This window comes from Triticum aestivum, chromosome 4B (genome assembly GCF_018294505.1).
Source record: "Triticum aestivum cultivar Chinese Spring chromosome 4B, IWGSC CS RefSeq v2.1, whole genome shotgun sequence".
Lineage (NCBI taxonomy): Eukaryota > Viridiplantae > Streptophyta > Magnoliopsida > Poales > Poaceae > Triticum > Triticum aestivum.
The window spans coordinates 89,054,345-89,198,523 of record NC_057804.1 but is presented as its reverse complement, the minus strand read 5'-3'; the positions used below and the strand labels follow the sequence as shown (position 1 = coordinate 89,198,523).

General features: G+C 45.7%; 7 protein-coding genes, 3 non-coding genes and 1 pseudogene across 10 annotated transcripts in view; 3 read left to right on the top strand and 8 right to left on the bottom strand.

The window, feature by feature from the left end:
- The first annotated feature begins 61,572 nt into the window (after positions 1 to 61,572).
- LOC123091198 (probably inactive leucine-rich repeat receptor-like protein kinase At5g48380) lies at positions 61,573 to 65,139 on the top strand. Its single transcript, XM_044512630.1, has 3 exons — positions 61,573 to 61,893; positions 62,416 to 63,289; positions 63,702 to 65,139. The coding sequence occupies exons 2-3, from the start codon at positions 62,471 to 62,473 to the stop codon at positions 64,701 to 64,703; spliced, it is 1,821 nt and encodes a 606-aa protein (XP_044368565.1). The 5' UTR covers positions 61,573 to 61,893; positions 62,416 to 62,470; the 3' UTR covers positions 64,704 to 65,139.
- Positions 65,140 to 71,938: 6,799 nt separating this feature from the next.
- On the top strand, positions 71,939 to 73,390 carry LOC123094529 (putative cyclin-dependent kinase F-2; annotated as a pseudogene).
- A 31,455-nt stretch (positions 73,391 to 104,845) lies between these two features.
- Positions 104,846 to 104,955, bottom strand: LOC123095270 (small nucleolar RNA Z118/Z121/Z120). The gene has a single exon (XR_006446167.1). It is a non-coding gene; the product is annotated as a small nucleolar RNA Z118/Z121/Z120 (small nucleolar RNA).
- Positions 104,956 to 105,120: 165 nt separating this feature from the next.
- LOC123095269 (small nucleolar RNA Z118/Z121/Z120) lies at positions 105,121 to 105,228 on the bottom strand. The gene has a single exon (XR_006446166.1). It is a non-coding gene; the product is annotated as a small nucleolar RNA Z118/Z121/Z120 (small nucleolar RNA).
- A 128-nt stretch (positions 105,229 to 105,356) lies between these two features.
- LOC123095271 (small nucleolar RNA Z118/Z121/Z120) lies at positions 105,357 to 105,466 on the bottom strand. The gene has a single exon (XR_006446168.1). It is a non-coding gene; the product is annotated as a small nucleolar RNA Z118/Z121/Z120 (small nucleolar RNA).
- A 3,779-nt stretch (positions 105,467 to 109,245) lies between these two features.
- On the bottom strand, positions 109,246 to 111,985 carry LOC123094528 (2-alkenal reductase (NADP(+)-dependent)). Its single transcript, XM_044516513.1, has 4 exons — positions 111,634 to 111,985; positions 111,340 to 111,517; positions 110,415 to 110,581; positions 109,246 to 109,854 (listed from the first exon to the last, which is right to left on the bottom strand). The coding sequence occupies exons 1-4, from the start codon at positions 111,907 to 111,909 to the stop codon at positions 109,396 to 109,398; spliced, it is 1,080 nt and encodes a 359-aa protein (XP_044372448.1). The 5' UTR covers positions 111,910 to 111,985; the 3' UTR covers positions 109,246 to 109,395.
- Positions 111,986 to 119,233: 7,248 nt separating this feature from the next.
- Positions 119,234 to 123,576, bottom strand: LOC123091196 (uncharacterized). Its single transcript, XM_044512628.1, has 2 exons — positions 122,388 to 123,576; positions 119,234 to 121,545 (listed from the first exon to the last, which is right to left on the bottom strand). The coding sequence occupies exon 2, from the start codon at positions 121,472 to 121,474 to the stop codon at positions 119,567 to 119,569; it is 1,908 nt and encodes a 635-aa protein (XP_044368563.1). The 5' UTR covers positions 121,475 to 121,545; positions 122,388 to 123,576; the 3' UTR covers positions 119,234 to 119,566.
- Positions 123,577 to 124,874: 1,298 nt separating this feature from the next.
- Positions 124,875 to 129,225, bottom strand: LOC123091197 (acetolactate synthase small subunit 2, chloroplastic). The gene is made up of 12 exons (XM_044512629.1): positions 128,906 to 129,225; positions 128,567 to 128,783; positions 128,328 to 128,411; positions 128,113 to 128,181; positions 127,927 to 128,010; positions 127,699 to 127,848; positions 127,011 to 127,097; positions 126,736 to 126,840; positions 126,511 to 126,633; positions 126,278 to 126,433; positions 125,518 to 125,583; positions 124,875 to 125,304 (listed from the first exon to the last, which is right to left on the bottom strand). The coding sequence occupies exons 1-12, from the start codon at positions 129,100 to 129,102 to the stop codon at positions 125,221 to 125,223; spliced, it is 1,422 nt and encodes a 473-aa protein (XP_044368564.1). The 5' UTR covers positions 129,103 to 129,225; the 3' UTR covers positions 124,875 to 125,220.
- A 1,289-nt stretch (positions 129,226 to 130,514) lies between these two features.
- Positions 130,515 to 139,396, top strand: LOC123091193 (protein transport protein SEC23). Its single transcript, XM_044512625.1, has 14 exons — positions 130,515 to 130,798; positions 131,109 to 131,721; positions 131,809 to 132,024; positions 132,195 to 132,368; positions 133,059 to 133,220; positions 133,951 to 134,093; positions 134,840 to 134,915; positions 135,004 to 135,179; positions 135,271 to 135,352; positions 135,563 to 135,640; positions 137,654 to 137,815; positions 137,914 to 138,177; positions 138,404 to 138,508; positions 138,817 to 139,396. Exons 2-14 carry the CDS (start codon positions 131,212 to 131,214, stop codon positions 138,958 to 138,960), a joined length of 2,292 nt encoding a protein of 763 aa, XP_044368560.1. The 5' UTR covers positions 130,515 to 130,798; positions 131,109 to 131,211; the 3' UTR covers positions 138,961 to 139,396.
- Positions 139,397 to 139,919: 523 nt separating this feature from the next.
- On the bottom strand, positions 139,920 to 142,305 carry LOC123091194 (pentatricopeptide repeat-containing protein At3g12770). Its single transcript, XM_044512626.1, has 2 exons — positions 140,973 to 142,305; positions 139,920 to 140,363 (listed from the first exon to the last, which is right to left on the bottom strand). Exons 1-2 carry the CDS (start codon positions 142,189 to 142,191, stop codon positions 140,356 to 140,358), a joined length of 1,227 nt encoding a protein of 408 aa, XP_044368561.1. The 5' UTR covers positions 142,192 to 142,305; the 3' UTR covers positions 139,920 to 140,355.
- A 132-nt stretch (positions 142,306 to 142,437) lies between these two features.
- The window catches only part of LOC123091195 (protein FAM136A), a 2,872-nt gene continuing 1,130 nt past the window's right edge, over positions 142,438 to 144,179 (bottom strand). The window contains exons 2-3 of the mRNA XM_044512627.1: positions 144,168 to 144,179; positions 142,438 to 142,851 (exon numbers count right to left, since the gene is read on the bottom strand). The exon at positions 144,168 to 144,179 is cut by the window's right edge and continues 126 nt beyond it. Coding sequence (XP_044368562.1) covers positions 142,672 to 142,851; positions 144,168 to 144,179 — 192 coding nt within the window. The 3' untranslated portion in view covers positions 142,438 to 142,671. The remainder of the gene's footprint in view (positions 142,852 to 144,167) is intronic.

The window sequence follows — 144,179 nt, the reverse complement described above, 5'->3', positions numbered from 1 at the left end:
TTGATGTATGTCTTGCATGTGCTTATCTGTGGTGGCAATGGAATATTCACGTGATCTACTTGATGTATGTTTTGGTGATCAACTTGTGTCGGGGAGGCTGATCCACGAACACCTATGGGGACCGGCGGGCCGGGCCCCTTTTGGTTCGGCGGGGGGCGGAGATCGCACGAAGAGCAGATCGAGGCGAAGCACACGAGCGGTTTACCCAGCTTCGGAGCTCTCCGGAGAGATAATACTCCTACTGCTGCATGTCTGAGTGTATTGAGTTCTTGCTCGGGAGCGCTGAGTGCTACAGTACACACCAGCTGCTAACGAGACCGAGCGTGAGTGTTTTTCTGTCCTTCCGACCCCCCCCCCCTACGTTGCGCATGGGCCTCCTTTTATATGCTAAAGGGGTCACCGACAGGTGGCAACGTAGACAAGGGTAAAAATGGAAAAGGAATTGGGGTTGGTACAGCTACCTGTACAGTGTATCCTACCTAACCCTGACGGCAGGGGACAAAGGCATTAAATGCCCGTCTACGTCGCCCAAATAGTGCAAAAAGGGACCGTCAGGGACGCCACCGCTCGCCACGATGGCAATCTTGTCAGCGCCGCTTGCCACCGCGCACCGCTGGCTGCACAGCCTCTTGCCACGCGCGCCTGGAAAGGCCCCAGGGCGACACGTTGGTGGATGTGCTGGAGCGCGGGTACAGGGTGGTAGCTTTGCCGCGGCAAGCGCCTTGCCGCGGTCGTTGTCTTGTCGCGTCCGGAAGCTTGTCGCTCACCGGGCCTCGCCGGGACGCGTGGCGCGTCGCGGCAAGTTCCTTGAGATGCCTTGGTTGGCCTTCCCGGCAAGCTCCTCTTGCCGGGGCCTTGTCTCCTTGGCTTGAATACTTTGTTCTTGAATGGCTCCACAGGAACCTCGGAGGACCTTGGCGGTCACCCGGCAAGCCTTGTCGCGGGGTGCTGCAACTGCCCGTGCACAAGCTCGGGATACTAGGGTACCCCTACTCTAGTAAACCGACAGGAGCCCCCGGGCCTGGGCCACACACGGTGCCGAGCGCTGTTGGGCCAGGCCCAAAACAGGGCACGGGCACGCGCGGCCTGGGTTACGCTGTATCTCACTCCGTATCCACCGCGCCCTCCCCGAACGGCACGCGTCGAATGCGGCGTCGTGGGAGAGATCGTGGGTGGTTTCTTTATTTGGAAAGACAGAACGCTCGCCCCCTCCCTCTTTATAAGCAGGGGAAACAGGGGCAGTTCGCCCATCTCGCCGGTTGCTACTCCAATCTCAGAAATCTCCGCCGCTCCCCCCTTCTTCCCAAAGCTGAAAGAGAGCAGCGCTCCGCCCCCCATCGCCACCAGCATCACCAACGCCGTCGATCTCCCCCACCACCTCCGCCATGGCTCCGAAAGCCGACAAGGGGAAGGTCGTGAAGTCGGCCGAGGCGCAGCGGCTCGCGGCGCTGCGAAAGGAGCGGGCAATCTTCCCCCCTCAGCTCGCCGCGAAGGAGCTGAGGGAGTACTACTACCTCTTCTGGTCGACGGAGACGCGAGCGCACCCGCGTACGAAGGTACTCCCAGCTACCGCTTCGGACCTGGCTCCGAATGGATACCCTTTCTTCGCGCTGTTCTTCTACTGCGGGCTCTGCCCGCCTTTCTCTGAATTTTTCTGCGATATCATGAACACCTACGGGTTCCGCCTCCTTGACTTCACCCCCAATGCTGTTCTGACCATGGCAGTTTTCGCACATCTCTGCGAAAACTTTGTCGGAGTCTATCCAAACGTAGCTCTTTTCCGCCACTTCTTTATGCCCCGAGTTGAGAGAGGGGAGCCTTTATCCGGCGGAATCGCCTGGATCTCGAGAGTCGGCAAGAAGGAAGCTTATCTGGAGGGAGAGCTCCGCAGCAAGTGGGAGGAATGGAGAGCAGACTGGTGCTGGATCGTCGAGGAGAACCCGCAGCCCTTTACCGCCCAGCGCCAAGCCCCAATAGCGCGCGGCAACGATTGGAGCAACGTGGCCCCGGAAGACGATAGGCTGAGGATTGCCGTCACCCGGATCCTACGCCTCAGGCTTGCCGGGCTCACCGTAGGCGCCGTTGGCGCAGATTTTCTTCGCCGCCGCATCGCCCCCCTGCAGGAGAGGAGGAGACCCGCCTGGGAGTTCCAGAATGCAGCGGATATCATGAGGCTGCGCCCAGGCCTCAACTTCAACTTCACTGTCTTGGAACTGGACGCGATGATCCTGGAATTGTTCAAGCGCGATCCTCAACATCCCGAAGCGTTCATGTTGCTGAGGGGTGTCGTTCCGCTGTGCAACAACTCCTCGCTCGACCGCATCCGTGCAATGATGCTGCTGTGCGATTCGCATGGAATCGTTCCAACTTGGCAAGAGCCTGTAGACGACGTCGTGCAGGAGTTCTTTGACAGCTTGGTAGAAGTGGCGGTCCACTCTGATGAACAGAAGAGCCTCACTCGCGAGACCACCGAAGCGGAGATGCAGCGCATCGCCACTAGGCTGGAAGAGGCGGCGGCAGCAGCTGCCGCGGGCGAGTTTGGATTCACCGTGGAGGAGGCAGAGGCAGCAGAGGCGGCAAGCCTTGTCGAGCGAGAGGAGTTTGCCGGCGAGGAAGAGCTTGTCGGGCCTGAAGCCGAGTCGAGCGAGCCCGCCGAGGGCGCGAGCGACTCGTTGAAGATCGGCTCCTCCTCCTCCCCACCTTCAGCTGGCTTGCCGCAAGCGGAGCCTCCAGCTCCACCAAGAAGGCGTCTCCGCAAGGCCGGGGACGTAGCGGGGCGGCAGACGAGTCAACAGCCGCCGTGCCGTGCGACACGCTCTACCGCGGCAAGTAATGTTGCCGCGGGAGCGCCTCACGCCGCTGCGGCAACTGGAGCGGGGTCTTCCCGGTCCACCGCTACTGCCCCTGCCAAGCGGACAAGGGAACCTATTCCTCCACCTCGTCGCACCGGAGGCGAGCCGGACTTTGATCTCTCCGCGCTCAGCTCCGACGAGGAAGAAGAAGAGTAAGATTTTTTTGCTGTACTTGTAGTTCTTCAATTTTGTTGCTTTGTCTTGTATCTGACTTGCTTCACTCTGAACCCATTCCTTTTCAGGACGCTGGCCCAGAGAGCGGCGAAGAGAGCCAAGGCCCCGGTGATTGTCATCGAGGACGAACCCACCGCAACGGCAGGGGGTGTGTCCGAGACCACCTTGCCAGACCCGGCAACCATTCCTCAGAGCAGCCCCCAGCGCAGCCCCCAGCGTAAGTATATGGTTTATTTCCTGCTGTCAGGCGCGCATGGGTGCTCTTCCTTTGCTGATATCTGACTGTTGGTTGGTGTAGGAGCAAAGCAGCTTCAACAGGAGTGCCCGGAAGCCGCTCCCGAAACGCCATCTGCTTCAACTACACCGCCAAGGGAGGATTCACCGGCAAGGGAGCGTTCTCCGGCAAGGGAGAATTCTCCGGCAAGGGACAGTTCTCTGGCAAGGGACGGCACCAGCGACCCTCCGGTGGTTGAGACCACGACTGCAGGTCCTAGTACAGGTAATCCTCGTGCTTGAAAACTTCCCTTGGGTTCTTCTTCTTCTGATTTTCTTCTTGGATATTTGCTTGATTCCTCTCCTTTTTCCGTTCGTCAGATCCATCTGCCATGGAGCCGATGGAAACTGAGGTCGCCGGCGAGGAGAACATGCGCAGCAATACCGACGACGCTGTTGCCACCGAAGGAGAAGCCGGCGCTGATGATCCCGCCGGTGAAGAGGCCGCCAAAGTTGTCGCCGCAGAAGCTGGCGAGGGATCCAGCGATCGCACTGACGGCCCCGAGGCCGCAGGAGCGTCAGGCGCTATGCCGACCGTCGATCCCTCCGCCGCTGCTGCAGCGCCAGGCTCCGAAGAGCCCCAGCCCGGCGCCTATTTGAAGGCCGGCGACGGTATCTTCATCAAGCTCCCCTGGGCGTCAAGCTCCAGGGCGCTGGTTGAAGGAGAGAGCTTGGATGGAGAGGTGCTTGCCTCCGCTGGGCTGACGCTGGTCGATGCGCCAAGCATCAGCAGCGACGAGCCTGAGGAGGAGCAGCTGCTGCGGAAGCTGTTGTCGCTCTACCGCGCTCGGCAGGCCAAGCTTGTGTCCCAAGAAGCGCTTGTCGCGAAGGAGGGAGTGGGCATCGAGAAGCGCGCGGAGGAGCTCCGGGGCTTCAGGCAAGAAACTCTCCGGTCCCTGGCAGAGGAGCGGGAGCAAGTTGCCGAGGAGCGGAAAGCCTTCCTCCTCGAGAAGGCTGAAGTTGAAGAACAACAGCGACTTGCTGCCGAGAAGCTGCCTGCGCAGGAAGGCGAGTTGGTGCAGCAGAAAGTTAACCTGGACAGCCACGAGGAGGAGCTTGCCGCGCGTGAGCAAACATTCGGCGGGGCTCTCAAGGAAGCAAAGGATGCTGCCGCAGCTGCCGAGGCCGCCAAGAAGGAGCTGGAGACGAAGATGGCGCAGCTGGAGGCCGATCTCAAGGCGAGCGGCGAGGAGCTTGCCGCGCTCAAGCGTGAGCGCGAGAAGGACGCCGCCGCTCATGGCGAGCTGCAAGGTCGTCTCGCTGAGAGGAGCAAAGAGCTCAGCGCCGCCAAGGACTCCAACGCGGATCTTGAGTTGAAGCTGGCTACTTTGACTCAGACGCTAGATGGCGCCAGGGAGCGGGAGGTGGCCTTGTCGGAGAAGATCAAGGCCGACGAGACGCTGCTGGCGAATGCTGCCGCCGCCCATAACGCTTTTAGGGAGAATGTGGAGCACTGGACCGAGGGTCTCGTGGATGTTGCCGCAGCCATCGACGGGGAGCTGGCGCAGCTGGGGATGGAGGATCTCGGGTACTCCTCCGACGAGCACCTCCAACCCAGCGCCAAGCTCAGCTTGTTCTTCAAAGGCGTGGCGACGGCCCTCCAGCGACTCCAGGAGAAGATCCCAAAGCAGCTGGCCGACGAATCGCGCAAGATCTGCGCGGGGGCTCTTCAGAAGGTGCTGGTGAAGGTGGCCTTCCGCAACCCAGGCCTCAACCTCACCAACGTCCTCAGGACCCTGCCGCCGGATGCTGATCTGGAAGCGCTCAAGACCCTTGTCGCACCCATTGTGGACAAGGTGAGCGAGATCAAGAGGGTTGAGGGCGATCGCGTAGATTAGGCCGCTCGTTTTCTCTTTCCCTTGTCGCTGCTGGTCATGTTATGAGAACAATCTATTAGAGCTGCGACAAGCTATCTTGTAATATGACTCTATTTTGAGTAGCGATTGCTACGTTATTTCCTTTACTTGATTCCTTCCTTTGTATGTTTTTGCCCTACGCTTTTAGGGAACTTGTCGGCGCAGGCACCTTAGCCGCGAGCGCTGAGTGCGGGACGTCAGCAGCCTGCTGGCGGTGCCGCTACCGACAAGAAACCTTGTCGCAACTAGTCGCAGCTCACTTAAGTTGTTGAGCGGACTCGAAACAAAGTAAGGGCGCAACTAGCTACGAGTTGGTTCCTCCGCGCACAGGTTTTCCATACAAAGCACGGTCGTTCGAGGAAGATAACTTAAAAATTAAAACTGATTGCTCAAACTTTGGCAACTTAGCTTTTCTGTCATTTGCTTCCCGGTAAGGCGAAATTTCCTTGAACGATGCCTGGTCCACACCATTATCTTCTCCTTTCCCCCCGGCAAACTTGTGTGCGAGGGAACCTTCCTTCCTTTGAGAAAGAGAAAGAAGAGAAAATAAAGATACGGAGCCTTACGGCTCGTTATTGCTTACCGGGGGTAGGTGCTGCACAAAGTGTCAGATAACGCATGCAAAGAAAAGTAGAAAGCATGAAATTGACAAGATGTGCGGAGCACATGAGCTTTACTTATGCACGGGGTCTGCGCCCGGCTTTGTACAAAGGATTACATGCAACATCGGCAAGACTTGTACAAAAGGTGGTTGCCGGAACAGGTTCCGGCAACCGCGCCTTACGGGTAAAACTTACGAAGATGCTCAATGTTCCAGGAGTTGCTCACCGGAATGCCATCTTCGGTCTCAAGGCGGACAGCGCCAGGCCTAGTGACTCGTTTCACCCGGTAAGGGCCTTCCCACTTCGGCGTCAACTTGTTGGAATTCTTGGCGGACTGAACGCGCCGAAGAACAAGGTCGCCTTCCTCGAGACTTCTGGCATTAACTTTGCGGCTATGGTAGCGGCGCAAAGCTTGCTGGTATCGAGCAGCTCGTACAGCAGCCTGAAGACGGTCCTCCTCAAGGAGCAGCGCGTCATCTTGTCGCAACTGCTCTTGCTCAAGCTCATCATAAGCGAGCACTCGAGGTGACCCGTATACGAGTTCCGTGGGGAGAACTGCCTCTGCTCCATAGACTAGAGCGAAAGGTGTCTGGCCAGTGGCTCGATTTGGCGTCGTCCTGACCGACCAAAGAACCACCGGCAGCTCCTCAATCCAGTTCTTTCCGCACTTGCGCAGCCTGTCGAAAGTCCTGGTCTTGAGCCCGCGCAGCACTTCAGCATTCGCCCTCTCCGCTTGACCGTTGCTTCTCGGATGAGCAACAGAAGCGAAGCAGACCTTGGCGCCAAGATCTTGGACGTACTGCATGAAGGTGCGGCTCGTGAATTGCGTGCCGTTGTCGGTGATGATCCTGTTAGGGATCCCGAAGCGGCAAACAATCGACCTGAAGAACTTGACTGCTGACTGTGCTGTCACCTTCCTCACTGCTTCCACTTCCGGCCACTTTGTGAACTTGTCGATTGCAACGTACAAGTACTCAAAGCCCCCGACAGCTCGGGGAAAGGGGCCGAGGATGTCGAGCCCCCAGACCGAAAATGGCCAGGATAAAGGGATCGTCTGGAGAGCTTGAGCTGGCTGGTGTATCTGCTTGGAATGGAACTGGCACGCTTCACACTTGGTTACTTGTGCAGTTGCATCCTGGAGGGCTGTCGGCCAAAAGAAACCTTGCCGGAACGCTTTGCCGGCAAGTGCTCTTGCGCCAATGTGGTGACCACATATGCCTCCATGTATCTCTGCCAACAGCTTTTGTCCGTCTTCCCGGTGAATACACTTCAATTTCACGCCGTTGAGTCTTCTTCTGTACAGTGTGTTGTCGACAAACTGGTACATACTTGACTGTCGGGCTACTCTTTCCGCTTCTTCTTGCTCTTCGGGAAGTTCTCCTGTCTGAAGGAAACGGACAATCTGCTGTGCCCATGCTGGAGCTTGCGGCTCGACAACAAGGACTAAAGGCACATCTGCTGCTGCAGGAACATCCGCTTCTACGGCGAGAATCTGCGGCTCAGCCGGAGCTTGACGTTCCCCGGCAAGCTTGCCGGAGCAAAACTTGTCGGGAGCGTCTGCTTCAACGGAACAAACCCTAAGGCTTGCCGGAGCAGACTGCTCCTCAGCACCCTTGGTGTTGATCTTGGGGACCTTCTTGGCGGCGGCTTCGGGGAGCTCTGCCGGAAAATAGTCACCAGAAATCAACTTCCTCTTCTTGCTCTGTCCAGTTGATGGCGTTACAGATGGTTGAGTCAGTCTGAGCACAAAGATCCCTGGTTCCACAGGTAACTTAAGTGCGGCGCACTTTGACAGGCCATCGGCAATGTCGTTCTGAGCTCTTGGAACATGTTCCATCTGTAGGCCGTCAAAGTGCTCTTCTAGCTTTCTCACTTCATCAACGTAAGCTTCCATCAACGGACTCTGATAATTCTTGTTCACTTGGCGGACGACAAGCTGTGAGTCACCCCTGACAATGAGCTTCTTGATCCCAAGGTCTGCTGCGATCCTGAGACCGGCAAGCAAACCCTCATACTCTGCGGTATTGTTCGTTGCTTGCTCCTTGGGAAAGTGCATCTGGACTACGTACTTGAGGTGCTCTCCGGTGGGTGCAACAAGTAGCACGCCCGCACCGGCGCCTTGCAGCGAAAAGGCACCATCAAAGTACATCAGCCACTCCTTGCTTGCTTCCTTGACGGGGATGCTCGTTTCTGGAATTTCTTCATCTTGTGTTGGCGTCCACTCTGCTATGAACTCCGCCAATGCTCTGCTTTGGATAGTGGAAGTGCTTTCAAACTTGAGGCCAAAGCTTGACAGTTCCAGTGCCCACTCGACAATCCTGCCTGTTGCTTCTGGATTTTGCAGTATCCTCTTCAGCGGAAAACGAGTGACGACTGTGATCTCATGTGCTTGGAAGTAATGGCGCAGCTTTCTCGAGGCCATGAGAAGGCCGAAAAGCAATTTCTGCACACCAGAGTACCTTGACCTAGCCCCCTGCAGAAGGGAACTGACAAAGTAAACTGGGCGCTGCACCATTCTTTTCTGCATCTTCTCTCGCGTCTGCGCAGATCCATCTTTGTCGGGACCAGAGCTTGCCGGTGAAGTCCCCTGCTTGTCGCTGGATGCATCTGCCGTGGTTGATGGCTCATCGTCCGCCTCCCTCTCCGCTACTAACGCAGCACTAACCACTTGATTGGTTGCCGCTATATATAGCAGCAACTTCTCTTGTGGCTTAGGTGCGACAAGTGTTGGAGTGGAGGACAGGTATCTCTTTAAGTCCTGCAGTGCAGCCTCCGCTTCCGGAGTCCATTTCATTGGACCTGCCTTTTTCAATATTTTGAAAAATGGCAGGGCGCGCTCAGCAGACCTAGAGATAAACCTGCTGAGAGCAGCTACGCAACCGGCAAGTCTTCGTACATCCTTGACACGCTTTGGTGCTTCAATCTGCTCAATGGCCTTGATCTTGTCGGGGTTGGCCTCAATTCCCCGCTGAGACACGAAGAACCCGAGAAGCTTGCCAGAGGGGACTCCAAACACACACTTCTCGGGGTTAAGCTTGAGGTTGATCTTGCGCAGATTTGCAAAGGTTTCGTCTAAATCTTGAATCAGAGTCGCCTTGTCCTTGCTCTTGACCACTATGTCATCCATGTAGGCTTCCACATTTCTGTGCATTTGCGGCTCAAAAGCGTGATGGACTACCCTTGCAAATGTTGAACCAGCATTCTTTAAACCGAAAGGCATCCGTACAAAACAGTATGTGCCACATGGGGTGATGAATGCGGTCTTCTCCTCATCCTCTTCTGCCATGAAGATCTGATGGTATCCTGAGTACGCATCAAGGAATCAAAGCAAGTCACATCCGGCCGTGGAGTCAACAATCTGGTCGATGCGCGGCAAGGGAAATGGGTCTTTGGGACAAGCTTTATTGACATCGGTAAAGTCGATACAAAGTCTCCATTTCCCGTTTGCTTTGCGCACGACTACAGGGTTGGCCAACCACGTAGGATGGAGCACTCCTCTGACAAGGCCTGCTGCTTCCAATTTCTTGATTTCTTCTGCGATGAATTCTTGGCGCTCCACTGCCTGCTTCCTAACTTTCTGCTTGACGGGCCGCGCATGAGGACAGACGGCAAGATGGTGCTCGATTACTTTCCTGGGAACACCGGGGATGTCAGACGGTTGCCATGCAAACACGTCGACGTTCGCCCGCAGGAAAGCAACGAGCGCGCTTTCCTATTTAGGGTCGAGAGTGGCACTGATGGTGAAGGTACCACCTGTGCCATCCTCCTTGGCGGACACCTTCTTGGTCTCTGGTGGAGCTGCCATTGTCTTCTTACACTTGCCGGTGGAGCTCGATGGTGCGTCCTCGACGGTAGCGCAGCACTCCGAAGAGGTGCGCTTGCCGGAGTGGGCATCAGAACTCTTGCCGGACTTGGTCTTCTTCTTCGCCCCGGGAGCTTCAACGGCAAGTGACTTGCGATCTGTTGCGGCTGCTGCTTCCCGGTAGATCTTGTCGGCGCAGATAAGGGCATCCTTCTTGTCGCCAGGGACAGAGATGACACTTATCGGGCCTGGCATCTTCAGTATGTTGTATGCATAATGAGAGGCTGCCATGAATTTGGCGAGTGCTGGACGGCCGAGTATCCCATTGTAAGGCAATGGAAAGTCAGCAACGTCAAAAGTGACCCTCTCAGTCCTGAAGTTCAACTCGCTGCCAAATGTCACCGGCAACGTGATCTTTCCCTTCGGCTTGCTCCTTCCCGGATTGATTCCTTGGAATGTGCCGGTCTCTTCGAGCTCGCCATCAGGGATCTGGAGTTTCTGGAGTACCGCGGAGGAGATCAGGTTCAAGCCGGCCCCGCCGTCAACTAGCATCTTAGTGACCTTGAGGTTGCGGATAGTTGGTGAAACCAACATCGGCAAGCACCCGACCGCAGTTATGCGATCAGGGTGGTCCTCAATATCAAAGATGATAGGCGTGCTGGACCATTTCAGAGGCTTGCGTGACTCGACGGGTGGTTCTGCCGCATTGACTTCCCGCACCCACTGCTTGAGCTGGCGGTGTGAAGTATGCAGAGAAGCACCGCCGTCAACGCACAGGACCTCTATGGCTTTCTGGAACTCCTGCTCATCGGTATCGTCATCATCCATATCTTCATCGTCGTCGTCATCTTCATCCTTGTCGCAGCCGCGGGGAGGTCTATCTCCTTGCCGCTGTTTGGCCTTGCCGCGGCGTCCTCCTCGGCCGGGGCGTTTCTTGCCGGCTCCTCCAGCACCTTCCTGGGCCTTCTCCTTGTCGCGTCGCTCGTATTCAGCCTTTTGCTGCTCAACAAGCTGCTCGACCTTCTTGCAGCTCTGGAGGTCATGGCCCTTGGTGCGGTGGATCTTGCAGTACTGCTTGTTGGTGCCGTCCTGCTTGTCGACAACCGCCACAGCCTGGTAGTTGGTGCCTGCGGCAATCCTCTCGCCGGAGCTACCAGCCTTGGCTTTCTTGGCGCCAACTCCATCGCCGGACTGTTCAACGACTAGCACATCTTTGCCTTTCTTCTTCCTGTTGTTCCGCCGCCGGTTTTTCTTTGCCGGGGCAGCCCCCTCACTATCAGATCCTCCTGCTTCTGTATTCTCTCCGGGGAGTTTCCTCCCTTCCTCAGCACGCGCACACTTGTCGGCCAGGGCATATAGCTCACTGACGTCTCTGATCTTGCACATCGCCATCTCCTCCCGCATCCTGCGGTTTCGCACGTTCTGATGGAACGCGCTGATTACCGCGGCAGGGTGAACATCTGGGATGTTGTGCTGTACGCGGCTGAATCTCTGAATGTACTTGCGCAGGGGCTCTCCTTCCTTCTGGGCGAGCAGATGAAGGTCGCTCTCTTGGCCAGGAGGCTTGTGGCCGCCTGTAAAGGCGCCGACAAACTGATGGCATAGGTCTGCCCAGGAGGATATGGAGTTGTTCGGCAAGTGCATGAGCCAGGATCTGACATTGGGCTTGAGCACCAGCGGGAAGTAGTTGGCCAGGATCTTGTCGTCCCGCCCCCCGGCAGCTTGCACCGCGATGGTGTAGATGCTGAGGAACTCCGACGGATGCGACTTGCCGTCGTACTTCTCTGGTACGTCTGGCTTGAAATTCTTCGTGCTGGGCCACTGGACTTGCCGCAGCTCACGAGTGAACGCAGGGCAACCTACCGCGTACGGCAAGTCGCCTGGTTCCCCTGGCGCATGCATGTCGACAGAGGGCCCAGCGCGCTGGTCCGATTGACGCCGCGCTTCTCTTCGGCGCTCGATGCGAGTTCGAGCGTCTTCTTGCTGTCGTTCGTGAAGAACTTGGCGCTGATCACGACGAGCTCGTGGATCTGACGATGCGGTGGAGTCGCTGTCGAGGTGGATCCGGCGAGTCGGCGATCTTGGCCTTCGGGGTGGAGAGTGCATGGTGGTTGCACCCCCATCGGTTTCGTTGCCACCGGCTAGTGCCTGGCAGTCCTGCCGCGGCAGCGATATACTCAGCTGCCGCGGAGTGTCGCCGTTGGCGAAGCCGATGAGACTCTGAATGGTGGCCCTCCATTCATCGATCTTGTCTGCCGTTGGAGGGTAATCCAGGAGCAGTTGAGCTCGCGCCAAAGCTTCTGCTGGAGTGGTGGGCGGCAGTGGCGAACGGTGCGAGGAGCGGGATATGCTCGGACTTCTAACTATGTTAGAAGGAGCAGTATCCCGTCCAGGCGACCGTGCCTCGCTCGTGCCAGCATGTTGGCGTGCATGCTGGTCTTGAGCACCCCGAGATCCACCAGCTCGATCTTGGTTCAACGAACGTATGGCCCTGCGAATACCATGACGCGGTCGGTCCTGCGCCTCCTGAGATGGGCGCGGTGCATGTACGGACGCCGAGGTCTGCGCAGCCTTGTCCTTGGACCTGGCAGCACCGTGAGCTCCCTCGTCGATGTCCGTTCTTCCGCCGGCGTCTACCCCACCACCCGTTTGCTCCGGTGGTGGTGGGATCGACGTGGACGGAACATCTGCCGCCGAAGCCTTCTTCTTCGGTGGCATGTCGATGAAGAAGATGAAGATCTAGCTCGTGTGAACGCCGGATCAGGTTCACACAACCTCGACGCCCCCTACCTGGCGCGCCAAAGATGTCGGGGAAGGCTGATCCACGAACACCTATGGGGACCGGCGGGCCGGGCCCCTTTCGGTTCGGCGGGGGGCGGAGATCGCACGAAGAGCAGATCGAGGCGAAGCACACGAGCGGTTTACCCAGCTTCGGAGCTCTCCGGAGAGATAATACTCCTACTGCTGCATGTCTGAGTGTATTGAGTTCTTGCTCGGGAGCGCTGAGTGCTACAGTACACACTAGCTGCTAACGAGACCGAGCGTGAGTGTTTTTCTGCCTTCCGAACCCCCCTCTACGTTGCGCATGGGCCTCCTTTTATATGCTAAAGGGGTCACCGACAGGTGGCAACGTAGACAAGGGTAAAAATGGAAAAGGGATTGTGGTTGGTACAGCTACCTGTACAGTGTATCCTACCTAACCCTGACGGCAGGGGACAAAGGCATTAAATGCCCGTCTACGTCGCCCAAATAGTGCAAAAAGGGACCGTCAGGGACGCCACCGCTCGCCACGATGGCAATCTTGTCAGCGCCGCTTGCCACCGCGCACCGCTGGCTGCACAGCCTCTTGCCACGCGCGCCTGGAAAGGCCCCAGGGCGACACGTTGGTGGATGTGCTGGAGCGCGGGTACAGGGTGGTAGCTTTGCCGCGGCAAGCGCCTTGCCGCGGTCGTTGTCTTGTCGCGTCCGGAAGCTTGTCGCTCACCGGGCCTCGCCGGGACGCGTGGCGCGTCGCGGCAAGTTCCTTGAGATGCCTTGGTTGGCCTTCCCGGCAAGCTCCTCTTGCCGGGGTCTTGTCTCCTTGGCTTGAATATTTTGTTCTTGAATGGCTCCACAGGAACCTCGGAGGTCCTTGGCGGTCACCCAGCAAGCCTTGTCGCGGGGTGCTGCAACTGCCCGTGCACAAGTTCGGGATACTAGGGTACCCCTACTCTAGTACACCAACAACTTGCGGGTTCAATGAACCTATGCATAGGAGTTGGCACACGTTTTCGTCTTGACTCTCCGGCAGAAAATTTGGGGCACTCTTTGAAGTACTTTGTGTTGGTTGAATAGATGAATCTAAGATTGTGTGATGCATATCGTATAATCATACCCATAGATACTTGAGGTGACATTATAGTATCTAGGTGACATTAGGGTTTTGGTTGATTTGTCTCTCAAGGTGTTATTCTAGTACGAACTCTATGATAGATCGAACGGAAAGAATAGCTTCGTGTTATTTTACTACGGACTCTTGAATAGATCGATCAGAAAGGATAACTTTGAGGTGGTTTTGTACCCTACCATATTCTCTTCGTCTGTTCTCCGCTATTAGTGACTTTGGAGTTGTTGCATGTTGAGGGATAGTTATATGATCCAGTTATGTTATTATTCTTGAGAGAACTTGCACTAGTGAAAGTATGAACCTTAGGCCTTGTTTCCTACCATTGCAATACCGTCTACGCTCACTTTTATCGCTTGCTACCTTGCTGTTTTTATATTTTTCATATTACAAAAACCTATGTCTACCATCCATATTGCACTTGTATCACCATCTCTTCGCCAAACTAGTGCTCCTAAACAATTTACCATTGTATTGGGTGTGTTGGGAACAGAAGAGACTCTTTGTTATTTGGTTGTAGGGTTGCTTGCGAGAGACCATCTTCATCCAACGCCTCCCACGGATTGATAAACCTTAGGTCATCCACTTGAGGGAAATTTGCTATTGTCCTACAAACCTCTGCACTTTGAGGCCCAACAACGTCTACAAGAAGAAGGTTGCGTAGTAGACATCAAGCTCTTTTCTATTGCTGTTGCCGGGGAGGTAAGTGCTTGAAGGTATATCTTTAGAACTTGCAATCGAATCTTTTTGTTTCTTGTTTTATCACTAGTTTATTTTATAAAAGAAAACTACGAAAAAATGGAATTGAGTTTGCCTCATATGCTTCATCTTTTTAATATCTTTCGTGAAAATGATGGTAAGGAAAATTGTGCTCAAGTGCTAGAAGAAGAAGTCTATAAAATGTTTGACACTAAATCTTTGAGTGATGAGCATGATTGCAATGTTGTTAGTATGAATTCTTTGAATACCGATGATTCTAATGATATGCAAAGCCACAAGCTTGGGGATGCTATGTTTGATGAATATGATATTTTTTGTCCCCCAAGTTTTGATGAGCAAATTTACTATGGTGAAAGCATGCCTCCTATCTATGATGATTATTGTGATGATACATATGCCATAAAGAATAAACATAACCATGAAACTTGTCATCATGATTTTAATTTTCCATTGGATTATGCTTCACATGATATTTATTTTGTGGAGTTTGCTCCCACTACTATTGACGAGAATAAATTTGCTTATGTGGAGAGTAGTAAAATTTCTATGCAAGTAGATCATGAAAAGAATGCTTTAGGTGCTAGTTATATGGTTGAATTCATTCATGATGCTACTGAAAATTATTATGAGGGAGGAACATATGCTTGTAGGAATTGCAATAATATCAAGTTTCCTCTCTATGTGCTTAAATTCTTGAAGCTATGCTTGTATTACCTTCCTATGCTAGTTGATTATTGTTCCCATAAGTTGTTTGCTCACAAAATCCCTATGCATAGGAAGTGGGTTAGACTTAAATATGCTAGTCATATGCTTCATGATGCTCCCGTTATGTTTCAATTCTTATCTTTTATGTGAGCATCATTTTCATCATCATGCCTAGCTAGAAAGGCATTAAAGAAAAGCGCTTGTTGGGAGACAACCCAATATTTATCCTTACTGTTTTTGTGTATCCACATGATTATGCTACTGTAGTAATCATGTTTTATAGCTTTTGTTTCAATAAAGTGCCAAGTAGAACCTTTGGGAAGACTTGGGTGAAGTTTATATGATCTTGCTGTAGAAAACAGAAACTTTTGTGCTCACGAGATTAGCTGCCATTTTTTAAAGGAGAGTGCTTTTAGGTTGATTATTTTTTCAGATGATTAATAGACAAATTCCTCAGGTCCACCAATTTATTTCAGAATTGTTTGAATTACAGAAGTATTCGAATGATACATATTACTACAAACTGTTCTGTTTTTGACAGATTCTGTTTTATATGCGTTGTTTCCTTATTTTGATGAATCTATGAGTAGTATCGGAGGGTATGAACCATAGAGAAGTTGGAATATAGTAGATATTACACCAATATGAATTTATAATGAGTTCACAACAGTACCTAAGTGGTGATTTATTTTCTTATACTAACGGAGCTTACGAGATTTCTGTTGAGTTTTGTGTTGTGAAGTTTTCAAGTTTTGGGTAAAGATTCGATGGACTATGGAATAAGGAGTGGAAAGAGCCTAAGATTGGGGATTCCCAAGTCACCCCATGGTAATATTCAAGGACAACCATGAGCCTAAGCTTGGGGATGCCCAGGATGGCATCCCCTCTTTCGTCTTCGTTCATCGGTAACTTTACTTGGAGCTATATTTTTATTCACCACATGATATGTGTTTTGCTTGGAGTGTCATTTTATTTTGTTAGTATTTGCTTTCTATTATTTATAATAATGTTTTGCATCTATATTTTCAATAAAAATGTCAAGGATAGCCTTTACCATGCTGATTTTGCAAGTATACATGTTGCTGTTTCAAAACAGAAAGTTTACTGCTGTAGCAAAAATTCCCTAGAAAAGTCAGAGAATGATATAATATTGATTTTTTTGCATACTGAGCTCTGATAAATCTTCTACAGTTTAGTATTTTTCTCATAATTTTTGGAGTTAGGGAAGTATGATGAATCTTGCATTCTTTACAGACTATACTGTTTTGGTAGATTGCCGTTATGTTTGCATTGTTTGCATATGTTTGCATGTTTAATGATTCTATTTGAGGATAGGAGTATTAAATAAGCAGAGACATTTAGTACGCAATGTTGAATAATAATTTTTTTGATTTGTTACAGTACAAAATGATAAGGTTTTGCACTGGTTTATACTAACTTATCTCACGAGTTCTTGTTGAGTTTGGTGTGGATGAAGCTTTCGAGATTTAGGAAACCAAGATATAAAAGGAGTTAAGGAGACACAAAAGCTCAAGCTTGGGGATTCCCATGGCACCCCAAGATAATATTTCAAGAAGTCTCAAGCATCTAAGCTTGGGGATGCCCCGGTAGGCATCCCACCTTTCTTGTTCAACAATTATCGGTTAGTATCGGTTGAACTTAAGTTTTTGCTTCTTCACATGAGTTGTGCTATCCTTGCAATGTCATTTTATTTTGTTTTGCTTGTTGTTTGAATAAAATACCAAGATCTAAAATTCTTAAATAATAGGGAGTCTTCACATAGCTACATAATTATTTAACTACTCATTGACCTTCACTTATATCTTTTTGGACTAGTTTGTCATTTACTCAATTGCTTCACTTATATCCTATGAGTAAATGGTTGAATGATTTGAATATCATAAATCTGAAATTATATATGTTTAATATGCTTATCCCATGGGGAGTCATGACTTCACATATAAGAAGTAGAGGTGGTAAATATATTGAATGTTACCAAACATTGTATTGGTCACCTGAACAATTCATGAAAGGATATTGAAGGAAGAGAGATTTGACATATAAATATACTATCTTGGACATATTTTGTAATTGTGAGCACTCATTAAAGTATGACATGCTAAAAGGTTGATGTTGGAAAAGGAAGACAACGTAATGGGTTATGTTTTCCTATATCTGAAAAGTTATATTGTTTGGATCATCCAACATGTTGAGCTTGCCTTTCCCTCTCATGTGAGCCAAATTCTTTGCACCAAGTAGAAATACTACTTGTGCTTCCAAACATACTTCAAACCAGTTTTGCCATGAGAGTCCACCATACCTACCTATGGACTGAGTAAGATCCTTCAAGTAAGTTGTCATCGGTGCATGCAATAAAAATTGCTCTCTAAATATGTATGATCTATTAGTGCGAAGAAAATAAGCTTTATACAAACTTGTGATAAGGAAGAAATAAAAGCAACGGACTGCATAATAAAGGTCCTTATCACAAGCGGCAATATCGAGTGACGTTCTTTTGCATTAAGATTTTGTGCATCCAACCATAAAAGCGCATGATAACCTCTGCTTCCCTCTACGAAGGGCCTATCTTTTACTATTATCTTCTACCCTTGTACAAGAATCATGGGTGTATAGTAGGTAATTCAATCGCAACGTTTTTATTAACCATATGTGTACATGGCCTTTCGTCCTCCTCTCGCACGTCTTGTCACCCCGCTGCCGCAGATGGCTTACAGTGCAAGCTTGCGCAGCGCGCGGGAGCGTTCTTTTGGCCAAACGGTGGCGCCAATGAATCGTCGGTGAGCCTGTTCCTGCGCAACCTCGCAGGTTCCCGTGCAAGCTTCCCGCCCGACTGGGTGTAATCTCCCAAAATCCCAATGCTAACCGACCTGCTATAAAAACTCTCACGGACAGCGAGTCATGCGTCGCATTTCCCCCCTCCCTACATGTAGCTTATCTCGTGTGCTTCTCCCAGAATCGCCAATGGCACCGGTCCATCGTGGTCGCTCAGCCACTCCGCCGTCATCAGACGCAGCCTAGCTGGGAGGCTACACCATGGTGGCGGGGCAGTCCCCGATGTAGTGTAGAGCGCATGGCGTCCCTGTTGGGTTTGCGCGGAAAACCCACCACACGCTCCATGATACGTCTCCAACATATCTATAATTTATGAAGTGTTCATGCTATTATATTACATGTTTTGGTTGTTTAATGGGCTTTACTATACACTTTTATATTATTTTTTGGGACTAACCTATTAACCGGAGGCCCAACCCAGATTGTTGTTTTTGCCTATTTCAGTGTTTCGCAGAAAAGGAATATCAAACGGAGTCCAAATGGAATGAAACCTTCGGTAGAGTTATTTTTGGAACGGAAGCAATCCAGGAGACTTGGAGTAGACGACAGGGAAGCTTCGAGGAAGCCACAAGGCAGGGAGGCGCGCCCTACCCCCCTGGGTACGCCCCCCACCCTCGTGGGTCCCTCGTGGCCCCCTGGCCGACTTCTTTAGCCTACATATATCCATATACCCCGAAAACCTACGGGAGCACGATAGATCGGGAGTTCCGCCGCCGCAAGCCTCTGTAGCCACCAAAAACCAATCGGGACTCTATTCAGGCACCCTGCCGGAGGGGGGATCCCTCACCCGTGGCCATCTTCATCATCTGGCGCTCTCCATGACGAGGATGGAGTAGTTCACCCTCGGGGCTGAGGGTATGTACCAGTAGCTATGTGTTTGATCTCTCTCTGTCTCTCTCTCTCTTTCTCATGTTCTTGATTTGGCACGATCTTGATGTATCGCGAGCTTTGCTATTATAGTTGGATCTTATGTTGTTTCTCCCCCTGTACTCTCTTGTAATTGATTGATTTTTTCCTTTGAAGTTATTTTATCGGATTGAGTCTTTAAGGATTTGAGAACACTTGATGTATGTCTTGCATGTGCTTATCTGTGGTGACAATGGGATATTCACGTGATCTACTTGATGTATGTTTTGGTGATCAACTTGCGGGTTCAGTGACCTTGTGAACTTATGCATAGGGGTTGGCACACGTTTTTGTCTTGAATCTCCGGTAGAAACTTTGGGGCACTCTTTGAAGTTCTATGTGTTGGTTGAATAGATGGATCTGAGATTGTGTGATGCATATCATATAATCATACCCACGGATACCTGCGGTGACATTGGAGTATCTAGGTGACGTTAGGGTTTTGGTTGATTTGTGTCTTAAGGTGTTATTCTAGTACGAACTCTATGATAGATCGAACGGAAAGAATAGCTTCATGTTCTTTTACTACGGACTCTTGAATAGATCGGTCAGAAAGGATAACTTTGAGGTGGTTTCATACCCTACCATAATCTCTTTGTTTGTTCTCTGCTATTAGTGACTTTGGAGTGACTCTTTGTTGCATGTTGAGGGATAGTTATATGATCCAGTTATGTTATTATTGTTGAGAGAACTTGCACTAGTGAAAGTATGAACCTTAGGCCTTGTTTCCTACCATTGCAATACCGTCTACGCTCACTTTTATCACTTGCTACCTTGCTGTTTTATATTTTCAGATTACAAAAACCTATATCTACCATCCATATTGCACTCGTATCACCATCTCTTCGCCGAACTAGTGCACCTATACAATTTACCATTGTATTGGGTGTGTTGGAGACACAAAAGACTCTTTGTTATTTGTTGCAGGGTTGTTTGAGAGAGACCATCTTCATCCTACGTCTCCCATAGATTGATAAACCTTAGGTCATCCACTTGAGGGAAATTTGCTACTGTCCTACAAACCTATGCACTTGGATGCCCAACAACGTCTACAACAATAAGGTTGCGTAGTAGACATCACTCCACAGCTGGTGCCCGTCGGCAGCTGTTGCTGGCCGTCGTAGCCGCCACACCACCGTTGAAAGCCAGGGCCATCGCCCGCTCCGCCACCGCGGCCCGAAGGCGGGAGGTGGTCGTCGTGGCCGCCACCCCACTGTCGTCCACCGTGGCCATCACCCGCTCCGCCACCGCGGCCCGAAGGCGGGAGGTGGTGGTCGTGGCCGCCACCCCATCATCGGTCGCCCTGGCCGCCAGCCCACCATCGACCGCCGGGGTCATCACCCGCTCCGCCACCGCCGCCCAAAGGCAGGAGGTGGAGGTTGATGCCGGCACGTGCGTCAGGGACCTTGCGCGCTACACCGAGTTCCTGCGGGAGGAGGAGGAGCGCCTCTTCGAGCATGCAAACAGCCTTACCTTCGTCTGGCCGCCGCACATGTTGCCTCAGAGGCGAGGAATCAGGAGATCTACGAGGAGAACCACCGAGGGATCGTCTGGAGTAGCAGTGGGCGTTCAACCTGGCGAGCGTCGTCGAACGTGCAGCAGCGGTAGGCACCGTATTGCATTTTTCCAACTCATCGGTAGGCTCCTCCTCCTCTGCCTCTTACTGAGCATGCTCGGCAGAGGGGAGGCTGCCATAAGTAGTACAAAGCCCCTCCATAGTAGTAGTAGTATTTAGGCGCTATTTTGTTCAGTTCATCTGACTATAGATGTGGTGGAACTGTACAACGTACTTAAAATTAGCTAGTATATAAAGTAGAACTAGCTATTTCAGTACGTGGTTGGCAACAATTGGGGAAAAGTTTGGTCGGTTCAGCTGTCGAGTTGAACTATTTGTATAAATTAAGCACGACTGCTTAATCTATGAATGATAGCTATGCTTAATTACTGAATTTTAGTTGTAAAAATTAGATAGTGCTAGTGATTTTAGCTGCATATTTTGACAAATCACAGTGTCACAAGGTTGACAAATGGCAATGTTACTAGACCAACAAATGTCAATCTTTCAAGTTTGACAAATGGCAACATACCCAATATGACAAATGCAAATCTTACCAAATTGTTTGTAAGTGGTTGCACACGGGTCATCCAAAACAACCGTTTGCATTGAAGAGATGCACAAATCCTGGTCTCGCTTTGCATACGGGTGTTCTATCTAAAACGTTTGCGAACAACAGCTGCACAAATCCTGCTCGGCACATTTTCCCTTGTCTTCCTGGGGAAGTTGTCGGTTTGCATACGGGTGTTCTAACTAAAACGTTTGCGATCGAGATACAATATTAAACCCAAGAATAAACTATTTCCGGCGGTGCCGGAGGTGGCGTGCCGCGCCATCCTTGTTGTTGCCGTCCTCTAGGACGCCGTTGTTGAAGTCTTCAAGGCAGCTCAGAATGTTCTTCACTTGTAAATCAAACATCATGTCGTCGCGTGATCGACGGGCGGGGCGCGGGAGGACGGCAGCTAGCGGCACTGAGAGGCAGCGGTCGACGGCGGTGTCCCATGCCGCTGAGGGGGGCGCGTGCACGGGCACAGGCGCGGCGGGTGCAGCCAAACGCACGGGGACCGGCCCCGCGGTGGGTGGAGGGGCGTGCACGCGCACGGTCACAAGCACGGGCGGGCGCTGGCACTAGCGCTGGCATGTACACGAGCTCGCGCGGGTCCGCAGAGACCTCGGTTACGCCCGCGGCTTCCAGCCCTACGATAGTGCTCGGCGACTAGCCCGTCAATGCTACGAGGATGGTCACTGGCGCGGGTGCGGGGATGGGAGCTGGGACGGGAGCGGGGGCAGCAACAGTCGTGGCCAGCTCGTTCTGGGCCATGTCCATGAGGCCCCATTCCTCCTTATTTTCTATCTCCTCCAGCTTGGAGTCGACTTCACCAAACTTGAAGACTAGTGGCAGATGATCCTTCTGCGTCATGGCGTTGGTGGAGGTCTGCGGGACGGAGGGGAATGGGAGGTGAACAGTAAGGCCGCCCATATTAAGCAGTGAGCCATTAATGGACAGGAAGGCAGGAGGCCATGGAAGTCAAAGGGATCGATTCCCAGTGAGCTTGTGCAGCGTACAGCTTGCACACTTCCTGGTGAGCCTGCGCATTGGAGGATAGCTTGCACGCCTCTCGGTCAGCCTGCACACCGGACTGCGCTCGCACGCCTCCCGTTCAGTCAAGCAGTTGTCCGCACGGCACCTCCTATAGCCATTAGAACGAAGACATGTGGCATCACGTGAATGGTTAACATAACGGAATTATACAAATGTTTGTTTGAAAAAGCCTTTGTTCGTTGTTATTCGAGTGCTTCTTCTCTCAAAATGGACACGAAAAATACCACAGTATGTGGGGTGCCATTCCATAATAGCATGCCAAGTTTCATGAATTTCAGACGAGTTTTGGATTTGCTAGAATTTAAAAACAAAGTATCTCGACGTTTTGCCGGCAATCAACAGTGCCCTAGTGTTTGAAATTCATTCCCATTTCTTGCATGAGACCTAAGCATGCAACCAGGGACAAAGATTTGATTTTTCAACCAATTTATATGCATTAGAGCATGTGGATGTAGTTCAAATTTGAATTATGCACATAAATGCATCAAAAACTCAATTAATGCATAAAAATGTCCAAACGAACCCCAAAAAATCCCAAAAATTGACACAACACTCCTATTGTACTATGTTGACACTAGAAAAAATTTGAAAGCAATAAGAGGCAGCGGATATCGTTTCGTCCCCAAAGGTGGGACGTTCCCTACCGAAACCATCAGGCTTGTTGTGAGAACCTTTGGTTTGTGAGAAGCATATCCCCAAACCTGCCACAAATGGGACAATATTTTTACCATGGCATGTTGATGCCGCTCCATGATAGCATGCCAAGTTTCATGAATTTCAGACGAGTTTTGGGTTTACTAGAATTTAAAAACCAGGAATCTCAATAGTTGCTGCCGAGTGACGGTGGTAGGGTGTTTGACATTCATTCCCATTTCTTGCATGGGACCTAAGCATGCAACCAAGGACACATATTTGAATTTTCAACCAATTTATATGCATTAGAGCATGTGCATGTAGTTCAAATTTGAATTGTGCTCATAAATGCATTGAAAATGCAATTGATGCATAAAAATGTCCAAACGAACCCCAAAAATCCCAAAAAATTTACACGGCACTCCTATTGTTCTATGTTGACACTAGAAAAAATTTGAAAGCAACAAGAGGCAGCGGATATCGTTTCGTCCCCAAAGGTCGGACATACCCTACCATACCGAAAACATCAGGCTTGTTGTGAGAGCCTTTGGTTTGTGAGAAGCATATCTCCAAACCTGCCCCAAATGGGACAATACTTTTTACCACGGCACAATGATAGCATTCCAAGTTTCATGAATTTCAGACGAGTTTTGGATTTACTAGAATTTAAAAACCAGGAATCTCAATGTTTGCGGCCGAGTGACGGTGGCAGGGTGTTTGACATTCATTCCCATTTCTTGCATGGTACCTAAGCATGCAAGCAAGGACACATATTTGAATTTTCAAACAATTTATATGCATTAGATCATGTGCATGTAGTTCAAATTTGATTTGTGCTCATAAATGCATTGAAAACGCAATGAATGCATGAAAATGTCAAAACGAACCACGAAAAATCCCAAAAATTGACACAACACTCGTATTGTTCTATGTTGACATGAGAAACATTTTGAAAGTAAGAAGAGGCAACATATATCGTTTCGTCCCCCGAGGTGGCACGTACCCTACTGAAACCATCAGGCTTGTTGTGAGAGAAGCTCTGGTTTGCGAGAATCTTATACCCCACACCTGCCCCAAATGGGAGAATATATTTACCATGGCATGTCGTTGCCATTCCATGATATCATGTCAAGTTTCATGAATTTCAGACGAGTTTTCGTTTTACTAGAATGTTAAAAGCATGTATCTCAATGTTAGCGGCTCAGCGACAGTGTCAAGGTGTTTGACATTCATTCTCATTTCTTGCATGTGACCTAAGCTTACAACCAAGGACAAACATTTGAGTTTGAAACCCATTTTTATGGATTGGAGCATGTGGTTTAACTTTGAATTGTGCACCTGAAATGCCTAGAAAACCAAGTTACCGTATAAAAATGTCCAAAGGAACCTCGAACAATTCCAAATTTTTTATGACACACATATAGTTGCATGTTCACTGCAGATAAAAGGTCTAGAAATTGAAACACCGTCCATTGTTGTTGTGACCCCCATTCTGCAATTCAAACCAAAATTAAAAAATCAAGTTGATCCCACATAGTTTATTATCACCAACCGTGTGAGATGCATTACAAAATATCCTGGAGCACCGTTGGTGTATAGTACGCCTATGGCTTACGCGAGAAGGTGCATCGGCTATAGTCCACAGCCGGTGTGTCCAGCACACTAGCTCGCTCCCAAAATAGCATTTCATTGTTCAATCATCGCTGGTGAAAGATGGGGACGTGGACCCGCGTCGTGCGGCAAACTTCGACAGCCCACTCCGGCGAAAGCGCGGCCGCAGCCGCCATGCGCGTGCTAACAAGGTGCTTGAGCGCGGCCGCAATCTGCGACCGGGCGGCCATGGCAGCCCAAATGGCCGTTGTTGCTTCTCAGGTGGTGGCAGCAACATCTGCCTCGGTGATAGCAGCTGGCGAGAGCGGCACAGCAGTTGTTCATTCCACAGCGGCGTCCTTAGACCTGATGGAGGCCGCCCACGACCATGTCCAGGCCGCCCACGCCCAACTCGTGGTGGTCACCGCACAAATCGAATGAAGCTTCTCTGACAATGGTCGGCAACCCACGGTCGAAGAGTTGGCAATCGCCAAGAGTGTTCGAGCAGCCGTCCGTTCCTCCACCGCGTGCCTTGCAACGACGGAGCCCGTCCAAGCCCAGATCGCGGCCGCCCACGCCCAGCTCGTGGCGGCCTTTTACAAAGAGATGGCGGAGGTAGATGGCGAGATGCTTGCATAATATGGTGTGATGAATGCCATGGAGCTCCTTCCCCAGGAGACCGTCGGGCGCGAGCTGGACATGGAGGAGGAGGCGGAGATCGACGAGCACCAGCTGTAGTAGTACTCTTTGTTTTGTTTAATTAAGAGCGTCGGTCTTTAATTTGTTAGAGTAATTTTTAGGCCAGCTAGCTCTGTTTAATTGCTGAACTTGCTCGATTAAGAAGTGTGGGTGTGCTATAGTCTCCTTTGTGTACCCAAATTATGCAATGACGTGGATGAGCACTGTAACCAGGGAAATGGGAACCAAATTTTTTGATGTTCAAACTCATCGCACATGGGTTAAGCTATCTGAACCCTTTGTGATGTTCATATCGTACACAGTTCTGAATAAGGGACTATGTCTGATGACACTTTGCACGCCAGTTTTTCGCTGAAGCGATTCCAAATTTTCGGCTTCCACAGAAATATATACCTCCCCGCCCCCTCCCCCTTACCAAAAGCCACATTTCCCCTGTTTTCGCCTTCCTTTCCAAGTTGAAACCTTCACTCCTTGCTTGCAGTGTCGCCTCCTCACCGGCGACACTCCTTCACGCTGCTCGGCCTCACCTATCCAGGCAAGTAATCCACACACGAACCCCGTCCTCCTCCTCCTTCCACATCCCACAGGCCCCGACCGTCAGCGCGAGTGTGACACCTTCCACCCAAATCACCGACCCCTCCACCAAATAAGCGCCATCCTAAGCCATGGTGCATGCAGTATAGCTAGGATCTCAAGGAGCCTTTGGCAGCGGAGAAGCAAATCGTGGCCGCACGCGCGGATGAGGTCGTGATGGCTACCATTCGTGACACCCCTAGATCTTGGAGGAGCACCTTGCCATTTGCTATCTACGCCAGTTAAGCATGCTTGATTTACCCATTGCGTGTGCTGCTCCTGCCTTTCCTTAACAAATTCTAGTGAATTGTGCTATCTAATTTTACCATGCAATCTGTAGCTCATGTATATATGTTCTATATGTCGTGCAGTGTGGTGCTCACATATTAATTGTTTGGTTAATTAATTGTCGTCTTTAGGTAACTATTTGGTTCAATTTTGCAAATCTGGTGTTCAATTCATTAGGCTGCAATTTTGTATTCTCTTCCATGTGAGAAATAAATTGAATTTATCTTTACAAAATACATGAGAAACGAATACAATTGCAACATTTACAAGTTTTCAAGCATGCTTGGTTTGGTTATACATTGTTCAATGTGGTGCTCAGTTAACATTTGGTTCATTTGTGTTGTGGTGTTTAGTTAACTATTTGGTTCAATTCTGCAATGCGATGTTCAATAGTTGTGGGTGCGTTCTGTTATTGTATACCATGTGAGAAGTAAATCGAATTTGGATGTACTAAATACATGAGAAACAAATAAAATTGCTATATTTCCAAGTTGTCAAGCATGCTTGGTTTGGTTATACATTATGCAATGTGTTGCTCAGTTAATGTTTGGTTCATTTGTGTTGTGGTCTTTAGTTAACTGTTTGGTTCAATTCTACAATGCGATGTTCAATAGTTGTGGGTGCATTCTGTTGTTGTATACCATGTGAGAAGTAAATCGAATTTGGCTGTACTAAATACATGAGAAACAAATACAATTGCTATATTTCCAAGTTGTTAAGCATGTTTGGTTCGGTTAACTATCTGATCTTCTATTAGGAGTATGTTATATTGTGCAATGTGGTGCTCAGTTAATGTTTGGTCCATTTGTTGGGGTGTTTAGTTAACTGCCTGGTTCAATTCTGCAATGTGATGTCCAATTGTCGTGGTTGGAATTTTGTATTGTTGTGCATGTGAGGAATAAATCGAATTTGGCTGCACTTAATACATGAGAAACATATACAAGCGCTATATTTCCTAGTTCTTAATCTTGCTTGGTTTGCATAAATGGGTTTTCCATGTGGCTTGAATTAATCTAATGAATCTGCAATGTGCTTATTTTTCATCAACATATTTTACTGATAGCATGCAAACCCTTACTTAACCTGATGACTAACTACCTTATATGTGTTGCAGGGAAACAATATAATGGGAAGCATTGAGGTTTACAATCGAGGTTAGCATGTGCATGGTCCGTTGTCTAAAGCACATTATTATGCAATTGTAGGAACCATTCTAATACTTAGGTTTTTAAAAACTTGGTCTTGCACATGTAGGTCATGCTGTCAGAGGTTTTGACCCACTGTTCGACCCTTTTTGCATATGGGGCAATGAGTTGTCCATGAATATCAATCAAGTCAAGAAACTCAGAAAGATTCTTAGGATAAAGAAATTGGCGACAAAAAACAACAAGATCTTTGTCTGCGCAATGAAGAAGACACCAGTTCACTACAAGATGGTACTAACTATTATACCTTGCCTTTTTTTATTCCTTTGCCCCATTTCCAATATAGAGAAGATATTTATGCACATCTTTGTTTTTAGGCCTTTCCAAAGCAGTTCACTGATGATTATCTCTCAAACCACCTCTATGGTCAGGAGGCGAGGAAGGTTTTCATACAACACCCACGGTTCAATATTGAAGTGTTCCTGAAAAGGACGAAGGATGGACGGTCAATCATCCACAGGCACTGGCCTAAAGTTGCAAAGACCTTCAACATCAATGAAGGCTCAATATTTGCCTTCCGCTTCAGCAGTTTTCCCGATGAGTTGCATATGTCTATGTACCGTCTATGATGCTAATTTCGAAAGGTCATGCGAAACTTGGTGCTGGTGCATTTGTGTAATGGGGTAGTTGAGTGCTGAAGCTATCATGTTGTACTCTGATGTATTTCAATTATGAAATCCTACTTCATTAATTTGGGAATGAAATATATTATGTGTTTAATATGAATGTCAATTAGATTAATAAATGGATTATTAATAATAGGGCAATTAGCCTACTAATGGTGAATTAGCCTACTAATTGGTTATTGCTATTGCAAACGGTTATTGAGAAAATATCGTGGGCAATGACCTAAGCCAACGCACACAGTTTCTAGGAATAAACTGTGTTGGATCGATGAACAATCACACATGACATTATCTTCAAAACTGTTTGCGTTAGGCCACCTTGAGCAAATGTTTATCACATAAAAACGTGTGTGATGGATAGCCTTTGCCACACAGTTTCTTCTACGCACCATGTGTGATGCATTCAATAACGCAAATGGTAAATTTTTTAATATTGTGTGCGATGGGAACGCCATCACAAACGATTTAACGGGGGAAATTGTGTGTGATGTACCTATGACTGGAAACGTTTTCCTTGCAGCGACTGTGTAGGATGTATATACGAACGGAAACGTTTTGCGGGGAGTGACTGTGTGGGATGTACTTACGACCGAAAATGATTTCGCCTATATAATTGTATTTTTTAGCACTATTGTATGTATAACTGTATTTGGTCGCTCGCCGACCGCACACGACCTCATTTTGCCGTGTGTGTGTGCCAGGACGGCATATCCCCGATGGTTTCTGGGTCGTGTGGGAAGGACCCCCTAATCGCCCACACTCACTAGGCGACGGTTCCAAATGTCGTCGCAGAAAGGGGTTTTAAACCGTTTGTACAGCACTGACGCGTACCAGTGTATCACACTCGATCATCACGTGGTGTCTCAGCACAAAGAACTTTCGCAACGATGCATACTCGGGGAGAACACTTATACCTTGAAATTTAGTAAGGGGTCATCTTATAATGCTACCACCACACTAAGGAAAATAAGATGCATAAAAGATAAACATCACATGCAATCAAAATATGTGACATGATATGGCCATCATCATCTTGTGCTCATGATCTCCATCACCGAGGCAACGTCATGATCTCCATCGTCACCGGCTTGACACTTGATCTCCATGGTAGCGTCATGGTCGTCTCGCCAACCATTGCTACTACGACTATTGCTACCGCTTAGTGATGAAGTAAGGCAATTACATAGCACTTGTACTTCATACAATAAAGCGACAACCATATGGCCCCTGCCAGTTGCCGATAACTTTTACAAAACATGATCATCTCATACAACAATCTTTATATCAGATCATGTCTTGACCATATCACATCACAACATGCCCTGCAAAAACAAGTTAGACGTCCTCTACTTTGTTTGTTGCAAGTTTTACGTGGTTGCTACGGGCTTCTAGCATGAACCGTACATACCTACGGCACAAAAACCACAACAGTGATTTTCAGAATGGTCATTTTCAGAATGTGACAACATTAGGAAGATGATACCAACAGAACAGGCTCGACTAGACGAAGAAAAGGGCTTTGGAATCACCTCATTTGGATTTGTGAGCAAAAAGATACGGCCGTTTGTTCGTTAGGCAGAAAAAGAAACAAGATCTTTTATTTTTTCCATAAACAGAAGAACATTCACAATATAGAGAGTTCGGCCGGCGGCTAGAAAAAGAGAAAGCGCCTTTTTAGAAACGCGTCTTCGCGGTACTGAAAACGTATTTTCAACAGAACACTTACGAGAATACGCTTACAATAAGCGAAGACGTAGTTCGCGGAATGCGCCTTCACTAATCCACGTTAGCGTATCGGGGTCAACGCATGGAGTGGCTGACTGGTGGGGTCTCGTGCGGAGGTGCGGCCTGCCTGGCATGGTCGTCGTCTTCCTCGTCCAGGCCTCGCACCCGGCCGAGGCAGGAGCAGACTCCAACGACGAGTGCCGGTGTTGTGGGCCACCATTCGCTGCGCCCGGACCACTGGCGTGCTCAGGGGATCGCGGAGCAACCACTGGTGTAGGGCACAGACATCGGGGAGCAATCGAGCATGCAGCGACTAGACCGCAGCGGACGGGCGCTGATGTTTGCTTGAACTACGTCGGTATTTCCCCAAAGAGAAAGGGATTATGCAGAACAACAATGGTAGGTATTTCCCTCAGTGATGAGACCGAGATTACCGAACCAGTAGGAGAACCATGCAACACTACGTGAACAACACCTACACACAAATAACAAATACTCGCAACTCGACGTGTTAAAGGGTTTTTCAATCCCTTTCGGGCAACGGCGCCAGAAATTGGCAAACGGACGTGAGAGAGTTGTAAATATTGATAGATCGAACACCAAATAAAATAAAGTGCAGCAAGGTATTTTTGTATTTTTGGTTTAATAGATATGAATAAAAAAGCAAAGGAAAATAGATCGCAAAGGCAAATATAATAAAGAAGAGACCCAGGGGTCGTAGGTTTCACTCTTGGATTTTCTCTCGAGAAAAATAGCAATGGTGGGTGACCAATTTACTATTGGACAATTGATAGAACTTCAAATAATCATGACGATATCCACGCAATGATCATTATATAGGCATCACGTCCAAGATTAGTAGACCGACTCCTGCCTGCATCTACTACTATTACTCCACACATCGACCACTATCCAGCATGCATCTAGTGTATTAGGTTCATGGTAAAACAGAGTAATGCAATAAGAACGAGGACATGATGTATACAAGATCTATTTATGTAGAAATAGACCCCATCTTGTTATCCTTAATAGCAATGATACATACGTGTCGTTTCTCTTTCTGTCACTGGGATCAAGCACCATAAGATCGGGCCCATTACAAAGAACCTCTTCCCATTGCAAGATAAATAGATCAAGTTGGCCAAACAAAACCCAAATATCGGAGAAGAAATACGAGGCTATAAGTAATCATGCATATAAGAGATCAAAGAAGACTCAAGTAACTTTCATGGATAAAAAGATAGATCTGATCATAAACTCAAAGTTCATCGGATCCCAACAAAGACACTGCAAAAAGAGTTACATCATATAGATCTCAAAGAGACCATTGTATTGAGAATCAAATGAGAGAGAGAGGAAGCCATCTAGATAGTAACTACGGACACGTAGGTCTACAAAGAACTACTCATGCATCATCGGAGAGACACCAATGGACATGATTCACCCCTCCGAGATGGTATCTAGATTGGATCTGTGGTTTCTAGAACTTGCAGCGGCTGGAATTGATTTTTGTCGACTTCCCTAGGGTTTCTGGGATATTGGGGTATTTATAGAGCAAAGAGGCGGTTCGGGGGGCACCCAAGGTGGGCACAACCCACCTGGGCACGCCTGGGCCCCCAGGCGTGCCCTGCTAAGTTGTGCTCCCCTGGGAGCACCCCCAGGTGCCTTCCGGCCCACTGGATGTCTTCTGGTCCAAAAAAAATCCACAAAAATTTTTGCGGTGTTTGGACTCCGTTTGGTATTGATTTCGTGCAATGTAAAAAACATGCAGAAAAGAGCAACTGGCACTTGGCACTATGTCAATAGGTTAGTACCAAAAAATGATATAAAATGACTATAAAATGATTATAAAACATCCAAGAATGATAATATAACCGCATGGAACAGTCAAAAATTATAGATACGTTGGAGACGTATCAGCATCCCCAAGCTTAATTCCTGCTTGTCCTCGAGTAGGTAAATGATAAAAACAGAATTTTTGGTGTGGAATGCTGCCTAACATGTTCGTCACATATTCTTTTCTTTGTAGCATGGACATTTGGACTTTTATATGCTTCAAAGCAATAGTCTAGTTTTGACATGAGACTTAAATACTCAAGCATATCAACAAGCAACCATGTCTTTCAAAATATCAACGCTAAAATAAGTTATCCCTAGCCCATCATGCTCAATCATTGATCCATTCATGAAACACACTCGCATATTAGCTACACCCAATGCTCAAGTACGATCATAGTGCCTCCTAGTTGGTGCTTTATAAGAGAAGATGGAGACTCAAATTAAAAATAAAAATTGCATAAAGTACAAGAAAGGCCCTTCGCAGAGGGAAGTAGGGATTTGTAGAGGTGCCATAGCTCAAAGCGAAAAACTTAGAGATAAAAACATTTTGGGAGGTATGCTTTTCCCACCAACAAAAACGACTTAGAGTTCCCCACACTTTCCATGCAAGATATATCATAGGTAGTTCCCAAATAGAAAATAAAGTTTATTCCTTTTTCCACCATACTTTTACTTTCCATGGCTAGTTGTATCCATGGGTGCCCTCCATACCAACACTTTCCAAGGAATTTATTATTTGACAACAAAAAGTAAATTCATTTTTCATTTCGGGACTGGGCATCCCTAATACCTTTGCCTTACTCTCGTGAAATGACAAGTGAATAAACACTCATCGTGAGAATAACACATCTAGCACGGAAAATATCGGCCACCCCTCACCGCCTCGCGAGCGGTACGAGCACACAAAATAGAAATTTATTTTGAAAATTAGAGATGGCACATACAAAGTTGCTTAGAACGGCAAAAGAATACCGCATATAGGTAGATATAGTGGATCATGTGGCAAAACTGGTTTAAAGGATTTTGGATGCACAAGTAGTGATCATACTTAGTGCAAAATGAAGGCTAGCAAAAGATTGAGAAGCGACAACCCAAGAAACGAATAATCTCATAAGCGAGCATTAAGCGTAATTAACACTGAATAATGCACCACAGGTCGGTTGTAATTTTATTGCATGACTATTGACTTTCGTGCTTGCATAGGGAATCACAAACCTTAACACCAATATTTTTACTAAAGCACAATTACTCATCAACATGACTCACATATCACATCATCATATCTCAAAACTACTACAAGGAATCAAGTTTATTTTCTCCAATGATCTTGATGAAATTTTTTATTATATCCTTCTTGGATATCTATCACTTTGGGACCAATTTTCATGTGTTGCTTTTGATAAGCTCAAACAAATATAAGTGAAGATCATGAGCATAATATTTCTTTCTCTCAAATTAATTTAAGTGAAGCAAGAGAGAATTTCTTAAAAAAATTACTAACTCTCAAATAAATCTAAGTGAAGCAAGAGAGCTTTTCTTCAGAAATAACAAAGCACACCATGCTCAAAAATATATAAGTGAAGCACTAGAGCAATTCCATAGCTCATAAGAATTTAAGTGAAGCATAGAGAGCAATTCTAACAAGTCATGGAATAATTTTGGCTCTCTCAAATAGGTGTGTCCAGCAAGGATTGATGACTTAAAACACAAAGCAAAACAAGCAAAGACTCAAATCATACAAGACACTCCAAGCAAAACTCATAGTATGTGACGAATAAAAATATAGCTTCGAGTAAAATACCGATGGTCGTTAGAAGAAAGAGGGGGTGCCACTTGGGGCATCCCCAAGCTTAGTTGCTTACTTATCTTTGGATAATAGCTTGGGATGCCATGGGCATCCCCAATCTTAGGCTCTTCCTACTCATTATTCCTCCATCCATCGTAACATCACCCAAAACTTGAAAACTTCAATCACACAAATTTCAACAAAACCTTCGTGAGATCCGTTAGTATAAGAAAGCAAATCACTAGTATAAGTATTGTTGCGAACCAATTCACATTTTATTCTTGCATTATATCTACTATATTCCAATTTTTCTATGGCAAAAATTCATCAAAGAAAACCATAGAATCATCAAAACAAGCACACAACGCAAAGAAAACAGAATCTGTCAAAAACAGAACAGTCTACAGCAATCTGGATATTTCGAATACTTCTGAAACTCCAAAAATTATGACAAATTTGGGCGACCTGAGAAATTTGTATATTAATCTTCTGCAAAAAGAATCAGCAAGGATATGTATTTCAGCAAGATCAAACAACTAACACCCAAGAAGATCCTAAAGGCTTTGCTTCGCACAAACACTAACTGAAACGCAAACACAATCATAACAGTAGCATAATTGTGCAAACATTCAAGGATAGAAAGCAAAAAACAAAAATAAATTTTATTCATTGGGTTGCCTCCCAACAAGCGCTATTGTTTCAGGCACTTATCTAGGCATAAAGCAAGGATCAAAGTTTTGTCATATTTGTTTCTAGATCCATAAGATGCCCTCATGATTGATTCATACGGTGGCCTAATTCTTGTTCGAGGGAAATGTTCCATACCCTTCCTAAGTGGAAATTTAAATTTAATATTGCCTTCTTTCATATCAATCACGGCACCGATAGTATGTAAAAACAGTCTACCAAGAATAATTGGACAAGACGGATTGCAATCAATATCAAGAACAATAAAATCTATGGGCACATAATTCTTATTTCTAAGAATAAGAACATCATTAATTCTTCCCATAGGCTTTTTAATAGTAGAATCCGCTAAGTGCAAATTTAAAGAACATTCTTCAATATCGGTAAGACCAAGCACATCACATAAAGATTTCAGAATTGTAGAAACACTGGCACCAAGTCACATAAAGCAAACACTCATAATTTTTAATCTTGACTTTGATAGTAGGTTCCCACTCATCATGTAATTTTCTAGGAATTGAAACTTATAATTCCAACTTTTCTTCTAAAGCTTTCATTATAGCATCGACAATATGTTTAACTAAAGCTTTATTTTGTTCATAGGCATGGGGTGAATTTATCATGGATTGCAACAAAGAAATACAATCAATCAAAGAGAAACTATCATAATTAAAGTCTTTGTAATCCAAAAGAGTGGGCACATCACTAGTTAAAGTCTTGACCTCTTCAAACCCACTTTTATCAATTTTCTCAACAAGATTTTCACCCTCTGAATTATCGGGACGCCTTCTAGCTAAAGTTGACTCTTCTTTAGTCCCTTTTTCATCAATCTTAATTTTACTAAACAAGGAATCAATATAAGAAACACCAATCATTTTTAGATCGCAATCACTGGAAAATGCCTTTTCTAAAAATTCTCTTCTAGCTCTAAGCATGGCGGTTATTTTCTTACTTTCATCCATAGAAACATAAAGAGCTTTAATTGATTCCTCTTCTTTAGGCACAAAAAATTTCATCTTGAGATTTTCCACATCATGAGAAATTCTATCAACACTTCTACACAAATCATCAATCTTATTCAACGTTTCTTCCATTGTAGTGTTGAAAACTTCTTGAGTGTTGATAAATTCTTTAATATTATTCTCAAGATCAGAGGTGTTCCTATTATTATTATAAGAAGGATTACCATAGGAATTACAATAATTGTTAGAGGAATTACTAGGGAAAGGCCTAGGATTAATATTTCCTCTATAAGCATTATTATTGAAATTATTTCACAAATAAAATTCACATCTATGGAATCACTATTTTGCTCAATCAAAGTAGACAAAGGCACGTCATTAAAATCAATAGGAGTACTTTTACTAGCAACCAGTTTCATAAGAGCATAAACTCTTTCACTCAAAGAAGAAATTTCTTCAACCGAATTAAATTTTTTACTCGTAGGAGCTCTTTCGGTATGCCATTGTGAATAACTTGCCATGATATTATCAAGCAATTTGGTGGCTTCACTCAAAGTAATTTCCATAAAAGTACCACCCGCGGCAGAATATAAAAGATTACGATAAACAAAATTCAACCCCGCATAAAAAATTTGTATGATCATCCAAAGATTTAACCCATGAGTTGGGAAATTCCTTATCATCATTTTCATCCTTTCCCAAGATTGTGCAACATGCTCATGCTCAAGTTGCTTGAAATTCATGATATGGGGTTCTAAAAGAAATAATTTTTGCGGGCGTAAAATACTTAGTGGTAAAAGCATCTTTGCACTTATTCCAAGAATCGATACTATGGCGAGGCAATGAAAAAAACCAAATTTTTGCATGATCTCGCAAAGAAAAGGAAATAATTTCAACTTCATAACATTGTTGTCCACATATTTTTTTCTTTTGCATATCGCATAATTCCATGAATGTGTTAACATGGGACGCGACATCCTCATTAGGAGTACCGGAAAATTGATCTTTCATAACAAGATTCAGGAAAGCAGTATTAATATCACAAGACTCTGCACTAGTGGCGAGAGGAGCAATTGGAGTGCCAATAAAATCATTGTTGTTGGTATTTGAGAAATCACACAACTTGGTGTTCTCTTGAGTCATTGTGACTACGCAACAAGATTACACTCAAAAACATATCTGGCAAGAAAACGGCGAACGAAAAAAGAGGGCGAATAAAATGACAATTTTTTGTGAAGTGGGGGAGAGGAAAATGAGAGGCAAATGGAAAATAATGTAAATTGTGAGGAGATGAGGTTTGTGATTAGAAACCTAGTAGATGTTGATGATATCTCCCCAGCAACGGCGCCAGATATATCTTTTGATGTTTGCTTGAACTATGTCGGTATTTCCCCAAAGAGGAAGGGATGATGCAGCACAACAATGGTAGGTATTTCCCTCAGTGATGAGACCAAGGTTATCGAACCAGTAGGAGAACCACGCAACACTACGTGAACAACACTTGCACACAAATAACAAATACTCTCAACCCGACGTGTTAAAGGGGTTGTCAATCTTTTGAGTAACGGCGCCAGAAATTGGCAAACAGACATGAGAGAGTTGTAAATATTGATAGATCAAACGCCAAATAAAATAAAGTGCAGCAATGTATTTTTGTATTTTTGGTTTAATAGATCTAAAAATAAAAGCAAAGGAAAATAGATCGCAAAGGAAAATATAATTAAGAAGAGACCCGGGGGCCGTAGGTTTCACTAGTGGCTTCTCTTGAGAAAAATAGCAAGCGGTAGGTGAACAAATTACTGTTCGGAAATTGATAAAACTTCAAATAATCATGATGATATCCAAGAAATGATCATTATATAGGCATCACGTCCAAGATTAGTAGACCGACTCCTTCCTGCATCTACTACTATTACTCCACACATCGACCGCTATCCAGCATGCATCTAGTGTATTAAGTTCATGGAAAAATGGAGTAATGCAATAAGAACGATGACATGATGTAGACAAGATCTATTTATGTATAAATAGACCCCATCTTGTTATCCTTAATAGAAATGATACATACGTGTCGTTTCCCTTTCTGTCACTGGGATCAAGCACCATAAGATCGAACCCATTACAAAGCACCTCTTCCCATTGCAAGATAAATAGATCAAGTTGGCCAAACAAAACCCAAATATCGGAGAAGAAATACGAGGCTATAAGTAATCATGCATATAAGAGATCAAAGAAGACACAAATAACTTTCATGGATAAAAAGATAGATCTGATCATAAACTCAAAATTCATTGGATCCCAACAAACACACTGCAAAAAGAGTTACATCATATGGATCTCCAAGAGACCATTGTATTGAGAATCAAACGAGAGAGAGGAAGCACCCCCAGGCGCCCTGGTGGGTTGTGCTCCCCTCGGAGCACCCCCGGGTGCTTCTTCGGCCCACTGGATGTTTTCTGGTCCAAAAAAATCCACAAAAAGTTTTGCTGCGTTTGGACTCCATTTGGTATTGATTTCCTGCGATATAAAAAACATGCAGAAAACAACAACTGGCACTTGGCACTATGTCAATAGGTTAGTACCAAAAATGATATAAAATGACTATAAAATGGTTATAAAACATCCAAGAATGATAATATAATAGCATGGAACAATCAAAAATTATAGATACGTTGGAGACATATCAGGTGCTTCAGACGATGACGGCTCGATGCTATGGCCACGGGGATGAGGCGGCAAGCTTCGGGGGAGGGTCCAGGGTGGAGGTGGAGGCTACTGGTGGTGCAGAGGAGGAGAAAAAAGGCTCGGCTCGCCGGAATTTAGCCAGGGGAGGGCTCTGGAGCTCGTTGGAGTAGCTAGGCGGGGCTCTAGGAGGAGGAGGCTAGTGATGAGGAGGGACGTGGTCGGGGAGGGCCATTTATAGGCGGGCGAGGGAGGCCGTGGCCTAGTGCCGCTGCTCGGGCTCGGCCAAGGTTCTGGCGAGGCTCAGCGATCACGGGAGGGTGAGGTAACGACGAGGTAGTGCTGGCAAGGCTCACGGGGAAACGCAACGCCAAGAGGCATGGGGAGGAAGCGGCCAAGACAAAAATGGAGCCAAAGGGCCACTGTTTGCTCATGGGCACGAGACGGTGAGTGGCGATGAGGAAGTTGCCAGAGGAGAAGAGGGGTCCAGGGTGAAGGCATTAACAAGAGGAAGACGCTAGACATCGTCACGCGCGTGATGACGATGAGAGGGAGAGGGGCAAGAACTAGGCGACATCATGTACGCTGCCAAAGCGAGCAGAGCACGTGCACAGGCGTGCCTGCTGCACGGGTCACCATGCGACATGGTAAAGAGAGGTCACGAGAGGCAGGGAAACTATGTCTAACTTTATGTCCTTCCAACCTAGAGACTGTGGAAAGCAAAAGCTCGAGAGAAGAGGCTCCGTAGCTAAGTAGGCATTGATGAAAGTTTGATGTAGCAAACTTGGTTGTGCACTAGTGATCAACAGGGAAGAGGTAAGAGCAAAACTGGATGTCTGAGGTGATTAGGTTAGGAAGGACTATGATCCTGTTAAGTTTGGGGAGAAATGGACAAATATAAATCATGGTTGCTTTGTAAATGCACAATTGGTCCAGAAACAAGATCAAGATGGTGCACTCACATAGAGTAACCACTTGAGCTCAAATTTGGCAAGGCAACATGTTTCAGACATATAAAGTTGCTGTAAAAATTTCATACCAAATGGACAAGCCAAAATGGTACTTGCTTCACAAACATCCTCTCTGTCCAGAAACTTGCAATAATATTGGGGAGAAAATGGCTTGATGAAATGGCCCCAAATTTGTTGTAGGGAAGTGATATTGGTAGGAGCATGATCTGGTAATTGCTTAGAATCTATGAAGCAATATAAATTATACTTGCTTCACAACCTGAAAATATTAACAGAATCAAGGGTTTGAAGTTGTGCTCACATAGATGATTGGATGAAGCTGAAAATTGGAGGAGTGTGATAATATGAGCACATGAAGGAGTGTGAAAAATTTCAACTCATTTGGATAACCCTAGCTAGTACTTCCTTCACAATGCCTTCTACCTGACAGAAACTTTGAAAAATCACTGAGGAAGGTTGGCTAGGCAAATGAAGTTGGCATGAGGCAATTATTTGGGTGTAAAAGCATGCTCAAAAAGTTTGGGATCAAACAAGGAAAGACAGGTGGCACTTCCTTCATAGAAAGCCCCTTTGGACAGAAATGAAGAAATAATATTGGAGAAATATTTTTGGGCTTGGACAGGAAACTTTGGGCATATTTGAGCAACATATGACCCAAAGAAATTATGAGATTTAATTGAGAATTTTGTGGAATATAGAAATATTGATTGCTTCACAACCTAGGGCAAATAGGGTTATTCCTTTAATAAGAAAAAGGAATATTCCCTAGAAAATATTTATGGAGTTGGGCTAGAATGGAAATGGCATGATCTTGGGATAGGTTTGAGAATGATAACCCACTTGAGAGAAGGAATGAGGATGATCTCCCAGGTTGCAAGTCCACAGATCCACACCATGAGAAAATTAGAGCAAAACCAAATATATTAAAAGAAAAAGAAAAGGGCCAAAACCCACGGTGTTACAAACCTTCTGTCAGTGTCAAAACTGGCAGATCTCGGGTAGGGGGTCCCAAGTTGTGTGTCTGAGGATTGATGGTAACAAGGGACAATGGGGACACAATGTTTACCCAGGTTCGTGCCCTCTTTAAGGAGGTAAAACCCTACGTCCTGCTAGTCTATATTCGGTGTGAGTATAAGTGTTACAAGAGTTGATCTACCTCGAGATTGTAATGGCTAAACCCTAGCTATCTAGCCTATGATTTATCTGGTAGCCTCTACGAACTAAACCCTCCAGCTTATATACACACCGGATGGGCCTAGGGTTGTACAGAGTCGGTTTGCAGAGGAAGGAAATAGTACATCCGGACACCAAACTTGTCGTCCATGCATATAGGAGTCCTATCCGGACACGGGGGATAGTCTTCTGCTTTATCTTCATGGCCCATCATTCCAGCCCATATTGAATAGACCAGTCACTCGAGGACCCCCTAATCTAGGACTCCCTCACCTTCCCCCTTAAAGAAATCTTGTCCTCGAGATTTGGTTGCTTAGGGAACATATACAACTTGAGGACACTGTTTCCAACTCGGGCATCCATTTCTTTTTATTGTTCCCAAAAGTTTCATATGATTTTATTACCTTGCTCTGGGGTGGTTTGCTTTACCTTTCCCAAATTTTGATAGGTTTATGCTCATATACCAAATCCTTTTGCTTGCATTGATTCTCTCATATCTGCGGTGATATCCAATGGATTTGAGCATAAATTTTCCTTTGGTCATGAAAACATTTTCACTTCTGCCATAGGGCATGCTCAAACAAATGCATGTCTTCCGGGTTCAATAAATGCTGAGCATCATGGCCATTCTCTTGACGGGATCTAACTGCTCATAGGTGGTACTGACTTATCTTGATTTGTTTCTTTGTCTCAAACAAGAGATATGCACCAAAGATTTGACTGTCTTCTGTCGTGAGCAATATAAAGGGGTACAGACCTCTAGGTGCATCATACCTCAAACATTAGCATCTTGAGACTGGCCTGACAAGGGTGCTGGCGGGAAGATACTGTTCATGGCAGATTGTTTGTGTACTTGGTTCCACCGGTGAGTAGACCTGGTCTGAGCTGATTTTTCGGCTTTTGAATTTTTCATGTTGTCGGTATACCCATCTGTGGTGATGGGCTATGAGATGCTTTAACACTGCCATTGAAGTCAAACTATGAAGTTTGCAAAGGAAATCTTGGATCTAACAGAATAGACTTGGATATTCCACACTAACCATTTTAAGCGGGTCAGTGGGATATGAAGTCCTTGTAGAACAGAGTAGTCCTCTGAGGGTATGCCTTTGTGGATTCATATGGAATTATGGCTTTCAACTGACTTTGGTATCCGGACCCTGATGGTTGCGCAAAAATCATCATACCCTTGCTGCCAGTCTAACCCTTCGACGGTCATGATTTTATTTGTCAGGATACCTTGCTGAAATATCTTGGCCATATATGTACTTGATTCTTTGTATGTCCATGGACGTAGCTAGTGCAATATTTTTGGCATTATTCCTTGTGCTTATTTTCTGACCTGGGTCTGCGCATATATGATATATACTCAGGGCTTGTAGTTGTACAAAGCTCGTTGTTGAGGCCAATCATACAAAAATGGTGACAAGGTTTCAAGAGATTTCCTTGTCAGGTGCAAGGATAATGACCTTGTAAGGCGTTTTCCAGACTGTTGATGTTGCGTTATTGGCCTTGGCACTCGTCAATTCCTGCACCACATGAGATGTATCTCTGCTTATCTTCATTTACATGACTCATAGGATTGTTGGGTCCTTACCTTCCTTAGGTAATTCCGCTTGGTCATAATTGTATCCTTGAATGAGTGACTTGCATGTCCGGGGATACATTCTCACCGTATAGATGGAAAGATATGTAGTCAAACACTCGATTTCTGAAGCAGGCATATGCCTGGATAGATTTGTTCTTCTGACGAAAATATTGTTGATCTGATTCTTGAGATGCACTGCCATATACTGCCAACTCATCGTATCATCTCTGTGGATGGTGCATAGTGTGCTACTGACACGGGCTGAGTGGCTTATGGGAGAAGCCATCCGAGTAGCTTGCTGAAGAAGACTCATTAGCTTATGCTTGAAGCTTTTCACGGGGGTAGCGTGCTAGAGAAGCCTGGGTTCCGTATCTGAGAAGCTTCCCCTTGGGTTGCTTGTTGAGAAAGATTAAATTTCTTACCTCAGAAGTCTTTATCGAGGCATCTTGCTGTGGAAGACTGGGTATATTGGAACGGGAACTGTCCATATATTATACTGACAAAAATTTGAGGAGCCTTGCATCATAAGTTTCTTCCAATAGCATGTGGAAGAAGACTGGGTTTATCATATCCAAGGCTTCATACTTGTGATATGCATACTCAAAACCATACACATACCCATAATATTTTGCGGCTGTTTACTTGCATGAGAAAATTATTTGACTGTCTTCCTTGACCATAGCACATTCTGGCTTTCTTTCGGAATATAATATTGCAAGTGTCATCCATTGCTGAGCCAAAACTTTGTATATGAGCCATACCTTTGTCTGACAATATACTGTTGATTTTGCACATGACTTGTCTTCTGCTAACTTGATCATTACTGTGTGAGGATTAAATACTGATGTAGAATTGATGTGTTTAGCTGAGCTTCTTCCAAATATTTGAAATCCATGTTGCTTCTTCGGGTCCAATGTCGGTTGACGAGCAACTCCCATAAAGGGGAATAAGGTAACACCGAGGGCCCAAAAGAAAGAAGCAAAAGAAACAACTCAACTAAACAAAAGCACAGACAAACAAAGTCACATGTTACTGCTAGTCACACAATATGCATGCCTACTTAAGCACACAAATCTCGCGGAATCTCCGGTACTACGATCTAACATGCTGTGACGGTGTGCACGAGGACGAATCAATATGTGGAAGATTTGGTGTAAACATTGCTACACCAAGTGTTGGCTCGACAAGGTAGCATCCTTGACTAGCTCAGAAGCGAGGACATACTTGGTAACCATGTGGCAGAACACGAATGTTATGGCCACATTATTATCAAGCGGACGGAAGGATTCCATACTCGTCCAAGGAATAGGATAGCGATGAAAACTGAGTCGGGTGACATTGCCCTTTTATGATGACTGAGACCATTAAGGGTTGCCAACACAACAAGATAAAAAGGACGATCCGGGATAGAAGCATGTCTACCAAAATGATAGGTGAGGCTGAAAGAAGGATATTAGCGTGATACCTGAGCACCATTCCTGAAAATAGTGTCCGAATCACTTGACATTACTCTGCTGGGACAGAGCTGACGCCAAACACCGAAGAACATGCAAGAAAAGAAACTGGAAGAATGCAGGGGTTGAGCTGTAGTGGATCTAAATCAATGCAAGCTACACTCACAAGATAAACCGTTAGCAACAAATAATAAGACTATATGCATGCCATGCAACAAACAAATGTAGCAACCAATGCAACAAACAAGCCAGACTCTCTACTACCGATTTCTACCGCTCGCGCAGACTAGGGCGTCCTACAGCCAGACTTGCTCTGATACCAAGCTCTATGGCACCCGACTCAAAGAGACCGGAACGCCCCCTATTCCATCCCAGAGATCGAGGTGAAGTCTTCTGGAATATGACACTGCTTGGCATAGAACAAATCAGCTCTTATTACTAAGGGTAATGGTACAGGGGTCTGATGTTACAAAAGATCACATCAGCATGACGACACTACGCCTGCTAAGGTAGCTCTATGCTATCAGTAGAACAACTCGTAGCAGCAGAATTACTTCTAGCAGCGGAACAACAATGAAGGTGGTGAACTCCACTCCGCAGGGACTCTGGCTGGGACACGATCTATCTCGCACGCCTGGTAACCTCGACAATCAATCAATCATGGAATCACCTGCAATCTAGCATGACACGCTAGGTTAGTACATTGAATGTACTTGCAAGCTCACAACAACCAAGGGCATCAAGGCAAAACAACAACATAGCATTTAACAGGTTAATTAAATTAATAGCTACCAAGATGCGAAAGCAACTACTAAGCATGATATGAAACTACTACAATGCTGATAAACCAACATCTCAATATCAATAACCATCTCATTCTTGGCTATCCGGCCAAGCAATATACCATCTCGATCACCTTGTGATCCACCTGATCACCTCGTGAGCAAAACATCCACATGATCACCTCATGACCACATCACAAACTGAATGATCATCCTCAAGATCATCTCAACATCATCATCGGCATCCTGCCAGACTGTTAGTGCTCAAATATCAACATATACATCACCTATAAGTCATTCCTTCATGTGAGTGTTGATCGAACAGTGTGACCTAGTACAAACTTGTGCCCATGAATGAGGACGCGGCTATCAATAGATTAAACACACACTCTGCAGAGGTTAGTACACTGTACCCACATCACAGAACCCATGGCCTCTAGCTCCCATTCGGGTGGACCAATGGCGTTCTGACAAAACCAATCTACTGCCATGACACTCTCTTGGCCACTCCGACCAACACCCCCTTTGGGTTCAATCCTGGGTGGCCCCGATGTCAACTCATGACATCCAACGGCCACCGTCGTGGCAAAACAAAAATGGTCCCAAACGGGGACATGAGATCTCAATACCAACCACAACAATGGGCACATAAGGTTATTGTCGCCTACCAGGCCAGGGCAGCCCGCGCACTTAACCTTCCCTCGTTGGAGGCACCGGCGATAGGCACGACAATAGACCGCATTAGGGCCTTCCCATAAAGGCAAATGTGGTTGCACTGGAAAAGCCCGGTTCGGTGGCACCTGACCAACTTAATGACGGAATTTATTCCCAAAGTATAACTGGTACTCCGATATCATATATCCACCTATAATTCAAATTATAGCAATATCTAGCAAATAATCCAGACCATAACATAATACTCCAAGGATAACAAAATACTAAGAGCATGTTGAATCCAGGAACAATACTACTACTAATCCAATAGCAAGAACAAGCTATCCAGCTAAGATCCACATGCAATCATCATATCCAAAATCATACTCCGAAACATAATACCAACTACCATCATGATGAGAATAATACTAGCCACTAATAATCAAATGGCCACATGACATACATCAACTGCAAGCATAAATCCTAGTAACCCTAATAGCAGCATGGTAATAGCAAGATCGGAACAACTCCAAGAAATGCCATACCACCGGTGTAGGGCACGGACGTCGGGGAGCAACCGAGCGCGTGACGACTAGACCGCAGCAAACGGGCGCTTCAGACGATGACGGCATGCGCTACGGCCACGAGGAGGAGGCGGAAAGCTCCGGGGGAGGGTCCAGGGTGGAGGTGGAGGCTACTAGTGATGGAGAGGAGGAGAGAAAAGGCTCGGCTCGCCGGAATTTAGCCGGGGGAGGGCGGCGGCTGTGGCGATGGGGAGCGGCGAGGAGAGGCTCTGGAGCTTGTTGGAGTAGCTAGGCGAGGCTCTGGGAGGAGGAGGAGGCGAGTGGTGAGGAGGGACGCGGTCAGGGAGGACCATTTATAGGCGGGCGAGGGATGTCGTGGCCTAGTGCTGCCGCGTTGGGCTTGCCAAGGCTCTGGCGAGGCTCAGCAATCACGGGAGGGCGAGGTAACAACGAGGCAGTGTTGGCAAGGCTCACGGGGCAACGCATTGCCAAGAGGCACGGGGAGTAAGCGGCCGAGACGAAGACGGAGCCAAAGGGCCACTGTTTGCCCGCGGGCACGCGGCGGTGAGCGCTGACAAGGAAGGTGTCGGAGGGGGGAGAGGGGTCCAGGGTGAAGGCGATGACGAGAGGAAGACGCTAGACATGGTCACGCACGTGAAGACGACGAGAGGGAGAGGGGCCAGAGCTAGGCGACATCCTGGACGCTTCCAAAGCGAGCAGAGCACATGCACATGCGTGCCAGCTACGCAGTCACCACGCGACATGGTAAAGAGAGGTCACGAGAGGCAGGGAAACTATGCATAACTTGATGTCCTTCAAACCTGGAGACTGTGGAAAGCAAAATCTCGAGAGAAGAGGCTATGTAGCTAAGGTAGGCATTGCTGAAAGTTTGCTGTAGCAAACTTGGCTGTGCACTAGTGATCAACAGGGAAGAGCTAAGGGCCAAACTTGATGTCTGAGGTGATTAGGTTAGGAAGGATTATGATCCTGTTAATTTGGAGAGAAATGGACCAATATAAATCATGGTTGCTTTGTAAATGCACAATTGGTCCAGAAACTAGATCAAGATGGTGCACTCACATCGAGTAACCACTTGAGCTCAAATTTGGCAAGGCAGCATGTTTTGGACATATAGAGATGCTGTAAAAATTTCATACCAAATGGACAAGCCAAAATGGTACTTGCTTCACAAACATCCTCTTTGTCCAGAAACTTGCAATAATATTGGGGAGAAAATGGCTTCATGAAATGGCCCCAAATTTACTGGAGGGAAGTGATATTGGTAGGAGCATGATCTGGTAGTTTCTCAGAATTAATGAAGCAATATAAATTATACTTGCTTCACAGCCTAAAATATTGACATAATCAAGGATTTGAAGTTGTGCTCACATAGATGATTGGATGGGGCTGAAAAGTGGAGGAGTGTGATAATATGAGCACATGAAGGAGTGTGCAAACTTTAAACTCATTTGTATAACCCTAGCTAGTACTTCCTTCAAATGCCTTCTGTCTAACAGAAACTTTGAAAATCACTCAGGAAGGTTGGCTAGGCAAATGAAGTTGAATTTTGGCATGAGGCAATTATTTGGGTGTAAAAGCATGCTCAAAAATTTTGCGATCAAACAAGGAAAGATAGGTGGCACTTCCTTCACAGAAAGGCACTCTGGACAAAAATGAAGAAATAATATTGGGGAATTATTTTTGGTCTAGGATAGGAAAGTTTGGGCATATTTGAGCAACATATGACCCAAAGAAATTATGGGAATTAATTGGGAATTTTTTGGAAGACAGAAATATAGGTTCCTTCACAACCTAGGGCAAATAGGGTTATTCCTTTAATAAGAAAATGAATATTCCCTAGGAAAAGATTATGGAGTTGGGCTAGAATGGAAATGGCATGATCTTGGGATAGGTTTGAGAATGATAACCCACTTGAGAGAAGGAATGAGGATGATCTCCTAGGTTGCAAGTCCACAGATCCACTCCATGAGAAAATCAGAGAAAAAAACCAAATAAATCAAAAGAAAAAGAAAAGGGCCAAAAACCAGGGTGTTACACTGGGGAGTCGACAAAAATCAATTCCAGCCGCCACAAGTTCCAGAAACCACATATCCAATCTAGACACCATCACGGAGGGGGTTCATCATCCTCATTGGTGCCTCTCCAATGATGTGTGATTAGTTCATTGTAGACCTACGGTCCGTAGTTAGTAGCTAGATGGCTTCCTCTGTCTCTCTTTTGATTCTCTATACAATGGTCTCTTGGAGATCTATTTGATGTAACTCTTTTTGCGGTGTGTTTGTTGGGATCCGATGAACTTTGAGTTTATGATCAGGTCTATGTTTTTATCCATGAAAGTTATTTGAATCTTTTGATCTCTTATATGCATGATTACTTATAGCCTCGTATTTCTTCTTGGAATCTTTGTTTAGTTAGGCCGACTAGATCATTTTTTCTTGCGATGGGAAAACGTGATTTGTGATGGGTTTGATCCTATGGTGCTTGATCCCAGTGACAAAAGGGGAACCGACACGTATGTATCGTTGCCATTAAGGATAACAAGATGGGGTCTATTTCTACATAAATAGATCTTGTCTACATCATGTCATTGTTCTCATTGCTTTACTTCGTTTTTCCATGAACTTAATACACTAGATGCATGCTGGATAGCGGTCGATGTGTGGAGTAATAGTAGTAGATGCAGGCAGGAGTCGGTCTACTAATCTTGGACGTGATGCCTATATAGTGATCATTGCCTGGATATTGTCATGATTATTTGAAGTTCTATCAATTTCCCAACAGTAATTTGTTTACCCACCGTATGCTATTTTTCTTGAGAGAAGCCACTAGTGAAATTTACGGCACCCGGGTCTATTTTCTCATCATATACTTTCAGATCAATTTTACTATTTGCCTTTTTTATTTATTTGCAACTTTTATTTTCAGATATATTAATCCAAAAAAACAAAAATACCTCGCTGATTTTTTTTGCTTTTATTTACATCTATCAACTTATTACAACTTTCTCCCGTCCACGTGCCAATTTCTGGTGTTGTTACCCGAAAGGGACTGGCAACTCCTTTAACACGTCGGGTTGCAAGTATTTTTTCTTTGTGTGCTCATACTGTTTACGTAGTGTTGCTTGGTTCTCCTACTGGTTCGATAAGCTTGTTCTCATCACTGAGGGAAATACCTACCGTTGTTGTGCTGCATCATCCCTTCCTCTTTGGGGAAATACCGATGTAGTTCAAGCCAACATCAGCACACGTTCTTCAAGGTGAAGGAGGCGGTCGCTGCTGGAGAACAAGGTGCCGCGGCACGGCTGGAGGCGGCGAAGGAGGAGTATGACTACGCCTTCGTACTCTCCAACTCTTTGATGAAGTACCATCTCATCATCAAGAAGGATGGTGATTAGTAGTTAGATTTTGATTTTAAATCTCGTATGTGCCAAGTTTGTGATGAACTATGTCTTAATTCCACCTAAGTATCGTGGCATGAGTAGCTTGTTTAAATTATAAAATACACTTTGCGCTTGTTTATAAATGCGATATGTTACTCACTATGTGACCAGTCTAAGAGCATCTACAACCGGGTGCCCCAAACCTGCCTCATACACCCGTACAGGTCGCCCGGTCACTGACCGGTCATGACTTCCTAACCCAGACGGCCCCCTCAAACGGGCCTCAAATGCCGGGCTGACCGACACCCCTCATATCCAGCCCAAATATGGGACGGAAAAGGGGGCGTCCGGGTGCCACATAGGACTGACAAGGCGGTCCCACGCGGACTCTCCCGGAAACCCGGTGGTCCGATGGACGCCTCCTCCATCACTGCGGTGTGAACGTCGCATGGCACCGCTCCGACTTGCCGTCCGAGAGCAAATCCGCCTAGTTAACCTGGCTGGAGTCCCGTAACCCTAGTCTGTCCACCTCCCCCTCTCCATGCCGCCAGTCCGAACCCATCCACTTCCTCCCCGCTCCGGCACTCTGATCACGCTCCAGCGGTCCGCCATGGTCCGGACGAAGATCTCCTACTGTGCAATGCTCACGCCACGGTGATGCGCCGAGATCCAGCAAGAGACACGGGCGAGACAAGCCGCACACATGCAACCCGCATCACTGCTAGGCTGCCTCCCAACTTTCCATAGCCGGAGGAGGAACAGTCGGGGGAAGAGGAGGAGGAGGAGGACCTGGCTCCGATTGAGTCGGAGGAGGCAGAGCAGCCGGAGCAGCAGCTGCCGGGTTTAAACATGGAGTAGGCAGAGGCGGAGTTCGTCATCACCTAGTCCGACAAGATGGCAGAGCAGCAGGCCATCCTGGAGTCCATCCAGGATGAGGCCTATGTAAAGGCCAACTGGGCGTTCCTCCGGTAGGAGCAGGCGGCGTCCGACACGCTATTCGCCGAACTCGGCGCGGAGATAGAGGTGGAGGAGGCCGGGGCGGAGCAGCCAGAGGAGACAGAGCTGCAGCTGCCGGGGCCGGGCACAGAGATTGTCGACATCTTCGACGATGAGTAACTAGGTGATTGACGTAGTACGTATGTTTATTTCGTTTGCATGTCTTTGTATGGATTTAAGAATAAAATATAAAATGTCCAGATGCAACAAGTAAAATTTGAGACATGCACGACCACTGCCGCGGACGCGTCTGGGCCCGGACGCGGTCGTTCGAGGGACCATATTTGACATATCCGATTGCAGATGTTGTAAGAGCATCTCTAGCAGACCCTGTATATCGCCGACCCACAAAACTCGTTTTTACAGTTTGCGGAAAAATGGCTTTGCGAGCTGGCGCAGGCAGTGGCAGAGTCAGACCCCACATAGAGGAACTGTAAAACGGAATATCTGCGGATATTCCGTTTTACAATTTCGCTATGCAGTGTCTGCTCTGCCGGCGCCCCGCGTCGGCCCGTATATCACATTTTTATCTGAATTTGACACCGAAACAAACTAATAATTCAAATTATCCAAATTACATGCCATCAATTGTTGCATCACGAGACTTGCCACAATACATTCCCTGCCATGTCTTCGGGCAATTTTTCCAAGTCCAATGCATACAATCTATGCTTCCTAGCATGCCATGCCAACCTCTTCTCTCATTAGATGCCATCAATTTTTTTGTGTCTTCCTAGTTGGGTGCCCGAAGATATTCAGGACCAAAGACACGGATGATCACTTTGGCAAACCTACGCACTAACTCAATTGTAGTATCTTCACCAATGCGAAGATACTCATCGGCATAGTCAGCTGGAATGTCGTATGTAATTACTCACATAGCTGCCAAGATTTTTTGATATGCACCAAATCCCTTCAAGCCTGCGACATTTCTTCGTTGTTTAAATACAGACAATTGGCCTCACAAGTTTGAACAAATTTTACAAAGAGGGATCGGCGCATTCGGTACCTTCTCCGGAAGAGGTGCGGTGCATATGTTGGATTCTCCATGAAGTAGTCTTGCATCAACATCTCGTTGCTGAGATGGCAATTTCGAGGAATGCAAAGTCGGACGAGAGTCGATCCTTGCGCCTCTTTCGGTTCTCATCTTCGTGCTCCTTCACGGCGAGGGCACCACCAACGTCTACTGGCGATAGTTGACAAGCAGCGTCTCAACCGAGCCGTCTGAATCGGACGAATCCTCGAGCAAAAACTTCTCGCACGGGCTCAATTCCATCTAAATTCACAAATATGCATTGTTGCGTTAACCAACTATGCACACCGCTCGGCACAAGCACAAGCACAAGTACTCACAGGTTGCTCATGTAGGGTTTCGTAGTAATTTCAAAAATTTCCTACGCACACGCAAGATCATGGTGATGTATAGCAACGAGAGGGGAGAGTGTTGTCTACATACCCTTGTAGACCGTAAGCGGAAGCGTTAGCACAACGCGGTTGATGTAGTCGTACGTCTTCACGGCCCGACCGATCAAGCACCGAAACTACGGCACCTCCGAGTTCTAGCACACGTTCAGCTCGATGACGTCCCTCGAACTCCGATCCAGCCGAGTGTCGAGGGAGAGTTCCGTCAGCACGACGGCGTGGTGACGATCTTGATGTTCTACCGTCGCAGGGCTTCGCCTAAGCACCGCTACGATATTATCGAGGTGGACTATGGTGGAGGGGGGCACCGCACATGGCTAAGAGATCCAAGGGATCAATTGTTGTCTTTGGTGCTAGCCCTGCCCCTCTATTTATATGTTGAGCCCCGGGGTCGAAACTTGGAGCAAAAGCATCCTCAAAGTCGGTTTTTCCCGAAAGGCAAGAGTCCCACTCGGACTCCAGGACCAAACGCCACAATCCTTGGCATCTGGCCCAGACGCCATGGGCCTCGGCGTCTGGCCCAGGGCCAGACGCCAGGGTCTCCGGCGTTTGGCCCCCTGGACTCCGCAAAACTCCTTTTGCACCGATCTAAAGCCTCATGGGCTTGACCCCTTGGCCTAACCATATCATCCAATATATGAATCTTTACGTCTCGACCATTTCGAGACTCCTCGTCATGTCCCCAATCTCATCCGGGACTCCGAACTCCTTCGGTACATCAAAACATGTAAACTCATAATATAACTGTCATCGTAACCTTAAGCGTGCGGACCCTACGGGTTCGAGAACAATGTAGACATGACCGAGACACGTCTCCGGTCAATAACCAATAGCGGGACCTAGATGCCCATATTGGCTCCTACATATTCTACGAAGATCTTTATCGGTCAGACCGCATAACAACATACGTTGTTCCCTTTGTCATCGGTATGTTACTTGCCCGAGATTCGATCGTCGGTATCCAATACCTAGTTCAATCTCGTTACTGGCAAGTCTCTTTACTCGTTCCGTAATACATCATCTCACAACTAACATATTAGTTGCAGTGCTTGCAAGGCTTATGTGATGTGCATTACCGAGAGGGCCCAGAGATACCTCTCCGACAATCGGAGTGACAAATCCTAATCTCGAAATACGCCAACCCAACATCTACTTTTGGAGACACCTGTAATGCTCCTTTATAATCACCCAGTTACGTTGTGACGTTTGGTAGCACCCAAGGTGTTCCTCCGGCAAACGGGAGTTGCATAATCTCATAGTTATAGGAACATGTATAAGTCATGAAGAAAGCAATAGCAACATACTAAACGATCAGGTGCTAAGCTAATGGAATGGGTCATGTCAATCAGATCATTCAACTAATGATGTGACCTCGTTACTCAAATAACAACTCTTTTGTCTATGGTTAGGAAACATAACCATCTTTGATTAACGAGCTAGTCGAGTAGAGGCATACTAGTGACACTCTGTTTGTCTATGTATTCACACATGTATTATGTTTCCGGTTAATACAATTCTAGCATGAATAATAAACATTTATCATGATATAAGGAAATAAATAATAACTTTATTATTGCCTCTAGGGCATATTTCCTTCAGTCTCCCACTTGCACTAGAGTCAATAATCTAGTTCACATCGCCATGTGATTTAACAGCAATAGTTCACATCACCATGTGATTAACACCCATAGTTCACATCGCTATGTGACCAACACCCAAAGGGTTTACTAGATTCAGTAATCTAGTTCACATCGCTATGTGATTAACACCCAAGGAGTACTAAGGTGTGATCATGTTTTGCTTGTGAGAGAATCTTAGTCAACGGGTCTGCCACATTCAGATCCTCATGTATTTTGCAAATTTCTATGTCAACAATGCTCTGCATGGAGCTACTCTAGCTAATTGCTCCCACTTTCAATATGTATCTAGATCGAGACTTAGAGTCATCTAGATTAGTGTCAAACTTGCATCGGCGTAACCCTTTACGACGAACCTTTTTTCACTTCCATAATAGAGAAACATATCCTTATTCCACTAAGGACAATTTTGACCGCTGTCCAGTGATCTACTCCTAGATCACTATTGTACTCCCTTGCCAAACTCAGTGCAGGGTATACAATAGATCTGGTACACAGCATGGCATACTTTATAGAACCTATGACTGAGGCATAGGAAATGACTTTCATTCTCTTTCTATTTTTTTGCCGTGGTCGGGCTTTGAGTCTTACTCAACTTCACACCTTGTAACACAGGCAAGAACTCTTTCTTTGACTGTTCCATTTTGAACTACTTCAAAATCTTGTCAAGGTATGTACTCATTGAAAAAACTTATCAAGCGTCTTGATCTATCTCTATAGATCTTGAAACTCAATATGTAAGCAGCTTCACCAAAGTCTTTCTTTGAAAAACTCCTTTCAAACACTCCTTTTATGCTTTACAGAATAATTCTACATTATTTCCGATCAACAATATGTCATTCACATATACTTATCAGAAATGTTGTAGAGCTCCCACTCACTTTCTTGTAAATACAGGCTTCTCCGAAAGTCTGTATAAAACCAAATGCTTTGATCACACTATCAAAACGTTTTATTCCAACTCCGAGAGGCTTGCACCAGTCCATAAATGGATCGCTGGAGCTTGCACACTTTGTTAGCTCCCTTTGGATCGACAAAACCTTCCGGTTGCATCATATACAACTCTTCTTCTAGAAATCCATTCAGGAATGCAGTTTTGACATCCATCTGCCAAATTTCATAATCATAAAATGCGGCAATTGCTAACATGATTCGGACGGACTTAAGCATCGCTACGGGTGAGAACGTCTCATCGTAGTCAATCCCTTGAACTTGCCGAAAACCTTTTGCGACAAGTCGAGCTTTGTAGACAGTAACATTACCATCAGCGTCAGTCTTCTTCTTAAAGATCCATTTATTCTCAATTGCTTGCCGATCATCGGGCAAGTCAACCAAAGTCCATACTTTGTTCTCATACATGGATCCCATCTCAGATTTCATGGCTTCAAGCCACTTTGCGGAATCTAGGCTCATCATCGCTTCTTCATAGTTCGTAGGTTTCATCATGATCTAGTAGCATGACTTTCAGAACAGGATTACCGTACCACTCTGGCGCGGATCTTACTCTGGTTGATCTACGAGGTTCAGTAGTATCTTGTTCTGAAGTTTCATGATCATCATCATTAGCTTCCTCACTAACTGGTGTAGGTGTCACAAAAACAGTTTTCTGTGATGTACTACTTTCCAATAAGGGAGCAGGTACAGTTACCTTGTCAAGTTCTACTTTCCTCCCACTCACTTCTTTCAAGAGAAACCCCTTCTCCAGAAAGTTTCCAAATTTAGCAAAAAAAGTCTTGCCTTCGGATCTGTGGTAGAAGGTGTATCCAATAGTTTCCTCTGGATATCCTATGAAGACGCACTTCTCCGATTTGAGTTTGAGCTTATCAAGATGAATTTTTTTTCATATAAGCATTGCAACCCCAAACTTTAAGAAACGACAGCTTAGGTTTCTTGCCAAACCATAGTTCATATGGTGTCGCCTCAACGGATTTAGATGGTGCCCTATTTAATGTGAATGTAGCTGTCTTTAATGCATAACCCCAAAACGATAGTGGTAGATCCGTAAGAGACATCATAGATTGCACTATATATCTAATAAAGTACGGTTATGACGTTCGGACACACCATTATGCTGTGGTGTTCCATGTGGCATGAGTTTGTGAAACTATTCCACATTGTTTTAATTGAAGACCAAACTCATAACTCAAATATTTGTCTCCGCGATCAGATCGTAGAAACTTTATTTTCTTGTCACGATGATTTTCCACTTCACTCTGAAATTCTTTGAACTGTTCAAATGTTTCAAACTTATGTTTCATCAAGTAGATATCCCCATATCTGCTCAAATCATCTGTGAAGGTCAGAAAATAATGATACCTGCTGCAAGCTTTAATATTCACCGGACCACATACATCAGTATGTATGATCTCCAACAAATCTGTTGCTTGCTTCATTGTTCCGGAGAACGGAGTTTTAGTCATCTTGCCCAAAAGGCATGGTTCGCAAGCATCAAGTGATTCATAATCAAGTGATTCCAAAATCCCATCAGCATGGAGTTTCTTCATGCGCTTTACACCAATATGACCTAAACGGCAGTGCTACAAATAAGTTGCACTATCATTATTAACTTTGCATCTTTTGGTTTCAATATTATGATTATGTGTATCACTACGATCGAGATCCAACGAACTATTTTCATTGGGTGTGTAACCATATAAGGTTTTATTCATGTAAACAGAACAACAATTTATTCTCTTACTTAAATGAATAACCGTATTACAATAAACATGATCAAATCATATTCATGCTCAACGCAAACACCAAATAACACTTATTCAGGTTCAACACTAATCCCAAAAGTATAGGGAGTGTGCGATGATGATCATATCAATCTTGGAACCACTTCCAACACACATCGTCACTTCACCCTTAACTAGTCTCTGTTTATTCTGCAACTCCCGTTTCGAGTTACTAATCTTAGCAACTGAACTAGTATCAAATACTGAGGGGTTGCCATAAACACTAGTAAAGTACACATCAATAACATGTATATAAAATATACTTATGTTCACTTTGCCATCCTTCTTATCTGCCAATCACTTGGGGTAGTTCCGCTTCCAGTGACCAGTCCCTTTGCAGTAGAAACACTTAGTCTCAGGCTTAGGACCAGACTTGGGCTTCTTCACTTGAGCAGCAACTTGCTTGCCATTCTATTTGAAGTTCCCCTTCTTCCCTCTGCCCTTTTCTTGAAACTAGTGGTCTTGTCTACCATCAACACTTGATGTTTTTCTCGATTTCTACCTTCGTCAATTTCCGCATTACGAAGAGCTTGGGAATTGTTTCCGTTATCCCTTGCATATCATAGTTCATCACGAAGTTCTACTAACTTGGTGATGGTGACTAGAGAATTCTGTCAATCACTATCTTATCTGGAAGATTAACTCCCACTTGATTCAAGCGATTGTTGTACTCAGACAATCTGGGCACATGCTCACTAGTTGAGCGATTCTCCTCCATCTTTTAGCTATAGAACTTGTTGGAGACTACATATCTCTCAACTTGGGTATTTGCTTGAAATATTAACTTCAACTCCTGGAACATCTCATATGCTCCATGACGTTCAAAACGTCGTTGAAGTCCCGATTCTAAGCCATTAAGCATGGTGCACTAAACTATCAAGTAGTCATCATATTGAGCTAGCCAAACGTTCATAACGTCTGCATCTGCTCCTGCAATAGGTCCGTCACCTAGCGGTGCATCAAGGACATAATTCTTCTGTGCAGTAATGAGGATAAACCTCAGATCACGGATCCAATCCGCATCATTGCTACTAACATTTTTCAACATGATTTTCTCTAGGAACATATCAAAATAAACACAGGGAAGCAACAACGCGAGCTATTGATCTACAACATAATTTGTAAAATACTACCAGGACTAAGTTCATGATAAATTAAAGTTCAATTAATCATATTATTTAAGAACTCCCACTTAGATAGACATCCCTCTAATCCTCTAAGTGATTACGTGATCCAAATCAACTAAACCATGACCGATCATCACGTGAGATGGAGTAGTTTTCAATGGTGAACATCGTTATGTTGATCATATCTACTATATGATTCACGCTCGACCTTTCGGTCTCCGTGTTCCGAGGCCATATCTGTATATGCTAGGCTCGTCAAGTTTAACCTGAGTATTCTGCGTGTGCAAAACTGGCTTGCACCCGTTGTAGATGGACGTAGAGCTTATCACACCCGATCATCACGTGGTGTCTGGGCACGACGAACTTTGGCAACGGTGCATACTCAGGGAGAACACTTCTTGATTATTTAGTGAGAGATCATCTTATAATGCTACCGTCAATCAAAGCAAGATAAGATGCATAAAAAGATAAACATCACATGCAATCAATATAAGTGATATGATATGGCCATCATCATCTTGTGCTTGTGATCTCCATCTCCAAAGCACCGTCATGATCACCATCGTCACCGGCGCGACACCTTGATCTCCATCGTAGCATCGTTGTCGTCTCGCCAATCTTATGCTTCCACGACTATCACTACCGTTTAGTAATAAAGTAAAGCATTACATCGCGATTGCATTGCATACAATAAAGCGACAACCATATGGCTCCTGCCAGTTGCCGATAACTCGGTTACAAAACATGATCATCTCATACAATAAAATTCAGCATCATGCCTTGACCATATCACATCACAACATGCCCTGCAAAAACAAGTTAGACGTCCTCTACTTTGTTGTTGCATGTTTTACGTGGCTGCTACGGGCTTAAGTAAGAACCAATCTCACCTACGCATCAAAACCACAATGATAGTTTGTCAAATAGACTCCGTTTTAACCTTTGGAAGGACCGGGCGTAGCCATACTTGGTTCAACTAAAGTTGGAGAGGCAGTCGCCCGCAAGCCATCTCTGTGCAAAGCACGTCGAGGGAACCGGTCTCGCGTAAGCGTACGCGTAAGGTTGGTCCGGATCGTCTCGTCCAACAATACCGCCGAACCAAAGTATGACATGCTGGTAGGCAGTATGACTTGTATCGTCCACAACTCACTTGTGTTCCACTCGTGCATATAACATCAACATAAATAACCTAGGCTCGGATGCCACTGTAGGGTTTCGTAGTAATTTCAAAAATTTCCTACGCACACGCAAGATCATGGTGATGTATAACAACGAGAGGGGAGAGTGTTGTCTACATACCCTTGTAGACCGTAAGCGGAAGCATTAGCACAACACGGTTGATGTAGTCGTACGTCTTCACGGCCCGACCGATCAAGCACCGAAACTACGACACCTCCGAGTTCTAGCACACGTTCAGCTCGATGACGTCCCTCGAACTCCGATCCAGCCGAGTGTCGAGGGAGAGTTCCGTCAGCACGACGGCGTGGTGACGATCTTGATGTTCTACCGTCGCAGGGCTTCGCCTAAGCACCGCTACGATATTATCGAGGTGGACTATGGTGGAGGGGGGCACCGCACACGGCTAAGAGATCCAAGGGATCAATTGTTGTCTTTGGTGCTAGCCCTGCCCCTCTATTTATATGTTGAGCCCCGGGGTCGAAACTTGGAGCAAAAGCCTCCTCAAAGTCGGTTTTTCCCGAAAGGCAAGAGTCCCACTCGGACTCCAGGACCAAACGCCACAATCCTTGGCGTCTGGCCCAGACGCCATGGGCCTCGGCGTCTGGCCCAGGGCCAGACGCCAGGGTCTCCGGCGTTTGGCCCCCTGGACTCCGCAAAACTCCTTTTGCACCGATCTAAAGCCTCATGGGCTTGACCCCTTGGCCTAACCATATCATCCAATATATGAATCTTTACGTCTCGACCATTTCGAGACTCCTCGTCATGTCCCCAATATCATCCGGGACTCCGAACTCCTTCGGTACATCAAAACATGTAAACTCATAATATAACTGTCATCGTAACCTTAAGCGTGCGGACCCTACGGGTTCGAGAACAATGTAGACATGACCGAGACACGTCTCCGGTCAATAACCAATAGCGGGACCTGGATGCCCATATTGGCTCCTACATATTCTACGAAGATCTTTATCGGTCAGACCGCATAACAACATACGTTGTTCCCTTTGTCATCGGTATGTTACTTGCCCGAGATTCGATCGTCGGTATCCAATACCCAGTTCAATCTCGTTACTGGCAAGTCTCTTTACTCGTTCCGTAATACATCATCTCACAACTAACATATTAGTTGCAGTGCTTGCAAGGCTTATGTGATGTGCATTACCGAGAGGGCCCAGAGATACCTCTCCGACAATCGGAGTGACAAATCCTAATCTCGAAATACGCCAACCCAACATCTACTTTTGGAGACACCTGTAATGCTCCTTTATAATCACCCAGTTACGTTGTGACGTTTGGTAGCACCCAAGGTGTTCCTCCGGCAAACGGGAGTTGCATAATCTCATAGTTATAGGAACATGTATAAGTCATGAAGAAAGCAATAGCAACATACTAAACGATCAGGTGCTAAGCTAATGGAATGGGTCATGTCAATCAGATCATTCAACTAATGATGTGACCTCGTTACTCAAATAACAACTCTTTTGTCTATGGTTAGGAAACATAACCATCTTTGATTAACGAGCTAGTCAAGTAGAGGCATACTAGTGACACTCTGTTTGTCTATGTATTCACACATGTATTATGTTTCCGGTTAATACAATTCTAGCATGAATAATAAACATTTATCATGATATAAGGAAATAAATAATAACTTTATTATTGCCTCTAGGGCATATTTCCTTCAGCTCAGGGGCGGTGCTTTGCAACCGTGGATCCCGAGGCGCGACAGCGACTAAGGGTCGGCTCGGGCCGATGGATCCCGGGCGGCGAAGGCGACTAGGGACAACTCGGATCGGTGGTTCCGGGGAGCCGTTTAAGCGGCTCAGTGGAAGAGGGTAGGGGCGCCCCACGGCGCGATTCCGCTCGCAGATTTGGTCGGTGGCGAACGGGCGAAACTAATGGCGGACGACGGCGGAAGGGGATGGGGAAATGGCGTGGGCTGAAATGTCCCTCCCTCCAACTGCTTTCCTGGGATACGAGGTTTCGTCGGGGCGGGGCAGAAACATGTGTTTTCGCGGGTAGGGGACTTTACCGCGCCCCTCAAAAAAATTTACAAGCCGGATGCGTTCGCAAGGTCTGGTCGGGCAGGATTTTCCGCGTCGATCCGTATTTTGGTAGTTATTTGTGGGTCACGGCTTTATACTGGGCTGCTAGTGATGTTCTAAGAGCATCTCCGATAGCCGCCTAACGCGCGGTGCGCTAAAAACTGGTTTGTGGCGCGCCCATCGCCAGGTTTGGCGCAGCGCTGGCTACATCGGCCGCGCTAAAATGCAGCACGCGCGAGCAGCCGGTGCATGTCATATTTATTGCATTTTGGACACAAAATAAATTTCACACATCACAAAACAAAGATATGGCATATAATTTAAATCACAAACAAGTTGATGACCAAAAGTTCATGCCCACAAGTTCAAATTCATGCCCACAACATCATTCAACCAAGTTCAAAATACAAACCAAGTTCATGACACAAAAGAAAGGCATAACAATCAAGCCTCGTCCTTGTCTTCATCCTCATCTTCCTCCGATTCATCCGACTCCTCCGAAGACGATTCTTCCTCCTCCTCTTCATTGTTGCGCGCCGCATCCTCATCACATGAAGCTTGGAAGGCGTTGGCAAGATCTTCAACGGCATCTTCATGCGAAGGTGGCACATCGGTGCCCGGAGGTGCACCCATGCCTCCAATCAGAGACGCAAAACTCATGCCACCCATGCCGGCCATGCCGCCAGGAGGTGCTCTGAAGCCACCCATGCCTCCCATGATCTCCATGGTAGCTCCAAAGCCACCCATGGCACCCATGGAGCCCATGCTAGCTCCAAAGCCACCCATGGCACCCATGCCACACATGCCTCCCATGCCGCCAAGGCCACCGCCACCCATTGCGCGAATCATGGATCTTTTTTGGATCAAGGCTTCTTCACGAGCAAGATTGACATACTCCTTTTGCGCATCATTGAACATAGATGTGTCCAAGAAGAACAAGTGCTTCTCCCATTCCAACAATTTAGATCGCTCCTCCATGCCCACCTTCCTCTCCTCCAATGCCACTTTCCCCTCCTCGGCTGCCACCCTCCTCTCCTCGATCGCGGCATCTTGGTTCCTTGCCATCTTCCTCACCTCATTAGCTTCTTTTCTTGCGTTGACAATTGCTTGGATAGCATTTTTGAGCTCATCATCTCCTTTCCTCTTCTTTTCTTTTGCATCTTTCTTGGTGCCATCCGGTCGTTTTGGCTTCGAGTATGAAACCGAGGTTGGTGTGGGGCTTCTCTTGCCATCATCACTTGATGCATTCTCCTCCTCATCTTCCAAATCAATTATTCGCTTGCGTTTTTTTGCTCAAATCCAAATCATCAATATCTTCACGCTTCTTCCATTTCTCATCATCCTTCAGTACTTCATAGCAAATGGTCTTCCTTTCCTGATCTTCCCCTTCTTGGTCCTCTTCTCCTCTCCTTTGAACAAGTTTTGTGCAATATTTAACTACATGAAAACAAAACAAGTTAGCACAAGAAACACCAACAACAAGCATGATGAACATGAATGATGAAATGGCACTTACCCTATCTTCATCATTGGTGCCACTTGGGTTCAACTTGTCAACCGCCTTTTGTGCGGCCGCCCATTGTTGACAATCCTTGTTGATTGTCGACCACTGGGAGCGAAGAGATCATGCGGAGCGGTCAATTCCACTCACGTTGCGTAGATCAAAGTGTTCTTTCATCCGGAGCCAATAAGCATCTCTACTTTGATCACCTCCAACGGATGGATCCCTCGACACGTCCAACCAAGTTTTGCATAGCACGACGTCTTCGTCGTTGGTGTAGTTGCCTCCTCTTCCTTTCGGTGCGTCGACAATGCCCTCACCATCCTCGTCCACCTCGAACTCATGGTCTTCAAACTGCATGTCATTGGTTTGAGACCAATGCGAATTGTTGGAGCCAACACCCATAGTTGACATGTATGCATCATCGTTGACACTACAAAGTATGTAGAACAATGAAAATAAGCTATCTATATGTATGCATTCAAAAAATAACAACAACAAAAAAGTTGGCGAAATTTTATACCTTTCGGGCATTTCAACACATTGTGCGCGTCGGCCGCCGGTTCAACGAGTGAGCTCGCCGGCGCTTCGGTAGCCGCCGCGCCCGTCGTACGCCCTGCAAGCTTCTTCCTCGACTGCTTGGAGGAGCCGGAGCCGTCTGTCGCCTTGTTCTTCTTCGCGGAAACCTTGCCCTTCTTCGGTCGCGCCGCATTTGGCAACTTCGAGAGGGGGCATGTGGTACGGCGGGCGCCTGCGCGACGCCACCCGCCACCGAGGTCATTTGCGGCGGCATGAAGAGGCCGCGTGCGATGCCAGTGCTCGGAGGAACTCCGGCGGGGGCAAAGCCAAAGCTCACCGCGCTAGGGTTTGCGGCGGCGGTGGCGACGGCGGAGTGGTCGCGGCTGTAGGAAGGGGTGGGGGGTGCCAGCGGGGGCGTCCATCGGGCCAGTTCGCCGGCGACTGCGCATGCGGGGCGAAGGTGGCACGGCGGAGAGAGTGCGGCGCGAGCGCTCGAGTGTGCCACACGCGAAAGCGGGCGCATCAAATACACAGCACGCGATGGCGATTCGAACCGCATGCCCAACTCTATATGCCGTGCTCATGTTTATTGCGCGTCCGCTGGAGCCACTCTACCGCTTGCGCGCGCTAAAAAGGCCAAATTTGTAGCGCGACGCTCATTTTGCGCGGCTCTTGGAGATGCTCCAAGCTGTGAAATTTCCTCGTTCTCCTTCCGCTCACCGTTTAGTTGACCAGCATAGGTGGTCCAAATCCAGCGACCGACCAGTGGGCCCCAGTCTCAGGCTCCCTCAAAAAAAAAAACACTCCCGTCAGCATAGTCCAGTCCACGCTCCGGCTCCAGCCCCGAAACCTCGAACCACGCCACCGCCCCACTCCGACTCCGACCCCCAAACACGCTCGCCGACCGCGACCGGGAGGCGCCGGGATCCACGGAGAGCTCCACCGCCCCTGCTTGACCGGTCAGCGTGACGGCCGGCTGGCTGGCAACGAGGGCGAGGCTGCAGCGAGATCGACGATCGGCTCGGCTCTGCTGGGCTGGTCGCGACGGCGAGCTCGCGACACGGGATCGGTTGGCGGCCGCGACGCTAGTTACGGCGGGACGCCGAGGTAACCTTCATCCGCGCTCTCACCGTTTCCGGCCACTGCCAGCAACTCAGCTTCCATCCTCTGCTTTGCTGCCACCGGCCAAACGCCCCCGCACCGATTTCACTTTCCCTGATTTGTTTGCATGTTCTGTGCCGCGGGCAACCAAATCCGAGTCTCGCTGCAGTCCTCGGCTTCTGTCCGTTATATGGATCCGTGAGCGGCAAATTTGGTTTGCCAACGCGTTGTTTTGATCCAGATTCCTTTTATTCAGTTTTGCCATCCACTGATCTCCATGCAGTGTGCATCTTAATTAAGTAGGGCAAGTATTAATTATGATGTGCTCATTCGGATACATTAGTGCCAGGGCTCATTAGTTATCTTTTTTGGTTATAGTTTAATGCTTGTGCATTGCTAAAATCAGTATGCTCTGTTGGGATTTACTCCCTCCGTAAAGAAATATAAGAGCGTTTAGATCACTACTACATGTTTGGTTTACATATATCTTGCCAAGATTTTCATTGTTTGTCGCATGTTTCCTTTTAGGCACTGAGAAAGCTTCATGATAAACTCTGGACGTTGAAGTAGACAGCACGCTAGGATGGCCATTCGGTGTTTCTATGCTGCTCTGGTCCAAATCCTTCTCTGCCTTATGCTCTGTCAGCCATGCTATAGCACAGTGACTGACATCCAATGTCTGAAGAGGTTGAAGGCATCAGTTGATCCGAACAACAAGCTGCATTGGACATTTGATGACAACAAAGAAGGATCCATATGCAGTTTTAACGGCGTGGAGTGTTGGCATCCTAATGAAAACCGGATTCTTTCTCTTCGGCTTAGCAGCATGGATCTTAAGGGCCAATTCCCTGATGGACTCGAGAACTGTAGTAGCATGACTTCGCTGGATCTGTCAAGCAACAGCCTTTCCGGGCCAATCCCGGTTGACATCTCAAAACGGCTTCCATACATCACAAACCTTGATCTCTCGTATAATAGCTTCTCTGGGGAGATTCCAGAATCGCTAGCTAACTGCACTTATCTGAATGTTGTCAGTTTACAGAATAACAAGTTGACTGGAGCAATCCCAGGGCAGTTTGCTGGTCTTTCTCGCTTAACCGAGTTCAATGTTGCTAACAATAAATTATCAGGCCAGATCCCATCATCTCTAAGCAAATTCTCATCATCCAATTTCGCAAATCAAGACCTCTGTGGGAAACCTCTTAGCGGTGATTGCACTGCCTCTTCAAGCAGTCGTACAGGGGTGATTGCTGGTTCTGCTGTTGCTGGTGCAGTCATCACTTTAATCATTGTTGGTGTGATTTTATTCATTTTCTTGCGGAAAATGCCTGCCACAAAGAAGGAAAAGGACCTGGAAGAAAATAAGTGGGCGAAGTCTATCAAGGGAGCAAAAGGAGTGAAGGTATGCCCCCCCCCCCCCCCAACCTCCCCTGATCCTGAGATGCTATCTAGTTTTGTATTTATATTAAAAAAATGTTAGCCGTCCTTTGTTTCTAACTGACAAAATCTGTCGCGTCTTGCCCCAGAAAAAGATGTTTCATCTTTGTGAAGATTCAGAACTGGAGATACCAAATTATCAGTATCTATTCTAATCAGATTAACGTTTTTGCAAAATACAAAAGCAGAATATTCTTATACATATATCTTTTGCCTTGAAGAATAACCTGTATCATAGGAGTAGTATTTAACTAGAAGTATAGCTGTCAGCCATTTATTTTAAGCACCAGACGTATCGAAAACATGACTTATCAGCTTAGGCATACAAACTTTTGGTTGGCTATTGTCACATGTGTTTCTGTAAATTCTCATTACAGGTATCAATGTTTGAGAAATCAGTTTCAAAGATGAAATTGAATGATCTGATGACGGCAACAGGCGATTTTACCAAGGAAAACATTATTGGAACTGTTCATTCCGGAACTATGTACAAAGCTACACTTCCTGATGGTTCATTCCTTGCTATCAAGAGGCTGCAAGAAACTCAGCATTCAGAGAGCCAATTCACATCCGAGATGTCAACATTGGGAAGCGCTAGGCAACGCAACTTAGTTCCACTGTTAGGTTATTGTATTGCTAAGAAAGAGAGGCTCTTGGTGTACAAGTACATGCCCAAGGGTTCACTCTATGATCAACTACACCATGAAGGCAGTGATAGAGAGGCTCTGGAATGGCCAATGAGGCTAAAAATTGCCATTGGGGCTGGCAGAGGGTTGGCGTGGCTTCATCACAGTTGCAACCCCCGAATTCTTCACCGCAATATTAGCTCCAAGTGCATACTACTTGATGATGACTATGAGCCTAAGATTTCTGATTTTGGGTTGGCAAGGCTTATGAATCCAATTGACACCCACCTGAGCACATTCGTCAATGGCGAGTTCGGCGACTTGGGTTATGTAGCTCCTGAGTACACGCACACCCTTGTTGCCACGCCAAAAGGGGATGTCTATAGTTTTGGTGTAGTCTTACTTGAAATGGTCACCGGTGAAGAGCCCACACGTGTATCAAAGGCCCCAGAAAATTTCAAAGGGAGTTTGGTAGATTGGATAACATACCTATCAAACAACTCCATACTTCAAGATGCGGTGGACAAGTCCCTGATCGGAAAGAACAATGACGCCGAGCTGCTTCAAGTTCTGAAGGTCGCCTGTTCCTGCGTGCTTTCTGCTCCAAAGGAAAGACCTACAATGTTTGAGGTGTACCAGCTTCTGAGAGCTGTTGGGGAGAAATACCATTTTAGCGCTGCTGATGATGAACTGGCGCTCCGACCGCAGGATGCAGACTCTAAGAAGCTGGATGAGCTTATTGTGGCGAAATAGACGGGTCTGTATGGTACATTGATGCTCGGTGTTTGTTGTATCTTGTGAATGATCAGGTTGATATGATAGTAATGTACTATCTGGACTCCTTCAGTAGCGAAACTATCGGAAGCTCAATCAATGCTCATGGTCCTGGAAATAGCATGTTGTTGTAAGATGTGTATGACTTGTGATGTTCACGTTTCTGTACTTGCTCAGTCTGTAGTGCATCTTTGGGATTATGTAACTGGTGTGTGAGACGGACCACCTCACGTTTTTGTAGAAGTACGTAGTTTGCAGTGCTCAGTTTGATGTGCTCTTTAGCAAAAAAAAAAAATTCCTTATGGCCCTTGGAGATAGCATGATTGGACACATATTTTCTTCATTTTTGAGGAAGACACATGCAGCCTGAAACAATTAGCCTATAAACTTAAATGTTACTCCCTCTGTTCACTAACTTCTTTTATCTGAATCGGATGTGTATATACATGTTTTACTGTGTTTGTTCAGTCATTTCAGTCTGTATGTAGTCTATATTGTAATATCCAAAACATCTTATATTGGTGAACGGAGGAAGTAGCAAATTGGAACAACCATGTGTGGTATTAACATTAGGATTTTAGGAACAAGATATGTATGTGCCGTATTTGAGGTACGTAGTGCAGTTTTTCTAGAAGGAAAAAACAATTAGCAATTTTTTTAGGATAATTTTTTTTCAATTACTCCCTTATTTTCAGAATATTCGAAGTTCTAGATTTGTCCTAAGTTATACATATTTTAGTTTGATCAAGTCTATAGAAAATTTCAGGGGCTGACCCATGAATTATTGGTGAGAACTGGGCTCCAAAACTGGGGGCCCAACTAGTGAAAACGGAGCTTCAAAGCTGAAAAATAGTTGAACTTCAATGGAATGGAGAGAGTACCTTGGATGTAATTCTCTTCCCCATGAATTATCGACACAATGTGGGTAGCCAAAAAATATACATCTCGTTTGTTCAATATAAAAAGATTAATGGAAAATCAAAATCATAAGTCAAATTGATGACATCACACCATGTAAGGAGATTAGACTTGAAAGTTTGATCCAATCCGTATCTGAGTTTCAAAATAGGCCATTCACGGGCCTAACAACTCGATAAGAATGTGCAATAACACTGGCACACACCCCGCAAAAAAAGTGGCACACAATAAAGTGCGATAACTAACCACCGGAGGCGATGACCCCGCTCTAAGTCTAAACCAGTTAAATATGCCACTAGATAGGTGTTACTTGTGTATGTGTTGTTTTAGTAATACTTGTGTACGTGTTTGAACCAATGAATTTTGCGATGGTTCCAGCAAAACAAAACAAAAAAAATTGCCGGTGAGGCACGTCTCAGTTCCAGCAAAAGTGGATGCCGGTTCCAGCATGATTTTGTTCCGGCTACAAGCCCTATCACCATGTTGACCCCCCCCCCCCCCCCCCCCCCCCGCGCCCAGCGCCCAGACGTGTTGGGCTTAGGACCCCCTTGTCGGTTCCATCTTGGGCCACTTTGGCCGGCCCATGACGATCTACGAGGAGCACTCCGCCATGTGCCCCGTCAGTTGTAGCAGATTGTCCACCACATCGATTGTGACACCGCGGAGATGGATGTAGCAATTACCTTCGCCGGCCGTAGCAAAAGCCGACGCGGTTGCAGTAAAAAGAAGTCATCGCCGCTACATCGATTGTGACTCGCCGGGGATGGATATAGCAAATTGCCGCCGCTGTAGTGGCAAAAAGCAAACACGGTTGCAGCAAAAAAGTTGCAGCTCGCCTCCCTTCCCTTGCTTAGTTGAAGCTCACGGCCTCGCCGACTGCAACACCCGACCACGGGAGGAAGACGAGGACATGGACAACCATGGTTGCCCAAGTTGCAAGTAGCCGTGGACCATTGCGGGGAATAAATGGTGGCCAATCAGGCTTGCAGCATCCCGGTGTATCACCCCCATCAACCCATCCAGTAGCACAACGGCGAGCACTGACCTTGCAGCAAAATTGTCGGCAGTCAAAAAATTGTTGTTGGTTGTGAAGATGGTTGGAGAATAGATGTATTCGGTGCTTAGAATAGGGAAGGGTTGCGTGGATGAGAATGCTCGACAAGATAAGAAGAAGGGCAGTGTAGCTTGTGGGGTCCACGACGCATGTGAGTGAGCTGGCAAGCGTCAGATTGACGCGGATCGCATGACTCACGCGCGACCGGCGGAGTTTTCATCCGGTCGGCCGGATCAAGGGCCTCTTTGATTTGCAGGATTATAAAAACATGGGAATAGGAAAAACATAGGATTGGAATGTCATGCTCATCTCAATTCTATAGGATTTTAGGTTGTTTGAGCATCATAGGAAAAACAAAGGATTCTTTTAAAGAGGTTTGAGTGGATGCTAGAAATCCTATGAGAAGTAGTACAAAAAATTCCTTTGGAAAAAAATCCTATAGGATTCAATCCTATGAATCAAACAATCAACATAGAAAAAATTCCTAAGGATACCAATCCTTCAAAATTTCTATGCAAATCCTTTGAATCAAAGGAGCCCCAAATCGTTTACCATCAAACAATCGTAGTGCACAACAATTAGGAGGGATCGCGCGACTTTCGGGTGTGTCACACTCATACGCCCACCCGCCGCACGAACACGACAGCAGGTCCCTTCGTCCGATTGGGAGGGGGGGATAGAAGTTTATGCAGTTATCCATTCCCCTCCCATGGATTGTGTTCGAGAGTGGCAAAAAAGGAGAGGCCTTGGTCCCAGTGGCGGAGCTAGGATTTAAAACCAGGATGGTCCTTTTGAAAAAAATAATCACACCAATGTGACATGTGAGCGTTTCTTGCAATTACCAATACCATATATAAACAGATCAATATAGTCCTACAAACATCGACAAGGTTATTTGCCGAACCGCACAATATTACATATTATGTGTCGATATAGTGTTTTACAAATAATAATTCCCTGGCTACCTCACCTCAGTCTCTGGACAAAGTGAAATCTACATGCCTCTAGACTCTACTCTAGTGAATCCAAGGAGCGCAAAGGGCTAGACGAGCTACCGGGTCTGAACAAATTCATATGTGTGCCATTTTTTTTGTCAAATTTGATGCAAAATAGTCTAAATTAGAGATTCAGAGCAAGTGAGCAAGCATGGGGGATTGGGGTGGATCAGGGGATGTCGTGCCTCTCTAGAAAGAAGGTGATGGGCTTAGCAGTCAGCACCTGACTGGATTGGGAGGCTCGGACAGTTCGGCTAACAGGGCGGCCGAGTGCTGCATGCATGTGCGGACAGCAGCCACCGACGGCGGGAGGGCAGGCAGCCCTGCGGGCGTCAGAGCATCTCCAGTCGCGCCCCCAACACGGCCCCAGGGCGGTGTCTCCGGGCGTCCGGGCGGGCTGGCGGCGGATCAAAGTCAGGGCAGTCATCGTGGATTGGGTTGACCCTGTGGGACGCGGGAGCTCCTAACTGGCGTCTTAAGCGCTGGTTCAGGCAGCTGGCGCTCGCATGCCGCACCCCATGGGCCGGCCCACCGCGCGCAGTAGAAGGAAAAAACGTCTCGCAAAAAAAAGTGCAGATACAGGCTCTCGAACTCATGACTTGCGGCTACAACAAAATAACTGTTTCGCTAACCACTACGGCCTGTGAAGACTAGTGACTACAAAGAACGCGAAATATTTATGAACCAATGCATCAGTGCTTTTTATTAGATTTGCGAATTATTTGCAAACAATTTGGAAAAGTTGATTTTTTTTATAAAAAGACTTCATCAAATTTTGAAAAAACATAATGAAATTAGAAAAACAGTTCATTGATGTTTAATCAAAGTTGAGTGAATTAGAAAAAAGTTCATCGATTTTCAAAAAAGCTCATCGAATTTGAAAGAAAAGTTCATCAATTTGAAAAAGTTCATCAAATTAGGAAAAAAGTTCATCTTTCTTTTATCAAAAAGTTCATGGAATTTGAAAAAAGTTCATCGGTTCTGTGAAAAGTTCATCGATTTGAAAAAAACATTCATCAATTTTGAAAAAAGTTCATCAATTCTGAAAAAAGTTCACCGAGTTTGAAAAAAAGTTCATTGGTTTTGAAAAAAAGTATACAAACTTCAAAAAAAAATCACGAATTTCACAAAAACGTTCAGTGTACATCAAAATATGTTCAATGGGTATTTAAATGGTTTTTCAGCGCATATCACAAAATTGTTCAATGTGTAGTTATAAATTGTTCGGATTATATTACAAAAATGTTCAATGTATAAATTTTGTTCATCTTATATCAAAAAAATGTATAATATGTTTTAAATTATTTCAATGTATATCACAAAAATGTTCGCTGTGTAGTTAAAAATTGTTCATCATACACCGAAAAAATGTTCAGTGTATATTTGAAAATCGTTCTTCATATATAAATTTTTGTTTATGTTCTCAATAATTGTTCACGTTTTAAAAAGTTCATGGATTTCAAAAATTTATTAATTCGATGAGCTTTTTAAAAAAGTTCAGGGATTACAAAAATAGTTCATCAAATTTTAAAAAAACGTTCATCGATTTTGTAAAAAGTTCACCGATTTTTTTAAAAAAGATCATCAATTTGAAAAAATAAGTTCATCGAAATTGAATATAATTTCATGAAATCTGAAAAATGTTCATCGAAATTCAAAAAATGTTCATCGATTTTGGAAAAGAGTTCATCAAATTTGAAAAAAGTTCACTGATTTTGGAAAAGAGTTCATCAAATTTGGAAAAAGTTCACCGACTTCGAAAGAAGTGCATCGAATTTTTAAAAAAGTTCATCAATATTGGAAAAAAATTCATCCAATTTAGAAAAATGTTCATCAAATTTGTAAAAAAAAGTTCTTTGATTTTGAAAAAAGTTCATCGATTTTGGAAAAGTTCATCAATTCGTAAAATAGTTCATTGAAATGAACAAAAGAAGAAGAAAAATCAAACAAAACCCTTCTGAATAAAGAAGAAAAACGAAAAAAATAGACATGAAGAAAAGAGTAAAGAATATTTTTTGTACACATGAGCTAGTAGTGGTGGGGTGGTTGGTGTATGGTGCGAAGGAAGAGGAGGTTGCGGGTTCGATTTTTGCCCGACGCGTTTGTTTTTTGTGATTTACAGCAGAAAAGGAAGAGACGATGGGCCGGCCCAAAGAAGACGCATGAAGGAGGGAGAGGTGTGCGCCCGTTTGCGCGGATGCCTATAGCGGGCGCAACAGGCGCCGTTTAGGGAATGCCGTGGGACGCTGCGTTACAAGAAGACGAGCAGCGTAGTTGTTTGCTGGGCTTCTTTTTTCCAGGCCCATCTCCTAATAACCTATACTATATAGGCCAACCCAAAATCCCAGGCTGGGCTGCGGCCCATCCTATCCACCCTGTAGCTCCGCCCCTGATTGATCCCTCGCTCTGCCGCCAGTAGGATCTGTAGTCTCTTCCCTCACCAGCGTTGGGAGAGTGGAGCGATCTCGGATCCGTGCCCTAGGTGTGTAGATGGTAGGTTAGGGTTCTCAACATGGTCATGGTGGTGGTGACGGCGACACAGGGGAATAAATGTCTCGAAGCTTCTCCCCACCTTGGCGAGGTCACTTGTGGCGTGGCCGACAAGCTTCTGGCAGTTGGTGTTTGTCGATCCGACAAGCTGTTGTGCTCCAGGCGTGGACGTCATGGCGGAGGCGACGATTACGTTATTGGGATTCCGTTCCTTCGCTCCATCTTTGTTGCAGCGAGGGTGGCTATGGCTTTGCTGTGGTGCTCGTGGGGAGGGTGTAGTGGCGGACCGGCGTCCGGTGTCGGGAGCGGCCGCTGTCTGTTTAGGAGGTGGTGTTGCGCCGGTTTGACGTCTTCGGCTTTGACATCTTCGACATATCCATCATTTTCTTTCTCAGGGCGCTGGCCCTTTAGGGCCTTTGTCTTGATGACTTTGTGTCCGCCTTAACAAATAAGTCAGGGCGCGCCATCGGCACATTCTGGTGGAAGAGAGTAAATTGCAAAAAAACACCACAATTGTGCAAATGTCATCAAACACCCACCAAAATGTATGTTTTTTGGTGGGTTTTTTCTGAAGCATTGAAAACTTCGACCCAATTGTGGTGTTTTTTTTTTTTGCAACTTACTCCTGATTTTGCAGGTTTTATGTTGTAATTTCTTTTTTTAGGGGGTGCTTTGTAATGTGTGAAGTTGATGAATGAACCGAGGGCTTTTTCGCAAGGGAAAAGCTTACCTTCAGCCGACTAATGCACGCGCGAGCGTCCGCCGCTTGCATAGCCGTCAGATCAATCCTGATCAAGCGGCCACACTGGCCACAAGTCAGTCCTGTGCAGCCAGTCTTTTTCTTGCATTAAGGGTCCTGTTTCACTAGATTTCTGCAACACAGGACTTGTTTCAGAAAGAAAGAAAAAACCGATTCGGTGGTGAAGTTTTTTTCTCTGTAACTGGGGTCTTGTTTCAAAATATTCCTACTACATATCTTTTGTCTCAGAAAGAAAAAAAAGTTTCAGTTGTGAAGGGCTTTTTCTGTGACAAGGGTCTTGTTTGAAAAACATAGCCCGAGTTGAAGCGCCGCAGGAGCGCCCGACATTAGAGAGAGAGTGATCAGACATTGCAACATGAGGCATGTTTCAGAAACATAGCTCTGGTTGCAGAAAACGCCGAAGAAGCGCCGGGTGTGAGAGGCCGTTGCCGTCGTGCTTGATTGGAGCTAGCAGCTTCTTGCGGGGCTGAGACGGAGGAGGAGCAGCAACTCCGGCGAGCACGGCAAGGACTAGTTCCTCCGATGCGCCGGCGGCAGCGATTTTGTGGTGGCGCCGGGCTGGGAGCAGCTGTGTCAGGACGGCGGACAGGGGAATCTGTTTTCGAAACTGAGCGGTTGTTGTAGGAAGTAAGAAGGTGGTCATGCGGGTGGTGGTTAGATCCGACGACTGTCAGAGCGCTGATCCAACAGAGCTTCATACGGCGGATGTTTTTAATATGTCCACTGGCGGACGCGTAGCGGTTCCCTTTTCGCAACGCAACCGCCATGAAAGAAAGAAAAAAAAGGCCGTCAGGCCCCAAACAGCGTTGGCGTTTTGGAAACGCGGGCGGCAAGCCAACCAAAGTTCGCGGCCTTGCGCGTGTGGCGTGTGCTGTGCCTAGGCCTAGGGCGTAGCTTCGAATTGAATTTGAATTTGAATCCGACTCCAATCAGGGCCGCTCCTGCGTATATTTCCATCCATCCATCAGCTCATCACCCACCTCCCCTCCCCCGTCGATCCACCGCTTCCATCTTCCTCGCATCCATCGCGCGCGCACCCCTTCTCCAGCAACCCAAGCTGTTCGTCCGTCGAGGTAGCGCGACGGCGATGGCCGCGCGCAAGCGATCTGCTGCTGCTGCCGCCCTCGGCGCCGGCCACCCCACCACGGCCCAAGGATCGCCGACGCGCTGCAAGAGGAGCCGCACCAACAACATCAGGAGCACTGCGGAGTACGAGGAGGAGACATGCCTCGGCGATGGCGGCTTCGGCTGCGTCCTCCGGGCGCGCCACCGCGCCACCGGCAAGATCGTCGCCATCAAGTACCTCAACTGGGCGGACGGGTCCGCGGAGGCCCCCGACCCCGCCGAGCTTCTGCGGGAGGCCGGATTCCTCGAGGCCTGCGGCGGGAACCCGTACGTCGTCGGCTTCGAGGGCGTGGTGCGCGACCCGGACAACGGCGCCTACGGCCTCGTCATGGAGCACGTCGCCGCGCCGACCCTCCAGAAGCTCCTGTGGGACGGGCGCCGCGGCCCGCCGCTCCCGGAGTCCACGGTGCGCGCCGTCATGTGGAAGCTCTTCGCCGGTGCCAAGAAGATGCACGACCGCCACGTCGTCCACCGCGACATCAAGCCGGCCAACATCCTCGTCGGCCAAGGCGGGGAACTCGTCAAAATCTGCGACTTTGGGCTGGCGATCTCCTTGTCCGAGCTGCCACCCTACACCCAGGCCGGCACGGCGTTCTACTTGGCGCCCGAGATGCTCCTGGGGAAGGAAGACTACGACGCGCTCGTCGACACGTGGTCTCTCGGCTGCGTCATGGCCGAGATGCTCACCGGCAAGACGCTGTTCCTCGGCGACGATGATGATGACGACGACACAAACAATGAGATCATCCAGCTCTGGAGCATCTTCCGCTTGCTCGGGACGCCGGACGAGAGGACGTGGCCGGAGTTCACCTCGTTGCCGCACACCGCCAAGGCGCTACGACTCCTACCGCCGGGGCACAAGCAGAACAAGCTGCGGGATCTGTTCCCTCGAGAGAAGCTGTCCGACGAAGGATTCCAGGTGTTGCAAGGCCTCCTCACGTGCAACCCCGACAAGCGACTGACGGCGGCCGCCGCGCTCAAGCACCGATGGTTTGCCGATCCTCGTCCTGCCGCCGTCGCCGCCGCCGCAAAGGTCGGCGGTTTGTCGTTTCCGGTAAAGAAGGCGCCAAGATCAAGTTCATCCCGCCGGCCATGCCACAGAAGAATCTACTCAAAATTCCGCTCGCCGTGTGGAACGCAGCACAACAAGTGTAATTGAACTCTCCAGATGTAACTGTGATTGGATGAGCCATCTATGTAAATTGCTTCGATGGCCATCAAGCAGTAGTTGATCATTGGCGCCATGATCGCCAGATCGCCCACTAATTAGTGTTGGCCTGCTTCTCTGAATTTGCATGTGTCATTGTGCACACGTTTGTGTAATTGTGACGTAGTGTTGAGAGATCCATTAGACATTGATGACATGTTGTTTACAGATGCTCTGTTGTTATTGAGTTCTAGTGCACAATTTGTGCGGTTTTTCCAAAATCCTCTACTGATGATAAATATGTAGAGTACAAATGCTCTAAGCAACAGAAATCCCGAGTGATGGATGAATCGATGTTCAAAAATGTCCTGCTGGTGCAGATTTCATGAGAGCTTATAGATTTGAGAATGGTACTAGTAGTCTAGTACAGCAATTGGACTTGTTCATGTAGTTCAGTGTATGTGTTTTCACCATCTTTGTCGAAAAAGTCTTTCGCCCCGCTTTATATATAATGCACCGATCACAACAAACACCCAGTACAAACACACGTCACCGCAACACACGCACACGCCCAGGACAAGATACATAGGCGCTGAGCGCAGCAACACCACCCCTAACACTACCACCACGAAGAGATGAAGCTACATATGACGGACCATGTGCTTCAAGGCGGCGCCTTCAGGAAGGGTACGACACCGGAGCGCCACCACTGCCCGATCCAAGGATCAGAGTTTCCCCTGGAGCCACATGATGGGCAATGAGAGCCGCGACGACGCCTTCAAGAAGGGAACGATATCCGCCGTCGTCGGTCCGTCCGAAGATAGAGCAGGTTTTCACCTCGGCCAACACTCACCGCCACCGAACGCCACACCCCGGCAACCACGCTGCCCACACGACCATGATGACCGGGCAGCACCAAGGCACGGGCTTTGCCCAAGAGCACCGCGCTACCACCACCAGGGCCGCCGCCCCGGCATCCAAGACCTTGACACCATCTCACCCGAGACCCGCCACAACCCCAACTAAAGAGACGAGCGGAAAGGTCCCACCTTTCGCACCCCTGGGCGACCCCAGCGTCGAGACCCAAAAGGTCGGCCAGAACTGGCATCCACCGGCCCGTCCTGCTGCCCCGTGCGCGAGACGAGCTTGGTCCTGCAGCACCGAAAAGGGGACGAGGTCAGTCCTGCTGCACCGTGCGCGAGACGAGCTCAGTCCTGCTGCATCGTGCGCGAGACGAGCTCGGTCCTGCAGCACCGGGCGTGAGACGAGCAGTAGACCACAACTAGGAGAGGACCAGCCCTTTGATGGGAGTAATGCCCGGGCGACGAGGAGATGGGGCGAAGGCCGAGACGGCCCGAACACAGACGAGCCGACACCGGAGAAGCCGGCCGCCGCCGCGGGCAGATCCGTCAACCACCGTGAAGCCGCCATGACACCGGGAGAGCACCACCGTCGGACCTCCCCACGCCCAGGCCCGCGGCCGAAGCAGCGGCCACGCCCGGCCGCTACCCTACCCGCGTCGCCCGGCGAGCTCCAAGCGCCGAAGCCGCCGGGCACGCACCACCTGTTCCACCCGCCGCCGGCCGGCCCCCAACGCCAGATCCGACCGGATCCAGCAAGAGACCGGCCGCGCGCACACACCCCCGCGTCTCCACGCCCCGGCCAGGTCCAGCTGGTGTCCAGCCACCCCACCGGAGAGGAAGAGCCCCGGCTGCAGCACCACCACCTTAGAGGGGCCGCCGGTCGCCCCTGCAGCAGCCAACCGCCAGCACCCGCCGGCTCTGGGCAGGGGGGGCCAAATCCGCCGCCAGCACGCCCCCGGGCCTCCAGAGCCCCACGAGCCGAGGTGGAGGGGGGAGGAGGAGAGGAGGCGACGCCGGCATGACACCAGGGAGCGAGGCGGAGGAGGGAAGCCGGAACAGAGGCAAGCCCGCACCCGATCCCACCGAGCAGGGGAGGCCGCCCCGCAACATCCGCCACCCGCGCGAGGGAGAGAGCCGCCCCGCCGCCGCCTGCGCCACGCGGCCTTTGGCCGGCGACGCCACCGGCGGCGGCGAGGGAGGGGGGAAGGGGCGGAGGGACGGGGGCGGCGGCGCTAGGGTTCCCTCCCAGGGGTGCCCGCGGGAGCGCCTCGGGAGGGGAGGGCACTAGAAAATCTTCACCATCTTTTTCATATGCAAATTTCGTTGCGGTGAAATATTACCTTAGAGTGCAAATAAAGATGTTTCGGGTCTGCACTCTTCAATTGGAACCGTGGCCACTGTGCAGAACATACTTATGCGGTGCTCATCAGTGAAAGTTGATATTTGCTTGGTCGCCATTCATCCATTGCTTTTGGTCAGTGGAGAACATACTTAACTCCAAGAAGCTTGCGCCGGCTGAAATTGGTGCACATTCATCCATTGCTTTTGGACAGTGGTCACCCATCACTCACCAGCAGACAGAATGGCATGACCACTGCTCCAGCTCCTGCTCATCGTCACCGCCGCGGCAGCGGTGTGCTCAGGAACGACGACCGGCGCCGGAGCAGTTCCACGCGATGCTGTTCACGAACCTGACCAACGCCCTCGGGAGAGCTTCGGCTCTTGCCTCTTGCCTCTTGCCTCTCGCCCAAGTCATAAATCGCATGCGCACCCCGCACGCGGACGAATGCTTACTTCTTGTATATATAGAGATGGGGGCATATGGTGGAGAGAACAACTAGAGGGTGCAGTTAGCTGCGTGGTCCACGGGCAAAGACAAGGTCATGTCATAGATTGATGAGGTGGCGCAAGCTAGATCCTCCCACACTGAGCTGATGGTTATCCCTTGACACACATTCATTGATTTACATGAAAGACCATTAAGTGGTTGCTCTTGTTGCTCATGCCGCTGACCTCCGTCCAATATTATTTAGTGTGTACTTAAAGCTCCAATGCCACAAACATAATAAACGCTTCGTTACTTGTAGCACTATCAGTGGATGGATCGAGACCGGAGTAACTAATTACCCTGCAAAAATATAAAACTAATTACTCATCCTGTTTTCATATCATACTCCCTCTCTCTCAGTTTACAGGGCGTGCGCCTATCCCTAAGTCGTCAATTTGATCAATCTAATACAAGTTATATATTACAAAAAATATACCAATATAAACTATAGATGTACTATTTTCAAAAGGTATAATTTTTGTGTTATATAATTTATATTAGAGTGATAAAATTGGCAATCTAGATATACGCGTAGGACATGTAAAATGAAACAGAGGGAGTAGATAGATTAGATAGATAGATAAGCACTCACATTCTGAATCCGTTGTGATAACAAGCTCTTCCGGCTCACCGATGACAGCCAAGACGCATACCCATTGCTCTAGTTGTAGCTCTCATGACACATAATACTACTAGACTAGATTATGTGTAAAGTTGAGCTATTTTTGCTGGATGGATGGAACTATGTCTTTTGCTTTTTAGATTTATTATATTTGAAATTTAAGGATCGTTCCATTATGATATCAATTTATAGGACGGTACTAAAACAGACCTGAAAAATAAATGCCATGGTTCAACTAAAAAAAATTATAAACATTGAAAGCAAGCGCCCAAAGTCTACAGAATGAGATATGAACTTGTACTCTCTGGCCAAAATATAGATGTAGTTCATTCTGGAAGATTCGGACAACATTCTCATGCCACTCACCTGTCATCTTGTTTTGATCTCTCCTGATGATGCTTTGCCATTTCATTTGCATTCGAATTCTATCAAAAAAGGAATCAAATCGATGGATTGCGCACTATTTAAATCCAAATGGACCTGTAGAAAAACTTGGATCTAGACTGGTTCCATTGCTGCATACAAGCACACACTAACTTCATGCATGTCGATTCTGAAATTCACATTATGCACATTCAGTTTGAAATGTGGCTCATCCTGATTGAACAATTTGCAGATATAATCAACAAGTCCCCAATTGAGGAAACTTTCTCGCCGTCACCCGACGTGTTCATTGCATTGCAAAAGTCCAAGTGGTTGGGAATAACAACATGAACAGGGACTGGAAATTGAAGTAGGCCACCAGCCAAGAAACTAATCCATTTTTATCTTACATACAAAATCAGCAATCAGTAGCCATATCATTTAGCACACTCCCATAGCTACCAACCAACAAAGAAAAACACAATAATGCCTCCACATCTCGGCTCTTTGGCGCCTTGCCACTCTTGGGGGTAACGACATCGGCATCATCAATCTCTCACTGCCATGCATCATCTGCATCTGAAGTGCAACACATCCAGCAAGTCAAGAACACCACAAATCGAACAGAACAAGACAGAGGTATGATCCCATGTAATGTTCAAAGGACCAAGTCATGTCTCTAATAAACACAACACAAGACAGAGGTGAAGGTGCATGCCGACAAAAAAAATGAAGTGAAGGAAGGTCTTTGTAGAATGTAATACTACTACATATCCAGGGGAGATAAAGACTATGCAGGGCATATACACTTGGCAAGATCACAACTCCAAAACAGTTTAAGCAATATCACTTGTTGAAATCTCTAAAAAGACAAATATTTAGAAACGGAGGGGAGTACACATTAGCAACTAGAAAGAACAGAAGGTTTCAGTACCACAATTCTTCATCAAACTCTAGAAATCAGGAGGTAAAACAAAGTGTATATCATGTTCTTGACTCTAGAAATACATGTAACAGCCAAGGGAGCAACCAAATCGTCATCTGATTCTAAACAATCAAGTACATGTAAATAGTCTAGAGGAGGAACTAAGCAACCGGTAGCCAACTAAGAAGAACAAATATGTGGTGCAAGCAACAAGAAATTCCCAATTAGATTAGATGAATAGGCTTGTGTGCGTGCATGTGAAATTGAACATAGCATGTGGGAAGTAGGAACATAGCCGAACACAAGCATTACAAAAACAATTAGTATTCACCATTGGCATAGGGGTAAATCATGCTATTTAGTGAATCCAGTCCAAACATGCACATCACGTAATGAGATCATCTACTACAAAGATAATCCAACAGGCACACACAGTGATATCATGTAACCTATAGTGCGAATCAGAACTTATTTAGTGAATCAATAGACATTCACGATACCAAGGAAAGCATACAATTGCAGTTCTGAACGACTTGATGACAGAAGAAGCACAGCTAGAAGAGGAAACAAATAGAACATCCTAACAATTCTTGCCTTTATACAAACTGAGCACACCAACTCCTTATTTGTAGCAGAGGAAGACTATAGCCAGATGTCCAAGCACAAACAGAACCCTAGAAACTGCACCAGCACGATAGCCAGAGATGTGCATGAAGAAAAAGGAGAAGACATGGTGCTAACCAAAAGGAACCAGATAAGAGGCTGCCGCCTCCGTGGTTTGGAGCTCGCACCATCCTAGGTGAGTCTTTGATAACCAGTCATGTGTGTTTACCTGCAGAAAAAGAAGTGTGCGAATGTAAGAAACTGGATCAACATGCAGATAAACACTGGGAAACAACTACACACACATAAGCTCCATTGCTGTAGTAGAAACATTGACACGAGTCAGTATGAACGATGCTTGATGGATTTGCAATCACTTCATTTCTAAAAGTCTAGCAATCAAAGATCACTTCATTTCTACAAGTTGCACAGGCAAAATGCCAAACCACAAATTCTTCATACGTCTTGGACAAGAACAAGGTGTCCAGGAAAAAAAAGAGATGATGAACGGATTCATGGAGCACCTGGCACACCAAGATCATCTCATCTAGTATAGTAAACAACTAGAAACAACTAAGTTGCAGTGCCCCAGCTCGAGCTCGATGGCTGAGAGCACACTAACGAACATCACTTTTGGTTTGCTAGGACCAGCTCATAAATCGGCCATAGCTACAGTACTAGTTCCATATCAGGAAAAACACAAATTTTACTCGGTACTACCTACTTGGTGTTGGGGAACGTTGCAGAAAACAAAAAATTTCCTACGGTTTCACCAAGATCAATCTATGAGTTCATCTAGCAACGACAGAGAAGAGTGCATCTACATACCCTTGTAGATCGAGCGGAAGCGTTCAAGAGAACGGAGTTGAGGGAGTCGTACTTGTCGTGATCCAAATCACCGGAGATCCTAGCGCCGAACGGACGGCACCTCCGCGTTCAACACACGTACGGTCAGCGTGACGTCTCCTCCTTCTTGATCCAGCAAGGGGGAAGGAGAGGTTGATGAAGATCCAGCAGCACGACGGCGTGGTGGTGGATGCAGCAGGGATCCCGGCAGGGCTTCCCCAAGCGTTTGCGGGAGGGAGAGGTGTAGCAAGGTGGAAGGGAGGCGCCGAGTGCAAGGGTGCGGCTGTCCTCCCTCCCCCCCTCTTTATATAGGGACCCTTGGGGGGGCGCCGACCCTAGGAGATTGAATCTCCAAGGGGGGTGGCGGCCAAGGGGGTGCCTTGCCCCCCAAGGCAAGTGGAGGCGCCCCCTCCCCTAGGGTTCCCAACCCTAGGCGCAGGGGGGGCCCAAGGGGGGAGCACCAGCCCACCAGGGGCTGGTTCCCCTCCCACTTCAGCCCATGGGGCCCTCCGGGATGGGTGGCCCCACCCGGTGGACCCCCGGGACCCTTCCGGTGGTCCCGGTACAATATCGGTGACCCCCGAAACTTTCCCGATGGGCGAAACTCGACTTACCATATATATTTTTTTTACCTCCGGACCATTCTGGAACTCCTCGTGATGTCCAGGATCTCATCCGGGACTCCGAACAACTTTTGGTTTGCTGCATACAAATATCTCTACAACCCTAACATCACCGAACCTTAAGTGTGTAGACCCTACGGGTTCGGGAGACACGTAGACATGACCGAGACGGCTCTCCGGTCAATAACCAACAGCGGGATCTGGATACCCATGTTGGCTCCCACATGCTCCTCGATGATCTCATCAGATGAACCACGATGTCGAGGATTCAAGCAACCCCGTATACAATTCCCTTTGTCAATCGGTATGTTACTTGCTCGAGATTCGATCGTCGGTATCCCAATACCCCGTTCAATCTCGTTACCGGCAAGTCACTTTACTCGTACGCAATGCATGATCACATGACCAGACACTTGGTCACTTTGAGCTCATTATGATGATGCATTACCGAGTGGGCCCAGAGATACCTCTCCGTCATACGGAGTGACAAATCCCAGTCTCGATCCGTGTCAACCCAACAGACACTTTCGGAGATACCTGTAGTATACCTTTATAGTCACCCAGTTACGTTGTGACGTTTGGTACACCCAAAGCACTCCTACAGTATCCGGGAGTTACACGATCTCATGGTCTAAGGAAAAGATACTTGACACTGGAAAAGCTCTAGCAAACAAACTACACGATCGTGTGCTATGTTTAGGATTGGGTCTTGTCCATCACATCATTCTCCTAATGATGTGATCTCGTTATCAATGACATCCAATGTCCATAGTCAGGAAACCATGACTATATGTTGATCAACGAGCTAGTCAACTAGAGGCTCACTAGGGACATGTTGTGGTCTATGTATTCACACGTGTATTACGATTTTCGGATAATACAATTATAGCATGAATAAAAGACAATTATCATGAACAAGGAAATATAATAATAATCCTTTTATTATTGCCTCTAGGGCATATTTCCAACAGTCTCCCACTTGCACTAGAGCCAATAATCTAGTTACATTGTGATGAATCGAACACCCATAGAGTTCTGGTGTTGATCATATTTTTCTCGCGGAAGAGGTTTAGTCAATGGATCTGCGACATTCAGATCCGTATATACTTTGCAAATATCTATGTCTCCATCTTGAACATTTTCACGGATGGATTTGAAACGACGCTTGATGTGCCTGGTCTTCTTGTGAAACCTGGGCTCCTTGGCAAGGGCAATAGCTCCAGTGTTGTCACAGAAGAGAGTGATCGGCCCCGACGCATTGGGTATGACTCCTAGGTCGGTGATGAACTCCTTCATCCATATTGCTTCATGCGCTGCCTCCGAGGCTGCCATGTACTCCGCTTCACATGTAGATCCCGCCACGACGCTCTGCTTGCAATTGTACCAGCTTACTGCTCCACGATTCAACATATACACGTATCCGGTTTGTGACTTAGAGTCATCCAGATCTATGTCGAAGCTAGCATCAACGTAACCCTTTACAACGAGCTCTTCGTCACCTCCATAAACGAGAAACATGTCCTTTGTCCTTTTCAAGTACTTCAGGATATTCTTGACCGTTGTCCAGTGTTCCTTGCCGGGATTACTTTGGTACCTTCCTACCAAACTTACGGCAAGGTTTACATCAGGTCTGGTACACAGCATGGCATACATAATAGATCCTATGGTTGAGGCATAGGGGATGCCACTCATCTCTTCTTTATCTTCTGCCGTGGTCGGGCATTGAGCCGAGCTCAATCTCACACCTTAGAATACAGGCAAGAACCCTTTCTTGGACTGATCCATATTGAACTTCTTCAATATCTTATCAAGGTATGTGCTTTGTGAAAGACCTATGAGGCGTCTCGATCTATCCCTATAGATCTTGATGCCTAATATGTAAGCAGCTTCTCCAAGATCCTTCATTGAAAAACACTTATTCAAGTAGGCCTTAATGTTGTCCAAAAGTTCTATATCATTTCCCATCAAAAGTATGTCATCTACATATAATATGAGAAATGCTACATAGCTCCCACTCACTTTCTTGTAAACGCAGGCTTCTCCATAAGTCTGCATAAACCCAAACGCTTTGATCATCTCATAAAAGCGAATGTTCCAACTCCGAGATGCTTGCACCAGCCCATAAATGGATCGTTGGAGCTTGCATGCCTTGTTAGCATTCTTAGGATCGACAAAACCTTCCGGCTGCATCATATATAGTTCTTCCTTAAGATAGCTGTTAAGGAATGCCGTTTTGACGTCCATCTTCCATATCTCATAATCATAGTATGCGGCAATTGCTAACATGATTTGGACGGACTTCAGCTTCGCTACGGGAGAGAAAGTCTCATCGTAGTCAACCCCTTGAACTTGCTGATAACCCTTAGCGACAAGTCGAGCTTTATAGATGGTAACATTACCATCCGCGTCCGTCTTCTTCTTAAAGATCCATTTGTTTTCTATCGCTCGTCGATCATCGGGCAAGTCTGTCAAAGTCCATACTTTGTTTTCATACATGGATTCTATCTCGGATTGCATGGCTTCAAGCCATTTGTTGGAATCTGGGCCCGCCATCACTTCTTCATAGTTCGAAGGTTCACTAACAACATGATTTCCAGGACAGGGTTGCCATACCACTCTGGCGTGGAACGTGTCCTTGTGGACCTACGAAGTTCAGTAGCAACTTGATCCAAAGTACCTTGATCATCATCATTAATTTCCTCTCCAGTCGGTGTAGGCACCACAGGAACATTTTCCTGAGCTGCACTACTTTCCGGTTCAAGAGGTAGTACTTCATCGAGTTCTACTTTCCTCCCACTTACTCCTTTCGAGAGAAACTCTTTTTCCAGAAAGGATCCGTTCTTGGCAACAAAGATCTTGCCTTCGGATCTAAGGTAGAAGGTATACCCAATGGTTTCCTTAGGGTATCCTATGAAGACGCATTTTTCCGACTTGGGTTCGAGCTTTTTAGGTTGAAGTTTCTTGACATAAGCATCGCATACCCAAACTTTTAGAAACGACAGCTTAGGTTTCTTCCCAAACTATAATTCATACGGTGTCGTCTCAACGGATTTAGACAGAGCCCTATTTAAAGTGAATGTAGCTGTCTCTAGAGCGTATCCCCAAAATGATAGCGGTAAATCGGTAAGAGACATCATAGATCGCACCATATCCAATAGAGTGCGATTACGATGTTCGGACACACCATTACGCTGAGGTGTTCCAGGCGGCGTGAGTTGTAAAACGATTCCACATTTTCTTAAGTGCGTACCAAATTCGTGACTTAAATATTCTCCTCCACGATATGATCGCAAGAACTTTATCTTTCGGTCACGTTGATTCTCTACCTCATTCTGAAATTCCTTGAACTTTTCAAAGGTCACAGACTTGTGTTTCATCAAGTAGACATACCCATATCTACTTAAGTCATTAGTGAGAGTGAGAACATAACAATATCCTCCGCGAGCCTCAACGCTCATTGGACCGCACACATCAGTATGTATGATTTCCAATAAGTTGGTTGCTCGCTCCATTGTTCCGGAGAACGGAGTCTTGGTCATTTTTCCCATGAGGCATGGTTCGCATGTTTCAAATGATTCATAATCGAGAGACTCTAAGGGTGTGTTTGGTAGGGTGTATGAAGGGTGCATGAGCCCAAGAGTTCCCTTCTCGACCCACTTTTGGGTGTTTGGTAGAGTGTATGGAGGGTGCATGGGTCCACACTAGCTTAGCACAAATACACTAGAAGCATGCATGAAGAAAGCATGCATGAAGAGGGGTGTTGAGTTAAGCATGCATGAAGAGGGAACAACTATGCTTAGACGGGAACGCAACCAAACACACCCTAAGAGTCCATCTGCATGGAGCTTCTTCATGCGCTTGACACCAATGTGATCAAGGTGGCAGTGCCACAAGTATGTGGGACTATCGTCATCACCTTTACATCTTTTGGTATTCACACTATGAATATGTGTAACATTACATTCGAGATTCATTAAGAATCAACCATTGACCATCGGGGCATGACCATAAAACATATCTCTCATATAAATAGAACAACCATTATTCTCGGATTTAAATGAGTAGCCATCTCATATTAAACGAGATCCAGATACAATGTTCATGCTCAAACTTGGCACTAAATAACAATTATTGAGGTTTAAAACTAATCCCGTGGGTAAATGTGTTGGGGAACGTAGTAATTTCAAAATTTTCCTATGCACACGCAAGATCGTGGTGATGGCATAGCAACGAGAGGGGGGAGTGTTGTCCACGTACCCTCGTAGACCGTAAGCGGAAGCGTTATGACAACGCGGTTGATGTAGTCGTACGTCTTCATGATCCGACCGATCCAAGTATCGAACGTACGGCACCTCCGAGTTCAGCACACGTTCAGCTCGATGACGATCCCCGGGCTCCGATCTAGCAAAGCTTCGGGGATGAGTTCCGTCAGCATGACGGCGTGGTGACGATGATGTTCTACCGGCGCAGGGCTTCGCCTAAACTCCGCGACGATATGACCGAGGTGGAATATGATGGAGTGGGGCACCGCACACGGCTAAGGAACGATCCGTAGATCAACTTGTGTGTCTATGGGGTGCCCCCTGCCCCCGTATATAAAGGAGGGAGGGGGGAGGCTGGCCGGCCCTTGTTGGGCGTGCCAGGAGGAGGAGTCCTCCTCCTAGTAGGAGTAGGACTCCTCCTTTCCTACTCCTACTAGGAGGGGAAGGAAGGGGAAGAGGAGGGGAAGGAAAGAGGGGGGCGCCCCCCCCCCCTTCCTAGTCCAATTCGGACCAGAGGGAGAGGGGGCGTGTGGCCCTTCCTGGCCGCCCCTCTCTCTTCCCACCAAGGCCCATGTGGCCCATTAACTCTCCGGGAGGGGTTCCGGTAACCCTCCGGCACTCTGGTTTTCTCTGAAATCACCCGGAACACTTCCGGTGTTCGAATATAGTCGTTCAATATATCAATCTTTATGTCTCGACCATTTCGAGACTACTTGCCATGTCCGTGATCACATCCAAGACTCCGAACAAACTTCAGTACATCAAAACTTGTAAACTCATAATAAAACTGTCATCGTAACGTTAAGCATGCGGACCCTACGGGTTCGAGAACTATGTAGACATGACCTAGAACTATTCTCGGTCAATAACCAATAGCGGAACCTGGATGCCCATATTGGTTCCTACATATTCTACGAAGATCTTTATCGGTCAAACCGCATAACAACATACGTTGTTCCCTTTGTCATCGGTATGTTACTTGCCCGAGATTTGATCGTTGGTATCCAATACCTAGTTCAATCTCGTTACCGGCAAGTCTCTTTACTCGTTCTGTAACACATCATCTTATGACTAACTCATTAGTTATAATGCTTGCAAGGCTTAGGTGATGAGTATTACCGAGAGGTCCCAGAGATACCTCTCCGACAATCGGAGTGACAAAACCTAATCTCGAATTATGCCAACTCAACATGTACCTTCGGAAACACCTATAGAGCACCTTTATAATCACCCAGTTACGTTGTGACGTTTGGTAGCACACAAAGTGTTCTTCCGGTAAACGGGAGTTGCACAATCTCATAGTTGCAGGAACTTTGTATAAGTCATGAAGAAAGCAATAGCAACATACTAAACGATCAAGTGCTAGGCTAACGGAATGGGTCATGTCAATCACATCATTCTCCTAATGATGTGATCCCATTAATCAAATGACAACACATGTCTATAGTTAGGAAACATAACCATCTTTGATTAATGAGCTAGTCAAGTAGAGGCATACTAGTGACTTTATGTTTGCCTATGTATTCACACGTGTATCATGTTTCCGGTTAATACAATTCTAGCATGAATAATAAACATTTATCATGATATGAGGAAATAAATAATAACTTTATTATTGCCTCTAGGGCATATTTCCTTCAATCTCCCACTTGCACTAGAGTCAATAATCTAGATTACATAGTAATGATTCTAACACCCATGGAGTCTTGGTGCTGATCATGTTTTGCTCGTGAGAGAGGCTTAGTCAACGGGTCTGCAACATTCAGATCCGTATGTATCTTGCAAATCTCTATGTCTCCCACTTGGACTTGGTCCCGAATGGAATTGAAGCGTCTCTTGATGTGCTTGGTCCTCTTGTGAAATCTGGATTCCTTTGCCAAGGCAATTGCACCAGTATTGTCACAGAAGATTTTCATTGGTCCCGATGCACTAGGTATGACACCTAGATCGGAAATGAACTCCTTCATCCAGACTCCTTCATTTGCTGCTTCCGAAGCAGCTATGTACTCCGCTTCACATGTAGATCCCGCTACGATGCTTTATTTAGAACTGCACCAACTTACAGCTCCACCGTTTAATAAAAACACGTATCCGGTTTGCGATTTAGAATCGTCCAGATCAGTGTCAAAGCTTGCATCGACGTAACCGTTTACGACTAGCTCTTTGTCACCTCCATATATGAGAAACATATCCTTAGTCCTTTTCAGGTATTTCAGGATGTTCTTGACCGCTGTCCAGTGATCCACTCCTGGATTACTTTGGTACCTTCCTGCCAAGCTTATTGCTAAGCATACGTCAGGTCTGGTACACAGCATTGCATACATGATAGAGCCTATGGCTGAAGCATAGGGAACATTTTTCATTTTCTCTCTATCTTCTGCTGTGGTCGGGCATTGAGTTTGACTCAACTTCACACCTTGTAGCACAGGCAAGAATCCTTTCTTTGCCTGATCCATTTTGAACTTTTTCAAAATTTTGTCAAGGTATGTGCTTTGTGAAAATCCTATTAAGCGTCTTGATCTATCTCTATAGATCTTGATGCCCAATATGTAAGCAGCTTCACCGAGGTCTTTCATTGAAAAACTTTTATTCAAGTATCCTTTTATGCTATCCAGAAATTCTATATCATTTCCAATTAATAATATGTCATCTACATATAAAATTAGAAATGCTACAGAGCTCCCACTCACTTTCTTGTAAATAAAGGCTTCTCCAAAAGTCTGTATAAAACCATATGCTTTGATCACACTATCAAAGCGTTTATTCCAACTCCGAGATGCTTGCACCAGTCCATAAATGGAACGCTGGAGCTTGCACACTTTGTCAGCACCTTTTGGATCAACAAAACCTTCCGGCTGCATCATATACAACTCTTCTTCTAGAAATCCATTCAAGAATGCAGTCTTGACATCCATTTGCCAAATTTCATAATCATGAAATGCAGCAATAGCTAACATGATTCGGACGGACTTAAGCATCGCTACGGGTGAGAAAGTCTCATCGTAGTCAACCCCTTGAACTTGTCGAAAACCTTTTGCAACAAGTCGAGCTTTATAGACAGTTATATTACCATCAGTGTCAGTCTTCTTCTTAAAGATCCATTTATTCTCAATGGCTTGCCAATCATCGGGCAAGTCAACCAAAGTCCATACTTTGTTTTCATACATGGATCCCATCTCAGATTTCATGGCTTCTAGCCATTTTGTGGAATCCGGGCTCATCATCGCTTCCTCATAGTTCGTAGGTTCATCATGGTCAAGTAACATGACTTCCAGAATAGGATTACCGTACCACTCTGGTGCGGATCTTACTCTAGTAGACCTACGAGGTTCAGTAGAAACTTGATCTGAAGTTTCATGATCATTATCATTATCTTCCTCACTAATTGGTGTAGTTGTCACAGGAACTGGTTCTCGTGATGAACTACTTTCCAATAAGGGAGTAGATACAGTTATCTCATCAAGTTCTACTTTCCTCCCACTCACTTCTTTCGAGAGAAACTCCTTCTCTAGAAAGGATCCATTCTTAGCAACGAATGTCTTGCCTTCGGATCTGTGATAGAAGGTGTACCCAATAGTCTCTTTTGGGTATCCTATGAAGACACATTTCTTCGATTTAGGTTCGAGCTTATCTGGTTGAAGTTTCTTCACATAAGCATCGCAGCCCCAAACTTTAAGAAACGACAACTTTGGTTTCTTGCCAAACCACAGTTCATAAGGCGTCGTTTCAACGGATTTTGATGGTGCCCTATTTAACGTGAATGCGGCCGTCTCTAAAGCATAACCCCAAAACGATAGCGGTAAATCAGTAAGAGACATCATAGATCGCACCATATCAAGTAAAGTACGATTACGACGTTCGGACACACCATTTCGTTGTGGTGTTCCAGGTGGCGTGAGTTGCGAAACTATTCCACATTGTTTCAAGTGTAGGCCAAACTCATAAGTCAAATATTCTCCTCCACGATCAGATCGTAGAAATTTTATTTTCTTGTTACGATGATTTTCTACTTCACTCTGAAATTCTTTGAACCTTTCAAATGTTTCAGACTTGTGTTTCATCAAGTAGATATACCCATATCTGCTCAAATCATCTGTGAAGGTGAGAAAATAACGATACCCTCCGCGAGCCTCAACATTCATTGGGCCACAAACATCAGTATGTATGATTTCCAACAAATCAGTTGCTTGCTCCATAGTTCCGGAGAATGGCGTTTTAGTCATCTTGCCCATAAGGCACGGTTCGCAAGTACCAAGTGATTCATAATCAAGTGATTCCAAAAGTCCATCAGTATGGAGTTTCTTCATGCGCTTTACACCGATATGACCCAAACGGCAGTGCCACAAATAAGTTGCACTATCATTATTAACTCTGCATCTTTTGGTTTCAACACTATGAATATGTGTATCACTACTATCGAGATTTAATAAAAATAGACCACTCTTCAAGGGTGCATGACCATAAAAGATATTACTCATATAAATAGAACAACCATTATTCTCTGATTTAAATGAATAACCGTCTTGCATCAAACAAGATCCAGATATAATGTTCATGCTCAACGCTGGCACCAAATAACAATTATTCAGGTCTAAAACTAATCCCGAAGGTAGATGTAGAGGTAGCGTGCCGACCGCGATCACATCGACTTTGGAACCATTTCCCACGCGCATCGTCACCTCGTCCTTGGCTAGTGCTTGCTTATTCCGTAGTCCCTGTTTCGAGTTGCAAATATTAGCAACAGAACCAGTATCAAATACCCAGGTGCTACTACGAGCTCTAGTTAGGTACACATCAATAACATGTATATCACATATACCTTTGTTCACTTTGCCATCCTTCTTATCCGCCAAATACTTGGGGCAGTTCCGCTTCCAGTGACCAGTCTGCTTGCAGTAGAAACACTCAGTTTCAGGCTTAGGTCCAGACTTGGGTTTCTTCTCTTGAGCAGCAACTTGCTTGCTGTTCTTCTTGAAGTTCCCCTTCTTCTTCCCTTTGCCCTTTTTCTTGAAACTAGTGGTCTTGTTGACCATCAACACTTGATGCTCCTTCTTGATTTCTACCTCCGCAGCTTTTAGCATTGCGAAGAGCTCGGGAATAGTCTTGTTCATTCCTTGCATATTATAGTTCATCACAAAGCTCTTGTAGCTTGGTGGCAGTGATTGGAGAATTCTGTCAATGACGCTATCATCCGGAAGATTAACTCCCAGTTGAATTAAGTGATTATTATACCCAGACATTTTGAGTATATGTTCACTGACAGAACTATTCTCCTCCATCTTGCAGCTGTAGAACTTATTGGAGACTTCATATCTCTCAATCCGGGCATTTGCTTGAAATATTAACTTCAACTCCTGGAACATCTCATATGCTCCATGACGTTCAAAACGTCGTTGAAGACCCGGTTCTAAGCCGTAAAGCATGGCACACTGAACTATAGAGTAGTCATCAGCTTTGCTCTGCCAGACGTTCTTAACGTCGTCAGTTGCATCAGCAGCAGGCCTGGCACCCAGCGGTGCTTCTAGGACGTAATTTTTCTGTGCAGCAATGAGAATAATCCTCAGGTTATGGACCCAGTCCGTGTAATTGCTACCATCATCTTTCAACTTTGCTTTCTCAAGGAATGCATTAAAATTCAACGGAACAACAGCACGAGCCATCTATCTACAAACAAACATAGACAAGCAAAATACTATCAGGTACTAAGTTCATGATAAATTTAACTTCAATTAATCATATTACTTAAGAACTCCCACTTAGATAGATATCTCTCTAGTCATCTAAGTGATCACGTGATCCAAATCAACTAAACCATAACCGATCATCACGTGAGATGGAGTAGTTTTCAATGGTGAACATCACTATGTTGATCATATCTACTATATGATTCACGCTCGACCTTTCGGTCTCCGTGTTCCGAGGCCATATCTGCATATGCTAAGCTCGTCAAGTTTAACCTGAGTATTCTGCGTGTGCAAAACTGGCCTGTACCCGTTGTAGATGGACGCAGAGCTTATCACACCCGATCATCACGTGGTGTCTGGGCACGACGAACTTTGGCAACGGTGCATACTCAGGGAGAACACTTCTTGATAATTTTAGTGAGAGATCATCTTAAAATGCTATCGTCAATCAAAGCAAGATAAGATGCATAAAGGATAAACATCACATGCAATCAATATAAGTGATATGATATGGCCATCATCATCTTGTGCTTGTGATCTCCATCTTCGAAGCACCGTCATGATCACCATCGTCACCGGCGCGACACCTTGATCTTCATCGTAGCATCGTTGTCGTTTACGCCATCTATTGCTTCTACGACTATCGCTACCGCTTAGTGATAAAGTAAAGCAATTACAGGGCGTTTGCATTTCATACAATAAAGCGACAACCATATGGCTCCTGCCAGTTGCCGATAACTTCGGTTACAAAACATGATCATCTCATACAATAAAATATAGCATCACGTCTTGACCATATCACATCACAACATGCCCTGCAAAAACAAGTTAGACGTCCTCTACTTTGTTGTTGCAAATTTTACGTGGCTGCTACAGGCTGAGCAAGAACCGTTCTTACCTACGCATCAAAACCACAACGATAGTTCGTCAAGTTAGTGCTGTTTTAACCTTCGCAAGGACCGGGCGTAGCCACACTCGGTTCAACTAAAGTGAGAGAGACAGACACCCGCCAGCCACCTTTAAGCACGAGTGCTCGTAACGGTGAAACCAGTCTCGCGTAAGCGTACGCGTAATGTCGGTCCGGGCCGCTTCATCTGACAATGCCGCTGAACCAAAGTATGACATGCTGGTAAGCAGTATGACTTATATCGCCCACAACTCACTTGTGTTCTACTCGTGCATATGACATCTACGCATAAAACCAGGCTCTGATGCCACTATTGGGGAACGTAGTAATTTCAAAATTTTCCTACGCACACGCAAGATCATGGTGATGGCATAGCAACGAGAGGGGAGAGTGTTGTCCACGTACCCTCGTAGACCGTAAGTGGAAGCGTTATGAAAACGCGGTTGATGTAGTCGTACGTCTTCACGATCCGACCGATCCAAGTACCGAACGTACGACACCTCCGAGTTCAGCACACGTTCAGCTCGATGACGATCCCCGGGCTCCGATCCAGCAAAGCTTCGGGGATGAGTTCCGTCAGCACGACGGCGTGGTGACGATGATGTTCTACCGGCGCAGGGCTTCGCCTAAACTCCGCGACGATATGACCGAGGTGGAATATGGTGGAGGGGGGCACCGCACACGGCTAAGGAACGATCCGTAGATCAACTTGTGTGTCTATGGGGTGCCCCCTGCCCCCGTATATAAAGGAGGGAGGGGGGAGGCCGGCCGGCCCTTGTTGGGCGCGCCAGGAGGAGGAGTCCTCCTCCTAGTAGGAGTATGACTCCTCCTTTCCTACTCCTACTAGGAGGGGAAGGAAGGGGGAGAGGAGGGGAAGGAAAGAGGGGGGCGCCGCCCCCCCCCCTTCCTAGTCCAATTCGGACCAGAGGGAGAGGGGGCGTGTGGCCCTTCCTGGCCGCCCCTCTCTCTTCCCACCAAGGCCCATGTGGCCCATTAACTCTCCGAGAGGGGTTCCAGTAACCCTCCGGCACTCCGGTTTTCTCCGAAATCACCCGGAACACTTCCGGTGTCCGAATATAGTCGTCCAATATATCAATATTTATGTCTCGACCATTTCGAGACTCCTCGTCATGTCCGTGATCACATCCGAGACTCCGAACAAACTTCGGTACATCAAAACTTGTAAACTCATAATAAAACTGTCATCGTAACGTTAAGCGTGCGGACCCTACGGGTTCGAGAACTATGTAGACATGACCTAGAACTATTCTCGGTCAATAACCAATAGCGGAACCTAGATGCCCATATTGGTTCCTACATATTCTACGAAGATCTTTATCGGTCAAACCGCATAACAACATACGTTGTTCCCTTTGTCATCGGTATGTTACTTGCCCGAGATTTGATCGTCGGTATCCAATACCTAGTTCAATCTCATTACCGGCAAGTCTCTTTACTCGTTCTGTAACACATCATCTTATAACTAACTCATTAGTTATAATGCTTGCAAGGCTTAGGTGATGAGTATTACCGAGAGGGCCCAGAGATACCTCTCTGACAATCGGAGTGAAAAAAACTAATCTCGAATTATGCCAACTCAACATGTACCTTCGGAAACACCTGTAGAGCACCTTTATAATCACCCAGTTACGTTGTGACGTTTGGTAGCACACAAAGTGTTCTTCCGGTAAACGGGAGTTGCACAATCTCATAGTTGCAGGAACTTTGTATAAGTCATGAAGAAAGCAATAGCAACATACTAAACGATCAAGTGCTAGGCTAACGGAATGGGTCATGTCAATCACATCATTCTCCTAATGATGTGATCCCAATAATCAAATGACAACACATGTCTATAGTTAGGAAACATAACCATCTTTGATTAATGAGCTAGTCAAGTAGAGGCATACTAGTGACTTTATGTTTGTCTATGTATTCACACGTGTATCATGTTTCCGGTTAATACAATTCTAGCATGAATAATAAACATTTATCATGATATGAGGAAATAAATAATAACTTTATTATTGCCTCTAGGGCATATTTCCTTCAAAATGTAGAGGTAGCGTGCCTTCTTGTCCGCTAAGTATTTGGGGCAGTTCCGCTTCTAGTGACCCTTCCCTTTGCAATAAAAGCACTCAGTCTCAGGCTTGGGTCCATTCTTTGACTTCTTCCCGGCAACTGGCTTACCGGGCGCGGCAACATCCTTGCCTTCCTTCTTGAAGTTCTTCTTACACTTGTCTTTCTTGAACTTGGTGGTTTTATTGACCATCAACACTTGATGTTCCTTTTTGATTTCTACCTCTGCTGACTTCAGCATTGAAAATACTTCAGGAATAGTTTTCACCATCCCCTGCATATTTTAGTTCATCATAAAGCTCTTGTAGCTCGGTGGGAGCGACTGAAGGATTCTGTCAATGACCGCCTCGTCCGGGAGGTTAATGTCCAGCTGGGACAGGCGGTTGTGCAACCCAGACATTTTGAGTATGTGCTCACTGACAGAAATATTTTCCTCCATCTTACAACTATAGAACTTGTCAGAGACTTCATATCTCTCGACCCAGGCATGAGCTTGGAAAACCATTTTCAGCTCCTCGAACATCTCATATGCTCCGTGTTGCTCAAAACAATTTTGGAGCCCCGGTTCTAAGCTGTAAAGCATGCCGCACTGAATGAGGGAGTAATCATCAGCACGTGACTGCCAAGCGTTCATAACGTCTTGGTTCTCTGGGATGGGTGCTTCACCTAGCGGTCCTTGTAGGACATATGCTTTCTTGGCAGCTATGAGGATGATCCTCAGGTTCCGGACCCAGTCCGTATAGTTGTTGCCATCATCTTTCAGCTTGGTTTTCTCTAGGAACGCGTTGAAGTTCATGTTGACATGAGTGTTGGCCATTTGATCTACAAGACATTTTTGCAAAGATTTTAGACTAAGTTCATGATAATTAAGTTCATCTAATCAAATTATTTAATGAACTCCCACTCAAATTTGACATCCCTCTAGTCATCTAAGTGTTACATGATCCGAGTCGACTAGGCCGTGTCCGATCATCACATGAGACGGACTAGTCATCATCGGTGAACATCTCCATGTTGATCGTATCTTTCATACAACTCATGTTCGACCTTTCGGTCTCTTGTGTTCCGAGGCCATGTCTGTACATGCTAGGCTCGTCAAGTTAACCTAAGTGTTTTGCATGTGTAAATCTGTCTTACACCCATTGTATGTGAACGTTAGAATCTATCACACCCGATCATCACGTGGTACTTCGAAACAACGAACTGTCGCAACGCCGCACAGTTAGGGGGAACACTTTCTTGAAATTATTATGAGGGATCATCTTATTTACTACCGTCGTTCTAAGTAAACAAGATGCAAAAACATGATAAACATCACATGTAATCAAATAGTAGTGACATGATATGGCCAATATCATATAGCTCCTTTGATCTCCATCTTCGGGGCTCCATGATCATCTTCGTCACCGGCATGACACCATGATCTCCATCATCATGATCTCCATCATCGTGTCTCCATCAAGTTGCTCGCCAACTATTACTTCTACTACTATAGCTAACGGTTTAGAAATAAAGTAAAGTAATTACATGGCGTTAAATCATTGACACGCAGGTCATACAATAATTAAGACAACTCCTATGGCTCCTGCCGGTTGTCATACTCATCGACATGCAAGTCGTGATTCCTATTACAAGAACATGATCTCATACAACACAATATATCATTCATCATCCATCACAACTTTTGGCCATATCACATCACAAAGCAATTGCTGCAAAAACAAGTTAGACGTCCTCTAATTGTTGTTGCATCTTTTATGTGGCTGCAATAGGGTTCTAGCAAGAACGTTTTCTTACCTACGAAAAAGCCACAATGTGATTTGTCAACTTCTATTTACCCTTCATAAGGACCCTTTTCATCGAATCCGCTCCAAATAAAGTGGGAGAGACACACACCCGCTAGCCACCTTATGCAACTAGTGCATGTCAGTCAGTGGAACCTGTCTCACGTACGGTTTCACCAAGATCAATCTATGAGTTCATCTAGCAACGAGAGAGAAGAGTGCATCTGCATACCCTTGTAGATCGAGCGGAAGCGTTCAAGAGAACGTAGTTGAGGGAGTCGTACTCGTCGTGATCCAAATCACCGGAGATCCTAGCGCCGAACGGCCGGCACCTCCGCGTTCAACACACGTACGGTCAGCGTGACGTCTCCTCCTTCTTGATCCATCAAGGGGGAAGGAGAGGTTGATGAAGATCCATCAGCACGACGGCATGGTGGTGGATGCAGCAGGGATCCCGGCAGGGCTTCGCCAAGCGTTTGCGGGAGGGAGAGGTGTAGCAAGGGGGAAGGGAGGCGCCAAGTGCAAGGGTGCGGCTGCCCTCCCTCCCTCCCTCTTTATATAGGGACCCTTGGGGGGCGCCGGCCCTAGGAGATTGAATTTCCAAGGGGGGGTGGCGGCCAAGGGGGTGCCTTGCCCCCCAAGGCAAGTGGAGGCGCCCCCTTCCCTAGGGTTCCCAACCCTAGGCGCAGGGGTGTTGGGGAACGTTGCAGAAAATTAAAATTTTTCCTACGGTTTCACCAAGATCCATCTATGAGTTCATCTAAGCAACGAGTCTAGGGAGAGAGTTTGCATCTACATACCACTTGTAGATCGCGTGCGGAAGCTTGCAAGGTGATGATGTAGTCGTACTCGACGTGATCCAAATCACCGATGACCAGCGCCGAACGGACGGCACCTCCGCGTTCAACACACGTACGGGACGGGAGACGTCTCCTCCTTCTTGATCCAGCAAGGGGGAGGAGAGGTTGATGAAGATCCAGCAGCACGACGGCGTGGTGGTGGATGCAGGGCGTCACAGCAGCAGGGCTTCGCCGAGACTACGAGGGAGAGACGTAACGGGGGGGAGGTGGAGGCGCCAGGGGCTGGTGTATGAAGTCCCTCCTCTTCCCCACTATATATAGGGGTGCCAGGGGGGCGCCGGCCCTAGTAGATGAGATCTACTAGGGGGGGGCGGCGGCCTAGGGGAGGTTTCCCTCCCCCCCAAGGCACCTAGGGGTGCCTTCCACCACTAGGACTCCTCCTAGGTGGAAACCCTAGGCGCATGGGCCTATAGGGGCTGGTGCCCTTGGCCCATGATGGCCAAGGCGCACCCCCTACAGCCCATGTGGACCCCCGGGACAGGTGGCCCCACCCGGTGGACCCCCGGGACCCTTCCGGTGGTCCCGGTACAATACCGATAACCCCGAAACTTGTCCCGATGCCCGAAATAGCACTTCCTATATATAATTCTTTACCTCCGGACCATTCCGGAACTCCTCGTGACGTCCGGGATCTCATCCGGGACTCCGAACAACATTCGGGCTTCTGCATATCCATATCTTCATAACCCTAGCGTCACCGAACCTTAAGTGTGTAGACCCTACGGGTTCGGGAGACATGCAGACATGACCGAGACGCTCTCAGTCAATAACCATCAGCGGGATCTGGATACCCATGATGGCTCCCACATGCTCCTCGATGTTGTCATCGGATGAACCACGATGTCGAGGATTCGACCAAACCCTGTATGCAATTCCCTTTGTCAATCGGTACGTTACTTGCCCGAGACTCGATCGTCGGTATCCCAATACCTTGTTCAGTCTCGTTACCGGCAAGTCACTTTACTCATACCGTAATGCATGATCCCGTGTCCAACACCTTGGTCACATTGAGCTCAATATGATGATGCATTACCGAGTGGGCCCAGAGATACCTCTCCGTCATACGGAGTGACAAATCCCAGTCTCGATCCGTGTCAACCCAACAGCTACTTTCGGAGATACCTGTAATGTACCTTTATAGTCACCCAGTTACGTTGTGACGTTTGATACACCCAAGGCACTCTTACGGTATCCGGGAGTTACACGATCTCATGGTCGAAGGAAGAGATACTTGACACTTGCAAAGCTCTAGCAAAACGAACTACACGATCTTTTATGCTATGCTTAGGATTGGGTCTTGTCCATCACATCATTCTCCTAATGATGTGATCCCGTTATCAACGACATCCAATGTCCATAGTCAGGAAACCATGACTATCTGTTGATCACAACGAGCTGGTCAACTAGAGGCTTACCAGGGACATAGTGTGGTCTAAGTATTCACACGTGTATTACGATTTCCGGATAATACAGTTATAGCATGAATAAAAGACAATTATCATGAACAATGAAATATAATAATACTTTTATTATTGCCTCTAGGGCATATTTCCAACAGTCTCCCACTTGCACTAGAGTCACCAATCTAGTTACATTGTGATGAATCGAACACCCATAGAGTTCTGGTGTTGATCATGTTTTGCACGCGAGAGAGGTTTAGTCAGCGGATCTGCGACATTCAGATCCGTGTGCGCTTTGCAAATCTCTATGTCTCCATCTTGAACATTTTCACGGATGGAGTTGAAATGACGCTTGATGTGCCTGGTCTTCTTGTGAAACCTGGGCTCCTTTGCGAGGGCAATAGCTCCAGTGTTGTCACAGAAGAATTTGATCGGCCCCGGCGCATTGGGTATGACTCCTAGGTCGGTGATGAACTCCTTCACCCAAATCGCTTCATGTGCTGCCTCCGAGGCTGCCATGTACTCCGCTTCACACGTAGATCCCGCCACGACGCTCTGCTTGCAGCTGCACCAGCTTACTGCTCCACCATTCAACATATACACGTATCCGGTTTGTGACTTAGAGTCATCCAGATCTGAGTCGAAGCTAGCGTCGATGTAACCCTTTACGACGAGCTCTTCGTCTCCTCCATAAACGAGAAACATGTCCTTTGTCCTTTTCAGGTACTTCAGGATATTCTTGACCGCTGTCCAGTGTTCCTTGCCGGGATTACTTTGGTATCTTGCTACCAAACTTACGACAAGGTTTACATCGGGTCTGGTACACAGCATGGCATACATAATAGATCCTATGGCTGAAGCATAGGGGATGACACTCATCTCTTCTTTATCTTTTGCCGTGGTCGGTGACTGAGCTGAGCTCAGTCTCATACCTTGTAACATAGGCAAGAACCCCTTCTTGGACTGATCCATTCTGAATCTCTTCAAAATCTTATCAAGGTATGTGCTTTGTGAAAGACCTATGAGGCGTCTCGATCTATCTCTATAGATCTTGATGCCTAATATGTAAGTAGCTTCTCCAAGGTCCTTCATTGAAAAACACTTATTCAAGTAGGCCTTAATGATGTCCAGAAATTCTATATTATTTCCCATCAGGAGTATGTCATCTACATATAATATGAGAAATGCTACAGAGCTTCCACTCACTTTCTTGTAAACGCAGGCTTCTCCATAAGTCTGCATAAACCCAAATGCTTTGATCATCTCATCAAAGCGAATGTTCCAACTCCGAGATGCTTGCACCAGTCCATAAATGGATCGCTGGAGCTTGCATACTTTGTTAGCGTTCCGAGGATCGACAAAACCTTCCGGCTGCATCATATACAGTTCTTCCTTAAGATGCCCGTTAAGGAATGTTGTTTTGACGTCCATCTGCCATATCTCATAATCATAGTATGCGGCAATTGCTAACATGATTCGGACGGACTTTAGCTTCGCTACGGGAGAGAATGTCTCGTCGTAGTCAATCCCTTGAACCTGTCGATAACCCTTAGCGACAAGTCGAGCTTTATAGATGGTAATATTACCATCCGCGTCCGTCTTCTTCTTAAAGATCCATTTGTTTTCTATCCCTCGCCGATCATCGGGCAAGTCTGTCAAAGTCCATACTTTGTTTTCATACATGGATTCTATCTCGGATTTCATGGCTTCAAGCCATTTGTTGGAATCCGGGCCCGCCATTGCTTCTTCATAGTTCGAAGGTTCATTGTTGTCTAACAACATGATTTCCAGGACAGGGTTGCCGTACCACTCTGGTGCGGAACGTGTCCTTGTGGACCTACGAAGTTCAGCAGTAACTTGATCCGAAGTACCTTGATCATTATCATTGTTTTCCTCTTCAGTTGGTGTGGGCATCACAGGAACGGTTTCCTGCGCTGCGCCACTTTCCCGCTCAAGAGGTAGTACTTCATCGAGTTCTACTTTCCTCCCACTTACTTCTTTCGAGAGAAACTCTTTTTCCAGAAAGCATCCGTTCTTGGCAACAAAGATCTTGCCTTCGGATCTTAAGTAGAAGGTGTACCCGACAGTTTCCTTAGGGTATCCTATGAATACGCATTTTTCCGACTTGGGTTCGAGCTTTTCAGGTTGAAGTTTCTTGACATAAGCATCGCATCCCCAAACTTTTAGAAACGACAGCTTAGGTTTCTTTCCAAACCATAATTCATACGGTGTCGTCTCAACGGATTTAGACGGTGCCCTATTTAAAGTGAATATAGCTGTCTCTAGAGCGTATCCCCAAAATGATAGTGGTAAATCGGTAAGAGACATCATAGACCGCACCATATCCAATAGAGTGCGATTACGACGTTCGGACACACCGTTTCGCTGAGGTGTTCCAGGCGGCATGAGCTGTGAAACGATTCCACATTTCTTTAAGTGTGTACCAAATTCGTGACTTAAGTATTCTCCTCCACGATCTGATCGTAAGAATTTTATCTTTCGGTCACGTTGATTCTCCACCTCATTCTGAAATTCCTTGAACTTTTCAAAGGTCTCAGACTTGTGTTTCATTAAGTAGACATACCCATATCTACTCAAGTCATCTGTGAGAGTGAGAACATAACGATATCCTCCGCGAGCCTCAACGCTCATTGGACCGCACACATCGGTATGTATGATTTCCAACAAGTTGGTTGCTCGCTCCATTGTTCCGGAGAACGGAGTCTTGGTCATTTTGCCCAAGAGGCATGGTTCGCACGTGTCAAACGATTCATAATCAAGAGACTCTAAAAGTCCATCGGCATGGAGCTTCTTCATGCGCTTGACACCAATGTGACCAAGGCGGCAGTGCCACAAGTATGTGGGACTATCGTTATCAACTTTAAATCTTTTGGCATCTACACTATGAACATGTGTAATATTACGCTCAAGATTCATTAAGAATAAACCATTGACCATCGGAGCATGACCATAAAACATATCTCTCATATAAATCGAACAACCATTATTCTCAGACTTAAATGAGTAGCCATCTCGTATTAAACGAGATCCAGATACAATGTTCATGCTCAAACTTGGCACTAAATAACAATTATTAAGGTTCAAAACTAATCCCGTAGGTAAATGTAGAGGCAGCGTGCCGACGGCGATCACATCGACTCTGGAACCATTCCCGACGCGCATCGTCACCTCGTCCTTTGCCAGTCTCCGTTTATTCCGCAGCTCCTGCTGTGAGTTACAAATATGAGCAACGACACCGGTATCAAATACCCAGGAGTTACTACGATTACGGGTAAGGTACACATCAATCACATGTATATCAAATATACCTTTGGTGTTGCCGGCCTTCTTATCCGCTAAGTATTTGGGGCAGTTCCGCTTCCAGTGACCCTTCCCCTTGCAATAAAAGCACTCAGTCTCAGGCTTGGGTCCATTCTTTGACTTCTTCCCGGTAACTGGCTTACCAGGCGCGGCAACATCTTTGCCGTCCTTCTTGAAGTTCTTCTTACCCTTGCCCTTCTTGAACTTAGTGGTCTTATTGACCATCAACACTTGATGTTCTTTCTTGATTTCAGCCTCTGCTGACTTCAGCATCGAGAACACTTCAGGAATGGTCTTTTCCATTCCCTGCATGTTGTAGTTCATCACAAAGCTCTTGTAGCTTGGTGGGAGCGACTGGAGGATTCTGTCAATGACCGCCTCATCTGGGAGGTTAATGTTCAGATGGGTCATACGGTTGTGCAACCCAGACATCTTCAGGATGTGCTCACTGACAGAACTGTTTTCCTCCATCTTACAACTGTAGAACTTGTCGGAGACATCATATCTCTCGACCCGGGCATGAGCTTGAAAAACTAGTTTCAGCTCTTCGAACATCTCATATGCTCCGTGATGCTCAAAACGCTTTTGGAGCCCCGGTTCTAAGCTGTAAAGCATGCCGCACTGAACGAGGGAGTAATCATCAGCGCGAGACTGCCAAGCATTCATAATGTCTTGGTTCTCTGGGACGGGAGCGTCACCTAGCGGTCCTTCTAGGACATATTGTTTCCTGGCAGCTATGAGGATGATCCTCAGGTTCCGGACCCAGTCCGTATAGTTGCTGCCATCATCTTTCAGCTTGGTTTTCTCTAGGAACGCGTTGAAGTTCATGTTGACATTAGCGTTGGCCATTGATCTACAAGACATATTTGCAAAGGTTTTAGACTAAGTTCATGATAATAAAGTTCTAATCAAATTATGAACTCCCACTTAGATTAGACATCCCTTTAGTCATCTAAGTGTTACACGATCCGAGTCGACTAGCCCATGTCCGATCATCACGTGAGACGGACTAGTCATCGTCGGTGAACATTTTCATGTTGATCGTATCTTCCATACGACTCGTGTTCGACCTTTCGGTCTCCGTGTTCCGAGGCCATGTCTGCACATGCTAGGCTCGTCAAGTTAACCCTAAGTGTTTTCGCTGTGTAAAACTGTCTTACACCCGTTGTATGTGAACGTAAGAATCCATCACACCCGATCATCACGTGGTGCTTAGAAACGACGAACTGTAGCAACGGTGCACAGTTAGGGGAGAACACTTCTTGAAATTTTATAAGGGATCATCTTATTTACTACCGTCGTCCTAAGTAAACAAGATGCATAATACATAATAAACATCACATGCAATTATATAGTTGTGACATGATATGGCCAATATCATATAGCTCCATTGATCTTCATCTTCGGGGCTCCATGATCATCTTGTCACCGGCTTGACACTATGATCTCCATCATCATGATCTCCATCATCGTGTCTTCATGAAGTTGTCACGCCAAAGACTACTTCTACTTCTATGACTAACGTTTAGCAATAAAGTAAAGTAGTTTACATGACGTTATTCAATGACACGCAGGTCATACAAAAAATAATGACAACTCCTATGGCTCCTGCCGGTTGTCATACTCATCGACATGCAAGTCGTGAATCCTATTACAAAGAACATGATCTCATACATCACAATTCATCATTCATCACAACTTCTGGCCATATCACATCACATGATCAATCGCTGCAAAAACAAGTTAGACGTCCTCTAATTGTTGTTGCATCTTTTACGTGGCTGCAATTGGGTTCTAGCAAGAACGTTTTCTTACCTACGAATCACCACAACGTGATTTTGTCAACTTCTATTTACCCTTCATAAGGGCCCTGTTCATCGATTCCGCTCCAACTAAGGTGGGAGAGACAGACACCCGCCAGCCACCTTATGCATCTAGTGCATGTCAATCGGTGGAACCGGTCTCACGTAAGCGTACGTGTAAGGTTGGTCCGAGCCGCTTCATCCCACAATACCGCCGAAGCAAGAAAAGACTAGTAGAGGCAAGTAAGATGACAAAATCCACGCCCACAACAAAATTGTGTTCTACTCGTGCAAAGAGAACTACACATAGACCTAGCTCATGATGCCACTGTGGGGAACGTTGCAGAAAATTAAAATTTTTCCTACGGTTTCACCAAGATCCATCTATGAGTTCATCTAAGCAACGAGTCTAGGGAGAGAGTTTGCATCTACATACCACTTGTAGATCGCGTGCGGAAGCTTGCAAGGTGATGATGTAGTCGTACTCGACGTGATCCAAATCACCGATGACCAGCGCCGAACGGACGGCACCTCCGCGTTGAACACATGTACGGGACGGGAGACGTCTCCTCCTTCTTGATCCAGCAAGGGGGAAGGAGAGGTTGATGAAGATCCAGCAGCACGACGGCGTGGTGGTGGGTGCAGGGCGTCACAGCAGCAGGGCTTCGCCGAGACTACGAGGGAGAGACGTAACGGGGGGGAGGTGGAGGCGCCAGGGGCTGGTGTATGAAGTCCCTCCTCTCCCCCACTATATATAGGGGTGCCAGGGGGGCGCCGGCCCTAGTAGATGAGATCTACTAGGGGGGGCGGCGGCCTAGGGGAGGTTTCCCTCCCCCCCAAGGCACCTAGGGGTGCCTTCCACCACTAGGACTCCTCCTAGGTGGAAACCCTAGGCGCATGGGCCTATAGGGGCTGGTGCCCTTGGCCCATGATGGCCAAGGCGCACCCCCCCCCGGGACAGGTGGCCCCACCCGGTGGACCCCCGGGACCCTTCCGGTGGTCCCGGTACAATACCGATAACCCCGAAACTTGTCCCGATGCCCGAAATAGCACTTCCTATATATAATTCTTTACCTCCGGACCATTCCGGAACTCCTCGTGACGTCCGGGATCTCATCCGGGACTCCGAACAACATTCGGGTTTCTGCATATCCATATCTTCATAACCCTAGCGTCACCGAACCTTAAGTGTGTAGACCCTACGGGTTCGGGAGACATGCAGACATGACCGAGACGCTCTCAGTCAATAACCATCAGCGGGATCTGGATACCCATGATGGCTCCCACATGCTCCTCGATGTTGTCATCGGATGAACCACGATGTCGAGGATTCGACCAAACCCTGTATGCAATTCCCTTTGTCAATCGGTACGTTACTTGCCCGAGACTCGATCGTCGGTATCCCAATACCTTGTTCAGTCTCGTTACCGGCAAGTCACTTTACTCGTACCGTAATGCATGATCCCGTGTCCAACACCTTGGTCACATTGAGCTCAATATGATGATGCATTACCGAGTGGGCCCAGAGATACCTCTCCGTCATACGGAGTGACAAATCCCAGTCTCGATCCGTGTCAACCCAACAGCTACTTTCGGAGATACCTGTAATGTACCTTTATAGTCACCCAGTTACGTTGTGACGTTTGGTACACCCAAGGCACTCTTACGGTATCCGGGAGTTACACGATCTCATGGTCTAAGGAAAAGATACTTGACACTGGAAAAGCTCTAGCAAACGAACTACACGATCTTGTGCTATGCTTAGGATTGGGTCTTGTCCATCACATCATTCTCCTAATGATGTGATCTCGTTATCAATGACATCCAATGTCCATAGTCAGGAAACCATGACTATCTGTTGATCAACGAGCTAGTCAACTAGAGGCTCACTAGGGACATGTTGTGGTCTAAGTATTCACACGTGTATTACGATTTCCGGATAATATAATTATAGCATGAATAAAAGACAATTATCATGAACAATGAAATATAATAATAATCCTTTTTATTATTGCCTCTAGGGCATATTTCCAACACTTGGTACCACTAAAGTAGGGACTAAACTCAGAAAACCAAATTGCATACTGATACAGAGAGGGTTGTTTTTGTTGCAACTAGAGCCAAGGAGAGGAGCTCACCTTGGCTGTTCTTGTAAACGATGTCGTACAGCACCGCCGCTGCCGCCGTCGCATGGAAGCAGCGCCAAGGTGCCTGGCACGATGAACCCCCTGTCGTCTGCATTGGTGATGGTGATGGTTCTGTACCGAATCAAATCCTGCTGTACAAGAAGGGCAAGGGAAATAACAAGATAATCTTGAGGTCAAATCGAGAAACAAAAGAATTGCATGCTACTACAATGATCTTTCAGCTGCTATACATTCAAAACATGCAACAGTAAGAAATGTATACACAGATACATCACAACTGCAGACTGATCTACCAGACATTTAATTCACATTTTAAAATGTTAATTTGATCTCCATTAACATCGTGATGCTAGGCAACGCACCAACAACTACTGCCTTGTAAAAGAAGGCAACCAGCCAATAGCTCCCTATTAAAAATCAAGTAGGAAACATGTAGAGCATAATAAATAACCAAATACTCCTTTTAGATCAGTTTAGGATGTTTAATCAAGTAAGGAGAACTCACTGAGGAGCCACCTTTGTCGGGTACCGTCCTTAAGATTCATCACAGCAAACAAGCATTGAAAAAGTAAACTACAGAGACAGTCCTTATTTAGCATCTAAAGAACCATGCTTAACAAGTTACAACAAGGACCAGGTGAAGGCGTTGAGATAGAACACATCTAAAACAAGACCACCAGCACATTACTAGGTGTTCATTTACAACTTTCACACATTTCCTCAGGATATATGATTAGTTTTGGATGCATAATCAGGGAAGGAGCACCTTTTCAAGAGCAACCTTTACTCGGACACCGTCCTTGCAGATGCATCACAGCAACTAAGGAGTTAATACACCCAAAACGTTGCAAGGACGGCAAATCAATGACTACATGAGTACAACACAAGGTGCGTTATTATTTTAGATGTGAAAGCTGATAAAAATGATAAAATTGTGCTCAAAATGCAAGAAGAGCTTGTGGATTGCTGCCAAGTTCAGATTTGCACATGTTTGCTCAGAATATATGATCAGTTTAGGATGTGTAATCAAGGAAGGAGGTCTTTTTCGATATCAACATTACTCAGATACCGTCCTGGTGATTCATCACAGCAAACAGACAGTAGACAAGCATATGAAACTAGTCACACTTACGCAACCCATGAACCCAGTGTAGTACATGGTTTACATTTCAAGCAAGACAGATTGCATGGCAAATGGTTTCCGTATGCACCCTATCAACCTATTGTTCAATTCAGCCTTTATGATCAGTTTGGGATTTATAATCAAGGAAGGAGGCCTTTTTCAAGAACTAACATTACTCAAATCATGTCCTTATGATTCATCACAACAAAGAACAAACACACAAGCAGAAAAGGTAAGAAAATAGGCGTACTTATGCAACCCATGACCCCAGCGAGGTACATGATTTACGTTTCAAGCAGGAAAGGATTCATGGCGAAAAATAGCCTAACAAGCACAAAATCAGCAAACACACAAGCAGACAAAGTAAGAAAAGAGTCTAACCAGCACAAAATTACAAGTGAAGATTTTCATTGAGAAATGCCTAACAGTAGCATGGTGTGGTGTATCAATAGACTAGCATCACAACCAGCCCCTCAAGCTTGAGGTTATGATCCATATAAACATAAGAAGAGCTAGTACATTGTATATCTAACCAAGTATTTGTATGCAGAACACATTTGCATACACATATACTTGGTAAATTGCCCATATGAGCACCATGGACATGAGCCTAGAGCAACCACCATAGCTGTGGCTCGATGGCCACAAGCTCAGAGCAACCAGAGGAGATGGGGGAGAGGAACTGGAGGAGCTCACCATGCCGATTTTGTAGCCAATGCCTAACAACACCGCCACCGCCGCATGGCAGCAGGGACAACGGAAGACACCCAGGTTGGAGACTGAGGCTACCACCGCGTACCTTGCCTGTTGACAACACAAGACAAAAGCTTTAGCATGAACCCCTGGAAATCTCCTCTACCCGTTCACACAAGTTCCCCACGCAGAACCACAAGTACAGGATCAATAGCTGCACTTCACAAGTAAAAGAGCCAGGCTCCCAATAAGTACCTTCAGATTACTAGAAAATAAATAAATAAAGTTTTCCTTGCAGCGACGGGATCTCAAGTAAGTTACTCCCTCTGTCCCATAATGTAAGACATTTTTTCACACTAGTTAGTGTCAAAAGACGTCCTACATTATGAGACGGAGGGAGTAGAATACAAACTACCAAATGAACAAGAATCATACTCCTGTTCGGAACAGCTGACCGGAGACTAAACTAGCACACCAAATTATGAGACACACAAATCATATCTTCTTACATCTTGAATCTGAATAAATCACAAAGTCTGGTGGGATCTGTTCCCTCGAGGGAAGCTGTCCGAGGAAGGATTCCAGGTGTTGCAAGGCCTCCTCACGTGCAACCCCCACAAGCGACTGACAGCGGCGGCCGCGCTCAAGCACCGATGGTTTGCTGCTCCTCGTCCCGCCGCCGCCGCGGCAAAGGTCGGCGCTTTGCCGTTTCCGGTAAAGAAGGCAACAAGAATCAAGTTCATCCCGCCGGCCATGCCACGGAAGAATCTACTCAAAATTCTCCTCGCCGTGTGGAACGCAGCACAACAAGTGTAATAGAACTCTCTGGTTGTAACTGTTATGTAGTTGATCCTTTGGCGCCATGATCGCCGGATCTCCCATTAGTGTTGGCCTGCTTCTCTGAATTTGCATGTGTCACTCATTTGTGCACACGTTCAGAGAATCAGAGATGTGTAATTGTGACCTAGTGTTGAGAGATCCATTAGACACTGATGACATGTTGTTTACAGATGCTCTGTTGTTATTGAGTTCTAGTGCACAATTTGTGCGGTTTTTCCAAAATCCTCTACTGATGATAAATATGTAGAGTACAAATGCTCTAAGCAACAGGGATCCCGAGTGATGGATGAATCGATGTTCAAAAATGTCCTGCTGGTGCAGATTTCATGAGAACTTGTAGATTTGAGAATGGTACTAGTAGTCTAGTACAGCAATTGGACTTGTTCATGTAGTTCAGTGTATGTGTTTCCACCATCTTTTTCATATGCAAATTTCATTACTGTGGAATATTACCTCCGTTTGGAAATAACTAGGAAGGTGTTACCTTTGTATGTGTTTGAACCAATGATTTTGCCTCCTTCCTTGATAGGTCCACAAGGCCACAATGGTTCTAGGACATTTCTCCATAGACGTTTGGCACAAGCTTGTGATAAACGATTACAATTTTGACCCCGTTTCCGTACCCCCCCCCCCCCCCCCCCCACACACACACACACAATAAACGTATGAAGAGCAATATAGACCTTTTGATAAATCGTATCCGCTTTCATATCTATGGTGGTTCGCTTTCCGTCCTGGGCTTGACCGTTTACATTTTTTTCCTTTTCTTAAGCTTCAAATAATGGTGTGCGAGTTGGGATTTGAACTCAAAACCATGCTTTAATTCCAACCACAGTTACCAGCTAGGACAGTTAACCAGATGTGCATAGTTCTACATATTTTTCTTCTTGTTGTGTACATTTCCAGTTCAAGTTCTACAAGCTTTTTCTGGGCGATTTTTTCTTTTCGTTTTTTCATGCATGGTTTTTGCTCATTTTTTCTCTTTCCTTTTTACATTTTATCTTTCACGAACTTTCTTTTGAATTTGTAAACTTTAAAAAAAATTATGAAACATTTTTTTAATTCGTAATTTTTTTCTAAATTTGTGAAAATTTTCCAAACTCATGAAATTTAAATAAAAATTAACTCGTTAACAATTTTCAAATTTATAAAAAAATTCAAACTTGTGAAATAAAATCATATCCAAAATTCATGATCTTTTTGAAATTTTAACTCATAACAACTTCAAATTTGTAGAGTTTTTTTCAAACTTGTGAACTTTCTCTAAATTCATGAACTTTTTCCATATTCATGAACTTTTTAAAATTTAACTCATTAACAATTTTCAAATCTGTGAACTGTTTTTCAAACTTGTGAACTTTTCTCAAATTCATGAACTTTCTTCAAAGCTAGCGGGCAAGCAAGCTGGCGCAATGTTGGGCCGCGGCCTGCTGGTATGGGCACGAGCCCAACTTTCTAATTGGGCTTAAATCGCTGACTAGGAGCACTCCAAATAGACGGAGCCACGCATAGGAATTTGTTTAAAATTTCAAAATAATGTTTGCTTTGTCAAATTTTGTTCAAAATTACAAACATTCACATTTCAAATTCAACAGAAATTTCTGAAAAACATTTGTATCTTTCAAAATATCTCAGAATGTCAAACACGGACAATTTTTCAAAAGAGAGAACACAAAATTGAAAACGGACAAATTTTCAATTTTCGAACATTATTTGAAAGGCACTAAAAAAATTGGAATTAGAAAAACATAAATACGAAAAATAATTGAAACTATTTTTTTTATTTCCCCGAACATTTTTTTTATATGTGTAGAATTTTGTATTAGGAAAATGTTAAACAAACATTTGAAAAAAATGCTAAGAAATATTGACCATGTATTTAAAAAAATATTAATCTTGTATTTTAAAAATGTTGAGCGTGTATTAAAAAATGTATTAGATATGTACCAAACATATGTACAGAAAAACAGCGAAAACCGAGAGAAAACAAAAAAAAATCTGATGAAAAACGAGAAAGAATCAAACAAAACCAAAGAAGAAAAAAAGCCGGGGAAAACCGAGAAAGAAACAAAGGAAACAAAAGAAAAAGAAAGAAAAAAGAAGGAAAATAAAAAAACTGAGAAAACTGAGAAAGAGACAGAGAAACATGTGAAAAAAGAAAGAAGAAACGAAAACACAAAAAAAACAGCAGAATAACCAGCTCTTTTACCTTAAGTTGGTCGCGCCTTAATATTTATCACAAAACCGACAATGAGCTAGTGGCTTGTGGCAGAACGCTGCATCTAGGAGGCCTGAGCTCTTCTCCCTTTTTCTCCTATAGTTATTTAAGTGTTCGCTAACGGGTCAGCCCATTCGTGAAGTGAGATATAGCTCTCGTGGCGCTATTAGGGCGTGGATGACGTATTTTTAATAAAGACCAACATGCTCTTTATTATAAAGGAGCATGAAGAGATCTCCTTCATTAATGTGTTTAGAGGGTGTACCAAAACAGAAGTGTATAATTTTTGTAGCTTACAATTACATGATCATAATTATAAGCCCACAGGTACAATCTTATTCAATAAAACACAGAAAGAAGTCATCATTCCATGGACTTGCACTCACGACTCATGCAAGAGCAACCAACAGCTTGCCCACATTTCTCCCAGAAAACAGGCCCACCAGAGCCTCAGGCGCCTTCTCAATCCCTCGGACGACGTCCTCCGCGACGGTCACCTTCCCTGCGTTGATATAGGCGGCCATCTCCTCCTCGAACCTGGGGTACAGGTGGTGGTAGTCCATGCAGGAGAAGCCCTCCACCCGGACGCGCTTTGGGATGATGCACCACAGGTTGCGCACCCCCTGGTGCTCCGACAGATTGTACTGTGAGATCATCCCGCACGCCACCACCCTGCCGCCCGGCCGCATCCGCAGCAATGCCGCGTCCAGCGTCGCACCACCCACGTTGTCGAAGTAGACGTCGATGCCGTCCGGGAGGCGCCGCCCGAGCGCCGCGCCGAGGTTGTCCCCCTCCGACTTGTAGTTGAACGCGTCGTCGAAGCCCATCTTGCTCTTCAGGAGACTCACCTGACAAACAAAAATGTTCATCGTTTGGTGGCATGAATTGAAAAGAGGTTGCCTGGTCTCCCGGGTTGTTTTGAACATTTTTAACACTCTGATCACTTTCTACGCTCATGGACCTTGTCCAAGCATTTTTTATCGCCCCTCGCTCTTTAGACCATGTGCACGGGGGAAACGTGCTTTGGTTCCTAGGTGTATATACATCTAATATGAAAGAAAAGATCAAAAAAGTTTAGAAGTTTTTTTAAATGAACTTGACTTTCTTTTGCACTAGTATATAAATTTGCACGGATAAAAAACCAGCGCTGACTTCAGGGCAGAAAAACAACAACGGGGTGTTTCTTTTTGTGGAATTTTTTCTACAAGTATAATTAAAGGTCAAGCTTATTTCAAAAATATATTCAGATTTTTTTTACTTCTTATTAATTACTACTTCTTTATATAGGGTGTATGTGCACTCACAGACCAAAAGTTCCTACCCATGTACACAGGGAGATGCTTGTAAAAAATCCGCTTTTGGTTAAACAGTGACGATTTCTATAGGAGAGGTGACTAAGTGATCAAACCTTCTCATCGGAGCCGGCACTTCCAACCACATAGCATCCTGCGATCTTGGCGAGCTGTCCGACAACCTGACCGACGGCGCCAGATGCTGCCGACACAAAAACAGTTTCACCTTGCTTTGGCTTGCCAACCTCGAAAAGTCCAGCATATGCAGTGAGCCCTGCCAAGCCTGCAAGCAGGATCAATGTTGCATGATCATCAAATGCATTATACAGTAAGCAGCAGTGAGGAGAATACTGCCAGTACACAAAAGAGCATGCAAAAGGGTCTAATCCCAATCGGTTCTACAACCGTCACAAATGAGAGTGATGTCTCAGATTTATTGTTATATTTATATTCAAAATAAACTTTTAAAACACCATGAATCATGTGAGAAATCTTTTGCAAATATATGCAAATTTCACAGACGTAGCGTGCGTAGGCTATATTAAATGATCGTTTTCCATGAAATAGTTTGAATATTGACTCCCATCGTCCCGGTAACCCTACACTTACATATATCCGAATGAACCCTGACTTCTAACTTCTAGCTTGTCTTTTCTGCACCGCTGCTCCCAACCACTTTTCACCCCAAATTTAACCCGCTAGTGTCCCCTTCTTTTCAGTCTTGCCCCATTTTAAAACACATTACATAGTATTAGTTTTGTTTTCAGTCTAATTTTATAAATTTGATCAAGTTTACAAACAAAATCAATATATACAATACCAAAAATATAATATGTAACCTATTTTAAAAATATTGGTCCTGTATTTCGGATGTTGATATTTTCCATGTGAACTTGATTAACCTTTACAAAGTTTCACACATAATAAATCTAATATCAATGTATTTCTAAATGGAGAGAACTATAAATTCTCGAAGGTTTCAAAAAACCGTTTGGAACGAGTGTTTTTTTATACTTTGTGTCCGCATAGATATTCACTCACCAAGAACACCTGTGTAGTGTGAGAGTGGCAGCTCGGGGTGGTTGATCTTGAACAGGCCCTCCGTTTGGGTGATGAGGGTGTACTCCTCCCATGCACTCATGCCCCATACGAGGTCACCGGCGTCGAACTCCGGGTGCGTCGAGTCGACCACCTCGCCGACGGTGAAATTGACCAAGGCCTGACGATGATAATCCAAATATATACATGCAAGATCGGTCAGCCCTGAAACTCAAGGGTACGTAAAAGAGCAACCTGCATTGTATCAAAATGAATTTTGATGGTGTGCGTGCGTACCTCTCCAAGCACGAAGTCCTCGGCCGGCACGGCGTCGCCGTCGTCATGCTTGGTCATGCGGCCGCGCATCCACGGGTCGCAGGACAGGTACAGGTTCTTGACCACCACGGCGGCCGCCGACCCCTCCGGCACCCGCAGCCGGACGTCGGAGGTGACGACCACCTCCATGTCCTCCGCCGTCGGGTAGCCTGTCACGTACCTCCTCAGCACCACCTTCTTGTTCCTCGTCACCTCGTCGCCATGGCCGGCCATGTCGAGCTTCGTCGGGCTAGCCATTAAATTTATGGCGCTTCGAGTTCTCTAAGCTTCAGGGTTTAGCAAGGTGCTAAGATACTAATGTGCTATGTCTCCGTGCGAGTGCTATGCGCGCTACGCTACGGTTTATATAAACGAAGCTCATAGTGAGTGTGTAAGGTAGACAGGCGACGCATTGATGTGTGCATTGTACGCGTGCGTCACCCGTGACGGTATGACTTTGCCCCAAATATCTTTCTTGCCATTTTCTTCACGTTGCAAGTTAGACCTGCACATCCCGTCAAAAGCGAAAAGGTTAGATCTGCAAAAGAAAAAGAAAAAGGCAATTGCATGACACTCACACGTCATGACACACGTATGTGCATTTCCTCCCATATATCATTGAAACATGGGTGGCACAACACAAGACAATACCCCCGACTTATCAGAGTATGCTAAGTTTTTTTTTCAACAATCAGCCTATGGGGTTATGTGGTTGGATGATTAAAATGATGGTTATTTACTCCGAGCCCATTAGAGATTACTACCTCCGTCCTGGTTTATTTGGGTTCGGCTCTTCTGCAGTCGTGTAGTTACTGTCCAGGTGTTGTTGCTATTAAAATCTGCCGTTCATTTCTATCCAAGCACTCACCTTCCTCTTCCTTAATCTTGTGATTAATTGGGAGCCCGTCCGTCATCCGCAACGTCAGCGATGCCTCCTGCCGCTGCCGAAGCTCCATCCACCGCCAGCTCAAACTCCTTTAGCATGCACGCCATGATATACATCTTCATCTGGATGTACGCCATGTCCGTCCTGATGCATATCCTCGGCCTTGCGTGGAACGCTGAACGCCATGCACTGGAAGGGCTCTCCGGCCAGAACGTCCCCTCCGCTGGGTCTAGCCACTGCTCAGGCCCGGTCCTAAGATTTCGGGGGTCCGGAGCGAGATAACAAAAAGGGGCCCTAAAGCCATATAAATATATATGCTTTTTTCTATTTCAGTTACAAATAACTACTCATTTTACACTATAATTTATAATTTATGTTGCTTTGTCATCTCAACTATTCAAAAAATAGGGCACATAAAAGTTGCTCGCACTTTTCAATCGATACAATTTTTTAGTCTTTTCAACCGATACTTTTTTTTATCAGGTGAATTCGTTACACTTCTCTGCAACTCAAATTTTTATCATCCTATAATATTTCGCTACGTTGTTCTTCAACAGTAACTAAAGCTAATTCTTCAATCCCTAGAGGAAGTGCTTACTTTATTTCTGAGGAAGCACTAGAAGACTTTTTCTAGGACTCAATCGACTCATATGCATGTTTTTTTTCTCTTTGTCAGATGGATACTTTTCAACTAAATTAAAAGTGATACAAGAAATTAAGAACACTGCTAATTAAATATACAAGGAGGGGCATGGAACAAGGTACCTTGATGGCTAGAAAATAGAAATTGCAAGCTTTTGCTGCTGCTTATGAGTCACGAACAGAAATCCTAGTTTTCCTTTTCTGCTCCCAAAAAATACAGGAAACTGGAGTGTGTGAGAGAGAGATGTACGAGAATTAAAACTTCATGAACCGAACCATCATACTAGTCTGTATAAAAAGAAGAGGTGGTTGATGAAATCTTGAAAATCACATTACCTTCCTCCACTAATCGCGTCCAGCAGCCGAAAATCACAAATAGACGATGCCGGTGACATGACGTTGAACTTGGCATTGGCATGGCCGATTCGTTGCCAATTTTGGAAGAGAAGAAATAGAAAGACTAGAACACCATTGGCGTGAGGCAATGCCAGAATTAACGGTCTGTTACAGTTCTTTCCATTTTTGATTGAGAGTTAATTAGTCAATCTGTTACATGGGAAAGAATTCTTTCCTAAACATCAAACACGTAAAAATCAATCAATCAATCTGTTACATGGAAATAATTCCTTACCTATTTTAGAATCAGGGCGATCTGTCAATACGGGAAAGAATTATTTCCAAAAAATTACAATTCTTTCCTAAACATCACACAAATCCATCGGGGGCCCCTTCCTACTTGGGGGCCCGGGGCGGCCGCCCCCGCCCCCCCTCAGGGCCGGCCCTGCCACTGCTCCCGCATGTACGCCAGCTCGTCCTCGCTTCACACGGATGGACCGGTCGCGTATGAGTTGTACGCCATGAACCACCCCGCCATACGGCTGTGCCGTCAGGAAGGACGCCGGCAGCCTGCGCCTGTAGCGAGTTCACCGACTCCTTTGATGGCCGCGTGCAAGTGTATCTCCCTCAGCTCGTCGAGATCGAACCTACTCGCGCTTCTCGTCTGTATCGCCCTGGCTCACCATGAATCATGACAGGATGTCAGGCTTCTCCCATCTCATCTCCTCACACAACCGCGCACCATGGCGATGGGCTCGCGCAGCCGCCGCTCGGCACCTATGTTAGCGTCTTCTTTTTCTTCCAGAATCCTGGGGCGGCGTACCATACCTACTCGCACTGAGATTAGTAGCGTTGCGAAACATACCGGCAAACCTGCTGCTCGCGTCCGCGGTGTTCTCAACCTTTTCCGGCGACCGCCGTCGTCGTGGGTGGTTTTACCGATTAATCACATGATTAAGAAAGAGGAAGGAGAGCCCTTGGATAGAAATGGACGGCAGATTTTAATACCAACAGCACCTGTACAGTAGCAACATGACTGCAGACGAGCCAAACCCGGTTTATTGGTCCCTTTTATAATTCGTGTCAAATTTTGACCAATGATTTAACTAACAAAATGTTAATGCATGTCAACAAAAGTTATATCGTTTGATTCATATTTCAACATAATTTTTAATGATATAATTTTTTGTGACATGCAAAAACATTTTGTTAGGTAATTTTATGGTTAAAATTTGGCACAAAATACAATAGGAAGCAATTAACCAGAACGGAGGTACTAAATCACATGTCTAACACCATTTATGTCTCGTTAAGGCAAAATACACTTAAGATGGGGCAAAAATCCAGAGGGGCATGCATGTGTTGGAGCACACAGGCATTCATAGGTACTACCTCCGTCCGGGTTTATTGGTTCCCATTGTATTTCGTGTCAAATTTTGACCATAGATTAAACTAACAAAATGTTCACACATGTCATCAAACATTATATTTTTAAAAACTATGTTTAAATACGAATCCAATAAGATAATTTTTTTTTGACATGCATTAACATTTTGTTAGTTAAATCTTTAGTCAAAATTTGACACAAACTACAAAGGGGACCTATAAATCAGGACGGATGTAGTACATTAGTAACCGCACGACAGTGTGGGCCATGGCCCGCCTAGACCTTGACTAAAACAACGAGGGATTAAGAGCAGACTGGACCATGAGAGGAAAACTAGTGGGCTTTTCTTTGTAGTAGCTCGACCAGGTTCAATATGATAGCTCCGCCACTGAGTGGTATTACCATGAGTAGCAGTATTTATATACTACTATAAGAGCAACTCTAGCAGAGTCGCCATATTCATAGTCTACATAACGCACATGGAGCACGCTCCATAATATTTTAGATGTTGTGGAGGTTGTGCACAAACATAGAGTCCCCATAATGTGGCCTTCATAATATATTTTTGGTTTCTTCTTTCTACTCTACTACTCCAGTTGAGATCAAACAATTCAACAGATATCATTACAAACCATTAAACTGAATACAACAAATAAGCCCAATGCAACAAATAATTCAATAATTTTTTTAGGAAAATAAATAAATTTAAACACACTATCTCCCAGCTGGATGCTCAATGAGATCCTCCTTCAGCTCGTCATGGGAGGCCCAGTCTTCAATCTTTCGGTATGTCCCAAGAAATGTTTGAATGTCGTTCGTGTGTCGGCAAGGTGAGACGATTGTACCAACATTTTCATAGTCCATGGGGGTTGGCACATCCCTCCCATCCTCCATGACAATGTTGTGTAGGATCATACAATATTTCATGATTGTTTCCAGGAATCCTTGTTCCATAAATGAGCATGACCCCAGACAATTGCAAACCTAGCTTGTAGCACTCCAAATGTTCTCCCAGTGTCCTTCCTCGCTGGTTTTTACACCTTTGCAAAATGCTACATTTCCTGGTCTAGGAATTAGAAATTGTCTTCACACATGTTGACCAAGATTGATATATGTAATTGGCTAGATATTAGTTTTTGTCATGCTGATGGCCATTGACAATGTAATTGCAAGGTGAAGAAGGACCACCTACTAGCCTTGCAAACAAATGAGATATGTGCAAGGCATTGATATCATTGTGAGATCCAGAAAAACCAAAATAACAATGCTAAATCCACAAATCCTTGGAGGCAATCACTTCCAAAATATTGTTGGGTCATGGCAATGCTAGGTGAATTGGCCATGCCAAGCTGCAGGGCAATTCTTCCACCTCCAATGCATACAATCAACACTCACTAGCATCCCAAGCCAGCCTTTTGATGCATTCATCGCTAGAAGACTCAACGTGTCCTCGACATTAGGTGCTCGCAGATACCTCCCTCCATAAATCCTCACCACAATATTGACAAACACTTTTGCGCACTTTATGATGGTATCTTTGGCCATTCAAAATACTCATCTAAGGCATCTGCACGAGTGCCATATCCAACCATCTGAAGCGTCGCGATCACCTTCTGGAAACAAGAAAACCCAGCAGAGACCGACGACATTTCTCCGTTGTTGGAAGAGTGGTTCATTGGCTTCCATGTCGTCGGCAATTTGACGGAACAACGTTCGGTCATGTAAAAGCCTCATAACATGTAGGCAAGGAGAAGCCGAAAGAAATTAGTGGCATGTGAGCTTATTGTGGCCTTCAATTATGTTGCGGTGAACTGTCAGATGACCAACCTGCGATCCCGCACACTTCCTCTTCCTTCCGGTTGCCGCTATCCATTTATCAACCATCACACAACTTCGTCCTCTTCGTCATCCATGGTTTCAATCTCGGACTCAGATCTTGAATCCGATGATGAATCCTCAAAACAAAACTCTATCATTCGATCCATCTACACAAACTGTGAATCATATGTCATCCATGCGAATCTTTGAGCCGCTAAGCTAAATCTACAAGAAAAGGTTGGGGAAATTTACCTTCAGGCAACTCATCGAACACCTTGAGGTCACGCGGGATAAGGGGTGGCGCGGCCGAACAGTGGGAGGTCGGTGCGAGGCTGTGGCGAAGCGTGGGAGGTCCTGTTAGGGCTTAACAAAGGCACCAAATCACGACGGTCCGGCTGGCGGGGGTGGCACCAAAAGTCGGCGCCGCAGGGATGTGAACAGCGGCCGAAGGGAGCACACATCCTGAAATGTCCGTGGTGCCAAGATTTTGGGGTGTGCGGGTGGACGCGCCCTATATCACATCACACAACCGCCAAATATGGAAGCTTGCGGGTTCAATTTGGAGTGACCTCCAAAAATCATGTCGATTGGGCACGGGATGGCAATTCTATTAGACTGGCTTTTTCGGCAAGATTTTCATATTAATGATGATTATGGCGATCAGGCCGATTTGGCGACTCTACTAGAGTTGCTCTAAAGTCACAATATGGCATAACAGGAGAGCAACCGCTAGAAATGGTCAATAAAACCGGACATCCGGCCATTGGTTTAGTGAGTTTTATTTAATAATCAATGTATCACATCTGTTAGATCTTTAATTATAGTTATTTTATGAATAATTAAAGATCAACTGTAATTTTGCAAAATCAAAGTGTATAATGCAAGTGAATATCTTGTTGCATGGCTTATGACAAGGAGGGTGGTCGACATACAATCCTAAAAACACATATTTATCCGGCTATCCATGTAAATTGAAAGCATATATATTATATATTTAAGGGTTAACTAACATTACATGATTAATTAAAGTAGCAGTTTGACCCTTGTACATTGATTTTTAAGAAATTTCTGGACTCTTACTATCAACTAAAGCTTAAAACTTTTGTAAGTCGCGGATGTATATAAGATGGTCAATGTTAACTCTAATGCAAGTTATAATGCTTTATTTGTGCTTGGCATGCTTATTTTGCATGTCTAGAAGTTTCCGGATTCATTTGGATTGGTTTGATTCCATGTATACAGAAAAAAGCAATGTTCTAGTTATAGTATTTTTTTTCCAGAGAAGGAGGTTAAACCCCCGGTCTCTGCATCAATCGATGCATGTAGCCATCTTTATTAGTTATTCCACAAAGGCCTGACAGGAATATACATCAATCCATCAGAAGCCACCACTCACACAAACAAACTCGATAATGTGGAGTGCTCTCACTCCCCATATTTAAAATCGGTGTCGTCGCCGATCCATCAACCTAACGTATCGGGACCAACAGCCGATGCAGCCTACCTAAAGCGCACACCACATGCACATGTTTTAGAAGCCGCCATCGTCATCGAACCACTGACCCATCTTCAGGAGGGAGATCCGCATCATCCTTATCAGTCCGGACATCCGTCGACGCCACCACGAGACCCAATGGCGCATTTGCCCTGCGCTCGTCTGTCAAGACGCGAAGACTCTAGAAGATCTGTCGTGCGTAGCACTTGCCAACCAGACATGACTCAGCGTAGCACCTGTCGGTCAGGCATGACTTGACAGCTCCACCGAAACTCCGTGCAAGACGAAGCCGCTCCACCTCCTGCCTCTGTCTTTCAGTGCTGCTTCACAAACGATGCTCCCAAGAGAGAAACAACACCGTAGTACCGCCATCGTCCGATCTGGAAGACCAGATCCTAGGGTTTCCCCCAAAGCAGCATGAGTGGGTCGACAACAGTTACACGACGACGCCTTCATCAAGGTAGCGGCGCAAAACGCCGCCATCGCCCGCCAACATCTCGGTTTTCACCAACAACTATGTCTCCCCGACTCGTAGCCGGGACTAGATGACGAATCTCGAGATCCGGCCACCCAGCCGCAGGCCGACTGCCTCTGACGGAAGAGATGACCACCACCGCTGGTTGCACCAGTCAGAACAGATCGGATCGGAGGTGCCACAGACGCAACCACCAGGCCCTCCACGCCGCCGCCGTCGATCCAAAGGCAGATGGCGCGCCGCCGCCAGAACAGGGTTGGCCGCCACGCCCGCAGCCCACGCCGCATCCGACACCGCCGCGCCACAGCCATCGTCGTGCCGATCGGATCGGGCGCGCCTCCACACGATTCGGGGCCCCGCACAACCCCAGAGCCGCGGAAGTGAGGCGATGTCCTCCGCCACTGCCGTCGGCCCCCGCGCATACACCGGAGGCGTCCCCGGCATGTTTGTACTCTTGCTTTGTACATATTTAAAAATAAATCAATAGATAATTTTTAAAATAAAACAATAGATGATTACTTGCCCGCGCATGTGCACTGGCCACTTAGCATGGAAATATGGAGCAATCAAACGTTATGTTTACATCACCAAACAATCGAGAGCTAAAATCTTGACACGGAAATATGGAACAACCAAACGCTGTAAGTTACCTATCACTTGGTACTTATGTTTACAGCACCAAAGAAATAAGAAACCAAGAGAAAATATTACTATATCCAAGTGCTTTGGGCTCCCAAAACATAACTAGTACTCCCTCTGTAAACTAATATAAGAGCGTTTGGATCACTAAAATAGTGATCTAAACACTCTTATATTAGTTTATGGAGGGAGTACATACATTTGGCATTGGCTTGCAAACCAGCACGGCAGAGCTACCTATGCAGACATGTGTTCTGATTCTTTAGGAAGATGAAATGCACAGAACGGGCCCTCCATAGTTTCATCATTAGTGATAAGCTCAACCTGATCACCAACGTCTCCAATGCCATTATGCGCCATGAGCAACCAGACCATGGTGAGGAGCTCCCCTCCTCTGCCTAGCTGCTGGGCGTGCATCTCCACGGGGCACTTGCCGGCCGCGTAGAGCAGTAGCCTCATCCACATATCCTGGATCTCCGTCAGCGTCTCGCGCCACGGCCCGGGTTGCTCCTGTTCTTTCAGGCATTCCTCATAGCCGAACTCCAGCTTGTCTTCCACCAGATGATAGGCGGTGTCTAGGACATCTCGCTCGCGGCTGCCGTTCTTGCTCATCTCCTCGTAGAGTCCGGCCAACGTGTCCTCCGCGGTGCCACTTAGTGGCAACATGGAAGGCTGCACAACCAGGAGGTACACCATATAGTTAGCCAACTTCCTGCACATGTCTGATAATGCTTCGTCATCCATGTTGCTGGGGCGTTTCCGCAAGTGCAGTTCTGTGTATGTATGCAAGAGGATGATGTTATCGCCGAAAGAATTAGCTGCGGAGCTCAGTGTTGCCTTGATGATTGGGCGAAGATTCGCCCAGTGTTGCTGCTGCGTCATCCTTGTGAAGTTTTCGCGGGAAAGGCGTCCAACCCACGCGACCTTGCTCACCTTGGCATGCTTGGTGTGCTGTAGGTTTCTGACGAAGAGCTTCTTCTCAACCGCGTCTAACATCTTTCTCATGACAGTCATTAGTTTGGATGATGTTGCTGATTGCTCACAGCCCATACATGAGCTCAAGAAGTTATACTGCCCCATAGAGTTGGACCACAACGGTCTCTTCTCCGGCCAGCCGACGCGACTTGAGAGAACGAGCCAAGAAATGCGGGCAAGCCTTTCGCACCTTCGAGCTTTGAAGAAGGCCCAAGTCCACGGCGACATCGCAATCGGAACAAAAGCACAAACATCAAGACTTAATCCACCGATGAATAACGCATAGGTGATCGCGATGTCGGTTCCACTGTATTCTTGTCTGTCGTTTCCAACTAGAAAGAGCACAAAGGCAGCTATAGAGGAGACCTGGCTGACGCACCGGAGCACGACGCATGTCCTTGTTCTAAGCACCATGGCCTTGGTGTAGAGATCATCGTACATCATGGCAAGCTCGACCTCCAGCAGCTTGGGCACTTGGTCTAGGGGCCTGTCTTCTTGGAACCTGAAGGCTCGACGCTCTTTCATTTGGGAGGTGGTGCGCCCTGAGAAAAGATCCCGGATGGCAGCCATTGAGCCTAGAACGTAGCAGATGGTGCCAACATAGCTGCTTTTGTCGACCTCAACATTCAGCTTAGGCAATGGGGGCAGGCTTGTTTCCTTGAGGCCATTCCGGCTACCGCACTTGAGCGCCCATGTCCTCTCCCCATACCTGATGATCCCGGCGACGAACACCAGGACGGCTGGAGCAAGGAGCCGCTGGTTACGTCCACCTATCGACTTCCAAAAGGCGTACAAGGCCAAGGAGACTTGGATGGTCAGGTTCAGCAGGTGCCTCAGCCACAGGTTGTTGTCCTCGATGGAGAAGGCCGAAATGGTGTCCTGCCCGCCGAGATGGATGAGGAGGAAAGGCGCCCAGAGGAACGCTAGGTGGCGGCTTGTGCCCGTGGAGAGTCCGTTTGATCCCTTGTTCCCATGGCATGATCCAGGCGATGTCGTGGTGCTCTGATCATCTCGGGATATGAGGCCAAGGGCGTATACGGCGACCATGTCTGCCGCAACATAAGCTAGCCAGGTAAGAAGCCTGAGCAGAGCATTTGCAGGGTGAAGAAGAGAAAGATTTGCAGGGTGAAGCTGAGGAGCACCACCAGCTGGATTTCCCACTGACTCCATATTTGTTCCAAGCTCTCCCTTGTTATGGCCATGCTTTCGTTTAGCCTTCAAAACACCTTCACTCTGATGTCCTGCTTGCGATGACACATACGCTTGCGTGTCAGTGTTGCGCAATAGATTACCTTACGTCGTACCAAGCAATAATACCGGCACAACTTAGAAAATAAGACATAAAAGTGAAATGTACATATGACTGTGCAGTTTGAAAAGAAATGTACAACATTCATTCTTGGAACCATATGCTAAAAAAAACATCTTTATAAACTTGACAATGTTGCAGCCTTGTGAGATAATGCTTTCTCTAGTAAGTCTTCAGTTACTTCTAATTTGTTCTATAACGCAGGATCATCGCCATGAAGGAGTGGGATCTACGGTTCCTATATGCTTAACCTAATGAGTATTTAACAAAAAAAAAACTACCACTTTACAGGTTTGTGTCCCACAGAACTACTCCAGTACCACTTTATTTTCATTTTCCCCTAGAACTACCACATTTGTTCTAATTTTTGGCTAAAAACTAGATGCCACAAATTATGGTGGCAAAAAAGTTGTTCTCACTATGAAGAAGCAGGTTAGCAGAAACAAACTTTCTGCTTTTGCTTAACCATCATCAGGTTCCTTGGTGCAGAAGGCAAGAATAAAGTTTCTAGAAAGCAGCATGGTAGCAAACATACGCACTAATTTGTTGATTTCTCTCTAACATTAGGTAGCTCAAGCCTAAAACATTACACCCATGCTGTGGTGCAGTAAGTAGTAGTATCTGTGAAGTTACCCACTGAGAAATAAAGAAGGTTGCTAAAAACAATAGAAGCTTAGTAACATCTTGTACAAATTTTGTTAGAAGACGGGTGGTTTAGAGCTGGGGAGGACGATAGAGAAGGCCAGAAGAGGCACAAGGAGGTAGCTAGATTACCTGAGCGAAACAAAGAGAGGGCTAGTTATGGGTGGTGCCCCGACCTCAGCAGGACACGCTGACAAGATACCATGCTAGAAACTTGGCAGGATTTGGCACGCCATAGAACCACATCGATCGATCTCACGCGTGAGGGAGAGAGACCACCGGCTTGTGGTGAGGGCGTGAGGCAAGGGAGGAAAGAATGAATGCAGCAAGTGCAGATGAAAGGTGGAGGAGAAATGCAGGGGAGCAGAGAGCAGGGCGTCTCATTTGGGACAGGGGAGAATGAAGGAGAAAGAAGGAAAAGGAGAAGGGAAGTGAAAGGAAAAGCGAAAAGATAATACGTACTAGCAGGTTTGACTGCTCTGCTTCTGCAGAAGATGCACAACTAAGCTCACGCTTCACGTTTGGCAAGTGATTTCTGGCTCAAACCTCGGTTTTGGAGGCTAGCGGTTCTGTTCTGGCCTAATGTAGCAGGGTGCGAATTCCCAGACACCGGCAATTATTCAGTACTCCCTTCATTTTTATTTACTCTGCATATTAGAGTTGACTGAAATCAAACTTCGTAAAGTTTAACCAAGTTTATAGAAAAAGGTACAAACAGTTACTATAACAAATTTATATGATGTGAAAGTACATTTAACAATAAATCTGATGGTATTGATGTGTTATTGTGTATGTTAATACTTGTATTCATAAATTTGGTCAGAATTTACAAAGCTTGACTTTGACTAAAGCTAATACGCGGACTAAATAAAAATGAAGGGAGTATATTCACAACTAAAGAGAAAAGATGTGCTTTGGCGTCTCTAGCCGATCCCCTAAAAAGTTATAGAGTAAAATTTTAGTTTTATTCCTCTAACCGTCACCTAGCCGATCTCCTAAACAAAGGAGTAAAAAATTTACTCCTGGGCCTCCCCTGTTCCTAAAAATACTCCACCGCAGCCAGCTGGAGTGAAAGGTTACTTCACGTGAAGGCCCCTTTGTGGCCAGCGGCGACTCACGTGAAGCCCCCTTGTCGACGGCGACAACCTCGGGCCTTGTCGGCGACCTCGCAGTGGATCTGCTCGGCAACAGCATCTGCAACTCTGACGGGGACACCTAGGTGTTGCAACGCAAGACGGCCGCGCTCAAGCAACATCCATCTGCGGCCTCGCCTTTGGCAAGGACCCGGAGACGCTCGCCCATGGCCTCCCCTCACCTCCTTCGACCAACAAAGGCCACACTCAACTGCTTCATCTTCCAAGAGTGTGTGTGGCGGTGCAAGAAGTGGTTGGGTCTCAGCATGGAGAGCACGTTGGCGCGCAGCGTCGAGCACGTCGACCAATACCCCTTCGTCGTCATCAAGACGCTCAAGCTTGAGCTCGCTGGCAAGAGCGACGTGTCGGGCGCGACAACGCCGCACAATGAGCTCATGCCGCGCTTCATGCGGAAGGGGACCTACTCAGACGATTCCCTGCAGCACGTCGCGCTAAACATCATCCTCGCCGGCCGTGACACCTCCTCGGTGGCGCTCTCCTGGTTCTTTTGGCTGGTCTCCGCCAACCCAACCCCACCGTCGAGCGCAAGACCGTACCACCCATCGCGGCTTCACGCGCCATGGCTCCGCCTTGTCCAGCTTGTCGCCGCCAGAGCGCGCGTGCTAGTGGCGATGGCGCACGTGAGCCGGAGCCGAAGCTTCACGCGCCACGTAGGAGTTGGAGGAGTGGAAGAGGCCACAGCAGCGATGGTGTGGTCACCATCTTTGGTGTTCGCTGCAAAGGCGCATAGCAAAGTGTTCGATGAAATGCATAAACCAATTGTAAGTTTTACTCCACAAAGTTTAGGGGATCACCTAGAAACAACCAAAATTTAGAGTAAAAATACTGCACAAGGTTTACTCGGCCATGTACTCCTTAGTATTTTAGGGGATCGGCTAAAGATGCCTTTAGGACATGCTCCCCCCGTTTCAGAATATAGTGCTTCCTCTATTCCCGTGCTTCAACTTTGACCATAAATTTAACCAACGAGACCGACTGTGGCGGAGCAAAAATTATACCAGTGAATTCGTATTCAAAAGAAATTTTCAATTATATTTTTTTTCCGTGGAGACGGTTTCGTTGGTTAAACTTATAGTCAAAGTTAGACCTCAGGAAGCACGGGCGCACTATATTTTGGAATGAAGGGAATAGTAGTGAAGAGCCCGCTCCTCTTCTCTCTCTTCCAACTAAGCAAAGATATAATATTTTAGTCCTTGTAGTCTGTTTATGTCATCTTATTGTACTTGCTCTAATGTTAGTGATGCAGGAAGGGATTGGGGCAAGTGGGAAAATGACCTATATTGCAAGCGTAACGAGCATGACATTTGCCACGGAGAGGAGCTAGGATTTTAGTGTGCTAAAAGCGTACGTGTAGATTCCCAATTTGAAAGCACGGTCCTAAATTTGATTCATCACCACAGGGAAAATTATATTTGATTGGTGCTAATTGAAGGCTTCAAAGTAGCAGGCCTGAATTCTATATGACTTTAGAGGTAAAAAAAATGTGTAAATACTTAAATTAGCTATGGTTCAGAAAGTAAAAAAAGAGTCTTCATCAACCAACAAACTTCAAAGCTGAAAACCTCAGCGTAGAAACTATGGATGGGTTTCTTCTGCCTCCGTGAGCTCACATGGGATTCAAACATCCCAAACGGCAAAAACTCCTGAGGATAAAGTGTAAATCTAGTGAACGTAAACTATAACAGCTGTGTTCTTGCTGTATGCTCCGAAAGGAATGAAACACCACACAGAGGGTGTTTAGGAGATCCGAGATCAGGAGAATCATGGCAATCCATGAACTGATCGAGTGTGATGTCTCACCAACTGACACGCTATCCAGGAAGGGAATAGCCACGGAGGTACTTGGAATCGACTCCTGACTCACGGCACAGCGCAACCCTGCCAGTTCGTGCAATCTGCAAAAGCATGGCCAAAGGAGGGTAAAGAATCGACTACAAATAACCGTTGGAAAATTTGCAGTTACTAAACTACAATTTCCATTAGCCTAAGCACTCCACAATCGAGGAATAACTAATCCACTACCGAACACAAATTATGGATAGTATGGTGCATGTGCAAAGTGAACCGCTCAAGAGCTTCAAAAAAAAAAGTAAACCTACAGTACGAACCTCACAGATGCCGTAGGGCTCAAGCAACCTTTGTAGTGCAACCATTTTATCAAGGTCTCCAGTAAGCTGCATGACAATAATGTTATTGCTTGTTAAGACAAATTATTGATGCCACTAACTATATTGTCCTTGCGGGACTCTTTTGCAAGATTCAAGAAATAGAGGAAAATGGAAAGGGTAGGATCGCAATGTCCGGCCTTATTGAATTGTAGGATTAAATACAAATAAGAATACCAACGAAAGGGTGTTTGATTACGCCATAGAAAAAACAAGGAAATCATTGCACGAGCTTTGAGTTAATGGAAATGTTTCTATGAAATACCGGCAAGTGAATTCTTATGAGATATTTATATAAATACAGTTTATGTCAAATTTTGTTCTTCAAATGGATTACAATTATGTCAGACATACGATTTGCCGGTATAGCCATAGATACATGACACTGAAACAATCTATAAACGCCCACATTGTTGCATATCCCTATTATCTAACTTAAATCAATATTAATAAATACTACCATACATTTCAAAATAGCAGCAGATATATACTGAAATTTTTATCAGCTAGTTGACAGCTATACGGATAATGCTCCAAGTAAAGGCTGTATCTGATTAATGTTCATATTTCTGCTGTCTACAATCAACATGTCTAGATTGAATTAAGAAAATGCTTAGGTAAAACCGACTGATTTACCTACCAACAAAAGAATATAAAGTCCTAAATCTAGTAGTTGGACCCAAGAGGGTAAAGTAATTATTACCTGAAGAGTTATTGTGTGGCCTGATACATCAACCGTTTTGGCCCTGAAAACATCCTCAGCAATATCCAGGATTTCCCTGCGAGCTGAGGTGTTCCCAGCGACCTTTATGATCATTAACTCTCTAGCCGCAAATGGTAAATGTGTAAGGTCTTGAACCTGAGAAACCAAGATGAATTTGAGTTAACCTTACATATGCAACAACAATCATAGAAACCACACATTGATAAGTTGACCTCATAAACATCGATGAGCTTGTAAAGTTGTTGTACTAGCTTGGCGATAGATTCATCATTTCCAGGAACGACAGTGGTGATGCGAGAAGTGCCCGCTTTTTCAGCTGGGCCAACAGCAAGACTCTGTCAAAGTAATGGATACAACTTTTAAGCATTTACTGCAACCATGTAACCTGCAATGATCTAACTGAGTCAACATAAGATATATATAAGCAGAAAACGAACCTGAATATTGTAGCCCCTCCGGGCAAAGACACCCGTTACGACATTAAGAACTCCAGGGGAATCATTCACAAGGATCGACAAAGTATGTGAACAAAACCCTGTAGGCTAAAGAAAGAAAAGTATGTCAGTTATTTTCCAAATGGGTATTAAAATTGCAATTGTAGTTCAATGCAAACAAATTTTAAGAATTTTAGTGTTCAACTACACTTCAGGGCTCTTGCCACTAATTTTCAGCAACACAGCAGCTCTAGTGAAAGAAGAATGCAAGAACTTACATCACTGTCAGTCATGGCACCCCAATGAGCATCAAGAATTTGATTCATCGAGAAGCTTTCGTAAGATTCCACTGGATAAACATCACCCTAGTAATAAGAGCGTAAGATTATATAAAAATTCATACAGCTGCTGTTGCAAATTGGAGCAAATAGTATTTGCAATAAAATTGTTCACACAAACATAGCCAAGGTCATTTCTAACCAGTGTTTGTGAAATTGTAGTTATTCTATAAGATAGCCAACTTTTTACTACTTTCAAATCAAGACTAACAATTCAACATAATGCTGGTATTGGGAATGATACAGCAATTTAAATAATGCACCAACTTCTGCTTTTGTCCTAAACTGGTAGGCACAAATAGATAAATCTAGCTAATCACATCAGTATTCACTGCATATAAGGTGCACTTGCAAGGATCAATATTGGTAAATAATCTACAGAAACTATTTTGCCCTTACAAACAAAGATTGAAAAGAATAATCAACAAGATCAATTCAGTAAAACAACTCTTATCATAAAGAATAGAAGTAAATTACGCATGTTGATTTTTGTTGAATACATAAAAAGAATTCACACAACACAATAAACCAGGCCAAAATAAATGGAGACAGTGTTGTTGCAGTGCTGAAGAAAAGATAAATACATGCTACAAGAATTATATGAATGATAAGAATTATCATTCCTTACCTGGGATGATTCCTCAGAATCCCCACTGGTTGTCTTTGTAGTGCTTAGTGTAGATTTTGAAGGCATTTTTACTTCAAGATCAGGATAGGAAGCTACGGAGAACCTCCAAAAAGGAGCTGTTTGTCCCATTTTCTCACGCCGCAATGCTATCTGTTACATTAGTATGGCCCGTTAGATATAGTAAAGAAGAAAGCAGGATATGGTATTAATCTTTCTAAGGAGTATAACCTTGCCAGTTCTGGCAACTTCTTTGATCCCGAATTTGCTCAGGTTCCTCTGTACAGCAGCAATTTTTCCAGGATCGCCAGTTACCTTTGGCATGACTCAAAAACAGAGAGCATACTTTGCTTTAATAAAAGACATACGAGTGATAGTGTAATTGATCTGCAAGATACGACACATCACGGGTTTTACCTCAACAGTTAGTGTATGGTCTGAAAGATCAACCACTTTAGCTCTGAAAATGTCAACCAAACCCATCACCTGCACGTATGAGTATTGAAATAAGCAAAGAATACCCAAACTGTACTTCCATTACCTCTCGAACTGAAATATGTAAATTGAGCATCACATGCACAGATTAAAATCTCTAGATAGCATGACTGCAAAAAGCACATATACACTTTTACCTCGAGCCGCTGTTCTGGCTCTACGTTTAGTTTTATAAGCATGAGCTCTCTTTCAACTTGTGGTTCCTTTGACAAATCATCAACCTGTTCAATCAATATACAAGACTATGAATTTCAGATACTGCTATGACAGGAACAAGCACAAAAACTGACACGAGTGATTCACTAATTACATGTTACTATATTAGTTAGCAAACATTTTCAATATTCACGAGATACTGGAATAAGAAAATGCTGACCTGTATGACATTAACAAGTTTGTAGAGCTGCTCGACGACCTGTGTGAGTATTTTCTCTGTTCCTGACACTACAATGGTGAACAGCGCCTTGTCCTTGTTCAGCCCAACTGCCAACGACTCAATGTTGTACCCTCTTCTCGCGAAGACCCCGGCAATCCGATTGATCATCCCACTCTCATCCCCAACAAAAACTGATATCGTGTGTCGCTTTACAACCCTATACATAGAGGTTGAAGGGGGAAATGAATCCTAATAGATCAATGACGAAGCGCAGCGAAGACTCGGAGATCAAATTTGCTCAGGATTCAAAACTGGTCCGCGGAAAGAGAGAAGGCTTACGAGCGCCTGGGGTGGGGTGGCACCGGCGCGACGCCGTCGGTGGCCGGAGTAGCGGCCGCCGCGGCGACGGGCACGAGGCGCGCCCTCGGTCTGGCCGAGATGGACACGGGCGGACGATGCGGCGGCTGGTGGTGATTGTGGGATCCAGTCCCGACCGCGGCGACGTGAGGAGTTACCGCGGCGGCGGCGGCGGCCATGGGCGGGACCGCAGAAGGGTGGAGGAGATCGTGAGGTGGTGGGGTTTGGGGGATGGTTCGGATCCCGAGGAGAGGACAGGTGGTGTCGGGAGTTTCGGGCTGGGTTGGATGTATCAGTGTGGGCACGGCCGGAATGGATTGTTCGGCTCGACTCCTCGGCCGAGCACCATTTGTTTTTGTTTTTTCCGAAAGTACCAGATATATTATAAAGATTTATTGGAAGTGCAAAGCATTCCAAATATAATAAAAATTACATCAAGCCATTGTTGCCGCCGGAACGAGCCGCTGACGCCCCGCTATCACCGCTCCCATACCGGAGCCGGCCTGATCTTGTCGGTGACAACCGGAAAGTCTTCCTGCACATGCTCCTAAGGACCGGCATTCGGGAGCCGCAGTCGTCGCCATTGAATCCTTTAATCGATCTGAAAAACCTGACATCAAACCTCGTTGTTGCGTACGCACGACGAGAAACCCTAATCTCGTTGCTCTGAGGTGCTGATAGGTATCTACGTCGGCGCTCCGTCTAATCCGTCACGGACTTGAGGAGGACCGAAGCTCGGAAGACTGACTCGAAGAAGAAGTGCCGCCATCGGTCCGAGTGTCGCCCTTGCGAGAACCAAAACCTTATGTATCTAAGCCGAGGCACCAGGACGAGTGGCAAGCGAAGGGGAGGCAAATCCAAGCACCATTTGTTTTTGGCAGTGATGACTAAAGGCATGGCCAGTGCATAGCCCCAAACTTAGTGCCTCATATGCCAACTCGGCTCTGATGCCACCTTAGCAGCTGGACTGATGCTTCCTTGCGCTAGGTACAACTTGCAAAGGAGACCGGTTATTGGGTACAAAAGAAAGAGAAAGTAAGGAGAAAGAGGAAAATGAAAGAATCACTATAGTTGGAGTGAGCTTGTGTTGGCAATAGCTTTCATCTTACCACGCCTAGGTGTCTAATGGGGCGGATGCTTTTTTTTCGCCCCCATAGCTCATGCCCTAATGAGCGGGTGTCCTTTCAAGGCGGCAAATTGCCATGCCAATCACTATTTGGGGGCATCTTATGGTCTATATCAACAACTTTTCTGAACACTACTTAGGTTTCAACAAGTTTGCTTCGTTAAGACGAATGCCTTGAGGCAACAATGAACTTTGCTCACGACGCATCGTGGGTGGATTCGGGAAGAATAAGACTTTAGCACCCTATAAGGATTTGGATGTAATTTTTTTTCATTTTTGTAAGGGTGTTTCTATAGGGGTACGTGGTTATATGTCTTTTGACATTTTTTTTGCTCTGATTTTATTTTCAAGAAAGAAAATACAGTGTGCCGATTGTTACTTTTTCTCACGGATGCTGATTGTATTTTATCAATCACTCAATCAGTACCAAACTTTGCATTGCAATCTAAAAAAAAAAACATTGCTTCGTCTGTGTAGCAAAGAATCCCCGAGAAAAAAAAAAGAACAAGAGCGAAGAACGGTGAGAGAAGACCATCTTGGCTTCGCAGGTGTTCTGGGTTTCTCTGTTCGTGGCCAACTGCCCCAGGAGGCCATAACCCCCGCGGCTTCCTCGCTCCCTACTCCAGCGCCCCTGCCCGGAAATACCTCTCCTCGCCGTCGCCGTCGCCGTCGCCGGCGCCGGAGAAGAGGAGTACAGGGCAGGCCTCCCTGCATCCACCCGCCGAAGCCGCGCCACCTCCAAGGCGAAGGTACCACTCTTTCCGCATCCCTCTATAGGGTGGGGTGGGGTGGGCAGTACTGATAGCCCCAATTTGATACTGTATCTTCTCGTGTCACGCGAACCCTAACGTAGCTTGCTTAGGCTGTTCCGATTCGCCATCCATTTCCAAGACGAGACACCTCGATCCATCCATTCGCCCGCGAATTCGATTCGGTTGTTCCCAGCGCTTTGTTGGTTCAACTTACCCTCACGCCCCGGTTTCAGCCCGCTATTAATTTGGCTAATTTTCTTGCGGGGTAGTATTAATTTGGCTGATTAATTACTGGCTATATATGCAGATCAACGGCTTCCTCCTTCTGGTGGAGACCTGATACTGTCGCCAAGGCTGAGGGTCTACTGAAGAAATTAGGTTTGAGCAACCTGATCACAGAGAATTAATCAATGTCTGAGTTCCTGGAACTCGAGGCCCGGGATGGGGTGAGGATGACCTGGAATGTGATACCCGGCACCAAGCAGGATGCTGCTAGCTGCGTCGTCCCTGTTTCGGCCATATACACTCCTCTCAACCCCAACCCTGCCATTCCTGTTCTTCCTTACGCCCCACTCCGCTGCCGCAGCTGCCGCTCCATCCTCAACCCCTTCTCGGTCGCCGACTTCAGTTCAAAGATGTGGCTCTGCCCTTTCTGCTTCCAGCGCAACCACTTCCCCCAGCAATACTCCGCTGTTTCGCTAAGCAACCTGCCTACCGAACTGTATCCTGAATGTTGTACTGTGGAGTACATGGCCACTGCCGAAACTGGTCCTGTGTTGCCACCGGTCTTCCTCTTTGTTGTCGATACTTGCATGATTGAGGAGGAAATCGGCTATTTGAAGTCTGCTCTAGCGCAAGCAGTTGAGCTGTTGCCGGACCAATCCCTCGTCGGGTTCATTACTTTCGGGACATATGTGCAGGTTATATTCATCTTTCCTTCATAAATGTTTCACTTCTATTAGTCTTTTGGTCAAAAAATTGATATGAGTACATGTTGATTCATGTAGGTGCATGAATTGGGTTTTGGTTTGTTGCCTAAGTCACATGTGTTCAAGGGGACAAAGGAGATTAAGAAGGATCAAATTCTTGAGCAAATGGGTTTCCTTACAGGGAAAACAAAACCCACAACAGGTGTGATCACCGGCGCAAGGGATGGTGTTTCAGCAGAAAGTATTGCTAGGTTCCTGTTGCCTGCTTCGGAGTGCGAGTTTATGTTGAATTCAGTTAAGAACTCTCCTTTCATTAAAAGAAGACATGGCAAGTTTGTCCAGGAACTTGGACAAAACTTTAGGTCTCTAGTGCACCGCAATACTATTATTTTTTAATTGCATAATTTTATTTTGGAGGCAAAATTCAATTGCATTTTGTTGATGCTGGTTTTCTATTTCTTTAGCTTATAGAAGAACTGCAAAAAGACCCGTGGCCGGTTTCTGCTGATCAGCGAGCATCAAGATGTACTGGAGCTGCGTTAAGTGTTGCAGCCAGCCTCTTGGGGATTTGTGTGCCTGGATCAGGTGGTAGAATTATGGCATTTATAGGTGGCCCATCTACAGAGGGACCTGGTTCTGTAAGTAATTTCTCTAATGAATATCACATCTTATTTTCCACTTTACTGATCCCCCGCCCCTCCCCGGTGCTCTGATCACGCACCCACAGTGATAAGAACAAACATGTCCCTGGCTTTCTATTCCCAACAATAATTATGCAACATTTCTTAGCATGCTGTGGGGTATTTCTAACACCCCTGCCCAATTCGCCTCCTGTTCTTGCTAATAGTGGTGAGTTTAGTCCCAAAATTGGCTAGCCTAGTTGTGTTGGTTGTTAGAAGTGGGATATAGACTATGGACAACACCATACTGTGTGGTACCAGATGGGTTGATACTTTTAGTGGAAAACTAAGATGAAAGCCTTTTCTGATATGTGATGGGCATACGTAGGTATTACATATTTGGAGTTCATGTGAGGAAAGTTTGTGGGTTTGCTCACTTGCTCTGTGCTTTGCAATTCCATAGATGTTTCGTATGTATTCTGTGTAGTGAAGCCGACCTGACTTTTCTACTTAAATTAGCTCATAACTCATTAAAAATCATGATCCCTTTTCTGATAAAGTAAGTTCCACCGAATAATAATATGCACATTTGTCATGATGATACTCCAGTGTGGAGATTGATTACTTCTTTTGTCGAGTTAGGTTTTCCTTTGGAAATAGCATGATACATTATTGTATTCTAATAGTTTTTTTTTTGCAAAATGTCAGATAATATCTAAGCCGTTATCTGATCCAATTCGTTCGCACAAAGATCTTGATAAAGGTTCTGCTCCACTTTATAACAAAGCCGTTAAATTCTACGAGGAGATTGGAAATCAACTCGTGCATCAAGGGCATGTGCTTGATCTATTTGCATGTGCACTTGACCAGGTTTGTCCCCTGCCCCTTGTTGTATAGATTATTCATATCACCTCTTGGTCAAGGATCAGGCATTAGCTTGTTTAATTGGGATATTGTTCACTTGAACCAGTGTTGCTGTATATCATTCATAGACCTCATAAGCATGTTTGTCTCACCATAATGTGAAAAATATTAGTTCAAGCATTTATCATCTCGCAACTATCTGTGCAAGCATTTATTTTCTTGGAAGTTCCATGATTGTAAGATACTGTTATTTCAGAATTCAGAGTGGATGTACATATTATCATAATGTAAACTTCTCTTAACCTGATTTAGTAGGAATTTTGGCTAATTTTATCAGCTAATGAAATACAGAGAGGAATGGTGACCTATTGTGAGTATTAGTTGACAACTCAGTGATAATGTGCAAGCCGTCTTCTTTTGATAACTATCTGAAGTGCGCATGCTAAGGTTTTTAAGGCGCTTAGGCGTCATAAGACGATCAACCTAAGCACCTAAGGCGGAGAAAATGCTAAGGCACTGCCAGGGCGCGCCTTACTCCCTAAGCGTCCATAAGGCGACGCCTTAAAAACATGAGCATATGCAATATGTTTTATCAAAAAGAAAAGTATAAGAACGAATGTTAATGCAAAAACTATTGTTAGTTAGCACATCAGCGCACACCTTTGACTTATGTGTTATCTTCTGATGTCTATGCACGGTTGCCTTGATATGGTTAATAATATATTCTATTCCTCAGGTTGGTGTTGCTGAGATGAAGGTTGCAGTGGAGAGAACTGGGGGAATAGTTGTGCTTGCAGAAAGTTTTGGCCATTCTGTTTTTAAGGATTCACTTAGACGCATTTTTCAGTCAAGCGATAGTGACCTTGGCTTATCGTTCAAGTAAGATACTTTTCTGCCTGCTTGGTTTAGCTGCATTGCTACTTTGCTAGTCGTCTTCTCTGCAAATGTAATTACGGATTTGCTTTGAGTTCTGTTTTTGCTGCAACAACAACAAAAAAAGATTGGGGTATCAGGTCCGGAATGATGATATACGTGGTAGAGTTGGGGTAGCACTGATTGAAAAGAAGCTTGTCCAACATCGTCTGAGATGGTTTGGGCATATACAACGGCGGCCTCCAGAAATGCGAGTGTATATCGGACGGTTAAAGCGTGCTGATAATGTCAAGAGAGGTCGTGGTAGACCAAACTTGACATGGAAGGAGTCCGCAAAGAGAGATCTGAGGGACTGGAATATCACCAAAGAACTAGGCATGGACAGGGGTACGTGGAAGTTAGCTATCCACGTGCCCAACTTGAAAGGCTTTGTTGTTGTCTGTTTTTGCTGTAACCTCAGAAGTGTGATATTGTTACTTGCTGCTTTTAGCTTATTTTCAAAGGCATCTATGATGATCAGTTTAGTGCTACCCGGTACTGATTAAGTGATCTTGAACTTGGATGTACTAATTGACTATGCCTCTTGAGGCACAAGTGTTTGTGTTATACTTTTCCTAATCATCCTCATAGGTTTGTTTTAGGTGAAATGGCTGTTTCAAGGGTGTAAAATACGTTCATGTCATCCAGTAACCTCCTGTAGTACAGCCTTGTTATTGAGTTGTCTGATTTCTGTATTTCAAATATTTTTGCAGCGGCATATTTGAGATCAACTGCTCCAAGGATGTCAAAATTCAAGGCATCATTGGACCTTGTACTTCCCTGGAGAAGGTATAGTATGTGCTTAGTTACATGTTGATGTTTTAGAATGATGATTGTATGCTGTACTTATTCTTTTGGCATGTTGCTGCTTCTGCAGAAAGGTCCTCTATCCTCAGATACAGTTGTAGGTCAGGGGAACACTAGCGCTTGGAAGATGTGTGGTCTAGATAGGAAAACATCACTATGCCTATTATTTGATATGGCCAAAAAAGATGCCCCGGACGCAATTGGTCAATCACAAAATAATCTGTTCTACTTCCAATTCTTAACCTAGTATGGAATCTGCTCCCCCTCCCATCTCTTTTATAAACAATTGATATTGTTGGAGAAGTATATATTTCTAACCTGGAGATGCCACATGCAGTTATCAGCATCATGATGGGCAAATGAGATTGCGATCGACTACAATTTCAAGAAGATGGGTTGCTGGTTCTGGCAGTGTGCAGGTAAGTTTTACCTTTGTTCCCCTTGATGAGTGTTCTTTCCTTCTATATGTTCTTCTCCTTCCATTTGTACCCATTTTTCAGTAATAGTTGAGCTGAACAATTGTGTTTAGCCAATGCCAGTGTGTTACCCAGTGTTTTAGTGCTTGCACAGACTTTTTAGGAAAAATCAATGTAATATTGTTGCTTATTGGACTAGTACATGTGCTGTAGGAGTTAATAACTGGCTTTGACCAAGAGGCAGCAGCAGCAGTCATGGCACGCTTGGTCTCATTTAAGATGGAAGCTGAGGTACTTTCTGATAGTCTGTTTACTTCTCATAAATTGTTTCAATATACTTAACGGCCCATGACAGACCCATCTTTTTATGTTTTAGAGATGGAATATAACATCATAAAAAATTTGGAAGCACAAAATTCCTGCCTTGTATATCTTTTGTTTAAGTGATATGTACACAACAGCCTTCCTTTCCTGTTGAGATCTTTGCAGCATAATTTACAGTTCCTGGAGAAAAAGTGTGAAGTCCAGTTTGATTATTTTATTCTGATTCAGTTCCTGTACATTCCTTAAACGTCTTGCATTTTTCCTTGTTCAATTTGTTGAAGCAAGCATGACGGAAAAAAGGTGAAACCTTTTCTTGCCCGTAGAGGAACCACACCAATCCATCCCGAATTTGGTGGTTAAACTCTACTGCGGTGACGATACTGTAGGGGAGGTCCTGCGGCAAAATAGACAAACAAAAATAGTGAAAATAAGCTCGTTAGGAGCCCATCCAAAATCGTTGTAGACCCAACGAATTACTAGTTCCCAACCACGGGATCATGCAATATTGCAATCAAATGTCCAGTATTGAACTCTGCCCGTGTCTGGCACCCATTTCTGCCTTTTTAGATGATTTTTTTTTAGCATTTCTGCTTCTCGATAGCACATCTACAGTACTTTGGCATGTACTCCCTCTGTCTCAAAATAAGTGACTTGACTTTGTACTAACTTTAGTACAAAGTTGAGTCACTTATTTTGGGTGAGTATTAATGATGTATGAAGGTTAACTTGAGCCACGTGTTTTGAGCGTTTTTTCACATTCGGAACCGCCATCACACGATGGTCATGAAATATGGTTTGAAGATGATTAGGGCGTTGAATGGGCCTCTTGAGTACCGAAGTACAGAGTTCGTTGGGAGTTAGAATTTAAAATAGCTAGTTGCTTTGTTTGTTGAGTTTATTTCCTTGGAGATGTATTCTGTATATTAGAGGCAAGTTACCTAGAGATAGACTTTGGATTTGATTGAACTGATAGAGATTTGGGTTGTGTATTGGGTCATAGGGATAAGAGCTCACGACTTAGAGGCAAGTCGAGTCATGCCTATAAAATACTATGTGCTTGAACACGTGGGATCAAGAGAAAGGAATTAAGTATCTCCCTTTAAAGTTCATCTTCCAAGTCTATCTCCCTTTTACAATGCCTAATCCCCTTCAATCCATTCTCTATTGCCATCTTCTGCATGATAGTTGCCTTGATGTGTACCAATGTTCGTAACACCACAGCATCTGCGAGTTAGTTTAATCCATAGAATTTGATATCATTGGAGTAAATTTAGCAAAACTCCATGGCTAATCACAAAACAACAGTAAACCATTTTGCAGAACCACATAATTAGGGATCATTTAAATCACAAAATTATGGGTTTTAGAATGGGTCCACACATCATACTCACAGAATCATGGACCAGTCCCATGCTGGAAATTCTTGTGTCGGATCGGTGGTCAAGTGATTTGACGTCTTGCGTGGAGTCCAGGATTTGTAAATGTGACCTGTGGGCTCCGGTTGTGAAATTGGTCAGTCAATTTGTAGTTTTGCACTAGTTTGTACATTTATCTTTGGTTTTGTGAAACAATTATTCCGTATATTCATTAGTTGGAGGCGATACATTAGTCTGAGAAAGAGAACAATTTTATAAATTATCTCATTAGTTGAGGATGTGAAGAAAATTGAAATCATCGCATTAGGAGGATCAAAAGGTCTACACTAGATGGCACACTAGATCGGTACATTGGAATTATAATGGTTGTGCTTCTCCTTTGAACTACCTTTTCTCAATAACATGCCATATATGCTATCTTTGAAACGTAATCATTAAGAGGAAACCTTTTATAAATTGCATAGGAAACAAACCATGATCATAAAGGAAATAGTTCGCTGCTCAAGGACTCCTTGAATAGTTTCATTAATAATTAACTCGACTCTTCCTGTGTGTAAGGTCTGTTATATTCATTTTTATAGCATGTTCTTGGTGTTTTTTTCAGGTTGATTTTGATCCAGTAAGATGGCTTGACCGAGCATTGATTAGTTTATGTTCAAAATTTGGAGACTATCAGAAGGAAGCACCTTCATCTTTCAGTTTGTCCCCACGTCTATCAATTTTTCCACAGTTCATTTTTAATTTGAGACGTTCTCAGTTTATTCAGGTAAAACGTTTTTTTCTGTCCTAATTCAGTGAGTCATGCTGATCAACAGATCAAGCGAATTAAATTTCTCTTTGCTCCTAATTAACTACTACATGCAGGTTTTCAACAATAGTCCAGATGAAACTGCATATTTCAGGATGATGTTAAACAGAGAGAATGTAGCGAATGCAGTTGTGATGATCCAGCCTTCACTTATATCATATTCATTTCAGTCAGGTCCTGAGCCTGTTCTATTGGATGTAAGCGCAATTGCTGGTGACAGGATACTTTTGTTGGATTCTTATTTTACCGTTGTCATATTCCATGGGATAACGATCGCACAGTGGCGAAAGGCGGGTTACCAAAATCAAGAAGGCCACGAGGTAATGTTTTGTCAGCCAAAAACCATGATAACACTAAATATTAATTTTTTTTCGACTCCATATTGGCTTTCTTGTAAGTTTATGGAGAACTTGTCTGTATTTGATTTGAAATAAAAAGAATTCATAGAAAATATCAATGCTCTATATTTTGCATTTATTGGTTTTCTCTTTTGGGTTCTCGCATGTTGTTGTCGAAAAATCATGTATAACCCTGTATGATGTTCAGGTGTTTGCCCAGTTGTTGCAAGCCCCACAGGAGGAAGCTGATTCAATAATCAAGGAGCGCTTTCCTGTGCCTCGTTTGGTTGTGTGCGATCAATATGGTTCTCAGGTTATTATTTTCTATTTAATCTGTCAGTACACTCTGCATCAGAACTCTTAGGAGTATGCATCCGGTGCCTGTATACTTGGTAGTCGGGAGCAGTTCCTGAATCTGCAGTGACAGTAGCAATTGCAGGGGATCCCGATAAGATATAAATTTGAACAAATGCAACAATCTTGAACTGGAAGGTCAAAATTTGTGCCGAGTATTGCAATCAAGTCACCAGTGATCAGTTATTAATTTTGGAGTAAACTAAAAAAATGATCAGCACTTCCATATAATTTGTTGTCTAATGCTTTATTTTATGGAAATTGCAGGCTCGATTCTTGCTGGCAAAGCTGAACCCATCCGTGACATATGACTCCGACCATCCTCCGCCTCCTGGGGGCGATATGATATTCACAGATGATGCGAGCTTCCAGGTCTTCATGGAGCATCTCCAGCGGTTGGCAGTTCAGTAGAGCATGGACTTGCAGTAGTTTTGCACCAATGGCCTCTTCTCTCATGTACAGCAAAGAAATCTCTTTCGTGTGTGTGTATCACTGTTATACCGGTTGCCACGTACTGTAGGCCGACATACCGCTGTTAGCTCCGCATCTGTACATTGCCATGGACTGTGAGGTTTATGTCGGATAACCCGAGATGGAACGTTCATAAATTGTGTTGTTAGCTCAACATATGGTTGATCATTGCTTACAGCAAAGAAAATTGTCATCGTATGGTTGTTCAAGCTTACTGGTGAAGAGGATTTTTTAAGTCTCATGTGTTGCTAGCGATGGCGTGGTTGCTGCGTCTACTAGAATTTTTTTTTAGGGGAGTCTACTAGATTTATTGATATCAGGTGTTTGTTCCAAAAATGTGTGACAATTGATGTTATGGTGGTGGTTTATTGGTTGATGGAAGCAAGCGTAATTGTTTTTTCTTTTTTTCTTCATTGGTCAATACCTGAATGCTGTTCTTCTGGACACGCATTGGGCACGTGGTTTTCTTTTTCAAATTATTTTTGCATTTGTTTGTGTTTTCATTTTTTTCATTTGAATTCGTTCAAACTGCCAAATTTAAATTCACAGACAGACAAGGTTCAAGTTCAACATAAACACGTGCAAAGGTCCAAATGCGGCATGAATTTAGACGACCACGATGACAAGACCTAATGATAATGTAGTGGCATGGCATAGCATGGTTCTTTGTTGTTGTCGGAGGAAGAGGAGTCTGAAGATATCGACCTTGCATTCAATATTAAGTACTCACTAGTGCCAACACGTAACTGAAGATATGTGCACAGGGAGGCAAACGGTGCAGCGCATGAACTGGCCAGCTTGGCAAAATATGCTGAACCGGGCATTTTGGGTAGATGATATTACCCTCCCCTCCATGTACTATACCTCTTCTCCTAAAAGATATTACCCTGATTAGCAATGAATAGAGATACTTTGGGTGCCAAAAAAATGTAACATGGCCTGCTGCATCGACTCACATTTTAAGGTGTGCACTGAGTTCCCGGAATTTATTTATTTTTAGAGAAAAACGAATGCACACTACCGAACTTTATATACTGTGCTGTTGCTCACAAACACTATCCTGGGAGCAATGCAAAATGCTAGATTATGAATCGTTAAAAAAATTCAGAATGCAAACTTCCGTGGAGAGCAATACAAAATATGCTAGAAGACATGAATCTTTCTTAGTAGAAAATTCAAAAAATGCAGGAAGCGATTTGAAACTTTCTCGTTCTTCATATTCTTTCGCGTCCAGTATAGAGGATGGTGGGTGGGACATATGTGAAGTGCTTAAATTACATAAACGCCATCATTTCCAGTTTGCAACTTCTTTATCCTCCCTCCTCTCCTCTGGACTCATCCCACTAGCATGAGAAAGGAAAAAGTATAGTTAATCAGTCATCTGCCATCGGCGTTCTTGTTTCTCTGAAGAAAATTAATTTCAATCGTCGATGCATCTCGGTGGAAAATAGCACTGTGACTACAATTCTCTGCCCTTCCCACCTGAGCCATGAAACAAATTTCTATGCCAATCAAATTAGAATGGTATTCTCCTGTAGTATGGAAACCATTATTCCTCACCGATCACCAATCGTCGTCCAGTACCCGTGCCATACACCCGCCACTTTGGTTTTTGTTTGGCAGAAGTCTGAACATCACATCCTAATACCATAGAAACTAGGTAGTACATTATTTTCTGGAGCATTGTTTTCAGTCTCTTCTGCAGCTCTAATGTAAAATCACTTTCCAATAATGCAACGGTTCATCAAATTTTAATTGGGCGGCCTTCCCCATTGTACAGTTAACAAAGTGAAAAAATTATCAGAAAACAGAACATTTGTCTTCAGTTTATCACGAGCCTGTGATAAAGCCTAATTTCGATATCCAAAGAATTATGTGATATTGGGGAGAGAACATGTGTAAATAGCTGATTACAAACAGTCTAACCTAAAACTTGCATCTAACTTGCTCACCATGGTTGGCATATGCACTGATCATGGCGCTCCATGACACAACACCAGGCTCGCGCAAACCTTCAAAAGCCTGTCTTGCGTAAACAATCTCGCCACATTTTGCGTACATATCCACAAGAACATTGCCGATCCTCGCATCAGTCTCGAGCCCATGACTCCTAGCGAGCTCGTGCACCCACTTCCCTGTCTCAAGGGCTCCCTGGCGTGTGCAAGCTGAAAGCACACTGACCAGAGTGACAGCGTCAAACCCCACCTTCTCACTAAGCATCCTGTGGAAGAACTTGATCGCCCGAACCCCATCGCCATTCTGCTCATACATGGCAACCATCGTGTTCCAGGACACCACGGTTCGCGCAGCCATTCCATCAAACAACTCTTTTGCCGACGCGATGCTCCCGCACTTGCCATACATGGCGATGAGCGCGTTCACCAGCGGCAGATTCGCATCGAACCCCAGCTTGATCACGAACCCATGAACCATCTCCCCGGCAGCGAGACATTCCTGTCCCTGCAGACACGGCAGGAAACTGATCAGAGTGATCTCATTTGGGAGCACGCCCTGGTCAACCATCGAGCCGAACACCGCAGCCGCCTGACCGAACAAGCAGTTCTGCGCGTAGCCCGCGACCATGGCCGTCCACGAGACGACCGTGCGGGCACCGGCGGCGGCTGCCAAGAACACCTGCTCCGCGTCCGCCACCTCCCCCTCCTGGCAGTACATGGCGATGAGCGCGCTGTGCACGAAGCCGTCGCCGGCGAGCGCGAACCTCACCGCGTCCCTGTGCGCGGCCCGCCCGAGCCGCGGGGCGCGCGCCGCCGCGCACGCCGGGAGCACGATCGGGTATGTGTAGCAGTCCGGTGCGACGCCCGCGGCGCGCATCCGCTTGTAGAGCTGGAGCGCGTCCGCAGCGGGGGAGTTGGCCGGGACGGAGGAGTGGGAGTGGGCGTGGGCGCGGAGGAGGGTGTTCCACATGTAGGCATCGCGGTGCGGCGCGGCGTCGAACACCCTGCGGGCGTACGCGAGGGAGCGCGGGGCGGCCGCGGCGAGGAGCCTGGTGGCGAAGGCTGGGTTGGCGGCGACGCCGTGGAGGACGGCGCGGGCGTGGATAGGGAGGAGGGTGCGGAGGGAGGAGACGCCGGCGGCTGAGAGGAGGCCGATGTAGTGGCGGACGAGGGCCGCGGCGGCGGTGGGCGGTTGCGGGAGGGTAGTAGGGGGCATCTGTTGGACCTCACCTCAGACCGCCGCTGACTGAGTTGGGTTTCACCACGCAGAAATAACTAAGCATATGCTACGGCTTCTTGTACAAAAGTTTACGTACATGTCGAAATTTCTTTGGTTTGCTTGAAACATTTGAATTTTTTGAATGTGTTGGTACTAACAATTGTATCCAAATTTGATGCCATTATGAAATGCCTTCACCTACATGGCTACATTGCCAAACAAACTGGCAAGTTACAGAGATTATGAATGAAATACATGAGATTAAAATTAAAGGATGTTATGCAAAAGCAACGTTTGCAACATTTAGTAGTGTCGCGGCGCCATTCAGACGCATTAATCTCTCAGCAAAAAACTCTTCTCTGGACTTCTCATGGAAGTAACTGCTCATGTTACACTAGTGTTGCTAGAGACTCTGGGTAGATTCAGCTAACAATGGCAAAAACAAGTCGGGAGACAATTTGAAAGTTTCCGATTCTTCTACTTCATGTTAATGGTGGACTTGATCTGCTCAACCAGATGGGGCAGGACCCTGATGCTGTCGTCGATGGATCTGTTCACGCACGACTCCAGCTCATTGGTTGCGTCCGTCTTCATCTTCTGGAGCTTTGCTGCTTCAAACTTGTCTTGGCAGACCATCAACGAGCGATTCAACCTTTCCTGGAACAATGAAGAATACATCTCTCTCAGGTTAGAGATACATACGCACCAGGGTGTAAATGACACAATAATTTTGCGCTGGCGATATATGCTGCCTGTTATCTAACTGCTGGTTTATTCAGGTAAATCATTGACAAAATTATTAAGAAAGCTAGATGAAGTGTTATGTAACCCTGCAAAGTGTAGAAAATGTATGCCCTTAAATAGCAATGCACAAAGAACAGAGCTCTGAAGAAGAACCTAACCTAATGCAATTAAGCATTATATATTTATCATGCTCAGTTGTTTGTGAATAAATGACTACCGTTCCCCTGTTAAATGCTTTCTTTTCCTCTAGCTGCTAAGATGTTTCAGTTCGCCAGGTTGTCTCTTGCCTGTTCATGGATTCAGCAGGCAGTTTAAAAGGTTGACCTATTTGGTAATCTCCAGATCTATGCTTATTTTCAACCTCCCTTCCTATTTGATATAGATAATGGAGGGACAAACATTATTATTAGAGTTCTAACTATTGCATATTTGTATGAGTAAGCTCTTGATTCTATTTTAACGACAGAGCCAACTGCACGAAGAAATATACTCCCTCCGTTCCTAAATATTTGTCTTTCTAGAGATTTCAACAAGTGACTACATACGGAGCAAAATGAGTAAATCTACGCTCTAAAATATGTCTATATACATCCGTATGTGGTAGTCCAGTTGAAATCTCTAAAAAGACAAATATTTAGGAACGGAGGGAGTATATATTAGGATCTGTCATCTGACCTACCTATCCTGGTGCAAAGAGATTTGTCCCAAGTATTTGTTGACATGTCACACAAACAATTATCCAAATCACTGGCTCATTGCTTATTCAAATCATGGATGGAACATATCACGTTCAAAAAAAAGCATCGAACATATGTATGCTATTTTACTCACAGACTTAATACATCATCAACAGATAATCATGCAAAAACACGGTGCGAATGCAGGTCGGCATGCACATATTTTTTAAGTGTTTGTGAAAGCCAGTGGCAACTACTGAATTCAAATGTCTCAAGTTAAATATAACTTGGTGAATATGGCATTTTCATTCAGATAGAGCATAAGTCATAGGCATAATTCAATAGAAATTGAGAAGGCAGTCAAATAGCTGCAGTTTGATTTCCACAAAGAACTACAAAGTAGATGATACAGCAACAGAACTATAACTTGATTGCAAGAAATGATAGTGGCTAAACTCGATACAAACAAAGACGGTCTTAAGTTATTTTTTTAATAGAAACTAGTATAAGATGTATTAAAAAAATAATATAGGTGGATGAAACCGGAAGTACCTGGAACTTGGC

Excerpts from the sequence above, each read along its gene's own strand:
- LOC123091197 (XM_044512629.1), bottom strand. The coding sequence starts at position 129,102 with ATGGCCGCCGCCGCCGCCGCGGTAACTCCTCACGTCGCCGCGGTCGGG. Across the intron at positions 128,182-128,327 it reads AGCCAGAACAGCGGCTCGAG|GTGATGGGTTTGGTTGACAT; the intron begins GTAAAAGTGTAT and ends TCATACGTGCAG. Across the intron at positions 125,584-126,277 it reads GCCACACAATAACTCTTCAG|CTTACTGGAGACCTTGATAA; the intron begins GTAATAATTACT and ends ATTGTCATGCAG.
- LOC123091194 (XM_044512626.1), bottom strand. The coding sequence starts at position 142,191 with ATGCCCCCTACTACCCTCCCGCAACCGCCCACCGCCGCCGCGGCCCTC.
- LOC123091193 (XM_044512625.1), top strand. The coding sequence starts at position 131,212 with ATGTCTGAGTTCCTGGAACTCGAGGCCCGGGATGGGGTGAGGATGACC. Across the intron at positions 135,180-135,270 it reads TACTTCCAATTCTTAACCTA|TTATCAGCATCATGATGGGC; the intron begins GTATGGAATCTG and ends TGCCACATGCAG. Across the intron at positions 138,178-138,403 it reads AAAATCAAGAAGGCCACGAG|GTGTTTGCCCAGTTGTTGCA; the intron begins GTAATGTTTTGT and ends TATGATGTTCAG.
- LOC123091196 (XM_044512628.1), bottom strand. The coding sequence starts at position 121,474 with ATGGAGTCAGTGGGAAATCCAGCTGGTGGTGCTCCTCAGCTTCACCCT.
- LOC123091198 (XM_044512630.1), top strand. The coding sequence starts at position 62,471 with ATGGCCATTCGGTGTTTCTATGCTGCTCTGGTCCAAATCCTTCTCTGC. Across the intron at positions 63,290-63,701 it reads AGGGAGCAAAAGGAGTGAAG|GTATCAATGTTTGAGAAATC; the intron begins GTATGCCCCCCC and ends TTCTCATTACAG.
- LOC123094528 (XM_044516513.1), bottom strand. The coding sequence starts at position 111,909 with ATGGCTAGCCCGACGAAGCTCGACATGGCCGGCCATGGCGACGAGGTG. Across the intron at positions 111,518-111,633 it reads AGGACTTCGTGCTTGGAGAG|GCCTTGGTCAATTTCACCGT; the intron begins GTACGCACGCAC and ends TATCATCGTCAG. Across the intron at positions 109,855-110,414 it reads GTGCCGGCTCCGATGAGAAG|GTGAGTCTCCTGAAGAGCAA; the intron begins GTTTGATCACTT and ends TTTGTTTGTCAG.